This window comes from Lepidochelys kempii, chromosome 24 (genome assembly GCF_965140265.1).
Source record: "Lepidochelys kempii isolate rLepKem1 chromosome 24, rLepKem1.hap2, whole genome shotgun sequence".
In the NCBI taxonomy this organism is placed as follows: Eukaryota; Metazoa; Chordata; order Testudines; family Cheloniidae; genus Lepidochelys; species Lepidochelys kempii.
The window spans coordinates 8982659-9117769 of NC_133279.1; the positions used below are offsets into that span (position 1 = coordinate 8982659).

At 56.5% G+C, this 135111-nt stretch overlaps 1 protein-coding gene across 5 annotated transcripts; it reads left to right on the plus strand.

Annotated features, from left to right (window-relative positions):
* The first annotated feature begins 21219 nt into the window (after positions 1 to 21219).
* SEMA6C (semaphorin 6C) lies at positions 21220 to 113494 on the plus strand. 5 transcript variants are annotated; one of them, XM_073323013.1, is made up of 20 exons: positions 21220 to 21352; positions 50338 to 50417; positions 79198 to 79400; positions 79875 to 79989; positions 81250 to 81307; positions 82247 to 82303; positions 83168 to 83269; positions 84001 to 84091; positions 84747 to 84869; positions 85432 to 85520; positions 86334 to 86551; positions 87708 to 87839; positions 88332 to 88487; positions 89531 to 89704; positions 90347 to 90484; positions 94770 to 94847; positions 98035 to 98090; positions 98816 to 98866; positions 101370 to 101519; positions 111341 to 113494. In XM_073323013.1, exons 3-20 carry the CDS (start codon positions 79283 to 79285, stop codon positions 112528 to 112530), a joined length of 3096 nt encoding a protein of 1031 aa, XP_073179114.1. In that variant the 5' UTR covers positions 21220 to 21352; positions 50338 to 50417; positions 79198 to 79282; the 3' UTR covers positions 112531 to 113494. The 5 variants fall into 5 exon arrangements, with proteins under 5 accessions (XP_073179114.1, XP_073179117.1, XP_073179116.1 ...); XM_073323014.1 differs by lacking the exon at positions 21220 to 21352 and adding an exon at positions 47656 to 47728; XM_073323016.1 differs by lacking the exon at positions 101370 to 101519.
* The last annotated feature ends 21617 nt before the right edge of the window (positions 113495 to 135111 follow it).

Consider the following 135111-nt stretch of genomic DNA (forward strand, 5'->3'; position numbering starts at 1 on the left):
TCCCTCCTCTGGGACGCTCCTGCCTCCAGCAAAGTATATTGGGACGTGAAAGGCATGTTGCTGGAGCAGCGGCCCACAGGTCTCTGCACTGTTGGAGATTGAACACTCATCCCCTATTCATGCTTCCATCGGGTGCGCCCAGCCCAGATCCAGCCGTCACCGAGACAGGCTGGGTTCGTCCCATGGCAAGCTGCTCACTCTGCATGGCTGGATTGCTGCTGGCTCAGCAGCGGAGAACGATGAAGCCCCAACCACAGGCCAGTGGATTCCCGTCACAAGCCAGTGCCCCTGTGTATCCTCCATGCCTGCGGGGGCCCAGCCGGAATCCTCTCTGACGCCATCGGGGCAAAGTGTTCCAGCACGTCTGGGGAGCAGCTGATTTCCTCCCCCTCAAGTTTCATGTTCGATCTTCATCCAGGCAGGCTGGAAAAACCCACAGGGCCAGAGTCTGCTTATCTGACATCGCTAGCCTGGAGCTGAACTGGTTTACAGCAGCCGAGGAGACTCTGGCCCCGCCTCGCATCCCTCCGCCCTTTGTGTTGTTATTATTTACTTCCAGTAGCATCGAGCCAAGATCAGGGCCCCATTTTACTGGGTGCAGAAGAGACCACAACCAAGATCAGGGCCCCATTGTGCCAGGCACTGCACAGACCCCGACTGAAAACAGGGCCCATTGTGCCAGGCACTGCACAGGCCCCAACCTGTTGTGCCAGGTGTTGACAGACACAGGGTGAGAGACTGTCCCTGCCTCCAAGAGCTCACAGTCCAAACAGACAAGGCAAGGAAAGGAGGATTATCCCCATGTTGCAGGTGGGGAAACTGAGGCACAGAAAAACACCGTGACTTACCCGAGGTCATCCAGTAGTCTGTGGCAAAACCAGGAACGGCACCCAGAGCTTCTGAGTCCAATGCCTTAATGACAAGGTCATCCTGGAGAAATAGCCAACCTTGTGACGAAACTGCATCCGAAAACAAAAGACGTTAGAAGGTTATTTAGATGGCCAAGCCCTTGAGAGGTAGGAAAGGTCAGTGTTAGGTTTGTCTGGGCACCGCTTCGGCCCCCTTGCGTGGCCACCCTGAGCTTCAAATGAGGCATGGGCCAGGTGCAAAAAACCCAGCACAGATGCTGCCGTGAAATACTGCCCGGTGATGCAAACGCACCAGAGGTGCTTCAGCAATCGTAAATCTGGCATCCCCTGGCTTTCAAGTACTTGGCTTTGCCACATAAATAACGGACCTTTTCTGGACAGGCTTTTTTTATTCAGGGAAAAAACAAACGTTCCCGTGTGCAAGGGCGAGCGCCCCTCCCCCCACGCCCTGTGTCAGCGGGAGCAGTGTTTCTCCGCCTTTTCGATGCCAGGGCCTGGTCTGCTGGCGCTGCCTTCCGAACCTGTGTCAGGGAGATCTCAGGGACCAGGGCCAGGCCACGAGAAACACTGATCTGGAGGGTTTGAACCCTGAGCTTTCCCCACAGGCTGCTACCACCTGAGCCCCAGCACGTCCGGCAGCTAGCAGCAGGAGAAAGCTATTATCCCCACTGGGGCCAGATGCCAGAGCTGTCTCTCCCCACACCTGCCCTGCTACAGCTCTTCCTATCTGTTCTCAGTGCAGCGGCGGCTGCTGCTTTGGTGTCGACGCCAACCTGGCCTTAGAAAGGGTCTTTATTTTGTCAGGCTGCCAACGGGTCCCCTGGGGGAGGCAAGCACGGAAGGGCATCGGTGATTTCTGACCCTTTAGATCTCAGCAAAAGCTGAGAAGGAAATTGCAATGCGACAAAGAAAAGGCACTTCCTGAGCCCCAGGGTGTTCCCAAAGCCAGCCCTCAAAGGAATGATGGAGGTTCCCGAAAGCTTTTAGAATGGGACAAGTTAGACAACCTAAATACAGGAGTATTGACCTAAATACCTGCTCCCCCTCTAATAATCAGCTCTGATGCCCCCTGCCAGGCTTCCCCGCTTCCCCAAGCTTTTAACGCTAAACATAACCTGAACCAACCAGACATGGATATTGCATCATTTCACTGGGATTGTACACCTATGAGGAGAGACCGCACTCGAGTCAGGCAGTCAGCACCTGTCTCTCCCGTCCTGTCTGGCCTCGCTGTAAACTCCTCAGGGCAGGGAGCTGTTTCCTGCCCTCGGAGCCTCTAGGATCAGCACAATGGAGCACTCGGAAAACACAAATGACTAATTAGAGACTGGGAGGCGGGGGGAATATGGTGTGGGGAAGGATAGCTCAGTGGTTTGAGCATTGGCCTGCAAAACCCAGGGTTGTGAGTTCAATCCTTGAGGGGGCCATTTAGGGATCTGGGGCAAAAATTGGGGATTGGTCCTGCTTTGAGCAGGGGGTTGGACTAGATGACCTCCTGAGGTCCCTTCCAACCGTGATATTCTATGACAGGAGCCAGAGCCTCTGGGAAATCCTGACCCTCTCTGTGCCCACTGGCTGAGATTAGAAATATTCCCACCAAGGCAGCTCTGTTCTCCACTGCCCTGGATTTTGGGCCTGATTCACCCTCCACCTACCCCGTGTACAGCCATCTGCCCCCGTGCAAAGTGGGTGTGAAACGCTACCTGCGCCGCTGTGCAAAGCATGGGATGGCGGCAAATCAGCTTTTCCACCCTGACTGGGAGCCCCCCCCAGCTCTTGCCAGGGAAAAGCCCGAGGATCTTTCAAACCCGCAAGGTCTTGGGTATGTCCCACCAGCTCCCAGTGACTCCGGAGCGTCTCTGCACAGAGTCTGCCCAGATCCCGAGACCCGTCCATCACCAGCGAGGTTCTAATGATGGGCAGCCTGCCGTGTGCGGGCGGTCGATGGATGGGCTTTGGCAGCAGGGAGGAGGGCGGCTTGCAGACATGTCCAGAAACGCACGTTTCCCGTCAGCTCCAGATTAGAAGCGAGAGGCCTGGAAAGCCACCAGTCCCTGCTTGCCAGATCCTCCTGTCAGCCGTCTGCACTGCAGCAATATGGGCCCCAGGCCACTTCAGTCGCTGCCCCCTCGTGAGCCCTGGCAGATGGAGCTGCTTGGCCAGGCAGACGCGCAGGAGCAAATCGCCCCTTGGCTAACCTGTGTCGTTTCCATTGATGTCAACGGAGCTAGGCCAGGCGTCACCAGCCCAGGAGCTGGGCCCTGTAGGAGGCAATCGGGCAGCTGGGGCGAGGCCAGGGATTGTTCTTTGCAGGGCAAATCGTCAGCAGGTGCAGAGCAGCAGGTGCTAGCAGTGGCCAGTGCAGACCAGTGTGTGTTAGCCCCCCTGCCCCCCCCCCACCGAGGCCCGATCCACAGGTGCTATGATTTTGTCACAGCTACCTCTGGGGTGGCTGGTCCTGGTGAAGCCCACATGAGCCGGGGTCTTTGCTTGTTACGCAGGGGGCCTGGAGATGTTAATATCGCCCTTGTCAGTGTCACTGCTGGTCCCATTTTAACGCCTGGTTGCTTGTTCCCCTGCCCCTCGCGCAGTTAGTTATGCCAGTGCAAGGCGGGAGCACAAGCCTCCCTGTTCTGTTTCTCTCACGCTGGGAGCCAGCCCCCTGAGGGCTTTTGCTCCCCCTCCACACACAAATCAGTGGGACTCTGGACCGAGAAGGGACCCGGGATCCGGGAATAGAACCCAGGTGTCCCAACTCCTGGTCCCCACCTGCAACAATAAGACCGAGTGCCTCTGACCAGTAATAAGGACGCTCAGCACTTATGGTGCTTTACGCGTTCAAAGCTCTGCACAAACATCAACTAATTAATGCTCCCAACGCCCATGGGAGGGAGGTGAGAGCATCTTTTCATCTTCAAAGTACTTTACCACCTTCAGCTAATCCTCGCACACTCCGGGGAAGTCGACAAGTGCTGTAGGTGTCATTAGCCTTCTTTTGCAGATTGGGGAGGAAACTGAGGCACGGAATAGTGACTGGCCCAAGATCACGCAGCCCATTGAGCGCAGAGCTAGGAATGGGACCCTGGAATGCTGGCTGCTACTGTCCAATATGGGATGCCGCTCTTTATAAGTGCGTCGGTGTTAAACAGCCAGCGTTTGTCTGCTGGTTACCAAAAGGGGCAGGGAATTTTACAGCAGCCCACGGGAGAAATAGGACAGTTGGACGGGCAGGTCTTCCCTGGTTAACGCTGAGCAGGCTGAGGCTGTCAGGCAGCATGCACTAGTGGTTAAATCAATGGGCTTGGAGCCAGGACTCCTGGGTTCTTCTGCCAGCAGCTGATCTTAAACAAGCCCCTTTCCCCTCTCTGTGCCTCAGCTTCCTCCAATGCTGACATGCCTGCCTTGCAAGGGGGTCTTCACAGTTAATGAGCCATGGACTGCAAAGCACAGTGGGGGTCCCCCAGTCAAAGCTGCTTTAGAAATGCAAAGAGCTACAGGGGCCAAATGATCTTTTCCCTTCCCATCTTACTGAGTTAAATGCCAGACCTTGCTGGTGCTGCTTTACAACAGGGAAGAAGAGCCCTGTGAATGCCCCCATCCATCACACATGGAAGCCACTAAGCCAGCCAGCAGCCTGGGGCTTGAGCCAGAAACAGAGCCAAACGCTCAGGGCTTGAGCTAAGGTGCCAGCCGCTCTCAACCCACCAGCAGTGACAGGGGAATCCGGCAGCAGGGACCACGTAACACGTATCTCAGAACGACCAGTGGGTTGAACGCACTACGTGATCAGCTTCTGCTCTCTGGTGTAAATCCAAAGTAATCTGGACTCCACTGACTCCCCATTTACAACGGTGTAACTGAGGTCACGCTGGCCCTTCTGCATTAGCGAGAGCATAGACTTTCCGTCCCAGTAGTGGAAAACACAGTAACCTCATTGATGTCACAGCGGCCCCTCCAGATTCACACCAGTGTAATCCCCCTCTGATGAGTGTGGACAAACCCCCTTGAGTGCGGTGACACCAGCTGGGTGAGCCGACATGACTGGCTCAACTCCCTGCCACTCGCAGGCCGCAGCAATACGAAAAAACTCCGGCTCCAGAATCCCAAGGGGACAGGAAACCAGAGCAAAGGGGCAGGAAGTGGGTTTAATTAAAAAAAAACAAAACAGCTCTCCACAATCCAGCTTCGGTGTGCTCAGCCTGCAGTCTGGGCATGTGGCTCCCAGGAACGGCCCTGAGTCTGCCTTTGGAAGGGGTTAGTATTATGCATATTACGGTAGCATCTCGAGGCCCCACTCAAGAGCCAGGGCTGCAAAGCGCTGCAGGGACACATCCATGTGTTCCAGGCTAGGATTTAAAGGTTAACTAACAGGGTTTAAAAGTCAAGTGTAGACGTGTTGACGCTGGATTTAATGCGTGCTAGGCAGCCTTTCCCCAGTGGCTGGAGTACTGCAGTGGGAGTCCGGGGCCATGGGTTCTATTCCTGGCTCTGCCACCTGGCCTGCTGGGTGACCTGGAGCAAGTCTCTTTCTGTGCCTCAATTTCCCCATCTGTCAACTGGTGATAAAGGCACTGACCACCTCTGTAAAGTGCTTTGAGATCTGCTGATGAAAGAGCTGGGATTATTAAAATGGTAGAGCTAAAGTCTAAAGGTAGAGCTAAAGGGGAGAGCCTAGCTTAGCCTATGTTTTGGGCCCTACCAAGTTCACGGTTCATTTTGATCAATTTCACAGCCAGAGGGTTTTAAAATTGGTCAATTTCACGGTTTCCCATGTTTACATCTGAAATTTCATGGTGTTGTAACCAGGGGGGTCCCAACCGAAAAGGGAATTGAGTGTGTGTGTGTGTGGGGGGGGGGGGTCACAAAGCTGATGTAGGGTGTTTGCGGGATTGCCACCCTCACTTCTGGAGTCCGAAGGCAGTGCAGCCAAAGAGCTTCCTGCAGCTGGGGAGGTACCTGGAGGTGGGTCTGATCTCCCCGCAGTGTTGGCCACACAGAGGAAGAGGAAATCCAGTCCCTCTCCAGCCCAGCAGACTAGCAGCTGGGGCCTGGTGAACGGTAGGGGCTCCTGGCGGGGGTGCCCCAGCTCTGCCCCTCCCCCCACCCCTCCGATAGCTAGATTTCATAGGGGAAGGTCTGATTTCATGGTCCGTGACATGTTTTTCACGGCCGTGAATGTGGTAGGGCCCTACCTATATTACAAGCAATGTGGCTTGGCTCCACTGGACGGTTAAAACACATTGGTAACAGCCCTTTAATCCTTGTCTAGGCAAAGCCCTGGTGACAGAGAGCCTCTGGGCCCACAGAGTTTGCAATACAAGCGAGAAGAACTATCAACTGCCTTTTACAGGTGGGAAACTGAGGCCCAGAGCCGGTTAATGATGTGCCCCATGTCACACAGAGCATTTGTGGCAGAGCCCCAGTTTGAACTCATGTCTCGCAAACGACAGCCCTGTGCTTTAACCACTAGACCAGACTACCCTGCTAGCAGAATGCCACCCGCGTGGATCCCAAGGACACTGGTGTCTGCACCAATTGAGCTGATCCAGAGCAGGGGGAAAGCCAGTTTACTCCATCAGCTCCCAGCCCACTGAATGGAGGCTGCTCCCAAATGCCACAGAGCCCCCTCCACGCTTGCTGCTTCGGATGTAAATGAGCTCATTGAATTCATTCCCCTGCTCCATAAGCAGACGTGTGTTGTCCAGATCAATTAGCCCCTCTGACAGTCCCAATCAGCCGGTCCCCGTGGTGTCAGCCCAGGGACCCAGCTGGGGGCCACTCATGCGCCAATCCAGCCACAAACCACCGAGCGGGGGGATGAGGGGGGTGAGGAGCACGGCCACACTAACAAAAGGCCGATTAGTGATCAAGAGCCTGTACAAACCCTCCTTCGTTAGGCTAGCCGCAAGCAGCGAGCTTCAAAGACAGAGGCCCCCAAATCAGTTCTTGGCAGGGGATACGGAGCAGCTCCCCAGCCAGTGCCAATGGGCCAGGCACCCTTGAGGTCAAAGGACCCAATCCCCAGCTGGTGTGAATGGGCACCGCTCTATCAGAGTCAACGGGCCTGATGCCCAGCCGGTGTGAATGGGCACCGCTCTATCAGAGTCAACGGGCCAGATCCCAAGCCAGTGTGAATGGGCACCGCTCTATCAGAGTCAACGGGCCAGATGCCCAGCCGGTGTGAATGGGCACCGCTCTATCAGAGTCAACAGGCCAGATGCCCAGCCGGTGTGAATGGGCACCGCTCTATCAGAGTCAACGGGCCAGATCCCCAGCCGGTGTGAATGGGCACCGCTCTATCAGAGTCAACGGGCCAGATCCCCAGCCGGTGTGAATGGGCACCGCTCTATCAGAGTCAACGGGCCAGATGCCCAGCCGGTGTGAATGGGCACCGCTCTATCAGAGTCAACGGGCCAGATGCCCAGCCGGTGTGAATGGGCACCGCTCTATTAGAGTCAACGGGCCAGATGCCCAGCCGGTGTGAATGGGCACCGCTCTGTCAGAGTCAATGGGCCAGATGTCCAGCCGGTGTGAATGGGCACCGCTCTATCAGAGTCAACGGACCAGATTGATGCATGTGACACTGAAGTCAAAAGGATCTAGCCCTGCCTACGTCGCTGGGTGGGGACAGAAACATCTCGGGTGCTTCAAGTCTGCAAGGAACCCTCCCCCCAAGCCAAAAATCTGTCGGTGCTTTAAGAAAAGCAGTTATATAATCCGCTTAAAGGAATTGAATTTGTATTCCCAGCGTGGCCAAGATCCATACTGGACAGACAAGGGAAGACAGAACCGGAGTGAGATAATGGTGGAGGGATGAGAGAGATCAGCCTTTGGTGGGGGAGGCAAATAATGACTAGATAGAGAGATAATGGACAGAGAGATAATGGGTGGGGGGGGCTGGCTAGGTGGAGAGGTAGCGAATGAATGGCGAGGTAATAACGTGGCGCTAACAGATGGATGTGGGCTGGGTATTGATCTGACAGTTTAATTCATTTGAGGTCACCGCGATGGAAGGTCACGGTGCAGCCTGAGCGTGGGAGAGCAGCCGTGTTTCCCCAACAGATCAGGGCTCCTCTCCGAGTCTGGGACGGAGATAATTGGGTTCAAACCTTCCCCAGGGGCGGGGGACGGGGGGGTCAAATGTACATGACGTCCATCTGTGGCAGCCGCTCATGCTGAGTCAGGATTGCTGGAGCACACCAAGGCTCCCCCCCACAGGCCCGTATGCAGCCTCTGTGTGGGAGAGGAAGGAGGGGGCGGTGGTTAAGGCACTGGGTCGGGACCCACGAGACCGGTGCTCAATTGTCAGCCCCATGAGTGAGTCACTCCATCTCCCTGGGCTGTGTAAAACAGGGCGCATGGTCTAGTCCCCCTGTGAACTGCTGCCCCTCGCTCTGTGGGTGTGGGGCAGCCGGCACGATGGGGCTAGCCCCCCACCATCCCATCGGCTGCAGTAACACACGGAATAATGACACCCCTGTTCCTGGGCTGGAAGGGGGTGATGCAGAACGTCTCTCTTCGCCTGGGTCAGGGGAACCGCCCGCCTGCCCAGGGTCTCTGTTAATGGAATCCAGGGGGTTACATCATGTCCCATGGCAGGGGCTCTGAGTGCGTGGCTTGTGGGGAGCCCCGTCTGTAGCAGATTACACAGCAGACCTCAAACAGCTCAACGAGAGAGACCACAGGGAGTGCTGAGCTCCCATCCTAGCTTTTGTAGAGCAAGGGGCTGGCAGCCAGGACTCCTGGGTCCTATTCTCAGCTGTGGCATTAGAGGTTAGAGCAAGGGTTCTGGCAGCCGGGACTACTGGGCTCTATCCCCAGTTCAGGAGAGGAATGGCATCTCGTGAGTAAAGCAGGGTTGCAGGTGGCCTGGGAGTCAGGACTCCTGGGTTCTATTCTCAGCTGTGGGAGGGGAGTGGGGTCTACTGGTCAGAGCAGAGGGAGCTGTGACTCCGGAGATCTGGCTTCTATTCCTTGCTCTGCCTGTGATAAACCATCTGACCTTGGGCAAGTCTCTGCCCCCTCTGGGCCTCAGTTTCCCTCCCCGGTCCAATGAGCACAGTGGCACTTGGTGTCTCCGGGGAGCGGTGAGGCTTGGCGAGTTCGGAGCAGTCTGGCGCAGGGGGAAAGCTCGCTGCCAGTACGCAGCATCGTGGGCAAGAGAGCAACAGAGTCCTAGAAACAGCACCAGGGTGCCCATGATGCTACAAGAGCAATGTGAGGGCAGCTGCCTTGGACCCTTTCCTGTCCCGCCGCACAGCCCGGCTCACTCCATCGGCCTTAGTTCTTGAGACGAGGGGATTTTCCTGCTGGATGGAGATGAACATTTCCACTGCCGTGTTTATTGACGATTCCAAGCTGCCGGCGCCCCACCACCACCCCGCGCACCGACGCAGGTAAGTGCCACCTGCCTGGCACGCCAGCTCCCTCCTTGCCGCTTTTAAATGCCAGCTGCAAAGCCTTTCGCCGTGGCTGCCGGGTTCTCCCAGCCAGGCCGCTCGCCACTGATGTCCAGCCCGAGCTGTAAATCAAGTTTGAAGGGAAACGTGCCTCTCCTTGGAATCGCCTGGCGTAAAGCTCAGGCTGCCACCACAGCCGGCCATGGCACGGGGAAGGGCACAGAGCCAAAGCCCGGAGTCTGCCTGTGAGAGGCCAAGACGCCGCTGATGGCAAGTGCAGGTCACCAGGTTGGCGGCAGCCCGGGAGAGCAGTGGCAGCGTAGAAGGCACGGTTCCTGTTAGCCGATTCCCCTCTCTGCAATCCAGGGCAAACCCTCCGCTCAGGCAAGGCCTGAAAGCAGCTCTTTGGGTAGCCCCCGTGCAATGAGTTTGTGGGTTCTCGGCCCAGATCCTAGCCAGTTGGCATTCAAGTCACAGATGCCATTGGTGCGGCTACCTCCCCTTATCGGCAGCGGGGAGGGATGTTGCCCCTTTGATCCCAGCAGTTTGCCAATATCTGGAGTCTGGCTGGGCTGTTTCCAGTAGGAGGAGAATTGGAGGCTGTGAGCAGAGATAGTCTTTGGTGCAATCTGGATTATTTACAGAGGGTGGGCACAGAATCCTGTCCCCCTGAACACAGGAGAAACGAACAACAGCAGGGAGTCTCCTTGTTCTGAAGTCCTCAGGTCTGCTCCTCTGGCAGCTCTGTGCCCAAGAAACCCCGCCTGTCTGCTTCCTCTCAAGGTCACACAACTGCTTCCCCTGGTTTATAGCAACCAACACACACAGGCTGTGTCCCACCTCCTCACCCCTGGCCTCTAGACCCAGAGAAACCCTTCAGCCCACAGGGCTCAGCTCTGACCTACCATGTCCCTTGGGGGGCTGTCTCCATTGTGTGGAGCTCTTGCTGCTACCCATCATTGGCAACCTAGTCAAACGTGAGCCTGGCTCCCCGGGGTTTATCTACATTCTCACGGCGAAGCGTGTGGATGGAGACACACTACAACAGGGAAGAAGTCTGTACCGAGGCACTGGGCCGAGCCAGCAATGTGTGGTCTGAGGACACACAGGAAAGTGCCTGAGGGCTTTTTGTGTGAAGGGCGGGGTGGGCTTAAACCCATCTCAGTGCCCACATCAGACCTCCAGTGTAGACGTGCCCAAAGGGGCTTAGTTGTTCCTTCCTTTGAGACTGAAAGAGAGTCTGGGATTGCCAGATTCGCGAATCAGGATCCCCAAATCATGAGATTGGCTCAGAAATCGTGAGATTCTTTATATATATAAATATATAGAAACACTGGAGAGACAATATAGGTAAGATACTATCTTTTATTGGACCAACCTCACCTACCTTGTCGCTCTCTCATATCCCGGGACCAATACGGCTACAGCAACACTGCACACATATAAATATTGGGTTATTTTTTATTTGCCTTCTCTTTTCTGAGCCTTCTGGTCATACCCAAGGCATGTTTTCAAGATCTTCTCTGCCACCACAAGAGCTGGAGACTTGGATTTTTAAAAAACAATTTTAGCGTCTCACCCCATGCCTCAGTTTCCCCATCTGACGCGTGGAGCCAATGATACTAACTTCCTTTATAAAGTGCTTTGTGTTCAACTGGTGAAATGCACTAGGTAAAAATGAGGGATTATCATTAGACTGGCCCTGGTCACCATGGTAAAGCTGCAAAGGAAAGCTGGGGTTCCCACCTGCCTCTGGGTACTGGGGGCTTCAGAAACACACTGCAGATCACGAGACTTGGCAATGCTGAGCCAGGCTGCTGAGGGCAAAGAGCTGGCCATGGAGTTCCCTGGCAGCAGCAACGTTCAAGTGTCTCTGTTGTTCTCAAGGCCTCGGGAATTGAAGGGAAGTGGCTAATATCAAGAGCCCTTAACACACACGCGTTGCTAGATCCTGCAGTGTCACCCCCTCCCTTGCAGTTAAGCAACCGTGCCTGCCCGCAGCTACCTGCCATGGATTGGGAGAGCTGGGAGTTTTTTCTGGGGCAGGGCTGTCTTGAGCAAGCCCAGGCTTGGGAATGATACATCCACCCCCCGACTCACCCCTGCCCGCCCTCTGCCTAACCCTGCTTGCTCAATTTGTTGACACAGAAATGTGTAATAATTACAAGGGCCCAGGGGCTGGGAGGGCAGAATAACAGCAATCTGCTAGCCGCAGCCTGGCAGAACGGGGTGGGATGGCTCAGAATCCCTAAGGAAATGAGGCCGGATTGCTCACTCGGGCTGCTGGCTAAGCCGGCTTGCTGTTCTGTTTGGTGCAGGTTTTTATACCGTGGTATCTGAGCATTAAGCCCCAACACTGCGCCTCCATCATGCGTCGCTTGTTGTCTCATTCTCTGCTGCAGAAGGGGTGAGCGGCTGGGGGTTGACAAATACTCCTCACATTGTAAACACTGCACTGTCTTGTTGGCCCGCATTTATACTGGGTCTGGAACAATGGTCCATGACTGAAGCTCCTAGGCACTACTGTAATACACCTAATAAATAATGTACAGCACCTGACACAATGGGGGCCAGGCGTGCAGCCGGAGCGCCCAGATGCTACCGTAATACACCTAATAACTAATATACAGCGCCTGGCAGAATGGGCTTTGGTCCATGACTGAAGGTCTGAGGCACTGCCGTAATACACCTCCTAACTAATGTACAGCGCCTGGCACAATGGGCTCTGGTCCATGACTGAAGGTCTGAGGCACTGCCGTAATACACCTCCTAACTAATGTACAGCGCCTGGCACAATGGGCTCCGGTCCATGACTGAAGGTCTGAGGCACTGCCGTAATACACCTCCTAACTTATGTACAGCGCCTGGCACAATGGAGTCCAGCTCTGTGACTGTGGCTTCTGGGTGCCACCACAATACAAATAATAATCAAAGGCAGACTGGCTCATTTCACAGCTCTGGCTAGTCCGCCAGCCACGCCCCATGGAGATGCTCCCAATTTTTCCCAGGATGACAGAGGAATCGGGTCCGGTCTGGAGACAACTCTTCATCCAGGATGGAAGCCCCAGCGCCCTACGCAGCAGACAGGGCTAGACCCTCTGCACATGCGGGGTTTTTAAACTAATTTATTTGTGGGGACAAAGTGTCCACCGATGGGGCCTGTGATTGGTCACCTGAGTCATGTGGTTTTGTTTCTGCTCCCTCATTGGGTGACTGAGGATGTTTTTTTAATTAAGACTTCCTAGCTCGGTTCTTATATGGCCCCCCCCATCACCGTTGTATCTCGGCGGCCCCTCCCGCACGGGGATCAAAGCATGCGCTGGGCAAACTATCCTCTCAGTGCTCCCTGGGAGGGTCGTTTTACATCCCTTTTACAGTGGGGGAAACTGAGGCACAGACCTGTCACCTTGCCACAGCCCTGAGCTTTGCACAGCTGTTTGCACCCATGGAACGTGTTGCCCTTCTGATTGGCAGCATTTCACCCCCACTGCGCAATAGGGAACCCAAGCAAGATGCAAGCAAAAGGGAACCAGGCCTGAGATTCAGTGAATGGAGCACAGAGACGTGAGCATTAGATTTCCAAAGGATCTCAGGGCCAGACCTTCAAGGCTTAACAGCCCCTAGTGGGGCCAGATTTTCCATAGTGCCCAGCAGCTACTGTAGGGACAGCTGTGATGTGAAGAACCCAACCCCAGACATCCTGCGTTCCTCTGAACAGCAGGTCATTTACAGCGATGCCTATGTAATTGGATGTTTTGCTAAAAGGTCTGCTCCAGGAACTACTTGGGGGCAGTTCTCTGTTATCCAGGAGGACAGATGAGTTAATCTGTGGAACTCCTTGCCAGGGGATGTTTTGAAAGTTGAGACTATATCAGGGTTCAAGAAAGAACAAGATAAATTCATAGGGAATAGGTTAGCCAGGATGGGCAGGGATGGTGTCCCTAGCCTCTGTTTGCCAGAAGCTGGGAATGGATCACTTGGTTATTACCTGTTCAGTTCATTCCCTCTGGGGCACCTGACATTGGTCACTGTCGGGAGACAGGATACTGGGTTAGATGGACTTTGGTCTGTCCCAATATGGCCATTCTTATGTTCTTATGATCACAGCAGTCCCTTCTGGCATTCAAATCTATGACCCTATGAATACAGCAGCTGAGCTCTGCAGAAAGTCTGGCCCTAAATAATTTGCCCGATGTCAGGCTGGGAATCTGTAGCTTTGTTGTCTCCTTCAGCTCCCTTGTCTATCTGTTTGCAGTGTTACTGTAGCTAGGTTGGTCCCAGGGTCTGAGAGAGACAAGGTTGGGTAGAAAGAAAAGGAGTACTTGTGGCACCTTAGAGACTAACCCATTTATTTGAGCATGAGCTTTCGTGAGCTACAGCTCACTTCATCGGATGCATACCGTGGAAACTGCAGCAGACTTTATATACACACAGAGAATATGAAACAATACCTCCTCCCACCCCACTGTCCTGCTGGTAATAGCTTATCTAAAGTGATCATCAGGTGGGCCATTTCCAGCACAAATCCAGGTTTTCTCACCCTCCACCCCCCCACACAAATTCACTCTCCTGCTGGTGATAGCCCATCCAAAGTGACAACTCTTTACACAATGTGCATGATAATCAAGTTGGGCCATTTCCTGCACAAATCCAGGTTCTCTCACCCCCTCACCCCCCTCCCAAAAACCACACACACAAACTCACTATCCTGCTGGTAATAGCTCATCCAAAGTGACCACTCTCCCTACAATGTGCATGATAATCAAGGTGGGCCATCAAGGTTGGGTAGGTGACAGCTTTTATTGGACCAACTTCTGTTGGTGAGAGAGAAAAGCTTTCAGGCTCTACAGACTCTTCTTCAGGGTTGGGAGAGGTACTCAGCGTGTCGGAGCTAAGTACAAGGTGGAACAGAGTGTTAAGCGTAAGCAGTTAACACATGTTGCAAGAGACCCATCAAGGGGCCGTGTGCAATTGACATCTCTGCCATGGTAGGCCAAAGGAGGGTCATAGATTCATAGATATCAAGGTCAGAAGGGACCACCATGATCATCTAGTCTGACCTCCTGCACAACGCAGGCCACAGAATCTCACCCGCCCACTCCTGCGAAAAACCTCTCACCTATGTCTGAGCTCAAAACTGAAGTCCTCAAATCATGGTTCGGGTCAGTGGGTTACAGATTGTTGGACTGAGATGTGACTCTGCCCAGGCCAGGATTTTTTAGTGGCCAGCGCCATTGTGAGTTTAAGCTCCGAGGCTCGCCTGGCGTCTCTTGTCTTAGCCTTTGGAAGCTCTTTGAGGCAGGGGCTGTGTTTGGTCTGTGTTGGCACAGTGCCCAGCCCAATGGGGGCCCAGGACTGGGCTGTAGCAGGAACTGGGCCCAGCTGTTCTGAGTCACCGTCCAGCATCAAGACCCTCCCTCCTTTCCCCAGCGGGCCCATCCAGCTCCTCTACAGGGGCACGGGGCCAAGGAAAACCAAGGCCGAAGGGCAGGGGGAGCTGCCCGGTGGGGAGATCTCAGCATTGCCAGCCGAGGGGCGGCTGTGGCAGCCCCCCGTCACTCCAGATGTCATCCCACATTGCAGCGGAGGGAAGTACCAGTTGTTCAAAGAGACCTTCCCAAGCTCTTATTCCTATGTTGACCCCAAGATCGGAGGTGGGACCTTGTCTTCCCAGAGCTCCCCATCCACATGTCCTTAAGGGGGCTGGAGAATTTGTTTGCAGAGAGTGGGAGGAGGGGAGAAGATCAAGGAAATCAACATCCACGGAGTAGTCCCCAAAGCCCAGCTTGGCGCCCACCCCCCCATCCCATCCCGCTTTGAGCTCATTAGTTCCAGCTGGCGCTTCCATTAGCACTGCTGGTAATTAGCGGGCCAGGGAAATCATGTGTGGCAGGCGTTGGATCCCACCGGGACCCCCGCATCCTAATCAACACAAAGTTTTTCTGAGTCAATAAATAAATAAGACAGGCGGATTATGATGCAGGCAGGCCCGGGGGCAGGGGAGTCTGAGCTGCTGGAGAGGGGGGGCGTGGTGGGGAATCAGGCAGTGGGAGCATGGTGGGGAGTTGGGGGGTCTGAGCAGCTGGGGGTGATGGTGGGGAACTGGGGGGATCTGAGTGGCTGGGGGGTCATGATAGGGAGTTGGGAGGTCTGAGCAGCTGGAAGAGGAGCATGGTAGGGAGTTGGGGGTGGGGTCTGAGCAGCTGGGGGGAGGAGTGTCAGGCCTATCCAATCCCTTTGCCCTATTATGTGAGCTCTTGACTCTCTCCCACCAGCCCCCCAGGCAGGGCAGGGTCACATACCTCCCTCCCCCTCAGCCTGTTCCAGATCCGAGAGGGGGTTGCTCAGTCCTGGGCTCTGGGGTTCCTCCCCTTGCCTCAGGCAGGAGGTGGGGCCCAAGGGCGGGGGTCAGAAGGACAAGGATCCCTTCTGCCAGCTGCAATCCAGGTGAGCTGCCCTCAGAGATGGGGTCTTCAGAGATCATGGGGGCTTCCCACACCCCAACTCCAGTGATCTTCCCCATCTCTGTGGGTCTGGAACGTGGCTGACTGGGATTCATCTCTTTCTGATGGGCCCATCATCATAGTGTCTGGTCATTACATGAGCATGGGCCTGGTGCTCCCCCATGGCAGGGATTGAGAAGCTACTAGCTGGGAAAGATTCACCAGAAAGACTTTGGGGGTGGGATCTAGTGGTTAGAGCAGAGGGGCTGGGAGTCAGGATGCCTGGGTTCAGTCCCAAGCTCTGGTAGGGAGTGGGGTGTAGTGACTGGGGGGTGGAGCGGTGGAGTCAGGACTCCTCCTGGGTTCTGTCCTCAGCTATGCAAGTGGAGTGTGATTTAGCTGTTATAGGAGGGGACAGAGAGCCAGGACTCCTGACTCTGGGTAGGCAGTGCAGCCTAGTAATTAGAGAGGGTGGTGGGATTGGGAGCCAGGACTCCTGGGTTCTATCCGCAGCTCTGGGCAGGCAGTGTGGTCTAGCTGTCAGAGCAAGGAGCAGGAAGCCCAGACGCTTGGGTTCTATGGCCATGTCCGGCCGGCCCTGACTCACTGGGCAAACCTCTCCCCTTCTCCAGGCTTCGGCTCCCCTTTGGTAAAAGGAGTTTGGTAAAAGGAGTGTTTGGTAAAACACTGACCTCCTGGGGCTGGCGGAGCGCCATCGATTGGCATGTGTAAGCCTGCAGGCCGAGCGTTACGTTACCCGGTCCAGTGCCACCAGCCGCTGCAGCTACTTCTGATCTCATCCCCGCCAGCAGGGAGCGCCCATGGGCAGGGGAGGGAGAAGACGGGGGTGTCTCAGATCCTGGAGCAGAGGCAACAGGGGTGTGAGGGAAGGGGGTGAGAGGGTCACCATCTCTGCAGCAGCCCCGTTCTCGAATCACCGTTTTGCCGAACTAACAAGCAAAAGCTAATTGCTGGAATTAGAGGAGCCCTTTGCCTGGGAGGTTGCAGGGAACAGCAGCTTCATTTAGGAGGCCTTTCTGTCCTTTAACAGATGAGCCTGGGGGTGCTCATTTGCATCTCACTACCCAGAATGCCATGCTCTTCCTGCAGGCTCCTCCTGGTGCAGAGCTGCTCTGGAGAGGGGTGGCCTTGTGGTGGGAACCAAGTTATTGAGCAACCAGCTACAGCTCCTTTCAGTCAGGGATCTCAAAGCACAGTGAGCATTGATTTACAGTGCCTGGCTGTGTGGTTGGTGTCTTACTGAGGCCACTTAATGGGTGGGGAAACTGAGGCACGGGAGGAGCGTGTTTTGCCCAAGGTGCCACTGTAAATTAGAGGCCAGGCTGGGGATGGAACCCAGGAGTCCTGACTCCCAATCCCAGTGGCTCTAACTCTGTCTCTCCCCCCAGAGCTGGAGGATACAATCCAGGCATCCTGACTGCAGTCTACCCATTCCTATGTCCAAAAGCAGTCTCTAATTGCTAGGGCCTCCGTTTTGGGGCACCCAACTGGGGACCCCCAAGGGCCTGCAGCGCTCAGTGGGATGCTTGAGGCCATATTCTCACGGGCACTCAGCATCGGATGTGCCCCTGTTAGGAGCCCTGGGCCCGAGTCCCTGCAGCTCCCACTGACTTTGCTTGGAAGTGGGGTAACCCAGCATCCCCGCTCCCTGACGCCGGCCACTCGTGCCAGCGAGGCCTGGTTAGTATTTCGATCAATAAAACTTGTTTTATTTCTTCCAAACCAAAATTGTTGGGTGTAAATCATCAGGCTGCGGCTACGGGTTAGTAGGTGGGCTTACCAGGGCTTAGCTCCCAGCTTGGTGCCCTTTCTCTGCTCTCCTGGACAGAAAGACACAAATAATTATGATGTGGGGGGCACAGAACCCCTGGCACCCGCGTGGGGGGAAGAGAATGGGAGATGCTGGTATGGGGAGGTACAGAGAACCTGCTGTAGAGGATGGCACACACAGGAGATGGAGAGATGCAGGGGGCCCCCTGTGAATGCAGTGAGCTCAGCCAACAGATGCTATAAAGCATGTAAACCCCCAGTGATATTAATATCACCCCTCAACCCGCAGATCTCACAGCATTTTACAAAGCAGGGTGGTTTTCAGCCATTGTATAGATGGGGAAACTGAGGCACAAAGCAGGGAAGCGACTTGCCCAAGGCCACCCAGTGGCAGACCCGAGACTAGCATCCAGGTCTCCTGATTCCCAGTCCAGTGCACTATCCACTAACCGCCCTAATTTGAGTGTAAATCATTAGGGGCCTGATTCAAAGCCCACCACAGTCAATGGGATAGACTGGCCTGGACTTTAGTAGGGTTTGGATCAGACCCTAGAGCTAGAAAGCAAAACAGACTGAAACAGAAAGTGAACAGAGAACCGGTGCCGGCTGAGGGGAGTGCAAAAAGTGAACCCACAAGCGGGAAGGAAATCGGCCAGTTCAGAGTCTGTCTGAACAACCCCAGAGTGATCGGTTATAGGAAATGTGGGATAGACTATTTTTATCTTGGCACTTTTCTCCCTCTTACATTATTAGTGTTCTTAGGTTTGTTACAGTAGGGCCACACTGTCTCGGGTGCTGCACAGACACAGAATAATCGAGATCAGGGCCCCACTGTGTCGGGTGCTGCACAGACAGAGAATAGTCGAGATCAGGGCCCATTGTGTCGGGTGCTGCACAGACAGAGAATAGCCGAGATCAGGGCCCATTGTGCCGGGTGCTGCACAGACAGAGAATAGCCGAGATCAGGGCCCATTGTGCCGGGTGCTGCACAGACAGAGAATAGCCGAGATCAGGGCCCATTGTGTCGGGTGCTGCACAGGTTCAGATCTATCTATCCTTGCAGATGAGTACGCACACATGGCAGCAGCAGGCCTTTAAAGTCGCAGCGACAACCACACAATCATAAAAAATGGCTGATCTTTTTTAAACTTTCTTCTCACTTCAAAATCCCAGCATCTTAGGCTGCTGTGTTGCTAATTACACCGGCACTTTCTACCCAGGCAAACGGAGCAATAAAAACACACAACTATAAACACACTCACACACAAAATCCAAATGTATTCATCATCTTCGTGCTTTCTGATTTTAAGAGAGATCAGGAAAACGGTGGCATGGTTTAAGATCTTCTGAATGAAAATAATTTCTTCCTAGATTTATTTATTGGCAGGGGCATGCACAGGAATTTAAATTTGATTGCTTTTAGAGGGGTATGTTCTGTGCCCTGCCGCAGCCCCAGGGGCTGGAGGAGCCCGCTCTCGCCACCATGGCCCCAGGGCTGGAGGAGTTCTGGGCCCCCGCTGATTCTTGGGGGGGCCCAGGCCCCTGCTTGGCCCCCCCCTTTGTGCAGGCCCCTGTTTATCGGGGGCAGGAGCGTCACATATTTTTATTTATTCAATTCCTCCCCCCACCCGCCCCCGTTACTGATGCTACACTTTAAAAAAAAAAGAGATAGAGAGAGAAATAATTGGCTAATTAGCACCCAAATGCTTCTTGGAGTGACAGATGTTTTACTTAGCACAAGATTTGTTGTGTGTTTATTCCCCACACCCTCAAGTGCACCATTTGTGGCCTCCCGTCGTGTGGCACTAAACCGGGACTCCTCTGTGCACCAGGAAGAGCTGTGCTAGAAGAACACGTTCTAGCCATGCATTTCCTTGCTACCTGGGCAGGTGTCTCTCTGCAGAAGAGCTTGGGCAGTGCCAACATCTTGCCAAGCCAGCCCAAGCCAGCTTTGCAGTCTTGTCCTTTTAAAGCAGCGTGGGGGAGGGCGGGGGGGGGGGCTGGGTTTCCACACACTCTCTGCTGCTTGCCCATTTCTCTGCGGAGATAATGAGTCCTCCCACAAGTTGTTTTCTGGCTAGCACAGCCTCAAGTCTAACTTGGGGTAGAAAGTGTGGGTGTGGGTGTTTGCACACGCATCAGGGAGAGAGAGAGAGAGTGTGTCTTCACTACAACCATGTTTACACTAGGAAGCAGGTGTGGTTTTAACGTGTTAGTTGGTGTGTATTAACTAACACATGTTAGCAAACATGAATTAACTAATGTGGCAGCTGATCTGTGTTCATTAGCATGTGTTAGCTGGCATGTATTATCTAACACACATTACCTGGCATGTATTAACTAGCATGTTAGCTGGCATGTATTAACATTATCTGACATGCATTAACTAACGTTAACTGGCGTGTATTAATTAACACATTAGCGGACGTATATTAACATGTGATCTGACATGCATGAACTAACATATGTCAGCTGGCACGTATTAATTAACACACGGTAGCTGGCACGTATTAATTAACACACGGTAGCTGGGATGTATTAGCTAACACATGTCAGCTGGCACGTATTAATTAACACACGGTAGCTGGGATGTATTAGCTAACACATGTCAGCTGGCATGTATTTACTAACATGTGTTAGCTGGTCTGTATTAACTCACATGTTAGCTGACATATATTAGCCAACGCATGTTACAATCCTAACCCCACCGAAGTCAATGGCAAACCTCACCTGTACTCATTGGAGCCAGGATTTTAGCCCCAGGGCAGAGAAGACAAGCCGGAGCTTTAACAAGTTAGCTGGTCGTGCTACACTGTAGGCTCCCCTCTAGGGCTGGCTCCAAGTGGCTTAAGACATGTTAAAATACACACTGCCCTGTCTACACTTGGGTTTTAACATGGGTCCAAACACCCTGTTTCCCAGTGAAGACAAGGCCCTGGGATAAAAGCTTTTCAAAACCTGGGTCAATAGCCTAGGGCACCCGGGGAGAATGCATTTCACACATGTTTGTGGACTGGCATTGACCCTGACGCAGCTGGGCCATCGCTGAGCGGCTCCAGGAGTCCCAGCCACTCCCCGGGGGCTCAGCACCGCTGGGGGACAACCCCGCACAGAAGGGCTGGCGGGAACGGGGCAATCTCGCCCGCAAAACCGACGGAAAGGGGGTTTCGCTTCCCTCGGGCCCTCGGCCTGGATGGGCAGTTCGACGGCTCCGACGCCCCGTTGGAGGGGAAACGTCCCCCTTTCTCTCGCACTGGGGACAAGAGGAAATTCCGAAACGGTGGAATATTGCCGGGGAGCAGAAACGTGGCGCTTCTGGGGCGAGGGAGAACTTTTCACGGGGCTGCACCGAAGGCCAACACCTCCTGGCCCCCTTTCCATCCTCCCTGGCCCGTCTTTCCTCTCCTCCCTTCTTCTCCTCGGGTCTTTTCCTCCTTCTCCTTGATCCCTTCTCCTCCCTTTCCTCCCCCTCTCCCTCGGGGCCATGGGCACCACCCTGGGGACGGGCCTACAGCCCGGGCTCGCTCCCCCTGGCTTCCCCCTTCCTCTCCCCGCCGGCTGCCGGGGAGCGGCGCTGGCTGCTGCCAAGGCCGGGAGCAGGGGGAGGACTCTGGGCTGGGCCGGGGGAGGGGAGCGGCAAGGGCTGCGCGGAGATTGGCGCTGGCTGCCGGGGGAGGGCCGGCTGGGCGTTGAGCGGCGAGCCCGTGGCAGGCAGGGCTTTGTTATCCCCCGCCTCGGCCGTCGGGGCGCAGGGCCGGATTATAACTCGGCTGCGGGGCGCCAGCTCCCCGCACGCCAGGGGATCGGGCCCCGGACGGGGCGGCCTCAGCCGGGGCTGCAGGGATCGGAGGTAAGAGCGGCGGCGGGGGGCTGCTTCCCTGCCAGGATCGGGAGTCGGGGGCTGGGGTCGTGCAAGGAGCCAGCCCCGGCTGCCTGTGCCCGGGGCTGAGCGGAGCCTGCCCTGCCCGGGGCGGGGGGGTGTCCGGAGTTAGCGATTTGACTTGCTCCGTGGCGTGAAACTTCTCCCAAAGGCGGGGGTGGGGGGGCGGCGATCGGAGCCGGGGGGGTTCAGCCTGGATGTGTGTTTGTGTGTCTCTGTTCTGCAAATGGGGGGAGGCAACCCACCTGGGCGGGGAGGTGCGCGCGTTGACACTGCAAACGGAAGCCCCTGTTTGTCTTGGGGGTGGGGGGCAGCAATGGGGGGGCGAGGACACGGGAGGGGGGAGTAATTGCATGGGGGAGGGGGGATTGCTTGGCAAGCGGCTCGCATCCTGTGTCCAAGAAGTCTTGTTTGGAAACCAGTGGGTTGCAGCCAAGGCTCACACAGCTGGGAGGCTGTCTCTGAGCCGAGCTCTTGGGGGGGCGGCAGGGGGGGAGATTGAGCGGCTGCTGCTGGCCTGGAAATCTGCCCCCTGCTGGAGGTGGCTTCTCACCTGCTCCTAGAGCGGGGGGTGCCGGGGGTGGTGGTGCCGGAGCGCTGGCTGGGTCGGCAGGGTGCACCCCTCTTTCCCCCCAGGATGCTTAGGCGACGCCGGGCGTGCGGGTCCGTGATCCCGGGGGTCCCACGGGAGTTGGCGAGCCCACCGGCCGGGCAAAGGGGACCCGGCACTTTGCATCACCAAGGACTAAAGCCAGCGCTAGGGGGGCTGTTGTAGGAGACGGTGCGTTTATAGGGGACAGACTCCCTCCCCCCCAAACAAGCTGTCAGGGGTACCCCGCTTCGCCCAGGGCTGCCCCCCCCCATCCCTTCCCGACACAAATACAGACAACCCTGGTGAATTGTGGTGACGGCACGTTTCCCCAGCACCAGGAGCGGCGGCGAGCCGCGTGTGCAGAAGCCCGGCTCGCAGGCAGGGAGGCTGGCTGGAAAGTTTGCAGTTTATTCATTATTTTTATGCCCCGGGTGTTGCCGTTCAGCACGGTAGCGTGGGGGCGAAAAGAGCCCCGGGGGCCCCCTGATATGGGGCGGAGGGGTGAGGGGAATTCAATCCCCCTCCTGTTTTGCAAGCGCAAGTTTATTTTAATCCGCTGCCCTGGCTCGGACCCCTGCCCGTTTGGGCAGCTAGCGAGGCTCGGCGTGGTCTGCGAGCCAGGCTGCTGCAGTGGACAGAGCCATCTGGGTGTCCGTGTTCTCCCCCCCCCCCAAACCGGGGATCTGGCACCCCGGGGATTGCAGGGTGGCTGCTGCTGGAAGGGGCAGGGGGCTCAGTGAAATTCATTCGGGGTCCGATGGCTGCTTTGGAAACCTTGGAAGGAGAAATTCCTTTAGTGCCCTGTTCTCATTGGTCTCAATCGGGGAGGGGAATGGGGGGGCGGGGAGATGGTATTTTGGGGGATCCTGAAATCAACGGTGGAACTGACTCTTTCCCTCCCGCTAAATGCCAGGATCATGGATTTGCTCCCAGATTGCAACCCAGTGGCACAATAAAACTCCTCTCTCCGCAGGCTCAGATTTAATTTCAGATCCTCTGAATGGTGCATGTGGAAATCCGTCCTGGAAAAACAAAAACAATCTCTTCTGGTTTTTTTAACCCTTTCCAACCGCTCCTTCCCCTCCCGCCTGCTGCCACACTAGTGTTGGCAGCTGGGCGTCGGGGAGGACGACACCTGTGACATTGCCTGTGAGGCCTGGAAAGGAGTCAACTCTTTGCACGAAGGGCCCTGCGTGTTGTGTCAGAGGCGAGGGCTGGAACAGATCCTCACTCGTTTCCTTAATAACTTGGTGGCGGCAGGTTGCAGTGTCGGATTCGGAAGCTGTTCTCCGCCGATAATGCCATGCCTGGCACACCGAGGGGGGTGGCACTGGCTTGAGGGAGCGAGATTCCTTGGGACTGCATTTGTACAGCGCCGTGCGCATCCAGCCTCGGTTACTCCTGTTTAAGAGGAATGGGCTCTAACGCGAGAAGGAAAGCGGAAGCTCCCATCATGGGGCTGCTTCCGATGGGGCAGTCAGACTGAATCAGGCTCCTTGAGCTCCTGAGCCCCGGGTGTCACACTCTCTTCTCCAGTCCCTCATGCTACGCCCCAGGTTTGGCCCGTGAGGTGTAAACAAAAGCATTGTGTAGGTTTCACTGTGATGCACGAGGCTGTAATTGTGGTTATTTGCTATCTGGATTATGGTAGCGTGTGAGAGCCTGCAGACATGGACCAGGACTCTGCTGTGCCAGGCGCTGTACATTTTTATTGCTATTAGGTGGATTATGGTATCATTTAGGAGCCCCAGATAGGGACCGGATCCCCATTGTCCCAGAGACTGTACAGACATTTGCTCAGCAACTGGAAAGGTGTGAAAAAAGTTCACGCAGTCCGAGTTCCATGGTTTTTAGAGCCACCAATTAGCAGCTCCTCAAGCATTCAGTCTTCCAATCAGGGGGAGCTGCGACACCATGTGATTCAGAGGTGCCCAACTGCACACCTCAGATGGCAGAAGGGAACCATCTGAAAGCAAGGCTGGCGGCCAAAACCAATTTGTCCAAAGTGATTTGCTGACGAAGAGCAACCCGGGACAGGTTGCGAGCTCAGAGAGGGCAGAAATTCATGGCTAGAGCTCTGCGGGGGTGGGCATTCCCTTTCACGAAGGCGTGAGATGCTGAAAGGGGTTTTTTGTTCCAAATCTTCCAATGGAATATAGTGGGTAGGATGCAAGCTGGAACTCAGGATGCCTGGGTTTTAAGCCTGGCTTTACCACTAGCCTGCTGGATGATTTTAGATCAGTTGTGTCCCATTTCTGTGCCTCAGTTTCTCCCCCTGCTCTTTATCTCTTCAGACTGTGAGCTCTTTGGGGGCAGGGACTGTCTCTGCCCCTATGTCTGTGCAGCACCAGACACAATGGGGCCCTACTTTCAGTTTGGGTGTCTAAGCACTGCTCTCTTACATGTAATAGCCCATATTATTCCTAATGGAAAGTTAGAGTGACTCTGAGGTGTTTTGCACCATGTCAGTAGGAAGCAGGTTATGCTGTGACTGCGAATCATATTACATGGATCCCAAATCCCATTAGCCTGTGGAGGTATGAAATGTATTCTAGGAGACACCAGAGAGAGGAGCATTATGTCTTGTTATGAACTGGTGGAGAGACTGCCCTCTGCTGGATAGAATGGGAATGCCTCGACTGTGTGTCATTGGCCCTGTACTGCTCACGTTAGAGCTGCTATGGAGCATCAGTGGGAGCTTAGCTTGAGTGTCAGGACCCTCTAGATCTTGATCTGTTGGGAGCCCAAGGAACAACTTAGGGGGTGAGGTGTGGGGAGGGAGAAGTCGCTCCCTTCTGTGGCAAAGCTCTGAGGCTGCAGTAACTTTGTGGAGTTACCGCTGGTGGTGGGGCATAAGGGGCTGGGAAATCATGGCGCCCCGGGTGCGTGCGTGTATGTATATGTGATCCCTCCCCATCCAGGTGGGCAAGAGTGGGGAGGAGATCTGCTTCCTATGCCCCACACATTCCACCCCCTACCCTGCCCCCTGCCCGGACGCAGACGGATCCCAGCACAGACCTGCCGTGGGGCTGCGGATCCCTGGCCAGGGTGACGCCTAATTCCTGCTGTAGTGTAGGCACCATGCTGCCCCCCTGCCCTCTGTTGCTGAAGGGCTGGGAGGTGCAGCATGGGTTGGCGCGGCGTTGGCAGGATGAGAGCCGGCTGAGTCCTAGGGACGCAGCCCCGGATTCCGGCTCTTGCATTGTGGCTCTCTGCAGGGATCTCTCTCTCACACTGGAAATTCAGGACGTGGAGCCGCTCCCGCCCCTCCCCCAACCTCCCTTTAGTTATTATGAACAATAAAAGATGGGAAGAGGCTCTGGAGGAGCAGGTGAGGGGCTGGGGGTGCCCTTCCAGCCCTGATCAGAGCCAGCCAGTGTATGGGGGGCAGGGATTCTCCCCCCTCCGGCCCTCTAAGATCACAGCTCCTGGTGTATTCAGGCCAGGGGTGGGGAGCTGGAAATATCCCCTCCCTGCCCCCTGAGCCCGTCAGGGATTACAACCGGACGTGGGGATTGGCTGAGAGACCCCCTGAGACTCACTCTGTCTTGCCAGCCCCATCTTCCTGTTAGGGGGGCTGTTCAATCTCTTGATTGGCAATTAGAGCTGTGGAAATCAGCTGTTATTAGACTAGAACAAGCTGGTTTAACAGCCCTCCCCCCATCTCTGAAGTTGGGGTGACTGCCGGTTTGGCAGCCCTGGAGACTCTCACTCCACCAATCAGGGACAGCTGAGGAAGCATCTCTCTCCCACTCTCTTTGCCCTGCCCTGAAGGCACCAACTCTCTAGAGGGGAGTCAGGCTTGTGATCGTGACCCATTCTGCCCTGGGCCTTTCACCAAGGAGACCAGTGAATGCCAAGCAGGGTGGCGTCAGTTGCCATCCGCCTGGCCACGCGGCTCATTGGGCCTGGGACTGAGACCCAGCAAACTCGTTTCACGCAGAGGGGTGCAGAACAGCGCCCTCTCTTGGAGGCTGAGGGACGCTGCATCTCCCACGCTCAGGCCAGCCAGTTCTCCCTGGCCCCTGGGGCAGAATCTCTCTGCCGCATTTGGGGCCTGCACCCTGGCAGGATGGGGTGACACAGCCATGTGTGGATGGACATGCCTGGTAACGACTGATTTCCCCAGCGCTCTGGTCCCGTGATTGCCTCTTCACCAGGATCACAAACAGCAGCACGGGCCCTGGGGCCATCTCCTTAGCCTGCATCCCAGAGCCCTTTGTACAGCCGAACGCTCCCTGGCTTAGTGTATAGGAGCCTTTGGCATAAGCTCTGAGCCCTTCCTGCTCCAGGGAAGGGAATTCAGTTCTCCTGTGCAAATCCCCCTCCTCCACCCCTTTGTGGTTTCCATTAGAAACAGCATTTTTCTTCACTTCCTGTCCCAAATGGGCAGGCGAGGAACCATTGGGACAGATCTGGGGGAGGAAAGGGGGATGTGATGCAGTGCAGCAGCTGAGGCACTGGACTCCTCGGTTCTGTTCCTGGTCTTGACCAGCCTAGTGACCCCAGGGAAGTCATTCCCCATGCCTCAGTTTCCCCACCTGTGAAAAGAACATAATGATACTTACCCGCCCATGTAAAGCATTTAGAGATGGCTGGAAGGATGAAAAATGTCCCCCCTGAGAGCTGTTAGCACTGTGGGTGTTTTAAGGGTTAAGCAGTGGTGGTGCTCCACCCCAGAAGTGGCTGCGCATCAGTGAGAGAGGAACTGACTCCTGGACTGTGAGCAGTTTTATGAAACACTGCTCATTGTACAGGTGGGGCCGTATGCTGCCCTGTCATTGTCGGGCCCCCGTGGGGCTGGGGCTGCGTGTGCTGGTTTGTTTTTGTCGGGTGTGCTTGTTTTTGGGTGCGCCACAAGGGGCCTTTCCCTGGGGACAGGCTATCCCATGGCTGCAGGGTTTCTTGCAGCTGTTGCAGATCCACCTGGCCCAGTATAGCCAGTGACCGGAATCAGCTGCAGGGTTTCTTGCTTTGACGCAGCTGATTGTGGTCACTGGCTATACTGGGCTATACTAAATGTGATCCCACCTGGTAATTCTCTGTGTATGCTGGTTTGTAATGATCGGGTTGCTCCTGGGCCATCGGGCCATGCATGCTGGTTTGTTATTGTAGGGTCTCTTATGAGTGCCGATTACCAGCATGCTAACAAAACAGCGAGGTGTGCTGGGACGCCACAAACCCAGGTCCTCACTCTCCTGCGGAGGTCGGGGTGTTTGTCTCTCCCCCTCCTCCCGGCCCCGAGATAACTGCAGCTCCTAGCCCAAGGAGACACAGGAGAGATCGACCCACTGTCCTCCCACATTCACCAGGTGACAGAGCTTTGGTCAATAACCGGGCTTGGCCTTTCCTCCCCCAGGGCGTCCATTGTGAGATCAAATCCCATGCCCCGCTTGGAGCTCAAGGATGGAAAGAGCCGAGCAGAGATTTCCATTCACAAGAGGCGCCCTCTCTTGTTCCTCTGGAAAACTATGGGTTGGTTCCTCCGCTTGGGGCCCTGGCACAAGATCCATCATCTATTTTTATTTCTAATATATATATATATATATATATATATATATATATATATATATATATATAATATATTTCCTTCGGCTGTTAATTATAGCCCGCGTGCCTCAGGCTGCAAACAGAGCACCCTGACATGATTCCTCCTCTCTGTCTTTTGTTTACGTGCTGGTTTGTTATTGTAGGGTCTCAGGTGACTGCTGGGCCGCATGCTTGAGAATTTTAGCATGGAGTGGCGCTGGTAACGCTGGACTCTCTGTGTTGCTTTGATTCTGTGGGGTCGCCGGTGACTGCTTTGCTGTACACACCAGCTTTATAACTATTATTATTCTTATTTATTAGATGTATTATGGTAGCAATTAGGAGCCCCAGTCAGGGACCAGGACCCTATTGTGCTAGGTGCTGTACATTTGTATTGAAATTAGGTGTATTATGGTAGCTCCCAGGCACTCCCAGGACCACTGGACACTCTCCTTTTTATTGCTATTAGATGTATTATGATAATGTCTAGGAGCTACTGTCCTGGACCCGTATCCCAGTGTGCTAGGCGCTGTACATTATTTATATGGAGTATTACAGTAGCTCATAGGCGCCCCAGTCCTGGACCAGAACCTTGTGGCGCTAGGTGCTGTACACACACAGAACAAAGAGATAGTCCTTGCTCCAAAGAGCCTCCAGTTGAGATCTGCACTGAGCGGCTGGAGCTCTCTATAACAGTTGTTGGGTGACTCCGAGGCGCCGGGCTGCGCCTCCTTCTTTATTGTTGCAGGGTCTCTCTAGCACTCTGCAGCACCCGCTGGCTTTATTATTGTAGGGCCTCTTGCAAATGCTGGCTGGGGCAACCAAGAGTTATCGTTTGACCCTGAGGCGCTGGTTTGTTAGTGCAGGGGGGGCTGGGGAATGCTGGCCCGCATGCACTGTGTCTTGTCCTGCAGCCAGTTGTTCGTTATTGTAGGGTCTTCGGTGCGCTCGGGGCAAATCCGGTCGCTGGGAGGTTTGCCTGAAGAACGCCCTTGGCGTTTGGCTCGGTTTTCGCATCTCCAGCCCTGTGACGAGCGCTGGGGCAGCTGCTCTTTGCCACTACGTCCCTGAGCTGTGGGGCAGAGAAACGCAGGGGGAAATGGAGCAACATTTGGGCTATGTGGGTCTGGTGCCTCGCACCGTGTGCAGGTAGCTCTACTGCAACATTACTGCCAAGCTCTGCGCATGCTGCCTTGACACGGTAGGGTACTCGCGTGGGCCTGGGGCTGTGGTGCCCGTTTGTTATTGTAGGGCCTCTCGTGGGCCGTGGGGCTATGATGCTGCTTTGTTATGGTAGGGTCGCTACCCACCGCACACCCGCTTCGCAGCAGTGTCAGGAGCTGCACGTCGTGCAGGGGGCAGCGTGGCCCAACCCCACTGAGCTATTGCCCTGCTGCACTCAGGCACCACCTGCAGACTGGGATGTTATGACCAGCATGATCCTGGCTTGCAAAAAATAAAGGACCAGAATTGTCTTGGCATGTTTAAGCTTTTAAATGAACAAAAGTTGCCTCTGATGAGCCCCTACCCTGCTCTCCGTTGCTTGCCAAGTCGTTGCTTTGCTCCATTTCTGGTATTTACAAGCCTTTAAAACCAACCCCAAATTAAAATAAGTGAATTGATTATTTCCCCCAGCCCTGATTACCGGCTGCAGCGGCTGGAATCGCTCCTACTAATGCTGCCGCTTCGGCTTTCACAAACAGCGTATAAATAAAGATCTCTAGTCCGGCTTCATGGGTTACAATTATGCTCCCCCTTCCAGCCTTATCAGGGTGACCTTTCAGGGAGATGGCAGAGTGCTAGATGCAATACAAATGTGCTCTCGGGCAGCGGCCTCTGCAGATGGGTAGGGGGCAACCTCACCCCATTGATTTCCCCCTCCCCCCTGCCCCCTGGGCTTTGCACTGGGAGTGAATACAAATATTTTGCATTGTAATGGGGCCGGTTAATCCTAGTGCACGGTTATAGGGTAGGAATGGAACAGAGGAGCGGCCAGGGTGGTGGGGGGAAGGGGCAGTGCGTGTGCAGAGGCAGGGATCTAGGGGAGCGGCCCAGGACCCCTCTGCAACCCCCCACGGGCAGCGAAAGACAGGAGTGACTTGGGGTGCGGAGCCTGCTCCCCTGCCATAGGGACACCCTGCAGCCCCATGCACTCTGCTCCCCCACAGCCAGAGGGGCAGTGCAGGGGGGAGCCCTGGCACCGCCCGCTGGCAGTCTGCACTCCCTGCTCTGGGGTGGGCGTGGAGATGAATGGGGTGCTTGGCTTTCCAGGATCCAGCCCCAAGCTGCGGGAAATGTAAATAAGCAAATGTGCATCTAAATATTTGTCCTCGGTGAGCAGCTTGGGTGAGATGTGGGGGCCAGGATTCTACTGGGTGGGGACTGAGAACCCATTCCCTGCCCCCATGGCAGGGTTGCTTTGCTATTTGACAGGAAACACCCCTGCTTTACCCTTTCCCCACCCAAACCTTCTCCTGAGATCAGTGGGAGATGGGCCATCAGGACTCCTTTTGTTGCCGGCTCCGGGAGGGGCGTGGGGTCTAAGGGTTAGAGCTGGTGGGCAGGGGATCAAGACTCTTGGACCCTGTTGCTATGTATGGAAAGAGTTGTGGTCCAGTGGCGAGAGAAGGGGACCATAACAAATGGGCAAGTGTGCGACCCTACAATAACAAACTGGCATGCACACACCCTCAAATAACAAGGACTTGCTACATTTACAATGACAACCTGGCACCGGCTTCGCTTCTGTAACCAGCTTGCATGGGCATAACCCTGCAAATAGCAGACTGGCACGTACGTAGCCCTACAATAACAAACTGCTGTGTGTACACAACTCTACCATAACAAGGGGTGTGTGTGCTTGTGTGTGATGGTACAGTAACAAATCACTGTGCACAACCCTACCATAACAGCCGGGTATGTGTGCAACCCTCCAATAACAAACTGCAGTGTGTGCTCACAACCCTACCACAACAATGAGGTACATGCGCAAGCCTACCGTGTGTGTGACGGAAATAACAGCTTTCAGTTCCCAGCTTCCCCATGCAAAGCCGGGGATGGGGGCGGGGAATGAATGATTGTAACACTCCGATCACGCTAGGGACGGGATGTTTGTGTTAAGAGTCATGGGAAGAGCTGGGCCGACTGCAGGAGAAGGGGGAAATCTTTCCCAATCTCACGCTTTCCCAGCCCCTGCCGTGTCCCTTCCCCCCCCCCCCCCCCCGGGAAATGGCCAGCAGAACTTGCTGCCGGGGGTGGCTTTCGCTGGTGGGAACTGAGCCATTGTGGGAGCGTCTGGGCTGCGTCCGCAATCCAGTGTGGCGAGAGGGCGCCTGGCTTCAGAAACCAGGGCCAGAGGGAGCAATGCTGCTTCACACCAGCCAGGGATCCGGCCCCTTTGCAGGCCTGCGTCTCGTGGAATCGTTTTTGCCTGTGCAAAATGCTGCCCAAGTAGAAGAGACGTGGATCACACACACGAGGAGGTGGGGCATGGGGATCATCCTTGAGATGCTGGGGGCACTGGCAGAGATCAGGCCTTGAAGCTCCAGGGGGATTGGACACTGGGGCAATCAGATCCTGCGACACGCTGCAGGATCAGGCCCTTGATGTTGAAACATTCCCGATTAGTATTAATCCCTTAAAGATAAAGGCGCAATAAAACCCCACACGGAGGTCAGGTTGGAGCCTCTGGGTGGGTTACAGAAGATGTATTTAGTGGAGGAGGCCAGGCCGACACTTTAAATGAGAAAACCAATCATTGTTCCAAAGAAGAATGAGGTGGTCAGCAAACAGGCCGGGCAGTTACCGCTTCCACAACACTGCCCCTGTGTTTGCATCCCGCTCACACTAACAATTATTCTCACACCCACCGAGGAGATAGTGGGTCGGTGGGCGCTCGGTCCGCTGACAACAGAGTGAAGGACACCTGGTAACCCCCTTGGCGTGTTAATTGGAGCGCGCCTCTATTTTAACAAAACTACTCCTGTGATAAGCCATCATCCCACTAATGAACATCAAACTGCCCCGCATCCTAGTCCCCTTTCCGCCACCTCCTGATTGGGGCTTTACGGGACACGTTATTTGAAATAGCATCTGCACCCGTTGTGGGCAGCGCTGTTGTAGCCGTGCGGGGCCCAGGATATCAGAGAGACACGGTGGGAGAGGGCATATATTTTATTGGACCAGCTTCTGTTGGTGACAGAGATGAGCTCTCGAGCTTCCCCAGAGCTCTTCTTCAGGGCTGGGAAACGTCCTGAGGGTCACAGCTAAATACAAGGTGGGGCAGATTGGGTTTCAAGGGGCCATTCGAGGTAAAGTGGCCCCTTAACACCCCTGAAGGCCTAGGGGGGAGGAAAGCAGCTGGGTGGGGTTGTCAGTGGGTCACAGACGGGGCAACAGACGCTCCCTAAAAGTGTGTGAGGGGGGCACTGATGCCCAAACTGTGGCCCCGTTCCATGGTGCGATCTGGTGCAGGGTCCTTGTTTGGTGAAGGTGGTTTTGCGTGTGTTAAGGTGTGTATCCCAGACTTTCTCCTTGGAGCATATTCTGTGGTACTGAGGCCCTGGCTGTAGGTAACAGATTTCTTGGTGTGTTTGGGGTGGTTACTGGATCTATGAAGGTAGGTGTGGCTCGCGGTGGTGTGCCGTGCAGGGGCGGGGCTGTTGGGGTAGAGGCGGAGCATGGGGTGGGGCCTGGGGAAGGGGTGGAGCAGGGGCGAGGCCTTGGGGGAAGAGGTGGGCAGGGGTGGGGTCTTGGGGGAAGAGGCTGGGCAGGGGTGGGGTCTCGGCGGCCCAGTTACCAGCCATTAGAAAGGTGGTCAGCCTATCCATTACGGAAGCTGGTTGCGATGTCCAGGAAGTGGATGCTGGTGTGGGAGTGTTCCTGAGAGAGTTTAATGGACGGGTGGGGGTTGTTGAAGTTGTGGGACGTATCATGGAAAATATCATCCATGTGTCTCAGGTGTATCATTGGTTTCATGGTACATTTTTTCCAGAAATATGTGTTCACTACTTACGCTAAACCATCTGTTCCGTCTTATATTTCGCTGGGACTCTCTGAGTACGTTTCCAGCCCCGGAGAAGAGCCTGTGTAGCTTGAAAGCTTGTCTCTCTCACCAACAGAAATTGGTCCAGTAAAAGATATTCCCTCCCCCAGCTCGTCCATCTGCACCAGTCTCCTTCCCATACTATCACTATAGATAGCGGTTTAATAAAACATTCACAGTTCTTAAAAACACTCGTTAAAAGCCCTGCAGAGACCAGTTATAACCAAAACAGACCCACAGCTTACCCTCGGGTCTTGTCCTTGTCTCCAGCTCATTTTTAACTTTCTCACACTACCGACCTCAATTTCCCACACTGCTCGAGTTGGGCTAATTTCTACTTAACCTAAGCTACACCCGAGGCACCTGGGGAGTTTGGATGCCTGCTGCGGGTTCCGGAGGAGGTGGGGTGATCGAACCCAAGGGCACTAATTTGGATTGCAGTTGCCAGGTGTTTTCTTACAGTCAGACACTCCGGTCGTTGTCCCCGGTCCAGCCCTGGTGAGGGCTGCGGTGGTTCACTGTGGGCCCTGTCTCTGTGGCTTTGGCTACACTGCAACGAAAAGCCCGCGGCAGCAGGTCTCCGAGCCTGGGTCAATTGACTCAGGCTCATGGGGCTAACGGTAGCAAAGGAGACATCTGAGCCTAGGTTCCGAGACCCCGCAAAGTGGGAGGGTCTCATAACCCTGAGATGGGCACTGTGGGTCTGTAATTGCAGTGTAGACGTATCCAGTGTGATCAGACCCCTGTTGCCAGGGCTGGCCCTGCTGTGAAAGCCACGCAGTTGGCGTTGGTGGCCCTTTGGGCTGCGTGTGGGGGCAGAGTGAGCGGGCCAGGCTGACAACAGGCACGGTGGAGTCGCACCAGTGTGGCCTTGAGCACTGCATCCCGTCATGCGGGTATCAGCTGGGCTTTGCTTATCTGGCACCTTGCGAAACAGCCACGGCGGGCAGGGTTGGCTGCTTTTACAGAGGGGAAAGAACTTGTTCCCTGTCACACAGGAAATCATAGAGATGAGAACCCAGGAGTCCTGATGGACAGGTTCATCTGCTTTAACCACTAGACCCCACTCTCCTCCCAGAGCTGGGAATAGAACCCAGGAGGCTTGACTCCCAGTCTCCCTTGCTCTAACCACTAGACCCCACTTCTCTACCAGAGCCGGGGATAGAACCCAGGAGTCCTGATTCCCAGCCCCCCCTTGCTCTAACTACTAGACCCCACTCCTTTCCCAGAGTTGGGGGTAGAACCCAGAAGTCTGCAACATTACAGAGGACAAGGGGTGGTGAGAGGGCAATTGTAACAAACCTGGAACTTGCTTTTGCCGAGGGCTGGGGCACAGGGACGGGTGGATGGAGGAGCTGGATGGGTGAGGGGGGAAAGGCCCCCCCCGCATCCTGCATGGAGGAGACTCAGCCATGTGGGTGAGGTCTGATCAGAGCCCCCACCCTTCCCTAACCTTGCAGCCCTGAGGCTCCAGCCTCCCTGCTGAGCCTGGCTTGTCCCCAGAGATGATGGCCCTGCTGCTCTGCTCTGCTGGTGTTTCAGGCCTGCTTTGCAGTGGGGTGTGCCCGGGGGTGGGGGGCGTGAGGGAATCGGGCTCCGTCTGTGGCTGATGGGGGATAGCAGGGAGGGGTGTCTCAGCCATGGTGGGGATGGTGCCCTGACACGCTCCTCTGCTCCGAGGCCCTGGGCCTGCATGGTCACTGTCACTTGCTGCTTTGGGCTAGTGCCCAGACAAAGGGCTTGTGGACAGATCCGGGGCCCGTTCCGGCTTCTGCTGCTGACTCTAATTGTGACCTTGGAGGAATCGCTCCATCTCTCCAGGCCCCACCTGTGGGACAAGGGCACTTCCTGTGTCTGTAGAGACCGGGAGCTCTTCAGGGCGGTAACTGGCTCTCACTCTCCCCGGGCAGCGACCTGCTCGACAGGGCCCTGATCTCGGTCACTCTGTGTCTGGGCAGCACCTGGCACCAGGGGGCCCTGATCTCGGTTACTTCGTGTCTGGGCAGCGTCTGGCATGACAGAGCCCCGATCTTGGTCACTCTGTGTCCATGCAGCACCCGGCATGGGGGGGCCCTGATCTCGGTTACTCTGTGTCTGGGCAGCGCCCCCACAATGGGGCCCTGATCTCAGTTACTCTGTCTGGGCAGCACCTGGCACAACGGGGCCCCGATCTCTGTTATTATGTGTCCGTGTAGCACCTGGCATGACGGCCCCTGATCTCGGCTAGAGCCTCTAATACTGATAAGAATTCTAACGTTGGTTGTTGCACCCCATTTCTAGCTGGGAGAGATGGGGAGTGCTGTGGGGGGGATTCAGAGCGATTGATTTGTGCCCCCTCCTTTGTAGGCAGTCGGCCGACGGCCTGGAGAGACCAGTGCTTTGGCACCGGGAGCAGTCCGGCCCGAGCCCATTGTTTATGGCCATGGTGTCCTTAGGTTTGGCTCTGTCTCCTGCCAGCGATTACCTCATGCTAACTGCTCACTTTAATTAGAGTAGGGGGGCAGCTGCCAGGAGCCCCCGTGCCTTCAATCCAGCAACTGTGTGAACAGAAGAGCTGCCTGAAATCGCCTCCCCTCCACGCCAGCCTCCCTGGGGGATGGGCAGGGGCAGTGGAGTGTGGGGAGGGGCATTTGCCCTTGTAACAAACCAGAGGATCCAAGCAGGTAGCAGCCAGCTTACAAGAGTTGCAGAGCTCCAGGCTGGAGCTGTGGGGGAGTCAGGGGTCTGCTATTCGCCCCCGGGCAGGCAGGCAGGCAGACCGTCTCCCGCCCCGTCCACCCCTCTGCTCTTCTCCCTGGGGTGAAGGGTTCTGATGCAATGGGTCGGAGCTGCCGATCTTGGAGCCACGGCATTGCTCGAATCAGGATGTCTCACAGCGTTATTTGCTTCCTGATATTGTCACAGACACTCTCAGGTCCCTCCCTTCCCTCATCAGAGCCGGGCCAGAGGCTGAGAAGGGGAGCCGATGGTACCTGGCATCCGCTGGGATGATTTAGAGCCAAGCCCGGCAGAGCAATCAGACGCTGCCATGCTGCAGCCTGGAGCAGTGGCCTGAGCTGACTCCCTCATGCTGCACTGATGACCCCCCACCCCCCCAGAAACTGGGCTGAAATCCCAGAAACTCATCCCACTTGCTGGGCATGACAGGGTTCCAGGTGCGAAGGGCTAATTTGCTAGCCTGATCCAGCCTTTGTCTTCCTGTGTGCCCTAAAAGGTTGTGCAGCGTTGTGGGGTGGTTGCTAAACCACTGAAGCGCTCCACCCCAGAGGTGGCTGCATTTCAGTCCCAGGCAAGCAATCCCTCAAAGCAATCTCAAACCACTGCACCCCACTCCCTTCCCAGCACTGGGCAATAGAACCCAGGAGTCCTGACTCCCAGCCATGCCCCCCGGCTCTAACCACTGCACCCCACTCCCTTCCCAGCACTGAGAAATAGAACCTAGGAGTCCTGACTCCCAGCCATGCCCCCCCAGCTCTAATCACTGCACCCCACTCCCTTCCCAGTATTGGGCAATAGAACCCAGGAGTCCTGACTCCCAGCGACGCCCCCCGGCTCTAACCACTGCACCCCACTCCCTTCCTAGCACTGAGAAATAGAACCCAGGAGTTCTGACTCCCAGCCATGCCCCCCCCGGCTCTAACCACTGCACCCCACTCCTTTCCCAGCACTGAGAAATAGAACCCAGGCGTCCTGACTCCCAGCCACGCCCCCCCCCCGGCTCTAACCACTGCACCCCACTCCTTTCCCAGCACTGAGAAATAGAACCCAGGCGTCCTGACTCCCAGCCACGCCCCCCCCCGGCTCTAACCACTGCACCCCACTCCTTTCCCAGCACTGAGAAATAGAACCCAGGCGTCCTGACTCCCAGCCATGCCCCCCCCGGCTCTAACCACTGCACCCCACTCCCTTCCCAGCGCTGGGCAATAGAACCCAGGAGTCCTGACTCTCAGCTCTCTGCCCTAGCCATTAGACCTTGCTCGTTGCCAGAGCTGGAAACAGAATCCCGCAGCCCCAACTCCCAGCCCTGAACTCTGCCCGCTGCTCCGACCTGCCTTCCCCCAGCTGAACCTGCTCCGATTTCCCCCTCCCCGGGGGACTGCATTAGGAACCTTCTAGCAGCTGCCCCAGCTCACCTTTCTAACAAGCGGAGGGAGCAGGGGAGCCGCCCCTGGGGTGAGGCCGGCCTCCGCAGCTCAGTTCATTTGAGAGCCGGGGCCGTTGAGTGGGGTTTGATTTCCCTCCCGGGATGGCGCGCGCAGGGCTGGGTTTCCGGGGGGGGGGGGAGGGCAGGGGGTGGTTGGTGCTGCAGCAGAACCGCAGGTGCACCGCATTTAATCATTAAGATGTTCGATGAAATCTATCGCCTGCCAAACGCAATCGAGGGAGGCAGCAGAATGCAAACCACCCCGGGCGCGTCCCCAGGGGGGCACTGGGCACCGCTCCCATTAACCCTTTCCAGGGAAGTTAGAGAGAGGGTCCTCCTGGCACAGATCCACAGGGCTGGCCCGTGCTCTGACCTGTAACCAGTCCCTTGCGAGGGACCCCTTTAGCAGGCTGGAACCCCAGGGGCCTCAGTTCCACGGGGGCAGGCCCGGGGCTTGCAAGATGCTGAGACTGGCCCATTGGGCACCAGCGAGCCGGGTCTCTCTCCAGGGCTCCCTGCAGTGAATCCAGCCCAGCCAGACTCCAGCGGGGCGCAGTGCTCTCAGTGGGTACCTGCAGCCACAGCCGACAGCCTTCTCCCAGGATGGTTTGTTCGTCGCCTGGCTGCAGAATCTGAAAGTCCTGAGGCCAGCAAAGAGAGACAAAGGTGGAGCCATGGGCCATGCTGGCTAAGCCAATGCGATCAGCCTGCCATGCTGTCACACAGACTCCATTTAACTTCGCCACCTCGGCTCAGCTTCCCCAGGGAAAATCGCCTTCCTCTGGGCTGCTGTTTGCTTGTGGGCAAGTTCTGGGCATTGTCCCTCTTCGGATTTTCTCTTGGTCCCTTTGGTCTGCCCCTGACAGAGAGACTATTCCGCCCATGCCCCGTCTCCAGCTCTGCTGCAAGAGCACTGTTAACCCCTTTGCGCCCGCTGAGTAGTAATGCAAAATGTGGGGGAAACTGAGGCGCACAGGGGCTTCAGAGCAATACTATGGAAAATTCCCATTTCGCCCTGATAACGCATGAGACACGCGTGCGTCCGCGGGGCCAAATTGGCGAGGCTCCCCCTAAAATAGCACTGTTGCGTAGACAAGTCCTTTGGCATCATCCCCAGCTGGTGATAATATTAGGTGTATTAAGGTAGTGCCGAGATGACCCAGCTGAGATCGGGGCCCCATTAGGCAGGGCACTGTACAGACACAGAGTGGGACACGGTCCCTGACCCCAAGGGTGTAGGCCTAGATGCCTATGGGAGTCAGGTACCTGAATACCTTTGAGGATCTGGGCCTCACAGGCTAAATAGACAAGGAGTGGGCAGGGAAACTGAGGCACGGAGCAAGAACGGGCTTACTCAAGGTCAGTAGGAATAGAGCCCAGGTATGCTGTCTCCCAAGCCACTAGGTAACGCTGCTGCCTTGGCCTGCAAGGATTTTATTTCCTTGGGGCGGTTTAACCCTCGAAAGCCTGTGGTAGTTAGCCGTGAGGAATCCCCCTTGCCACCCGGCCCGTGGAGGAGCAGCCACGTCCCAGGTGCTAGCGGAATTGCAGGCGATGGGGTTAAATTGCCGAAGTCGGAGTGACTCAGAGCCCCAATCAAATCAAATTACCACCCAGCAACCTATTAATCTCCCTCACCCGCGGTTCATCTGCATTGGCTGCCGTGCCCAGAGGCAACAAATTAGATGCTATTTATCAGTAAGCGGGCGAACGGATTAATCAATATGGCATTTACGGTCCCGCTGGCTGCAGGAGGAAGAACCCAAGTGGTAACGAAATTGTTCCAAATTCCCTTCTGTGGCGCGGCGGTGACCCGTTCAGTGACTCAGAGCCCCAATCAAATCAAATTACCACCCAGCCACTGAGGGGCGCTCAGCGGCTGGGTGATGCCAGTGGAGTCTGGCACCGGGATCTGCAGGAAGGGGGGCATTGGAGGAGGTGGTTGTTCTAACGCCCCAATGTGGCACTTGGGGGCGCTGCTGCGGCCTTGTGGCTGAGGCCTGAATAGCAGTGCTGGATGAGTCACCAGCTAAGGCACTGGGCATTAGGGCACCTGGGTTCTAGGCCTGGCTCTGGCAGATCTTCTGCCTCAGTTTCCCCTCCCATCCTTAGTCCGTCTTGTCTGTCTAGATTGTTAGCTCCGAAGGGCAGGGGTATCCCTCACTGTGCATCTGGGCAGTGCCCGGTGCAACGAGGTCCTGATCTCAGGATCATAAGACCAAGGACTGAAGAGTCCATGTGGACAGCCCTCCCCTGCTGGCAGCCACATGGGGTAATTCTAGCTAACTAGCTTCCCCTTAGGGTGTTATCCTGCTGCCCACCACTGAGGTGTCTGGGCACCTTCCACATAAAATCAGGAGCAATAGCAAAGCCCCTAATGGCCTTGATGGAGTCTCTGGCTCTTCTCCCTTTCTGGGCCCGGAACTCTGCTTAGGGTAGGTTTTGTGCGGGATGGGAAGGGATTGGTAGGGTTGGGAGTAAAAGGAGCGTTTGTCCTGTGGCAGAAAGGCTCCCTGGCAGAAGAAGGTGGTGCGACACCTCCTAAAGCTGGTCAGACTCTGGATCCGCATGGTCTCCTCGGGGGGTTTGATCGTATCCCCAGCTCTCCCGCGCCCCAGCCAGCCTTGTCCCGGCTCCGCTCAGCTGTCGCGGGCGTGTGTCGATGGATATTCACTCCCTGAAATTGCTGAGCCATTTGTTGCTGGGAGAATTAGGAGCAGGGCCTCAAACGGGCGGGGGATGCTGAGTGGGGCTGGTGCAGAGACTGGCGCACGGTGGCCTGAGCCACGCAGGGGGTGGGCAGCCGTGTGCCGTACCAGGCTGTCCATCGTCTCCACTGTCGTGGAGTTAGGGGGACCCAGCCTGGAGGTGACAGAGGCCCAGGGCACCAGGGCCGGGAGGAAGGGTGAGCTGGAGGCGAAAGGAATAGCTGCAGGATGGGGGCATGTTACCCAGGGTTTTTAGACCCCACAGCAGGGCAACTTCACTGTTTCACTCAGGCAGCGTCAGGAAATCAATCAGTGGGAACACAGCAATTCCATCTGATAAAAGATTAATGCGAGTAACCGTGCGCTATCTAAAATGCAGTTTATTAGATTTAAGCACACACAGGCAGAAGCAACAGGTTTAGGACACTCCAGATATTTACCTTAATTCTGAAACAATATTGGGTAATTAACAGCGGGTTCGCAGTGGCCAGTTGCTCACCCACTGGGGAAAAACCGGTGTTATGAAAAAACATTCCTTAAAATGGCTTCAGAGGACGGCTTTGAAGTCCACTATATTAGCTAGTTTTTTATAACTCGCTTTTATAAAAGACACAGGTTACAATCACCCCTAGAAAATTATTACATTTTAAAATTTGTAATAAATGTTTCATATTGAAGGCACCCAGACGTAAGGATTTTTATTTACTTAATTTATTTTTACTTTTATTTGTTCACTTGTTTTCCCCCTTTTTCCATTCTAATTAGCAGAAACTGCCAGCTCGTTTTGACCTTGCCTCTAAAAGCTTGCTTTCCAATTAACCCTCTACTGTGTGGTGTTTTATTTGATTAATTTGTGATGGCTGAATGCACATAATATGGTTGCAATTAGTTTGATTACAATCTGGGGTACACACACCCCTTAAATCTGGGGTAACAGGGAGCACCCGCTGTTAGGATCCAGACTGGTCTTGCCCTGGAAAGCGTCAGAGAACTTCAATCTTCAGCCCCTGCCCTTCCCCGAAAATGGTGTTAAATTCACCCCCAAATATGAGAATGATTGGGTGTGGGGGGGAGTGTTAGTCCTGACTCCAAATCCCCTGCTCTAATCATTACACCCCACTCCCTTCCCAGAGCTGGGAAATAGAACCCAGGAGTCCTGACTCCCAGCCCCTGGCTCTAACCACCAGACCCCACTCCCCTCCTTGGGCTAGATATGAAATTCAGGCGTCCTGACTGCTAGCCCTGTGCTGTGCCCACTGACCCATCCTGTCTCCCGCAGCTCTGCCCGCTTTGATTGCCCTCTCCCCTGCTAAACTCCCAGGCTTCAGCCAGAATTTTCACAAGAGCATTGCACGTTGGATGCACATTGCTCTCCATACGCGGTCGTGCACACACACACGCATGCACAAATGCATATGCGCACATCCACACACGTGTGTGAATGCACACGCACATTTCTGCATGCCCCTTCTGAAGATCTGGCTCCTGTTGGGGGCTCTGCACACTTGGCTTCCAGACCCCGAGCCCTCATGGGAGTCAGGCCCATTTCTGTCCCCCGCTAGTTACAGCCCAGAGGAGGTTGGAAAGCTTGGGCTCTCCTGTGGCTTCTGCTCTTTGTCTGCACCTCTCTGGGCTGGGGCGGGCAAGGAGCCAGCGTGGTCGGCTCTGCTTTTGGCTGGAGCCAGCCTGGGGCCGCCCAGAGCTGGTCACTGCCCCTTGGGTCGGGGAGGGGAGGGGGAATGCTTGAATTCCCCAAAAAGGAGAGGGAAAGCAGCTGGTCAGTTTCAAGAGGCGCTCAGGAAGGATCAGGGCTCCAGCCAGTTAGACCTAGGGGTGGGGACTGCCCCAGGGACACCCCCCTGCGAACCGCCACAGCGGAGTGCATCCTCCAGCCTGGGAAACCCCCACTGTCATTGCACAGCTCAGCCCCACGGAGCATGGGCCAGATCCCCAGCATGTGTAAATGGGCATCACTCCGTTGGAGTCAATGGCCAGATCCCCCACGGGGTAAATGCGCGTCACTCCATTGGAGTCAATGGGGTCATAACCCCCGCGGTTTAAATCAGTGAAGTCAATGGAGCTGCGCTAGCTTGCGTCCGCTAACGATCTGGCTCTGTGCCGTGCCCATTAAATCAAACCTGCATGTGCTTAAAGCACCTGGGTGTGTCTCTGAGCTCAGGGCCCAGTGACCAGGCAGGTCCCATCTCAGTTGGGACTTCTAGGCATTAGTGGAATACAAATAACGAATGTAGGGGGGCCGATGCACCGTGGCCCGGCCGCCGGGCAGTTGCCTGCACCAGTGCAAAGTGGAGGGGTGTGGGTGGGAGGGGGGACTCTCTTTGCCATGATGCAAACGACTGGCTGACCACAGGGCGACAGGGCATTGGACCCGCTGAGCCTAGTTCAGGGGAAGGATTCGGGGTGGGAGGGCAGCTGCATGAGCATGCAGGTATCCATGCACGTCCTAGCTTGTGCATAGAGATCAGTGCTCTGTGTGTGTGTGTGTGAGGGTGTGCACCACAGTAATCAGTGCAGCTGAGCACCTCTGGACTGGCTTCGACGAGCGTCGGGCCGGTGAGGTCTGGGCCACGGCGCAGGCTGCAATCCGGTGTCGTTCCCGTGCCCGAGGCGAGTCATAACTTACCCCGTTGCTGACTCTCCCCACACCAACAGTAGTTAGCTGTGATACATTGTGGGCTCTTTAATAATTAAGAAGAAAGTTGGCAGCCCTTAAAATGGCTCCCCGCCTGCGCTAGGATTCACACTGGGGCTGTTACTTCGCCTCCTTAGAAGCCGTGACTTCATTCGCTTCAGCGATGGCTTCCAAGTGCCGCCTGCCACCCACCCCGTCATGTGCCCACAGACACAAACACAGAGACCTGCGTGCAAAACTCCTGCGCACACAAACATGCACACACATATATACCTGCCCACGTGCATGCATCCACACGCACATTCTTGTACATACCTGCACACACGTGCAGGCATCCAGATACACGCTCGTGCACATGCACCCGCCCGAGCACACGTGTGTGCATGCACACGGATGCACGTGCCCAGCCATACCTGTGCGCGTGCCTACACACGTGCAAACACGCCTGCACACACAAATAAGCACACATATGTGCGTGCACACACAAGCCCTCCTCTCCTGTGGAGCAACCCCTCCTTCTTCCACCACATTGTGCAAAGCCGAGCAGGCTTCCTCCCCTGTAGTGGTGGCCTTGCCAGCCTTGAGCGGTGTGAATCCTGTGTCGGTGTCAGCCGTTCACAGCGGCTAAAGGCAGCTGCAGTTTGGTGCAGAATGGGCATTGGCCATGGCAGCCTGGCGTTTTGTCAGGGGCGGGTGCCACAACGGAAATGGGGCTGCCAGCCAGCCAGCTCTGCCCTTGTTAACCCTTTGAGGCCGGCCGTCATTGGGCAGCATGGACTAGTGATTAAAGCACTGGGCTGAGAGTCAGAACTCCTGGGCCCAGTGTGAATCCTGGGGTCAATTCCCTGCCACGTGTCCTGAAGCACATTGAGTTGCCCCACCATGCCTCAGTTTCCCCACCCGTAACATGGGTCTGACAGTGACCACAATAAGCCATTGTTTGTAAAGCACCTTGTAGGGTCTCTCATGGATGCTATTGTAGGGTCCTTCACAGACACTGACTTGTTATTGTAGGGTCTCCTAATGATGCAGCCCGATGCACTCCCCTCTCCCATCCCGCTCACACCACTCCCTGCCCTGACCCTTGGCATTAATAGTGATTTATTGTCTTGAATTTAATTATTTACGTTTCAAATAATAAAGGCGGCTTTAGGAGTCCTGACCTCATTAATGGTCCAGTCGATACAATTGCATGGATGCTTAACGCCCCGCCTCCTCCGGGCTGCTCTGGGCACTAGGCACACTGACCGCCCGGTTGGGGTGAGGGCGGGCAGGAGTCTGAGCTGGGGGGCACTCACCAGCAGGAGAAGACAGGAGTGGGTCTGACCTGGGGGGGGCACGCGCCCAGGGATGGCACAGCATAGCAGCTCCGTAGTTCTCCTTTAACTAAAATCTGTGATGTGCCCGGAACTTATTGCCTTTGAACCCAGGAGTCCTGACTCCCCTGGCCGAGAGACCATGCTCCTTTGAGGAACCCAGGAGTCCTGACTCTCCAGCTCCTCCTTGCTGTAACCACTAGAGCCCTTTCCCCTCCCAGAGCTGGGATCACAGCCCAGGACTCCAGGTTCCCACCCCGCACCCTGCTTTAACCACTAGGCCCCGCTCCGTTCCTAGAGCTGGGAAGAGAACCCAGGTGCCCTGGCTCAGCAATGCTCAAAGGCAGGAGCACGTCCTACTGAACCCCCCCCCCCCACAGCTCCGCACCCCCTGCTGGGGCACTGCACTGGCTCAGAGAAGAGCGCCCTCTGCTGGGGCAGCAGCTGCGCTATTCCCCACCTGTCCCCAGTACTACACAAGGGCTTTGGCTCAGCACTGCCTCCTGTTGGGTCTCCCCTGCCAGGCTGCACTCGTATCGACGCCCCCCACCCGGCGCTGGGAAACACCAGGCTCCAAAGAGTTCACCGGGCCAGGTCTCCTCTCAGCAGCAGCCTGTTGGCTTTGGCTGGGGAGCCAGACCAGGACAAGGGCTGCTGTGGTTTCCTCTTGTCCACCACAGGAATCAGCCACTGGGTATTTGACAGGAGTCAGGACTCCTGGTTCCCAGCCACTCCACTGAGACCAGTGGACCCCACTCCCTTCCCAGAGCTCGGAACAGAACCCAGGAGTCCTGGCTCCCAGCCCCCCACTTTAACCATTAGACCCCACTCCCCTCCCAGAGCTTCATTCCCAGCATTGGGCTTGATGTCAGGACTACTGGGTTCTATTTCTGGCTCTGCTCTGCCCTGTTGTGTGACTGTGGTCACTGTGGGAGGCAGGATAAAAGGGTGGATGGACCCTGGTCTGATCCAGTTCGGAAGTTCCTGTATTTCCTTCCATTAAAACACATAGAGAGTGAGCCCCTAAGAACACCCCACTCATTGCACTGATGGCTGCTGGCTCAGTTGTCAATGAGAACAAGTAGCCTGGTATCATGCGGGGGCCCTGCTCTCAGTTGTGCCAGGCACTGAACACACTCGACAGGCTCTCAGTCAGGGTCTCTGCAGCGCCCGGCACAACGGGGCCCTGCTCTCGGTCGGGGTCTGTGCAGCGCCTGGCACAACGGGACCCTGCTCTCGGTCGGGGTCTGTGCAGCGCCCGGCACAACGGGGCCCTGCTCTCGGTCGGGGTCCGTGCAGCGCCCGGCACAACGGGGCCCTGCTCTCGGTCGGGGTCTGTGCAGCGCCCGGCACATCGGGGCCCTGCTCTCGGTTGGGGTCTGTGCAGCGCCCGGCACATCGGGGCCCTGCTCTCGGTCGGGGTCCGTGCAGCGCCCGGCACATCGGGGCCCTGCTCTCGGTCGGGGTCCGTGCAGCACCCGGCACATCGGAGCCCTGCTCTCGGTCGGGGTCCGTGCAGCACCCGGCACAACGGGGCCCTGCTCTCGGTCGGGGTCCGTGCAGCGCCTGGCACATCGGAGCCCTGCTCTCGGTCGGGGTCTGTGCAGCGCCCGTCACAACGGGGCCCTGCTCTCGGTCGGGGTCTGTGCAGTGCCCGGCACATCGGGGCCCTGATCTCGGTCGGGGTCTGTGCAGCGCCCGGCACATCGGAGCCCTGATCTCGGTCGGGGTCTGTGCAGCGCCTGGCACAACGGGGCCCTGCTCTCGGTCGGGGTCCGTGCAGCGCCCGGCACAACGGGGCCCTGATCTCGGTCGGGGTCTGTGCAGCGCCTGGCACAACGGGGCCCTGCTCTCGGTCGGGGTCCGTGCAGCGCCTGGCACAACGGGGCCCTGCTCTCGGTCGGGGTCTGTGCAGCGCCCGGCACATCGGAGCCCTGATCTCGGTCGGGGTCTGTGCAGCGCCCGTCACAACGGGGCCCTGCTCTCGGTCGGGGTCTGTGCAGTGCCCGGCACATCGGGGCCCTGATCTCGGTCGGGGTCTGTGCAGCGCCCGGCACATCGGGGCCCTGCTCTCGGTTGGGGTCCGTGCAGCGCCCGGCACAACGGGGCCCTGCTCTCGGTCGGGGTCTGTGCAGCGCCCGGCACATCGGGGCCCTGCTCTCGGTCGGGGTCTGTGCAGCGCCCGGCACAACGGGGCCCTGCTCTCGGTCGGGGTCTGTGCAGCGCCCGGCACATCGGAGCCCTGATCTCGGTCGGGGTCTGTGCAGCGCCCGTCACAACGGGGCCCTGCTCTCGGTCGGGGTCTGTGCAGCGCCCGGCACATCGGGGCCCTGATCTCGGTCGGGGTCTGTGCAGCGCCCGGCACATCGGGGCCCTGCTCTCGGTCGGGGTCTGTGCAGTGCCCGGCACATCGGGGCCCTGATCTCGGTCGGGGTCTGTGCAGCGCCCGGCACATCGGAGCCCTGCTCTCGGTCGGGGTCTGTGCAGCGCCCGGCACATCGGGGCCCTGCTCTCGGTCGGGGTCTGTGCAGCGCCCGGCACAACGGGGCCCTGCTCTCGGTCGGGGTCTGTGCAGCGCCCGTCACAACGGGGCCCTGCTCTCGGTCGGGGTCTGTGCAGCGCCCGGCACAACGGGGCCCTGATCTCGGTCGGGGTCCGTGCAGCGCCTGGCACAACGGGGCCCTGCTCTCGGTCGGGGTCTGTGCAGTGCCCGGCACATCGGGGCCCTGATCTCGGTCGGGGTCTGTGCAGCGCCCGGCACATCGGGGCCCTGCTCTCGGTCGGGGTCCGTGCAGCGCCCGGCACAACGGGGCCCTGCTCTGGCCCGGGGTCTGTGCAGCGCCCGGCACAACGGGGCCCTGCTCTTGGCCAGCATGACCATAATAAACATATCAACAGCCAGGGCCCTGGATCTCACTGCAGCGGCTGTTCCGCAGGCTGGATGGAGATCGGCCCCACGCTCCTTGGCCTTGGGCTGGCCAGCACCCAGGGACTTCCAACGGGCTGGTCTTGGCGCTCGCATATGGTGTCACGCTCCACACAGCAAACTTCTATGGGGGGCAATTACCTTCTGCCGAGAACCGTCCGGGAGATCAGCCAAGGGAGCTGGGAAGAACATGAAGGGGGAGGCAGCTTAGCTGGGTCGCTGAGCCCTGGACATCCTTCGCTCCCCCAGGCAGCTTAAACTCTTGATGCTCCTGTGCAGAACGTAGATCATGAGTGAGGCACGAGTTTCTCCAGCCAGGGCATGTTTCCTGGAAAGCCTCTGGGTGATTCAGCCCTGTGGTTCCAAGCTAAAGCCCGTACGAGCCACGAGCTTGGGCTCTCTCTGTTTCCCCACCGTGCTCTGCACCTCTGGAGTCCCCCGTCCCCCTCGCCACGTTTTACAGCAGTGCCGTCCCGTTGCACCGTCTGACTGTTGTTTGGGATGCTGTGGTAGCACCAACCAAGATCAGGGTCCCCTTGTGCTGGGGGCTGCACAGATGCAGGGTGAGAGACAGTCCTGGCCCCAGACAGCTCACAGCATGAGCAGAGCAGACAAAGGGTGGGGGGCAGGTCTCCAAGCTCTTTGTGGCAGGGATTCTCCCTTAGTTCAGATCAGCTCAGTGTCCAGCATAACGGGGCCCTGCTCTCAGTCGGGGTCTGTGCAGCGCCCGGCACAACGGTGCCCTGCTCTCACCCGGGGTCTGTGCAGCGCCTGACACAACGGGGCCCTGCTCTCAGCTGGGGTCTATCCAGCGCCCAGGCAGCACCTGGCATAACAGGGCCCTGGTCTCGCCCGGGGTCTGTGCAGCGCCTGGCACAATGGGGCCGTGGATCCTCTTGCAGCGGCTGCTTCCCCAGGAGCTGGCAGGGCCCCGCGTGGGCAGCGGGCAATCTGCCCTCAATTCCCTGCTCTGCACAGAGACCGGCTCCCTCCTCAGGATTTCCCACACGTGTTAGCAATCAAGGCCGATCAGACCTTTCTGAGGGAGCTGGAGTGGAAAGCGCAACAATTACACCCCTGTTATAGCCCCCCTCCTGCTCTTTCTCTTAGGGACACCCCCCCATGCATTTCATTTCCTCTTCACTGAGCCCAATTAAAACGCCACGTTTCCGTCACGGATCCGATCTGCTTTTGTTTCCCTCCGACGCAGCCCAGCGAGCCTGGCAATCTTGGGTTTGCAGTGGGCAGGGAGGGGGGTGAGAATATCCCTGGTCCCCGGGGGCAGGCGTGGCGGCCGCGCAGCTGGACTCAGATGTCAGAGCGACGGAGAGAGGGAAATTGACTGGGAAAGAGGCTGTGGTTGCAAAGCTTCAGTTGTACCGCCTCCGTGTCTGGAGAACTTCATTCGTCCCGCAGGGAGCCGCTGAGCGCCTCGTGAGTCCCCCCCCCGGCCCCATGCTCCCCGGGCACTGCCCAAGAGCCAGCCCTTTGGTCCGGGCTGGGAGCAATGGGATCTGGCAGGGCTGGGATAGCATGGGGGGCGGGGGGTTGTGGGTTGGGACAGAGGGGCACTGACAGTTTGATCGGGGCCCCGAGATTGGAACTGCGGCATGTGCCCTAGGGTCAGAGCAAAGCGTGGCAGCAGAGCTGCCCAGGGGAAGCTTGCATTGCCCCTGCCTGCCTCACGGCTGGCAGTACCCCCCCTGGCTGGTGCTGCCCACAGGCACATGGGCCACATGCCCACGGCTGCTGAGCCAGCATGCTCCCTGACCTGCTTGGAAGCTGTTCCTAACCTCCCTAAAGTGGGCGTAATCCAGATCCAGCTGTTGGCGTTTAACCAGGAAGCCTTGGCGCATCTGCCGTCGGGCACCGCAGCCCGCGGGAAGACTTCATGGAGTTTCTCTGTGCCATGCAAATGAAGCGGGACAGCTCCTGTGACACCCGGGCAGCCTTCAATCAGGGAAACAAAAGGCCTCTCTGACTCTGCACTGAATCTCCCCATTCATCCCGAAATTGCCTCTTGCATGGGATGCTGTCCCATGCGGGTCGGCTGATCCCTGGCTCAGATAATGCGCCTCCTTAGGGGTCGCATGGCCAGGGGCTCAGACTCACCCTGCTGCTCAAGGCCTCTCTGAAGGCAGCCTGGTAACACCCTGTGGCCTCGGTCTGAGCAGCCAGGTAGGGAGAGAGCAGCTGGGGCAGGCGTGGGTAGATCAGGTTTTGGGTCACACGCTTGCCTGCCTAGAAGGCTGGAGTAGCACGATGCGGCCCACGGGGAGCCCCGGATCGAATCTCGGTGGGGGAAGCAGCTCGTGGCTCCGCATCCGACTCGTGGCGCTGGTCGTTGGGGCTCCCCTTTCTGCGGGCGCGGGTGGGCGGCAGCTGAGATTTCAGTGGCACCTGGAGGCAGGGAGGGTCCCTGTGTGTGCCTGTCACCGTCCACCCTGCCTGCCTGTCTGTCCCTCCGTCCGTCCCTCCGCTGTTCTTTCCCCAGGCAGAGCAATTTGGGGGAGCCCCCTTTTCCTGCTAGGATGCTGGCTCTGCCACTTGACCCTGACTGTGAAGACCAAGCGGCTTGTCTTGCTGGGCTGGCATCGTTGGGCACCTGCCTCCCCCGTCCTGCTGGCCCGGGCACCTTGGGGGTTCGGTTACACAGTCAGGGCTGGACACCCTCCTGTGCTCCCCGAGCCGGTTTCCAGCCCCCTCTCACCCGTTCTTCTCAACCCCCTAACCCTTTCACTGCCGGTTTCCTCTGCACCCTCCCCACCCAGCCCTGCCATTAGCCCTCCATCCATTCGGGGTAGGCGGGGGCGTGATGGGGCAATCTGTGCCCCCCCCCCCCAGCTCCTTGTCAGCGCCCGCAGCACCCACCTGGGGAAGCCCCACTGGCTGTCGCCACCTGCTGGAGGGAGAGCATGTGGGTGGGTCTGACGGGGGGATATGTATAACCTTGCTCAGCGGCACATCTGCAGCCGGATTGCAGGGCTCGCAGCACAAGGGTCTCGTTCCTGCCCCCCAACCCTCCGCCGAGGCCGGCTATCTGGAGACCCCCCTGCCCCGTCCGCCATAGGGATCTATATCCATTGATGCAGGGCTCTCTAACAGGGCTATTTCTGTCACGCTGCTGACTTTGCTTCCTTCGGAGTCGCCGTCCGGCTAAAAATAACTCCCCCCCGGGATCGTCTGGTGGGAGCTCCATCCTGGGGCCGTGTCCCCACTGGGACTAGGGTCACATGCTTGGGGGGGGAGGGGGGTATGCGCCGGGGGACAGTGCTGAGAGTGCCTGGCTCAGAGGTACCAGCCGGCACGAGGTGAAAGGGTGGCAGATGAGGTTGGGTGTGCCCAACCTGTGGGGCAGGGAGGAGGCGGCTCCCAGGGGTGCCTGTGAATTATGTGAACCTGAGCACAGCCCCTGTGCATACCCCTGGCCGCACCCAGTCCTGTGCTGTGACCCATCAGCCCAGGCCTAGTTCCCAGGTTTAGCTCTGGGGCTTCGGGGGAGCTGGGAGTTCCCCTCTGGATCAGGCTGTCCCCTGACTGCAGACGCGGGGGTGGCTAACCTCTACTTTGCTTCCTCTGTCTGTGTATTTGGGGGTTGCGTATGCCCATGCGTGTGCATGCCTGGGGCACGCGTGTCAGCCACAAGCTCCCAGCCTCGCCCTCTCTGATCGGTGGCACCTGATCCAGGGGGACCCGTGCCCAGTGGGAGTCTCGCCCAGTGCCAAAGAGGAGTAGCGCTGCCCTGTGATGCCCAGATGCTGTCCGGCAGGCACTGCCCCCCCCCCACTTGGCCTAGCCAGGCCTGTGTCTCTCTTACTAGAATTCTTCGGTTCGTTAGTGGTTAATTACCTTGGGGACCAATGGGCTACTTGGGCCGTGGAGCAGACGGCAGGGCTGGGGCACTGTGCCCCTGGCAGTGCCACGATCCTGGTTCAGTGCCATCCCCATGCAGCTGACTGAACACAGGTCCTCGATACCCCCCCGTGCTGCCTGTCTGACCTTGTATCTCACCTCCCTCCCCTTTGAATTGTGTCTCCCCTCAGCCTTGCTGGACCCCCAGAGTCGCCCAAGTGCCTGGCCAGCCCCGGCCGTGCATAGCTGCCCCCGGACCCTGGAAGCTAAGGTAAGGCCGCGGCCGGCAGTAGGGTGTGGGGGCGCGGGGGGGGCATTCTCGCCTTGTGCTTTGCAATGCCTCCTCCTGAGCAGCAGGGGGTCTCTTTGCCCCCCACAATATTCAGGCTGCAAAGGGGCGGGGGGCTGGCGCTCTCTGTGGTGTCCCAGGAGTGCTCTAGGCATGTATATCGGTCAAGAGTTAGGAGATAAGGGGCCAGCTGCAGGCACCTGCCGAGTATGGAGCCCAGCTCCTTGCAGGATCTGTGCACCTCAGAGGATTGTGTGTTTGGTGTCAATGGCTTCCTCTGGCAGCTCTCCTCAGGGGCGGGGCGGGGGTATTTCCATTGCAGTTTGATGCCCCTCCTGGCATGGTGTCTTGGACCCAGCGAGCCAGGATCTTGGGATGATGCAGAGCACGGCGCAGGAACGGGACAGGGTTGGTGGTTCAAGGCTGAAGCAGAGGGGATGTGGCAGTTCCGAGTTATTCACGGGGTACAGAGCTGTGATCTTGGGGTCCCAGTTCAGGTTGTCGCAGTCTTGGAGTTTGGGCGCAGGAGGCTTGGATGCAGGGCTTCTGGGGCAGCTAGGGAGTTTGGTTTTGCCCCCATGGCCTCTGGCCAACTCCATGCTTCTGGGTCTCTCAGCCCCGATCTCTCCCACCGATTGCCTGGGCCGAGCCCCTTCTTATCCCATCATGGTGATGCGGTGGGAGCCCTCTCTCCCGCCTGGGTAACATGGCCTGTCACTTGCACGCACCCCTGCCTTGGCCAAGGATGGGGTAAGACTGGGGCCTCGGTTAGGCCCAGGGAAGAGCTGGAGTCCAGAAGCTGCTGTTCCCTGCTTTCTGAGGAAGGAGTGATTGGCTGGATACTGGGGCTTTCGCGCTGTGTTGTCTGCCTTGCCCTGAGTCAGCCATGGGGTAGCACCGCACTGGCATGGAGTAGTAACTCACAGGCAGAGTAAGGTAGCTCCCATGGACTTGAAGGCTGGAGACACCCAGCCCTCCCCTGCCCCGCGCCCTTCTGCAGCAGCCAGCCGGGAAAGTCACCCTTCCCCATGCAGCCTTCGCGCAGCATCCCGTGAGAGCGGCTCTGGGAGCTGGAAATAGCATGGCACCTTCCCCCTGCTCCTAACTGCCCAGAACAAACCAGCTGGCTGAGCCGTGCGATCCAACAGACCCTCTGGGTGGTGCTGTCGATCCACAGGGCGCTGGCTGCTGACAGTAAGCTAGGGGGAGTGGTAGATACGCTGGAGGGTAGGGATAGGGTCTAGAGTGACCTAGACAAATTGGAGGATTGGGCCAAAAGAAATCTGATGAGGTTCAACAAGGACAAGTGCAGAGTCCTGCACTTAGGATGGAAGAATCCCAGGCACTGTTACAGGCTGGGGACTGACTGGCTAAGTGACAGTTCTGCAGAGAAGGACCTAGGGGTGACAGTGGACGAGAAACTGGATATGAGTCAGCAGTGGGCCCTTGTTGCCAAGAAGGCTAGCGGCATATTGGGCTGCATTAGTAGGAGCATTGCCAGCAGGTCGAGGGAAGTGATTATTCCCCTCTATTTGGCACTGGTGAGGCCACATCTGGAGTACTGCGTCCAGATTTGGGCCCCACACTACAGAAAGGATGTGGACAAATTGGAGAGCGTCGAGCGGAGGGCAACGAAAATGAACAGGGGGCTGGGGCACATGACTTACGAGGAAAGGCTGAGGGAACTGGGCTTGTTTAGTCTGCAGAAGAGAAGAATGAGGGGGGATTTGATAGCAGCCTTCAACTACCTGAAGGGGGGTTCCAAAGAGGATGGAGCTAGGCTGTTCTCAGCGGTAGCAGATGACAGAACAAGGAGCAATGGTCTGAAGTTGCAGTGGGGGAGGTTTAGGTTGGATATTAGGAAAAACTATTTCACGAGGAGGGTGGTGAAGCACTGGAATGCGTTACCTAGGGAGGTGGTGGAATCTCCATCCTTATAGGTTTTTAAGGCCCAGTTTGACAAAGCCCTGGCTGGGATGATTTAGTTGGGGATTGGTCCTGCTTTGAGCAGGGGCTTGGACTAGATGACCTCCTGAGGTCTCTTCAAACCCTAATATTCTATGATTCTGTGATTTTATGACTGGCAAACACCGCGCTGCACCGAAGGTCTGAGATCTCAAAGCACTTTACAAAGTTATCGTTGTCCCCATTTTACAGGTGGGTAAACTGAGGCACAGAGACGCTCAGGCCACTAATTTCGAATGTGGCCACTGCTTTGGGTACTGGATGTGAGGCAGCCAGGTTCTGGTATGAACAGAGTTCACCTGGCACTCCGATTCGGGCACCTAAAGAAGGGCCGGATTGTCAATGGCTCCGAACACCCCACAGATCCCTGGTGTGCTGGGATACTCAGACCCCACATCCGGAGTCCTGTGGGCAATCCTGCCCCTAAAACTTCTTAACACAGGCAACCAAGATTAGAGGCCACTTTGGAAAATGTTGGCCTCATTGACTTGTTGATGGCCAAGCTATAAATGAGTGTCAGCGGTGGGATCCGAACTGAAGTTAGTCTAGAAATTTTTTATGAAAATTTTTTTGCTGAAAAAAGCCAATTTGTCAGAACTGAAATAGTTTGTGGGGAGAGGGTCAGATGTGGCAAATTTCCCAGCTAGAAATTTTTTTTGAAAAAAAAAAAAAAAGAAATAAAGGCTAGAAACTGTGGAAATGGGACATTCTGGTCTGTTCAAAAGGAAGAGTTTCATATTTTGTTTTGTTGTTCGAAACACCCTTTTGTTGCCACTTGTCCCTTAATGTAGGCATTTAAAAAACCGGTTCCACAGAAAGGAAACGTCAAACGCCAAAGAAAACGGTTCAGAATGATGAAAACAAAAGGTTTCGATTGCCCCAGACTGAAAAAAATTGGTTCATGGACACTTTTGAGATGTCAGAGTAGCAGCCGAGTTCATCTGTGTGTGCGGTGACACCCATTGTTTCACGTTCTCTGTGTATATAAATCTTCCCACTGTGTTTTCCACTGAATGCATCCGATGAAGTGAGCTGTAGCCCATGAAAGCTTGTGCTCAACTAAATGTGTTAGTCTCTAAGGTGCCACGAGTCCTCCTGTTCTTTTGCGATTGGGATTTTTCATCTCAATTTGGGATGGAAAAAAAATTCAAAATCATGCAAGTCCTTGTGGGATGGGAAAACAGATCCCCCCACGCAGCTCAGCAGGGTCTTTTCCAGTCTGACACGGGATCATTCCTTTTGTTTCCTTTCAAGGGGGGAGGGATAGCTCAGTGGTTTGAGCATTGGCCTGCTAAACCCAGGCTTGTGAGTTCAATCCTTGAGGGGGCCATTTGGGATCTGGGGCAAAAATTGGGGATTGGTCCTGCTTTGAGCAGGGGGTTGGACTAGATGATCTCCTGAGGTCTCTTCCAACCCTGATATTCTATGATTCTATGATCCTTTCTGGGGGAGGCTGAAACCAACAACCTTCCACCCAGTCTCTTACCCACTGATCTGTTCCTGCACATCAGGCAGCTTCCCCAGGGGAACTTCCCTTCGCTACTCCCCTGTCTGCTGTGGCCTTGGAAGCCGCCGGATGGCAGCCTATCGCTGTACTTATGCCGCCAAGGCTGGTGTGCGGGGGCAGGGACTCCGCAGCCGGAACGCAGCATCGCCAGTAGACGCAGCACAGAGATGCCCTTAGGAAACGGGCATCAGCTTTTTAAACAAGTCAGATTGGTTGTTTCCACCTGCCCCTTTCTCTAGAAGAAATGAAAGTGATCCCCCCCGCACCCATCCCTGGCTCCGTCGATGGCAACGGGTTTGGGGCTCGTAACCATAACCCGTTCCAGTTTCCAGAATAAAAGTTACAGGAACAGAAATGGGGCCGCTCGTGCTCAGTGCAGACTGGACCAGGGTGGTGCCCAGCATGGACTGGTCCAGGTCTGGCCCAGGGGAAGGGATACCCAGTGTGGACGGGGGGTGCTGAGTGCAGACTGGCCCAAGGCATGCAGGTGTATGCCAGGCGTGGAGTGACTGGCCCCAGGTGCTGTTGGCCCCAGCTTGCTGTGGGGGTGCAGTGATTCGCACTAGCAGAGTGAGAGCTGTCTAGTACACAGCTGGGCCAGGGGTGCACGCTCCTGTCTGTGTTAATATTGGCACTGTGATGTGACAACGAGGTCCTGACCTCTGGGATCTCTTAGGTTCTCACTGTCCTGCGGTGTCCCGGCTCAACACCGCCTGCAGGCTTTCAAAACGTCCCTCCATTTCCCAGGAGCTGTGGCTGGAGACAGGGGCCCAGATCCTCTGCTGATGCAAACCAGCTCCATTAAACCTCTTTGCACCTGCTGCGGATCTGGGTCCAGGGTCACTTTTGTCACCTCCTGTTCTCATGGCAGTGGGAGGGGGACACGTCCCCGCCGCGCTCCTGGCAGCAGTGCCTAGGGCTTTGACGCTTGCCAAAGACGTGGTGTGTGTGTCAATCAAGAGCAATTACAGCCCTGCCCGGATTGAAACTAACGAGTCCCTCCTGACTCCCCTTCCCGGTCCCCCCGTTCGGTGTCCCCCCCTGCAGCCAGCTCCCTGCTGCTCACAAATGGATCCGAAAGCAGAGTCACTTCTCCCCCTGCATAAATTACTCCCAATCGGTTTCTGTCAGGTTCATATTCTTATTCATAAAGGCGACGGGGACTGAATTATTTATATTTTAATTTCCGATGCAGCCAGCCGAGGGCCCGGGGGAAGGATGGAGGGGTGCACAGGGCAGACGAGTCTGGGGAGCGGGCCAGGATCTCACCTGCTCAGCGGTGTGTACCATAGCCCCTGCACTGCCAGCAGCTGGCAGGGATTCTCCTTTAGCAGTTTGGGAGACAAGGAGGGGCGAGGGGCAGGCTAAGTAGGGGGATGGGGAAGCTGAAATCACATAGTGGGGGCTGCCGCGCCTGGTCAGCTCATCACTCTGTTGCACCTCGGTGTCCTGCCTCCTCTTCTCCAACAGGGACTGGTGCAGAACAGCCCCACTCCCCTGGAGTGGCTCCCTGTCTCCCTCCAGTGGCTGGTTCATGTGTAGCAGTTTGGCAGAGGGTTCCTTAGCCCCACAGCTAGCGGGTCTGAGCTCCAGAGGCTGTGGGTTCAATCCCAGGCAGCAAAGCAGGCGAGGGGGAGGCAGCCAAGTCAGGCCATGGGGAAGCTGTAGGTTGCAGGAGCTCACGGGGCTCCTGAGGGGGCACAGTGCACCAGGCTGGCTGGGCTCTCCTAAAAGCTACAACTGGATCCAGCTGTTCCCCCCTCCCCGCCCCCGAACCCAGGGCCCTGTTGCACTGGGCACTGCACAGCTACAGAGTGAGAGACAATCCCTCCCCTGAAGAGCTCACAGGCTGAACAGACCAGACAGACAGTGGGTGGGAAGGGAAACTGAGGCACAGCGTGGCGGAGTGACTTGCCCACAGTCACTGATTCAGAGGAAATCCCCTCCTGACCCTGTTCAGTTGGTGGTGGGCTCAGGCCCTAAAGCTGAAGGGTCCCTAGTCCTTTATAAACCCCATCTTCTCTCTAATGCAACAGTGGCTGTGGACCCTGTTCAGCCCTTGGCCTCAAGGACATCATGGGGCAGAGAGTTCCACAAGTCACTCATTAGAAAACGTTTCCTTTCCTCATGCTGCGCATTAGTTGCCTTTTAACTTCATTTGTCCCTCTCCCCTACTGCGAAGGGAAAGGGTGAATCCAGCCCCAGTGCAGGGGGAGGGGGCAGTTTTAAGCCAAGCCCCTCCCCAGGATCTCAGTATTAATGCGTCGGGGAGGATGCATTTGACTCATAGGGTGCAGGGCTGAGTGCGGGCTGGGGGGCGGGGGTCAGGACTCTTGGGTTCCATTCCCACCTCATGTGAAACAGGGGTTGGAAGCAGAAGTAAAGCTGAGAGAAGGAGTCACTATTGCGTTGTACGGACCTGGTTATTAGATGCCAAGGCCCAGCTCTTGCCTCAACCCAGCGTCGCTGGCCTGGAGGAAGCGGAAGAGCCAGCTGGAGCGCGGTCTAAAATTAGCCACTGCTCCGAGACAGCAGAATATAATGTGGGACTGATGAGACGTCATACATTAAATTTACATTTCGAATGGCCCAAGGTAAGAATTATATTGGCATGTGGGGTCCTGGCTTTTAATTGGCGTAATATTTCATTTAATTACATTGTCTATTTCAGACACCCGGCGTCTTCAATAGTAATAACCTTTCTCAATAGAGCGCCATTAAATCTGTGCCATTAACTCAGCATTTGCTCCTTTAACTGCTTGGTGCCTGCTTGGTGAGTGGGGCATATTGGTCAGGGCATTGCAGCTGCCTGCAGTGGGTGGGAGCTAGATCCCACTTTCTGTGACATAGTGGATGGAGCACTGGGCTGGGAGCCAGGATGGCTGGGTTTGATTCCTTGCTCTGTTACTGGCCTGCTGGGCGAATGTGGGCAAGTCACTTCATTCCTCTGTGGCTCAGTTTCCCCTCCTGCCTTTTGTCTGTCTGGTGTGTTGCGACGGAGCCCTTCAAGGCTGGGGGTGTCTCTCACTAGGCGTGTGTGCAGCGCCTGATGCAACAGGGCCCTAATCTTGGGCTGGTGCTGCTGTGATATGAATAATAAAGGAAAGGGACATTGGAATGGGTAGAACTTGGAGCAGAGAAAGATCTCAGAGGGAGTGTGGTTTAGTGGTTAGATCAGGCAATGAGCTAGGACTCCTGGGTTCTGCCCCCTGCTTTGGGAGGCAAGTGTGGGCTAGTGCTTAGATCTGGGAGCTAGGACTCCTGGGTTCTATTTGCAGCTCAGTCACTGACTTGCTGTGTGATCCTTAAGCCAAGTCTCTGCCCTCTTGTGACTCAGTTTCCCCCTCTGTGATACAGGGTTATTTATACCTGACTCCATATTGGATTTAGACTTGACCCCTGGGTGTTTTTTAAGCATCTTGAGGGTGACTGAAGGATAGAATTAGGGTTCAAAAGCCCCAACCCCCAGCTAGAGTTGAAGGAGAATCCCCGTTAGCAGTGACGGGAATCTGACACACAGGCGAGCAGTTCTGTTTCCATCCAGCAGAGGGAGATGGTGTGCCCATTACATCTCCTCCACCTCTCTCTGGCCCTGGGGTCTGAGCAGATTTTGTTTCCTAGCGCTGCAGCCCAGAGCATAGCTGAGACCAGCGGCCCTGGTTCTCCTGGCCTCTGGAGGGCGGCTGCAGCGGGGGTGTGTGGGGAGGGGGAACTCTCACTGCCTTTGCCAGCAGGAACATGCTTAATGGCAAGTGCTGTTTGTGAGAGGGGCTTTGGGGATAACGGCCTCGCAGACATGAGGGGCACTGACCCCTCGCTCCCTGCGCTTGTCTCCAGCCTGCAACACTGAGCTGCCGAGCGTCAGAGCCTTGATCTGTAAATAGGAACATTTAAAAGCTTTATTTCTTCTTTTCACACAGCGTTAAAGTGAGATGGGAATTGAACCCAGGAGTCCTGGCTCCCAGCCTGTCCCCATTGCAGCAACTAGATGCCCCCTCCCCCCCCACAGAACTGGAGGCCTGACTCCCAGCCCCACCCAGCAGTCTCCCCCCTCCCAGCCAGGGTAGAGGCTGCTGAGAAGCAGGCCTGCATTCTCGACCCTTTTTATGCCCTAGTGACAGGTGCCCATCAAATGCCCCTCCTCCACACCCCTCCCTTCACGCTGAGCCCCACCTACACCAAGGCCGTGGCATCCCCTGCTCTCCCGGCACCTGGCACCGGCCCAAGGCTGCTTGGCGTGTCCCCGTGGGCTGCTGGCAGCGTTAGGCAGCCCCGCCTTGCCCCTCTCCCCTGGCGCTGTGCCCCGCCCGGCTGGGTCGGCATGAGGCCACGGTGCTGAACGGCGGTTCGTTCCTGGAAAAGCCCTGGGCACCGGGAAGTCGAGCGGCCTCTGGAGGGCTTGGCTGGGTCCCAGCTGCTGCGCAATAGCTGGGAAGGAGGTGGCGGGCAACAGGCTGGAGAGCGGGGAATGGGAGGGATCTGTGGGGTGGCCTGATGGGGGAAGGATGGCACCCTGAGGCAGCTCTAGGTTGGCACAGAGACCCAGACCGGGTTCCCTAGTGCTCACCCCGCTGGGCTGAGACACCAGGGCTGGCAGCTGGGATCCCCTTGGGCACGGAAATCCTCCCACCACGGGGGAGCCCTCTCCCTCCTTGGCCCAAAGGCAGAGTTCCCAGCCCCACCCCGTGCCCAGCCCAGAGTGCCCCAGAGGCCGTGCTAGCCACAGGCAAGCTAGGCAGCTGCCCGGGGCTGCGGATTTCTGGGCTGCTGCCTAGGGTGGCAGATTTAGCCCGGCCACCCAGCCGTCCTGAGTGGCGCGGTGACCTCGTGTGCCAGGTCACCAGGCCACTGGCTCAGAGCTGAAGGGGTGGCACATTGCAGCCTTGCCTTGAGCAGCCTCTCTGCAGGCTGGGCACATGCACCCCTCTGTGCCCACCTTGGAGGCATCAGTGCTGCCCAGCCCGGTGGGTGCATGATGCTCATCGCAATGCCCAGCGGCACATGGCGGGTGCGGGTGCCCACTGGGCCTGAGGATTCTCTTCCGTCATCCGGAGAGAGCCTGGGGGTGGGAGGAATCGCAGCACCGGGGACACAGCCCCATAGAGGGAATGGGGGAGGGGCTTGCAGGATGCTCAGAAATGGGGCTCCCAAGCCAAACCCTTGGCCGAGACCAGCCTGCACCCACCGGCCTGCTGGGGGGAAGTGGAGGCCGGTCCCACCTTCACTCCATGCCGGGGAGGGCGGCTTGTGTCTTCCTCCCCTGGGGGGATAGCGATGACAGAAGAATAAACCACAGCACAGCTGTGGTGGGTGGTGGGGGAGGTGCTTAGTCCCCTGGCCCAGGGCTCCCCCCCGCTCCCCAATCCTGGCAGGGCAGTTTGAGAGGCTCCTTGGCCACATCTGGGAGCAGCCGATGAGGCCACAGGCTGCTGCGGTCTGCAAAACACAGGGTGATACGTGTCTTCCCAGCCCCAGCCTCTTGGGCCAGGGGGCTGCGTCCCGGCTTGTTCTTTTTGTCACTGAGGAGATGCTAAGGGCCGTGGGAACCAGGGATCAATGGGGCAGGGTTAGAGCCAGGGGGAGCTGCTGTGCTTGCCAGCTCCAGCCCAGACACAGGGGTCCCTGCTGGTTCATTGATGGGTCGTCCGTTGTGACCCTCGGGCAGGATTTAAACCCAGGTCTGCGGAGTGGAACGACCATTGCTTTAGCTCAAACTGCAGCTAAACCCCTGCTCTCCCCCACCTCTACCCTATAGGCTGCCCCACAGCCTCTACGCTAAGCCAGAGGTGGGATCTCCCCAGGTCTGGCATCTCCATAACCCGGACTGGGCAGCCCAACTTCAGACCCTCTCAGCTCACCCCTCAGCTGACCCCTGGATGCTTTTTGGTCATTTCCGCTCCCAGAGGCCTCGCTGGCCTAATGCTGTGATGTCTTGGAAGGCCAACCCGTAGAAAAGGCAATGCGGCCTACCAGGCAGGGTGCTAGGCAGGACACCTGGGTTCTTTTCCCGCCTCTGCCACCGACCGGCTCTGTGATCTTGAGCAAAGCACTTTCCCTCTCGGTGCCTCCATTTCCCTTCCCGCCCTGAGGATCCTCTGTCTCTCACTATATGCTTGTCCAGCGCCTGGCGCCCTAGGGCCTGGATCGTCACAGATTCCAAGGCCAGAGGGGACCATTGTGATCATTTACTCTGACGTCTTGGACATCTCGGGCCAGAGAGCTACCCCAAAGGAATTCCTAGCGCAGAGCTGTTAGAGAAACAGCCAGTCTTGATCAGTGACGGCGAATCCACCACGACCCTTGGGAAATTGTTTTGATGGTTAATTACCCACCTGTTAAAAACGTGCACCTTATTTCCAGTCTGAATGTGTCTAGCTTCAGCTGCCAGCCATTGGATCGTGTTTGACCTTTCTCAGCTAGACGGAAGAGCCCGTTATTAAATATTTGTTCCCCATCTAGGTACTTATAGACTGTGATCAAGTCACCCCTCAGCGTTCTCTTTGTTAAGCTAAATAGAATCACCTCCTGGAGTCTGTCACTCTAAGGCAGGTTTTCTAACCTTTTAATCATCTTTGGGGGTCTTCTCTGACCCCTCTGCAATTTATCAACATCCTTGAACTGTGGGCACCAGAACTGGACCCAGGATCGCACCAGCGCCAGATACGGAGGTCAAATCACCTCTCTGCTCCTACTCCTGATTCCCCTGTTTGTACATCCCAGGGTATTAGCCCATTTGGCCACAGCATCGCACTGGGAGTTCACGTTCAGCTGATTATCCACCAGGACCCCCCTTCCCTCACCCCCGATCTTGTTCAGAGTCCCTGCTTCCTAGGACAGAGTCCCCGTCCTGTAAGTACGGTTTGTGTTCTTTGTTCCTAGATGTATGCGTGTGCCCTCAGTTTAGCCAGCGATCCAGATCACTCTGTATTAGTGACCCGCCCTCTTCATTAATCACCACTTCCCCAATTTTTGCATCATCTGCAAGCTTCATCAGTGAGGATTTTTTGTTTTCTTCATTCATAAAAATGTTCAATAGGGTGAAGCCAAGAACCGATCCCTGCGGGACCCCACTAGAAACACACCCCCTCAATGGTTTGAATTACATCTGGAGACCTATCAGTTATCCAGCTTTTAATCCATTTCATCTGTGCCATGTTAGTTTGATATCTTTCCACTTTTTTAATCAAAATGCCGTGCAGTACCAAGTCAAATGCCGTACAGAAGTTTGTCTATTACGTCGACGCTATTACTTTTATCAATCAATCTTGTAATCGCATCAAAAAAAGATCATGTTAGACCAGATTTATTTTCCATAAACCCATGTTGATTGGCATTAATTATATTACCCTCCTTTAATTCTTTATTAATCGAGTGCCATGTCAGCCACTGCATTGTCTTGCAGGGGGCAGTGTCAGACCGACAGGCCTATAATTACCCGGTCATTCCATTTACCATTTTTAAATATTGGCGCATCAGCAGCTTTCTTCTAGTCTTCTGGAACTTCCCCAGTGTTCCAGGATGTATTGAAAAGCAATATTAATGGTCCAGCGAGCTCCTGAGCCAGATCTGTTAAAACTCTTGGATGCAAGTTATCCAGACCTGCCGATTTAAAAATTTCTAACTTTAGCAGCTGCTGTTTATCCTCCTGAGATACTAGTGGAAATAAAAGAGTCTTATCTTTTGTTTTTCTCCTAAATACAGAATAGAAATATTAATTGAACACTTCTGCCTTTTCTGGATTGTTCTTGATAATTCTACCATTTCAATCTACTGATGGACCAGTATCATTGTTAAGATTCTTTTTTTCCCTATATACTCTAAAAAACTCGTTATGGTCCTTAATTCTGCTGGACATAGCAGTCTCCTTGTGTCCTTTGCTTCCCTTATCAATTTTCTACAGTTCCTAGCTTCTGATTTATTTTTGTTACTATCAGCTTCCCCTCTTTTCCATTTTATATATATTATTTTTTTTATTTTTATAACTGTCTTCACTTCCCCTCTAAACCAGACTGTTGGCTTTTTTTTAACTAATACAGCCTTCTTCCTTGATTGTGAAATTGTGTTTTCTTGGGCATCCACTAAAGCATTCTTAAACAATTCCCAATGATTGTTCACATTTTTCTGATTAAATTATTCCTCCCAGCTGATTTGGCTTATAATTGTTTTCAACTTTGTGAAACTGGCCCTTGTAAAGCACCAAGTATATCTGTTGCTGGTCTGGACTTTATTCTGTGTTCTATTCTATTCTATTATAAATGTGATCAAGTCTTGATCACTTATACCTCAGTTACCATTAACTGTTAGTTCTGTGATCTGTCCCTCTTTATCTGTCAAGACAAGGTCTCATACAGAATTCCCCTGTGTTGGCTGCAACATGTTTTGAGTTAGGAAATTGCAATCTATAATATTCAGAAATTCCGAGGATGTTTCGCAGCTGGCAGCGTGAGACCTCCAGTTTGTGTCACTCAAACTGAAATCTCCCATGATCATGCAGTTCTTGTTTTTGTTTTTTTGCTACACATTTTAGACAGGTGTGTAAGGAGCTGGTTGCCCTGTTGCCTAGTGTGATCAGGGGGCTTTCAGTTGCACTGTAAACCAAAGTAGGAAAGGGGTAGCCTTGTTGGCAGGACACTTAACGGGGACCCAGGAGACCCACTTCTATTCCCACCTTCAAATACATATATATTTTTTTTAAATTGTGGTGTGCCTCAGTTTCCCCACCAGTTAAATGGGGACTAATCCTTGGCAGATAAATCCCAGAACTCTCCACTTGTTTATTGCCGTAGCGCTGGGGCTCAGCACCCCACCCAGACATGCAGCCCATTTCTCTACCTGTGGCACAGTGATTTCTCTACAAGTTCCCAGCCCAGGTGACGCATCTGCAGTTAGAGATGATATTTAAATTGCAGCAAAGCACCAATTTGAGGCTGACACAAATTACCACTGAACGGGCCTGCGGGAGCGGTTGTTACTGGCTGGATCCTCTTTGATGCAGAGCTTAATTGTCTGCCATTAAATTTGCATTAAACCACAAAATGTTGCTGAATGAGAGATGAGGGTATGTGTGTGTGTGTGTGGGGGCAATTCTCTGGCCTCTTTGCCCCATCCTGGCAGCATAAAAGGACCTTGGAGTGGGTGGAAACAGCCTCTCTGTGCACCAGCCCTGCTACTAGTCCCTGCTCCCAGCCCCTTCCCGCCCCCCAGCATTGGGGGTGTGGTCAGAGCACACTGCGCTCTGGCTATTCTCTGCCCCCAAAGGGATCATGGGAAGTAGAGAGTAAGTTAGAGGCACCTCGGGACTGCTCTAACTTATACCCTGGCTGGGCTGCCTGGATACAGGTGTTCAAAGGGGGCTCAGAGCAGCTTGCCATCCCCACGTCCGTCCCTGTCCCACATGCAAGAATGGGACACCTCCTCTGAGAGTCAGGCCTGGAAACTGCAGTCCAGGCTCCCATCTCCCCTCTCTGGGATGATAAGGGAGCCATGGGGATTTGAGCACTGGAGAGGAGATGAATCTTCCCTCTGCAGGGCCATGCCCTTTGTCCCCCCTGTGTTCCCATGCTGTTGGATGGGAGAAGCTGCCTTGGGAGACTGGGGCAGCTTGAAGGTGGGAGCAGGTCCCGGAGGTATCTTCGTTACTGTGCAAGCACCGTGCATGGTTGTTACCCCGTGGTCACAGACACCAGGGACCAGACCCACAGGTGGGGTAGTTGGCCATTAGCCTTGTGCCTGCTAAGCGTCAGTCCCTCCTGGGGACTGATCTGTTGCAATGTGGGGAAAGGACCCTAGAGAGCGTGTTTGTGTCTCAACAACCTTTGTTCGGTGGGAGAGGCGGGACAGAGAGAGGGAAGCAACTCGCCTAGGGCCACACTGGCAGAGTGAGGAAATAGGACCCAGGAGTCCTGACTATCCCCCACCCCTACCGCCTGGCTCTAACCATTAGACCCCATTCCCCTCCCAGAGCTGGGAACAGAACCCAGGAATCCTGGCTCCCCCAACCTCCTTCCTCTAACCATTAGACCCCATTCCCCTCCCAGAGCTGGGAACAGAACCCAGGAATCCTGGCTCCCCCAGCCTCCTTCCTCTAACCATTAGACCCCATTCCCCTCCCAGAGCTGGGAACAGAACCCAGGAATCCTGGCTCCCCCAACCTCCTTCCTCTAACCATTAGACCCCATTCCCCTTCCAGAGCTGGGAACAGAACCCAGGAATCCTGGCTCCCCCAACCTCCTTCCTCTAACCATTAGACCCCATTCCCCTCCCAGAGCTGGGAACAGAACCCAGGAATCCTGGCTCCCCCAGCCTCCTTCCTCTAACCATTAGACCCCATTCCCCTCCCAGAGCTGGGAACAGAACCCAGGAATCCTGGCTCCCCCAACCTCCTTCCTCTAACCATTAGACCCCATTCCCCTTCCAGAGCTGGGAACAGAACCCAGGAATCCTGGCTCCCCCAACCTCCTTCCTCTAACCATTAGACCCCATTCCCCTCCCAGAGCTGGGAACAGAACCCAGGAATCCTGCCTCCCCCGGGCCCCGCTCTAATCATTAGTCCCCAGTCCCCTGCCAGAGCCTGGGAATAGACCCCAGTCCCTATCCCATAACCTCTAGCGGCCCAAAGCCTGCTCTCCATGCTCACACAGTGAGTTCCAGGCGTGCTGTGCCGTGCCGGCGAGGGGCTGGGGGCAGCCGGGGGGCGGGGGGAGGAGGCTGAGCCCAGCTTTCCAGCCGCAGTGTAATTAACCGCGCTAATGACGCGTGTGGCAGCAACATCAGCGCTGGGATCTTTCTTTAAAAATAATAGAGCGGAAAAAGAACTGATGGATTCAGAGGGAGAGAGAGGTGTGGGGAAGGGCGAGACCGGCCGTGGCGGGGTGGGCCCGGACTCCTGGGTTCTCTCCGCAGCTCCGACACAGTCACTGGCCTAGGGATCCCAGCCACCAGTTGCTGGAAAGCAGCTACGTCCGGGCAGCGGCAACGAGCAATAACTGGAGCTGGGGTGAGGCCAGAGCTACTGACTCCTCAGCACTTGGAGGATTTCGATCCGTGGCCTCCTGTTTGGCCTCAATGGGGCAGAGCAGCCAAGCCAGCCGCACGGTGGCACCCCCAACCCAACCTGTCTGTGCACCCTCCCTCCCTCCAGCTCTGATGCCTTCCCTGCCCCCCTGCCAGCTGCCTGGAGCCCCTCGCAGGACCACCTGGAAGGCAAGACTGCATCACAGGACGGCACCGGGCAAGCTGGCAGCTGTAGAGAGCTCAGGTTGGTGGGGGGGAGCAGGACCCACTCTGGGGGTGGGGGGGCACAGCCTCAGGAGCCTCATGCCAGCACCTGCATCCTCAGCGGATGGCAATGGAGCTTCGCCAGCTTACGCCAGCCCTGGCGGCGCCATCGGACATGGGGGAACCTGTCCAACGGGTTCTCTTTATAAAGGGTTCAGAAATGATCGTCCTCAGAAAGTTTAATCAATCCCTACAGAGCCGAGTGACCAATCGCTATAGGTCGTGTCTAGCCGTCTACAACCCCGCAGTGCCTATAACACGCCTGTGACACACCCCGGCACGCCTGCGACATGCACACGCAGCCTCCGGCCCTCCCTCCTTCCCCGTTTAACCAGAGGCCTGAATTCCAAGGCCAGAAGGGACCGTTGGCACCATCTTGTCTGACCGCCAGCGTAACGCAGGGCTTGGTCCGCCCTGAATTAATGTGGCCAAGCTCAGGTGGGCCCAATCCAACCCTCCCGCTGTGGAAAGGCTGGCCCGTCGGCGCCCCCCAGGGGGCAGGGAAGAGCTCAGACCTCAAGTGTGTGGTGGGATTGTTGCACCCCTGTGGCTCTTCCCATGCGCTGCCAGGATGCAAAGGCTGTGTAACCCCTGAGGGGGGTGTGTGTGTGTTGCAGCTTCCCCCCTTTGTGCCTGGTCTGACACAGCTGTGTCTCTTCTCACCTCGCCTCGGGAGCCTTCGCTCAAGCATAGCGGCTCATGCGTTTCGCTTCGGTGGTCGCTGGTTCAAATCCCCAGCACGTCGGCCGAGAGGGTGAATATCTCTGTTGCCACAGGGGTCGCGGATTGTGCGGGCAGACACTGCATAACGCTTCGGGGCTGTGCAAATATCCCTGATAACGAAGACCAGCATTATTGTCATTGCTGTATGGCGGGCTGCCCTTGGAGTTCACTCCCCAGGAAGGGTTGCTCCAGGCCCGTCTCTCTAACCTGGCCCTGGGGGTTTTCTGGTTTCCGGCTCGGGCTGGGTGATCTGTGCTGGGAGATGGGGTGATGCTCATCTGGCTGGGCTGGGGTATATTGCGATATAGGCCCGGCTGGTGAAAAGACCCGATCGCTTTACGAGAATGGGTGGTAAACTACTGCCCGGTGGTGTGATTTGGTCAGGCAGCTCTTAGGAACCGTATGTGGGTCCTTTGAATGCCCTGGCTCTGCCCCAGCGGGTTGCCCTGTGATGCAGGGAGAGGAGCTCACACTCCGTGGCCCATTCCATCCTTGGCCTCTCTGCGGCGCCTGCCCACCGGGGGGCACAGTCAGAGCTGGGTTGTCACTGGTACTGCAGGGCCTTGTCATTGGTACTGCAGTAGCATCTTTGGGGGGTGGGGGGGACTCATTTTGCCCGGCGCTGTACAAACACAGGGGCTGCCCTCGCCCTCGCTTGTAGTCAAAATAGACACAGGCCAGGAGAGGAAACTGAGGCACCGAGTGGGGGAGTGAGTGGCCCAAGATTGCAGGGCTGTGTCTGGAACTCACAGCTCCCACAGCCTAACCTAGTGCCCCACCCACCAATACACACAGCCACCCTGATTCCTCTGCCAAGGGTGGGCCTCCATGGAAGAGGATGCCTGTGCCCCATCTAATCATTTCCATGGAAGGCAATGACCCACCCAGAGATAAAGTTTGCCGGCTACTGGGTTATTATTAATGTCTATTAGATGTATTACGGTAGCACTAGGAAGCCCCAGTCATGGATCAGACCCCATGGTGCTAGGCGCAGTACATTACCTATTAGGTGTATTACAGCAGCGCCTAGGTGCCCCAGTCATGGCCCAGACCCCATGGTACCAGGTGCTGTACATTATCTATTAGGTGTATTACAGCAGTGCCTAGAAGCCCCAGTCATGGCCCAGACCCCATGGTGCTAGGTGCTGTACAAACCCAGAACAAACAGACAGTCCCTGCCCCAAAGAGCTCACAATCTAAGACGAGACAGCAGATGCAGACAGACAGAGGAGCCCAAGGATCCAGTGGGCAATCTCCAGCCCTAGCCTTGGAGGTGAAAGGCCCCGTGAGTGTCCCCATGCACCGGAGCCACCCTGTCCCTCTCTGCCGCTGTCTGGCAGCGCTCCCATTTATCACAGCAGCTCGCTGGTGCCTGCACCAGGCTCATTCCTGGCCTATCTATAGTGCCACCCAGGCAGGTGTCTTTCTCCCAGACAGATGGCATGACGGCGCTGCCGTTTCGACAGTTTCTCAGCCTATCGGCGGGTCGTCCTTCACATTTGTGCTTTTCCCCGCTCTGCCCTTCCCTTCCCTTCGGCTGGGCTTTAAAATTGTGACACGTTTTTATGGCACAACGGGGGGGAAAAAAACGAACACCTCCCCCGCCCTGCAGAGCTAGACTGAAATCGGTCCACGCTCCTCCCCGGGCACCATGGGGAAGAGCCAAAGCAGAGAGGCCTTTGCTTAGGAGAGAAAAACTGTCTCCAGTTCTGACTTGTGGGGGCAGGTTACCCTACCTTCTGGAGGGCTTGTTATGCCAGCCTTTTCCATCTGATGCCAGCCACTGGCAGATGCAGGCTCCCGGCTAGATTAAACCCCTGAGCCAGCCTGGTAAATTGCTACAAAAGGTTCCAGCTTAACAACTCTGTTCATCCACGGGGGAGCTTGTTTATGATGGGAGCGCCTGGTTTCCAACCGAGAACAGGGCCTCCTTGTGCCAGGCGCTGTACGGACAAGACAGCCCCTGCCCTAGACGAAATAGACAAGACAGCCACGGGCGAGGGGGGCAGGGAAGGGGTTGAACGTGCATGCGGAGCGAGCGGGCAGATGCCATGGTAACGCCAGGGATCTTTGGGCTCAGTCTTGTTATTTAAATCCCTTTGGTGGGGGAGAGGTTTGGCTGGATGGGCAGGGAGGGACTGGGAAGGGGAGAGGGGCTGGAGGCTGGGAGGAGGGGCAGCAGCAGAAGGGGAAGATTCTGCACTCGCCACCCCACGCCAGGGCCTCTCGTCTTGGACACGTCGACCTGCGGGCTGACCAGACCATTCGGCTGCCTTGGACCATGTAGTCCATGGCCCCTCGGCTGACGCAGCCAATCAGGGGCTGGTAGAGTGATGAATCCCCTGGGAGCATTTGTGGCCCGAGGTCCCCGCTCCCCCAACTCATTTCACCCACTGGCGAGTTACAGAGACCAGAGACGGCGGAGCCTGATGGACCCTCTAGGGGCCGGGGCTGCTCCCGTGAAATGCAATAAGGGAAATGCAATGGGACGTTGGCCACGGATCAGGCCCACCAGGGTACGGATATGGCCCAGAATTGTTATGTCTGTCTATCCAGCGCTTTGTGCTGCCCAGTGTTGTACACCCCCCAAGCAATGGGGCTCCCCCCAGCAGCAGGCCTGTCCAGTGTGCTCTAAACTCAGAGGCATTTGGGGGGCTGGTTCCTCCCCCATTACTCAGCTTCTGGAATGGGGGTTAATGTTACACTGGGGATGACTGGCACAAAACTCTCTGAGGGAGCTGATAGGACTGACATGAGTCCAACACCCTTAGGCTGCCCAGGAGGCTGTAGTGCAGAGGACTGGGAGCCAGGACTCCTGGGTTCTATTCCCTGCTCTGGGAGGGGAGTGAGGTGTAGTGGGTTAGGGCTAGGGAGGGACAGGGAGCCAGGACTCCTGGGTTCTATTCCCTGCTCTGGGAGGGGAGTGAGGTGTAGTGGGTTAGAGGTACGATGGGATTGGGAGCCAGAACTCCTGGCTGTGGGATCTAGTGGGTTTGAGTAGGCAGGCCTGACCAGCAGGACTCCTGGGTTCTAATCCTAGATCTGGAAGGGCGTGTGGCCTAGTAGGTAGAGCAGGAGGAGCCATGAATCAGGACTGCTAGTCTCTTCACACCTGTGAGAGGGGAGCGGAATCTAGTGGTCAGAGTAGGGTATACTGGGAGCCAGGACTCCTGGCTTCTATTCCCAGCCATAGGAGGCAGTGTGATCTAGTAGTTAGCACATGGGCTGGTGGCTCAAGACACCCAGCGCTGCTGCTTCCTTGCCGCGTGGGTCTGGGTAAGTCACTTCCCATCTCTCAGTCTCATTTATCTCCATCTGTCAAGTGTGACAAATGATCCTCGCCCACCTTTGCAATCCCCCGGCGTGTATCGCTCTGCAGCCCACAGCCTGGGCAAGCCGCAGCCGGGAGAGCTGAGCGCTGGCTACTCTCTGCCCTGGGGTAAAAAGAACCCTTCTCTCCACATGACTCACTGTCTATTTTTAAATGGTGTTGAAAACATAAAAGGGCCCCTTCCCCATCAGTCTAATTATAAATCAGCTGGAACGTCAAGTTTATCAAAGGAGACAAACGAGAGCTCAGAGCGTGCCCCGCTGGGATTCTGGGAATGGTGCCGATCCAGGCACGGAGTTTGTGGAAGAAATTAATTTTCAGTCTATATTAAAAATGTGGCTTTGTGGTCTGTTTCCCGCCGTGAAATTCCCAGCTTTTCAGATATCGTGCTGGCTTCACGGCACCTGGTTTGGAGCCTCCCATCAGTATCGGCTCCTCATCGGAATGGGATCCAGGGAAGGGATCTGGCCAGCTCTGCAGAAGCAGATCTCACTGCCCGTCATGCTGGCCCAATGTTGTCTCCTGGTTTCCTTGCTCTCCCCCGGCTGTCTCCACCTGCTGTCTCTTGTCTTATCCTAAGGCTATGGCGACACTGCAATCGTAGGGTGTGATTGCATCATGTGTAGACGTACCCCAGCTAGATTTCCTGGGGCTTGCTCAGGTGCTGGAGCAGAGAAGCCCTGGCAGCAGCTGCGCAGGTCCCCCCACCCGCTGGGAATTACTTGGGCAGCTAGCCCACGCTGAAATCCATCCTGCCACAGCTTCGCTAGAGTAAAGCTAGCTTGGGGGTGTCCATACACGCTGCAGTTACACCCGAGGCATCCCAGGCCTCAGCTCCTGTTTGTAAAATGAGGATAAAATTCCTGCCTTTCCCGTCCCTTGATGTGTTTGGGCTGGGAGCCCTCTGGAGCAGGGATGCTCCCTGCTCTGTCTGTGCAATGCCTGGCACATTGGGGCTCGCATCTCAGCTAGGGGCATTCCACGCTACTGTCGTAGCTTCTTGTAAAAGAAATCAGACCGGATCCAGGGGGAGCTCTGTGCATTCTGACGCCCTTTAACAGCTCCCTCTTTTCCACAGATCTCAAAGCACTTTACAAAAGAGGTCAGTACGATTATCCCCATTTCACAGATGGGGAAATTGAGGCACCGGGTGCCCAAGGTCACCCTGCAGGCTAGTGGCAGAGGTGGGTCTAGAACTCAGGTCTCCTGAGTCCCAGGGTAGCGATCCACCCACTAGGCATCACTGCTCAAGGTTAACAGTAAAGCCGTCCTAACTGTACCAAGCTTCTGCAGGATGTTAACCTAGGCGCTCAGCTGTCTCCAGGCAGTGACGTACGGCTAAGCTGGCAAGCCATGTCAATGGAGTGATTTGACTCCCCCCTCATTCAGTGCTGTCTGGAGGTTCATAACCAGCGTTCTCTGGTGTCCTGGCTGCTGACAGGCAGTGAGCTTGGCGGAGGGGGAGGGGGGGCAAATTCTCATCTCAGTCACTCACGAGTGAAACATATGATCAACCCCGGCGCCGTGTGTATTTTCATTGTAACTCAATCACCAGGAACAAGCGCTGGGAGACAAGAAAAGCAAAATGCAGTGAGCCTCCCGCAGGACCCTGCTGAGACTTCCTGGAAAACGCCAATAAACGGCCGATTCCCAGCCGGGCCTGAGGTTTGCTGCAGCCATCTCCCCCTATTACCAGGGAGCAGTTTAGATGCAAACAGAGAAACCGTGTGGCTCAAGGGCTTGCCCAGCTGCTGCTGCTTATTCCTGGCTCTGAGACGGCAGCTGCTCCATTTCATTGGATGCAGGGCAATTAACAAGGTTCTGGAGAAATGGCAGCTGGTGGTTTAAGGGTGACTTAAACCAGGATTTCCTGGCTTTTATAATGGCTTAGTTACCTTACGGTAGCAACTGAGGTAGGGGTAGGGACCCCATTATGCTGGGCACTTGACAGATGTGGAGTGAGAGACAATCCCTGCCGCAAAGCCCTCCCGAGCTAAATAGATGCAGGGGAGGGGAAACTGAGGCACGGAGAGAGGAAGGGTTCTCCAGCCCAAAGTTATCCAGCAGGTGACTGAGCTGGGGATGAGAACCCAGGTCCCCTGCATCCATCGGGAGCCTGGGGCCTCTTGTTGGCTGTGGGGGGTGATAAGTGTGATTGAGCAACCGGACCTGGGCGTGAATGGAGTTTTTTGATGTGGCCTGGGTGTTTCCCCTGTTGGCAAAGGGCTCCTGGCTGCGCTTCATGCCCCAGTGCGTCAGTTCAGCTTTCTTCATGCTCACGAGTCCAAGCCAACAGACTGTACCTCCCTCCACTCCAGAGTCCTGGTCCCCCCACCCCAGTATGGGGGACTGTGCGTCGGATCCATTGAGTAAACGGCAAGGAGTAGCGGGGCATGGCTGAGAATGGCGCCCAACATTGGGGGGCGTCTTCGGGGGCCAGGTTCTTCCCCCACCAGCCCCTCCCAGCTACTGCCCAAGAAAGCGACCTGCAGAGCCGCCTGGCAGCCTGTCTTTGTTCTAACCTGGTGCCTCATCACAATCAAATTACAGCTCCCAGCTAATCAGTCCCAACTTCCAATTAGCAGGTGATTGGGATGGCGCAGCTCGTCATAATTAGCAGTGCAGCAGGGAGCTCGGGCTGACGGGCGGGGATGGGGTGCTGGGACTAGCAAACCTGCTGGCGAGCTCAAATCATTCCCCTCTTCCCAGCCCCTGCTCTCCCTCCACGCACACCCCACCCCAGCTACCTATCTGAGCAAGAATTAGGTTGCTGTGAAGACACAGGGGCCAGATCCTGCTGCCTGCAGGTTCTCCAGGAAAACCCATTGGTAGAGAAGCATGTAGGATAATAGGTGGATGGAGAGAGGCGCACGTATGGCACTGGATGGATGGATGGATGGATGGATAGGTAGACAGAAAAGCAGGTATCCTGAGAGGTGGGTTAGATGAGTGCATACGGGAATGGAGGGAGGGGTACGTGTCATGATGAATTGGTACATGTGACACTGGATGGACAGCGATGAAGGGAATGGAGCTGTATGTACAGAACAGGATGGATGGAGGGAAGGAGGGCATGTGTGTGCGGCACGGGACTGAAGGGAGAAAGCGAAGGCTGTGAGTCACAATAGGTGTATATATATAGGGTATTATGCCATTGGACAGATGGATGGAAGAACGGATGGAGGGGTGTGTAGGTGATGGAGGGGATGGATGGATACATGGACGGGTGTGTAGGTGATGGAGGAATGGATACATGGAGGGGAGTGTAGGGGATGGAGAGATGGATGGATACATGGAGGGGCATGTAGGGGATGGAGAGATGGATGGATACATGGACAGGTATGTAGGTGATGGAGGAATGGATACATGGAGGGGTGTGTAGGGGATGGAGAGATGGATGGATACATGGAGGGGAGTGTAGGGGATGGAGAGATGGATGGATACATGGAGGGGTGTGTAGGGGAGGGAGAGATGGATGGATACATGGAGGGGAGTGTAGGGGATGGAGAGATGGATGGATACATGGAGGGGTGTGTAGGGGATGGAGAGATGGATGGATACATGGAGGGGAGTGTAGGGGATGGAGAGATGGATGGATACATGGAGGGGTGTGTAGGGGAGGGAGAGATGGATGGATACATGGAGGGGCGTGTAGGGGATGGAGAGATGGATGGATACATGGAGGGGCGTGTAGGGGATGGAGAGATGGATGGATACATGGAGGGGCGTGTAGGGGATGGAGAGATGGATGGATACATGGAGGGGCGTGTAGGGGATGGAGAGATGGATGGATACATGGAGGGGCGTGTAGGGGATGGAGAGATGGATGGATACATGGAGGGGCGTGTAGGGGATGGAGAGATGGATGGATACATGGAGGGGCGTGTAGGGGATGGAGAGATGGATGGATACATGGAGGGGCGTGTAGGGGATGGAGAGATGGATGGATACATGGAGGGGCGTGTAGGGGATGGAGAGATGGATGGATACATGGAGGGGAGTGTAGGGGATGGAGAGATGGATGGATACATGGAGGGGCGTGTAGGGGATGGAGAGATGGATGGATACATGGAGGGGCGTGTAGGGGATGGAGAGATGGATGGATACATGGAGGGGTGTGTAGGGGATGGAGAGATGGATGGATACATGGAGGGGCGTGTAGGGGATGGAGAGATGGATGGATACATGGAGGGGCATGTAGGGGATGGAGAGATGGATGGATACATGGAGGGGAGTGTAGGGGATGGAGAGATGGATGGATACATGGAGGGGTGTGTAGGGGATGGAGAGATGGATGGATACATGGAGGGGTGTGTAGGGGATGGAGAGATGGATGGATACATGGAGGGGAGTGTAGGGGATGGAGAGATGGATGGATACATGGAGGGGTGTGTAGGGGATGGAGAGATGGATGGATACATGGAGGGGTGTGTAGGGGATGGAGGGGATAGATACATGGATGGGCGCGTAGGTGATGGATGGATGGATACATGGCCGGGGCGAGTAGGTGTTGGGAATGACAGCTGTTGTCTGCACTCCCACACATGTTGCCTGCATCCAGGAGGTGCACAGCAACAGGAGGGTGGGGGGCTGACCCTAGGCCAAACCCCGGGCACCCAGGTGTGGTGGGTGCTGTGCTGCTCAGCTGCTAGTGGGCTCTGTGTGGGGGCAGATTCGCAGGGCAGGGGCAGTCTGGGGCCCGTGCCCAGGGGCGCACTGGGATTCACAGCAAGAGGGAGGCCAGGGTTGGAGCCCAGGTGCTCTTCTCCAGGATCCAGGCAGGTGAGTGGCTCCAGCCCTTCCCACTCAGCGGGTGCTGCTGTCGGACTGCAGAGCCCACAGCCCGGGTGGCCCATCAGCACCGCGCCAGGACTGATCAGCCAGGGCCTGGCATCTAGACTGCAGGCGCCATCCCAGCCCGGCCGCCCTAGCAGCCACTGAGGGCACAGGGGCTGGAGCGCCAGGACCCAGAGCTGGAGCTCGCGCATGGCTATGGGGCTGTGTCCTTGAAATGGTGTTCCATTCATCCCTCACCGCCCCAGCTAGACCCCCCCCATGCATTGCCCCCGCAGCTGCACACACACACACCATGCATTGCCCCTGCCTGACTACACACACACACATACACGCATCACCCCGTCCCAGGTAATCCCCTCCATGCATTGTCCCTGCCCACAGCTACTCACACACACCCCACGCCATGCATCCTGCTGCCTGGATATACACACACACACGCTCCTATTCCTACGTTCACTGACACACACCCACGCACACTCTTGTTCTCACACACACTCTCATTCCCAGTCATTTCCATACTCACACCCCTCCTGGCTGAGCTCTCCCCCCTCAGCTCCGCTCCCTCTTTCTCTCCCTCTCCGTCCCTGGCACGCTCTGTCTCTCCCCCCTCTCCTCCTCTCTCTCAAGCTCAGCCCAGCCTCCCTCCATCTCTCTGTCCTTAGTGCCTCATCTTCTCCTCTTTTCTCTCCTTCCTCCCTCGTGGCTAACCCCCGCTGCACCAAGCCAGGATCCCAGCCCCACTGCCCCCCAGGTGACACTCCCTGTAACTCCGGCATAATCACGGCTAATCACTGCTCACCACTCCGGCCTGACCGCGTCAGGTTATTTATAAAGCCTGGCATTTGGCTCCCGGCTGGAAAACCGCCCTGGAACGGGTCCCCCCCAGCTCACCCCACAAGCCTCACTGTAACTGTCGTTTTCTGCCGTCATGTTGGGCATTAATTGGGCTTTGGCAGCAATTTCCCGCTCCCGGGGCAGGTCTCCAACTCCTCCCATGGCCCAAAGGGAAAAGGGCGCAGCGCCGAGATAGCAGGTGGCATGGAGCAGTGGTTAGGGCAGGTGACTGGCAATCAGGACTCCTGGGTTCCTATGGCCAGCTCTAGGAAGGGAATGGTTTCTCGTGGTTTGAGCAGGGAGAGGGGACTGGGTGTCAGGACTCCTGGGTTCTATTTTTGGTGCTGGGAAGGAGCTCAGGGCGGGTAGTTGGGTCTAGTGGTCAGAGCGGGGGGTGGGGGAGCTGGAAACACTCGTCCGGAAAAGAATTTGTTTTCATGTTTTTCCTTTTAAAACAAGTCTGTCTGTCCATCCATCTGGGGCTCTGCTCCAAACTGCTGCTGAGCTGGGCTTTGCAATAGCATCCCCATGTCTCTCCCCCACCCCCAGTTGGCTAGTCTCTATCCCCCCTTGCCTGTGGTCTGGGAAGCCCTCCGGGGGATGAGCCAACATCCTGCCTGCGTGGGAACTGCCTCCTCCCTCCCGGAGGGTGGGGAATTGTCTCAGGTTCACCCCGGTGACTTTCCGGGGACGCCGAGCTCCGTCCTGGAATAACCGGAGAGATTTCCTGAGGCTCCCGCAGGGCCCAACCCACGTCAGCCCCCGTCAGCGCCACGCTGAGCTGACGCCAACACCTGCCTCTGCTCCGGGGCATTGGCTGCCCGCGGCACCCATGGGGGGCCCTGTGGGCAGGGCCTGCTAATTAGCAGCCCAGAGGATGGCTCTCCTGGGGTGTGTAGCTGGGGAGAGTCACCACCACACCTCTCACACACACCCCTTGTACACACACCACTTTTACACCCTCATGCTCCTCACACACACAGTCCTTGTACACCCCCCACAGGCCGTACACCCCCCTTATACACTCCCACACTGCCTCTCACACACAGCCCTTATACACCTTCACATTCCCTCACACACAGCCCTTGTATACCCTCCCCCACACACGCAGTCCTTGTACACCCCTCCACAGAGCCTATACACCCCCTTTATACACCCCCTCTCACACACAGCCGTTATACACCTTCACATGCATTCTCACACACAGTCCAGGTATACCCTCACACCCCTCACACGCCCCCTTGTACACACACCCCTTTTACACCCCAGACCCCGCACAAACACACACACAGCCCGTACACCCCCTTATATACTCCCACCCCCCCTCACACACACAGCCCTTATACACCCTCACATCCCCTCTCACACACAGTCCTTGTACACCCCCGTACCCCTCACACACACCGCCCATCTATGCCCCCTCACACACACCCCCTCACACACACAGCCCTTATACACCCTCATAGACACCCACACCTCCCCCACACACAGGCCATACATCCCCTCACACACACAGTCTGAACACACACCCCTTATACACCTCCCCTTATATGCCCTCACACACAGCCCTTATACACTCCCACATCCCCTCTCACACACAGCCCTTGTACACCTTCACATCCCCTCATACACAGCCCTTTACACTCCCACACCCCCTCACATACATCGCCTGTACAACTCCCTTTACACATCCCACACTCCCTCTCACACACACACCATTATACACCCCTCACTCACAGCCTGTACGCACACACTTATACATAGACTCACACACACCCCTTACACACCTGCCCACAGGTCTACACACACAATCTTTACACACATATAAACCCTTACACACATATAAACATAGACACACACATGCACACTCTTTATACACCTCTCACACACACCGTTTTACACCCCCTTACACACCTTCCACACCTGTTCACACACACAGGCACGCACACACACAGGTATACACAACCATTACACACCCCCACACCCCCAGGGGTCTACATAGCACACACCCCTTACACATGCAGTCACACACACAGGTATACACTCACACACACAGGTTTCAGAGTAACAGCCGTGTTAGTCTGTATTCGCAAAAAGAAAAGGAGTACTTGTGGCACCTTAGAGACTAACCAATTTATTAGAGCATGAGCTTTCGTGAGCTACAGCTCACTTCATCGGATGCATACCGTGGAAACTGCAGCAGACTTTATATATACACAGAGAATATGAACCAATACCTCCTCCCACCCCACTGTCCTGCTGGTAATAGCTTATCTAAAGTGATCATCAGGTGGGCCATTTCCAGCACAAATCCAGGTTTTCTCACCCTCCACCCCCCCACACAAATTCACTCTCCTGCTGGTGATAGCCCATCCAAAGTGACAACTCTTTACACAATGTGCATGACAATCAAGTTGGGCTATTTCCTGCACAAATCCAGGTTTTCTCACATCCCCCCCACCCCCATACACACACAAACTCACTCTCCTGCTGGTAATAGCTCATCCAAACTGACCACTCTCCAAGTTAAAATCCAAGTTAAACCAGAACATCTGGGGGGGGGGGGGAGGAAAAAACAAGAGGAAACAGGCTACCTTGCATAATGACTTAGCCACTCCAAGTCTCTATTTAAGCCTAAATTAACCTTCCATGCGGCCCAGTATCAGTGGGGCTGGAACAAGTTTTCCAGTGGGGTTGTTGTATCTGGGCTGTTGTTAATACTTCATGCCGCAGCACCCTAGCATTCATCCTGCAGGGGGTTAGCCATGATCCAAAGGAAAGGGGATCGGGGAAGAGGTGTGGGTCACCTGGCATGGATGGAAGGGGGAGAATGGGGTTACTTCCCTCCCTCCCCCCCGCACGCTCTCCCCCCTCTGATCTCTCCCTTCCTCCCCTCACAACCCAGATCTGCTCCCACTGTAACTTGACCCCCTGCGCCAGCTGCTAGTCCCTAATGCTTGCCAGCCGCATGTGCGAGCCAGGCCGGGTCAGGGTCTGGTACCCGCTTTATAACCTGGCCTGGGGAGAACTCCAGCCCGCAGGACAAAGTGGGGGTTGGGGGTGGGGGGGAGTGTCCACGCCCCTGCCTGTCCCCGCTGGGGCTGACCCCGCGCTCCCAGCGCACCCGTGTCGACCGGGTATTCTGGGTGCACCCTGGGCAGGGCTTTCTGTGCTCCTGCCTGGAACAGGCCTGAGTTTTCAGCAGTCCTCAGCATCCCCAAATCCCAGGTGGCTGCTTGTAGGGCCCCTTGGCATTGGGCGTGGTGTCTAGTGGTTAGAGCGGGGCTGTGGGTAGGCTGGGAAAGCCAGGGCAAAATGAAGAGGCCTTAAAGCAGGGGTAAATTAAGCTGATGCTCCCTTTATGGACCCTTTATGCTGCCAGAGGGGCATGAAGGAGTCTTAATGTAAATAAGAATCAGGCTACAAGGTCTGGGACTCCTGGGTTCTCTCTCCAGCTCTGGGAGGGGAGTGTAATCCAATGGTTAGAGCAAGGATGTAGGAGTCAGGGCTTCTGGGCTCTAGGGAAGGGGAGTGTGATCTAGTGGTTATGGGTTCTTTCCCAATATTTGCAGCTGACCAGCTGTATGGCCTGGGGTAGTCACACACCCGCCTCCCACCTGCCTCAGTTTCCCCATATGTATAACAAGGAGGTGATGCTTTCGCAGGGATGCTGTGGGCTTTAGTGAGTCAATGCTGGCAAATCGCCTGTGTCTGCCTTTCCCTCCGATTGACCTTTTGGCTCTGCTGTTACAATAGACCCTTACATGAATTTTTTGTTGTGGGGGGGCGGAGGTTGTGGGTGCGGATTGACCACCTTGCTCCCATTTGGCCTTACGGCTTTTCTGGAGCCTGCCCAGCCTGGCTCACGGCACCCGTGTGCTTCCCATTCCCTCCCCCCTGTGCCCGGTTGGACCGACCAGTGCCAGCTGTCCTGCACCCCAGGCATAGGGAGCGGATGGTCCTCTCTGTCTGCACAGCACCCTCCTTTCAGAGCCATCTCCCTGGAAGGATTAACCCCCATCGTTCCTGTGCCATGCCCCACTAGGCATCAACCAGCAGCAACCTCAGGGGGGCGCTAGCTTAAGTTGAGGGGGTGCCTGGAAGGCAGGGCTGGAGCGTGTCGGCAGGGAGGCAGAGTGTGCGGGAAGCTCACCCGGCACAGCCCCTTTGTCCACCCCGCCCTGGCTCTGGGGTGGAGCGAGGGCTTGTGAGGTACGGTGGGGGCGCGCCTCCGTCTTCTGGAGAGGAAGAGGAGCTGAATGGAGCCAGCACCGTGGGCTCCGAGGCAGATGTGACAGTGACAGCCCCCCCCACCCCCGTCTCCGCAGGGCCTGCTGATGGGCGAGCGAGCAATGGTCCAGTCTTAAGGCCCAGCCGGTTCCGCTCTGCTCTCCGGCTGGGAAGGCCACGAGGATGCCCCCCTCCTGCCCTGCTGCGGCCGCTCTGCTCCTCCTGCTGGGCCGATGCCTGCTGCCGTCCGCGCTCTCCTTTCCCAAGGACCTCGCTCCCCTCAGCACCGTGGGCCTGCCGAGTAAGCCAGCCCAGTCGCTCCCTCCACGCTGCCCCCCGGAGCAGGGAACCCACGGCTGTCGAGCCACAGGCCTGGGCTGAGACCTGCCATGCTCGGGTCGCCCGAGGCAGCCGCCTGCAGGACGGGACACTGGGCGAGCCATGTAGTGGCCACAGCCGCTAGACCGCATGGCCTGTGGCTGGGACCCGCCCCCCACGCCAGAGGGAGAGCAAATGGCATGTTCCCTGCCTGGGCTGGGGTGTCCAGCTGGGGTGTCTCCCCAAGTCTGGAATGAACCCCTGGGAACGGAACAGGGTCTATCGGGGGGGTGATGTATGAAGGGCACTATGGGGTTCCCCTCAGCCGCTGTCCCCACTCCAATTACACCCCCCCCCCCAGTGTTGGGATGTCACTGGTGGCCATCGTGCCGGGGCGGGAACCCTGTGCCAGGGGAGGTGGAAGTGTATAATGGCCGCTCTTGCTCTCTGCCACCAGCGACATCCCCCTACCCCTGCTTCCGAGGCCTCGCCGGCGACAATGACACGGCCCAGCTCGGCCTGGACTTCCAGAGGATGCTGCGGCTCAACCAGACGTTCCTCATTGCCGCGCGGTGAGTGAGAGAGAGAGAGAGAGAGAGAGAGAGAGAGCCCCCATGGGGCATCGCACCGGCGCATCTCACGTGCAATGCGGGGCCCCTGCACTCCTCGCCCAGCCGCCGGTGTGCACAGGCCCCTCGCCCAGCCATGTGCACGCCCCTCGATCAGCCGTGTGCACGCCCCTCGATCAGCTCTGTGTACACGCCCCTCGATCAGTTCTGTGTGCACGCCCCTCGATCAGCCATGTGTGCACGCCCCTCGATCAGTTCTGTGTACACGCCCCTCGATCAGTTCTGTGTACACGCCCCTCGATCAGCCGTGTGTGCACGCCCCTCGATCAGTTCTGTGTACACGCCCCTCGATCAGCCACGTGTGCACGCTCCTCGATCAGCCGTGTACATGCCCCTCGATCAACTGTGTGCACACGCCCCTCGGTCAGCCATGTGTGCATGCCCCTCGATCAGCCGTGTGCACGCCCCTCGATCAGTTCTGTGTACACACCACTCGATCAACTGTGTGCACACGCCCCTCGATCAGGTGTGTGCACATGCCGCTCTATCAGCCGTGTGTGCACGCCCCTCGATCAGTTCTGTGTACACGCCCCTCGATCAGCCGTGTGTACATACACCCCTCTCCCAGCTGTGTGTGCACGCCCCCTCGCCCAGCTGGAGTCTGCACACCCCATCCTACACCCTCACAACTACAGCACAAACCTCCCCTGGCCCTCGCAGAACCACAGCGCGAGCACAGCCCTCCCACACGCCCCCAGCCATGGCACACGCCTCACGCGCCCCTTGCACAACCGCGTGTGCACACCCCGCCCCACACCCCACAGCCACGGCACACGCCTCACATGCCCGTTGCACAACTGCGTGTGCACATCCCCGCCCCACACCCCACAGCCACGGCACACGCCTCACATGCCTCCCACACAACCACAGTTGTGCACACACCCCTCGCCCAGCCACAGTGCGTGCATCCCCTCCTACACGCCCCCCCAGCCACAGCGCACACCTCACCCAGCCCTCGCACAACCGCAGGGTGCCCATGGTCTCACCCCCCCCCCCCCCAGCCACAGCGCACTCCTCTCCCATCCCACGCAGGGTCCCAGCACACAGCTTGCACTCCCCTCACACAACCAGAGCCCTCTCACACACCTTGCGCATGACACCGATGCTCAGAGACCATCACAACTCCCCTCTGCCCCCAGCCGTGGTCCTTGTGCTTCCTCACGTGCTCAGGAGATGGTCACGTTCCCTGCTCTCTCTCCACAGGGACCACGTTTATGCCTTTGACCTCAGCCAGACCCCAGAGGAGTTCTATCCCGAGAGGGTAAGGAGGAAGGGGAGTCGCGGCCGTGGTACGAGGGTGGGTGGGAGGGACTGTTTGGCAATCTTCCCTCATGTCAGAATGGGGTGCAGTGGTTAGAGCAGGGGGCTGGGAGCCAGGACTCCTGGGTTCTGTTGTCAGCTCTGCAAAGAGCCGGTGAGAGCAGGGGGCTGGGAGCCAGGACTCCTGGGTTCTGTTGTCAGCTCTGCAGAGAGAGTTTCAGAGTAACAGCCGTGTTAGTCTGTATTCGCAAAAAGAAAAGGAGGACTTGTGGCACCTTAGAGACTAACCAATTTATTTGAGCATGAGCTTTCGTGAGCTACAGCTCACTTCATCGGATGCATACTGTGGAAAGTGTAGAAGATCTTTTTACATGCTTTGTGTGTATATAAAAAGATCTTTTACACTTTCCACAGGCATCCGATGAAGTGAGCTGTAGCTCATGAAAGCTCATGCTCAGATAAATTGGTTAGTCTCTAGGTGCCACAAGTACTCCTTTTCTTTTTGCAGAGAGAGTGTTCTTCTGCGGTGAGAGCAGGGGGCTGGGAGCCAGGACTCCTGGGTTCTTTTGTCAGCTCTGCAGAGAGAGTGTTCTTCTGCGGTGAGAGCAGGGGGCTGGGAGCCAGGACTCCTGGGTTCTTTTGTCAGCTCTGCAGAGAGAGTGTTCTTCTGCGGTGAGAGCAGGGGGCTGGGAGCCAGGACTCCTGGGTTCTATTTCACTTCTGGGTCGAGGGGAACAGTGGCCTGGGCGTTCTTGGCCCACCCTGCTCAGAGTTAAAAGCTGCTGGCCAAGGCTGTCCACAGAGCAGCCTGTGACCTCAGCTGCCATCCTGCCCTGCCCTGCCCTTCCTTAGCCAGAGGCCTGCGTGGTCCCATGCTCCCCCCAAGAACACCTTTGTGCCCCTCCTAACCCCCTTCCTTTGCCCCCCACCCCTTCTCTAGCATCTCACCTGGAAGACCCAGGACATGAAGAACTGCGCCATGCGTGGGAAGCTGCGGGTAAGAAATGTGGCTCTGCCTCCAGATGTTCCTGTACAGATGTTCCCTCCTAGGCCACCCCAGGGAGAGGAGGGAGCTGGAGTCTGAAAATGCCCCTGTGCAAGTCCTGGAGCCTCTCTCTCGCCCATAAGAACGGCCATCCTGGGTCAGACCAAAGGTCTATCTAGCCCAGTATCCCGTCTTCCGGCAGTGGCCAGTGCCAGGTGCCCCAGAGGGAATGAACAGAGCAGGTGATCATCAAGTGATCCATCCCATCACCCATTCCCGATGGGTGTCTGAGCTCCTATAGCAGGGGGCAGCTCTGGGCACCTGGGAGATTCATCCCCCCCTTCCTGGGAGATGCGCTCTAAGGGCTCAGTCCAAAACCCATGACATCTACAGCTTCAGGGAAGTTTGGCTCGGGGCCCCACCCCCCAGCTTTGTGCCATGCCCCGTGTGCCCCTCAGATGTTGCCCTCCACCCCAGGGGTGGCTGCATTCCAGTGGTGCTCTAGGCACAAGCATCCAAAATGCTTTGAGATCCTCCAGGCTGGAAGGGGCTAGGGAAATGTGATATCTCCTTGTTCCAGTCTCTTTTCCTTCTCACTCATCACTTAACCCAGGTTCCTGTGCCGGGTGATGTACACACCTGTTCCACCCCAGGTGACTCACTCCTCATCCCCATCAGAGCCAGCTGACCACGCCGCCTTCTTTGCCCCTCCATGCCACCTGATCACACTTCCCCTATTCCAGGAAGCCCACAGCCACTCCATAGACCCCTCCTTCCCAGTGCTAGGCAAACCCATGCCTCCCCCCCCTGATGCCAGGTGACCCCCACCCCTTCCCCAATCCCCTTTAATTTGGATCATGGCTACCTCCCGCACAGGACGAATGCTATAACTACATCAAGGTGCTGGTGCCCAAGAATGATCAGACCCTCTTCGCCTGCGGGACGAATTCCTTCAATCCCATGTGCCGTACCTACAAGGTGAGGACACCAGCCACCCGTCCCCTGCACTGGTCTGTCTGCAGCATCACAGAGCCCCATGGGGACCAAGCTGAGCTCATGCAGGGGCTGAGGTGGTGGGGCTTGGGGGGTGGATGGACACTGGTTGCTGGCTGGATCCCTTTCTCACTTTGCGCCCTGCACACACTCAGGGCTGTTCCTGGTGGCCCACATGGCTGGACAAATCTTGTTAGGCGCCAATGAACTTCCAGCGACCGTGCTGCAGGGGCTGGCCCAGCTCAGCAGGCTCTTAGGTTCCAATCCAGGCTCAGGGCTCAAAGGCTGGGCCGGCAGGCGGCTGCTGGGTGACCCCCGGGTGAAATGAGTTTGCTAGGGCTCAGCCCAGATGTCCAGGACTTAGAAACCACCCCCTTGTGGGCAGCCTCAGCGGAGAGGTCAAGGAGTGAGTGGGTCCCACAGACTGGAGTCTCCCCCAGGTCAGGTACGAGCGCACCTTGTCCGATTCTCCCAGGGTCAGAGTGGGGCAATGCATGCTGGGAGCAGGAGGCCCCATGGGCCGCGTCTCCCTATTAAAGTTGATGGGTGGCCATCAGCTACGTGGGCAGCACTCAGGCCACCCAGGACCTGGGAGGGTCAGGCCAGCCCAGCCCTCCCTTGACGGGGCCCCATGCATCGTTGTGGCGTGCTCTCCTGTGGGGCCCTGGGGTGGTGTTTGCATGGCTCATGAGTTCACCTTGGCCCTTGGTTCCCAGATCAGCAGCCTGGAGCAGGAAGGGGAGGAGCTGAACGGCCAGGCCCGCTGCCCCTTCGATGCCAAGCAGACCAACGTTGCCCTCTTTGCAGGTACGTTGCCACGCCCTCGGTGGGTGGTGGGACACAGGCTGAGTGGTGCAGCCAGCCTCCAGATGCCGTGCCGGGATGGGGGGGGTGACAATCAGGGTCCAGACACCCCATGGGGAGAACAGGGGGTCTGATCCCCACTGAATACGCAATTGCACAGGCAGAGGGGTCGCCCTGTGCAGGGGAAAAGCCGCTTCTCCCTTTGTTTGGTCACAGACTTTAAAGCGTAATGTCAGTGAGCAGCGTAGTCCTGTAACGTGCACCCTCAGCTGAGTCAATTGCTTATTCTCTGGGGTTCGGACCCCTGTTCTCCCCTGGGGTGTCCAGACCTGGGGGTCGTTCTGGGGCTGTGGGGGGGGGCGCACAGTTCTGACCCACATGGGGGTTTGCATTCTGACACCCTGACGTTGGGGGGTGTGGGGTCTGTCTATCTATCCCCATACCCCCCTCTATCTATCTATCTATCTATCTATCTATCTATCTGTCTGTCTATCCCTGGTCAACCCCTCTATCTACCTATCTGTCTCCATACACCCCATCTATCTATCCATCCATCCATCCCCACACACTCCCTCTATTTATTTATCTATGTATCTAATCTTCCCTTTACTCTCCCTCCCTCCCTCTCCTCTCTCTTGTTCTTCCTCCCCTCTTCCAGATGGGAACCTGTACTCAGCCACCGTGGCAGACTTCCAGGCCAGTGACGCGGTGATTTACCGCAGCCTGGGCGAGAGGAGTCCCGTGCTCCGCACCATCAAGTACGACTCCAAGTGGCTGCGAGGTGAGGGGGCCGGAAGCTGCGGGGAAGCCCTGGATGGGGGCAGGGGAGCAGCAGGAATACATCGCATTTGGGAGCCTTGCCTCCAGGCCAGGATTTGCTTGGAGCTGTCCCAGGGAAGCAAATGACTCATATCAAGGGAACTAGCAGGAACCTTAGCTCTAGCAGGGAGTATAGATTAGTGGTTAGAGCAGGGGGCTGGGCGCCAGGACTCCTGGGTTCTGTTCCCAGCTCTGGGAGGGGATTGGGGTCTAGTGGTTAGAAGAGCGGACAGGCAGTCAGGACTGCTGGTTTCTCTCCCCAGTTCTGGGAGGGGAGTGGGGTCTAGTGGTTAGAGCAGGTGAGTCTGGACTTCTGGATTCTATCCCTGGCTCTGCTACTATCTCCGGCAAGCCCCTTCCCCACCTTTTGCCTCAGTTTCCCCCGTGTGTAGTGGGGATAACATTGACCCAGCCCTCGGTGGGGCGGGGCTCTGAGGCTTGCTGAATTAATATCTGCAAAGTGCTTTGAGCTCCTTATGTGGCTCCTCCCGACTTCACCCCCCTGTCTCTGCCCCTCCGCCCAGAGCCCCACTTCCTCCATGCCCTGGAGTACGGGAACTACGTCTACTTCTTCTTCCGGGAGATCTCCATGGAATACACCACACTGGGCAGGGTGAGTGCCGAGCGGGGGCCGAGGGGACTCAGCGTAGCCAGGCCCCAAGGGGTGGGGTGCAACCATGGTGGGTAGGGGTTGGCATGCTGATGGTCGGGGGCACCGTGCCCTCGGGGGCTGCCTCCTGGTGGCACCCACAGCCCAGTATGGGCATACCCCGGTCCCTGGATGTGTTAGCGCCCTGATGGCCAAAGGGGCCAATGCCCAGCACCTCCCAGCCTGGGCTTTGCAATGGGATCAAAGGGAGCTGGGCATCTAAATCCCATAGACAGAAAAGATGAGGGGATCCCTGAACCCTTTAAGCCAATTTCTAAATCCCTGCCCCGTGGCTCTCCATGGGGGGATGGACAGGATTCCCTGTTGCTCTCGATGGGGGATGGGAGGGATTTTTTATTGCTCTTGATGGGGGGATGGGAGGGATTCCCTGCTGCTCTCCATGAGGGGTTGGGAGGGATTCCCCGTTGCTCTCCATGGGGAATGGGAGGGATTCCCCATTGCTCTCCAAGGGGGCATTCTCAGTGGGAGCTGCTGGGTACTGAGCAGCTTTGAACAGTCCACCCCTTAGGCTTGGAGCCCACTGTGTGCCCATCACTGTGGCCTCTGGCCAGGCCCTGCTTTAGTTGAGCCCCACAGCAGGAAGAGAACGCTCCCCCACCCCCCTTAATCCGAGGCAGCGTAAACACTCAGCCCAAAGGCGAAGCCTGGCCCCGGCTGGGCCTGCCTCAGGGCACCTCAGCCTGGCTGGAGCGGGGTGTCAGCAGCCCCGGCAAGGCCAGCCGGCCCCTCCCCGTAACCAGTGCCCTGCCCCAGCAGGTGATCTTCTCGCGCGTGGGCCGGGTGTGTAAGAACGACATGGGGGGTTCGCCCCGCGTGCTGGAGAAGTACTGGACCTCCTTCCTCAAGGCCCGGCTCAACTGCTCCGTGCCCGGAGATGCCTTCTTCTACTTCGACGTGCTGCAGGCCATCACCGACGTCTTCCAGGTCAACGGGCGCCCCGCTGTCTTCGGGGTGTTCACCACCCAGTCCAACAGGTACCGCAGCCCCCCTCCAACCCTGCCAGTTTGCTCAGTGGGGCGGGACCTCGTGGGCCCTCCTGCTAACGGCCCAGCAGCACCCAGGGTACCAGGCCTTGGAGCATGGCGCTGGGATGCCATATGCCTGCAAGGCACCGTGTGCCTTCAGGGTCCTCCTGGGGGTGCTGGGGCTGGGGGGGAGGAGTCTGAAGGTGTTGACAGGAGAGGATGAGTTGGGATCCACTCCCCAGTCTGGGGAGGAGGGAGCTGGCTCTACTGCTGGCTTCCCATGTGACCATGGATAAGTCACTTGATTGCACTGTGCCTCAGTTTCCTCTTCAGTACAATGGGGATAAGGAAATGTCTCTGCCTCCCCGGGGGGAGGGAGGATCAATCCATTCCTGCCAGTGGTGGGCTCCGATATGGAGCAGAGGAGCCTGCTAGAAAAGGCTGAAAAGGGCAGGCGCAGAACTGTGGGAGGGGGCCCGGATGTATAAATCCCCCTGCTGTGCCTCCCCCATCACCCTGTCACTTCCTGCCTGCAAAGCCCTTTGGGATTCTTTATAAATGGCCCTGCGATAACAAGTGGTGTGCGCAGCCCAGAGACCCTACAATAACAAACCAGTGTGCATAGCCCAGAGACCCTACAATAACAAACCAGTGTGCACAGCCCAGAGACCCTACAATAACAAACCAGTGTGCACAGCCCAGAGACCCTACAATAACAAACCGGTGTGCGCAGCCCAGAGACCCTACAATAACAAACCAGTGTGCACAGCCCAGAGACCCTACAATAACAAACCAGTGTGCACGCCCAAAGACCCTACAATAACAAACCAGTGTGCACGCCCAGAGACCCTACAATAACAAACCGGTGTGCGCAGCCCAGAGACCCTACAATAACAAACCGGTGTGCACAGCCCAGAGACCCTACAATAACAAACCAGTGTGCATAGCCCAGAGACCCTACAATAACAAACCAGTGTGCACAGCCCAGAGACCCTACAGTAACAAACCAGTGTGCACAGCCCAGAGACCCTACAATAACAAACCAGTGTGCACAGCCCAGAGACCCTACAATAATAATCCAAGCTGGGCCCAGCAGCAGCTGAGTGGAGGTTGGAGCCACCAGCAGCCCCACTCAGGCCTCCCCTCATCTCTACCACCCCCACAGCATCACTGGCTCGGCTGTCTGCGCCTTCTACCTGGACGACATTGAGCGAGCGTTCACTGGGAAGTTCAAGGAGCAGAAGAACGCGGATTCTGCCTGGACCGCAGTGCCGGAGGAGAAGGTGCCTAAACCCAGGTAAACAGCCCCCTCGAAACGGAGCAGGACGTGTGTGGGCTGTTACTGGGCACAGCCCCTGGCCTGGCCTTTGAGGCAATGGGCCAGAAGCCAGGACTCCTGGGTTCTATTTCCAACACTGGGACTAGGGGCTAGAACAGTGGCCTGGGCATCAGAGCAGAGGGTTGGGAACCAGGACTCCTGCGTTCTTCTCCCGGCTCTTGGAGGGGAGTATGGTCTAGTGGTTGGAGCATGGGCGGGAGCCTCTTCGGAGGGGGAGGGGGTCTAGGGGGTTCTACCCTGGCACCTTAATTATGTAGAGATGGACACATGGTTTGGTTAACACAACATCGGCTCCCTTGGGGGCTCCCCAATCCAACCCTGTGGGTGGGACTGGGAGCTAGGCAAGTGGAGCAGCTGCAGGATGGGGGGCACTGCCCCCTACCCACAGCCAGCTGAGGTGCTGCCCCTGGGCCGCCCACGCCTGCAGCTGGATTCTCTCTGTCCCTACAGGCCAGGCAGCTGCGCCAGCGTTGGCCAAGCGGCCGGCTACAGAACCTCCAACGAGTTCCCCGACGAGACGCTGGCCTTCATCAAGTCCTACCCACTGCTGGATGAGGCCGTGCCCTCCGCCACGGGAAGGCCCTGGTTCACCAAGACCACCAGCAGGTACCACGAGGGCGCTGGGGCTGGAGGGGCAGCCGAGGAAGGGCCGATGCTTCCTGGGCAGCCAGTAGGTGGGGGACCATCAAGCCGAGCCAGGTCCCACCTAACCCATTGCCCAGGGCTGGGTTCTCCTGTGCCGGATTCACTCCCATCTACCCCATCAAGATCGTCCTCTGCCTTCCAAGGCGTTGTCTCATCCTATGGCGAAAGGACCACGGGGAGGGGGCTCCCAGCCCTTCCCCTGGGAGCTGATGGTGTCCAGACGTTTTCCTTTCTAAATTGTCCTCTGGCTCCGTTTCAGCTAGGGTGACCAGACAGCAAATGTGAAAAACCGGGACAGGGGGTGGGGGGGTAATAGGAGCCTATATAAGGAAAAGATCCCAAAATCGGGACTGTCCCCATAAAATTGGGACATCTGGTCACCCGAGTTTCAGCCCATCCGCCCCAGTCCCTGCTGGCTCACCCTAAACAGCCCCGTGCAGCCTGATCCTCCTGCCTAACAGGAGTCAGCGAAGGGGAAGTGCACCAGGCTCTGAGTGGGATTGAGGGGCAGCCATCAGTGGCAGAGGCAACCGACCCCGGTCTCTTGCGGCTGGATCCTTTGGGGCCAGTAAACTATTACCAGCAAACGGTCTTTGACCAGTGATCAGTGAGAATAAACCACCTGGGCCCTGGCAACAGACCGGCCTCTGCACATGTACCGATGTGTGCCGATGTGTACGTCTTCGCCCTGGTGGGGTCACGTGTGTGCACAATGGTGTGCGTGCGTTTGTGTGTGTGTGCGCCACGCCCAGATGGGGTTCTGTGCGTGCCCATCGTGCACGTGCGTTTGCAGGTGTGATCACGTGTGCACAGGTACGTGCGTGTGTCTGTATGTGTCTCCCCTGGGCAATAGTGCTTGTGCGGGGACGTGCGTTGAAGTGCACACACGTGGCCTTGTGGGTGCACGTGCATATTCATGTGTCTGTGTGTCCAATGGCTTCCAAGTCCCCTGGGCTGCCACACCAGGCTCGTGCCCTGAGCTAGCGCCCTGCCACCCCCCACAGGTACAAGCTGACCCAGCTGGCAGTCGACCCAGCCGCTGGCCCCCACAGGAACTACACGGTGCTGTTCCTCGGCTCGGAGGACGGGAAGGTGCTGAAGGTTCTTACGGGGACTAAGGAGAACTCCAGCGTGGAGACCCTGCTCCTGGAGGAGATCAGCGTCTACAGCCCGGCCCAGTGAGTGCAGCTGGGGCACCATGCGCTCGGCCTGGAACGAGAGATGGAGAGCAAGCAAAGCACTCGCTAGAGAGAGTGGGACCTACTGGTTAGAGCAGGACTCCTGGGTTCTAGCCTCAGTTTTGGGGACGCAGGGTCGAGTGGATTAGAGCAGGACTCCTGGGTTCTAGCCTCAGTTTTGGGGACGCAGGGTCGAGTGGATTAGAGCAGGACTCCTGGGTTCTAGCCTCAGTTTTGGGGACGCAGGGTCGAGTGGATTAGAGCAGGACTCCTGGGTTCTAGCCTCAGTTTTGGGGACTCAGGGTCGAGTGGATTAGAGCAGGACTCCTGGGTTCTAGCCTCAGTTTTGGGAACATGGGGTCTAGTGGTTAGAACGAGGGGGAGGGGGATCTCGGCTTCAGGGTTCTGTTCCTGGATGTGGCTGAGTGATTAGCAAAGGGACCTGGGAGTCTGGATTCCTGCGTTCTATTCCCCTGTGCCACTGACTAGCTGTTTAGCCTGGGAGTCTTGCCATGCCTCAGTTTCCCCACCTGTCAAACAGGGAGAGCCATTCTGCTGTACCTGTGCTCTCGTGGAAGGAGGGGCGCGGGGCGTGGGGGCGCGGGCTCGGTTTTGACTCTGGCTCTCTGTGCTTGGCCCCAGGTGCAACGTGAAGAGGGAGGACAGGCGGATTGTGGGCCTGGAGCTGGACACGGCCCACCAGGCCCTGTACGTGGCCTTCTCCAGCTGCGTGCTGCGTGTGCCGCTCAGCCGCTGTGACGCCTATGGGAGCTGCCGGAAGTGAGTGGGGGATGGGCCGTGGGTTGGGCTGCTGCCTCCTGGCATGGAGGGACCCTTCCCAGCAGGGTCCCGAAGGTCCGGCAGGGCCGGGGCTCCATTCACACAGTGCGGGTGCTGCGGGGGTGAGAGGGAAGGGAACTGTGTGTGTGCCAGGTGGGAGTGTGTGTGGGGGGGTGTGCACGCAGGGTGTACAGCGTGTGTGTGTGTGTATCTGAGTGACAGGGAAGTGTGCACGTGTGGGGGGGGTGTTGGGGGAAGTCTGCGTGTGTGTGTGGAGGGCATGAGGGGTGTACAGCATGTGTAGGTGTGTTGGGGAAGTGTGTGTGTGTGTGTGTGTGTGTGTGGAGGGCATGGGGGTTGTACAGCATGTGTAGGTGTGTCGAGGGGAAGTGTGTGTGTAGGGGAAGTGTGTGTGTGTGTGTGTCGAGGGCAGGGGGTGTACAGCATGTGTATGTGTGTCGAGGGGGAGCGTGTGTGTGTGTGAATAGGGTGTGTGTGTTAAGGAAGTGTGTGTGTGTGGGTAGGGTGGGGGGGTGTACAGCATGTGTGTGTGTCATGGGGAAGTGTGTGTGTGTGTGTGCGTGTGTGTGTGTGTAGGGTGGGGGGGTGTACAGAATGCACTTAGGACGGAAGAACCCAATGCACAGCTACAGACTAGGGACCGAATGGCTAGGCAGCAGTTCTGCGGACAAGGACCTAGGCGTGACAGTGGACGAGAAGCTGGATATGAGTCAGCAGTGTGCCCTTGTTGCCAAGAAGGCCAATGGCATTTTGGGATGTATAAGTAGGGGCATAGCGAGCAGATCGAGGGACGTGATCGTTCCCCTCTATTCGACATTGGTGAGGCCTCATCTGGAGTACTGTGTCCAGTTTTGGGCCCCACACTTCAAGAAGGATGTGGATAAATTGGAGAGAGTCCAGCGAAGGGCAACAAAAATGATTAGGGGACTGGAACACATGAGTTATGAGGAGAGGCTGAGGGAGCTGGGATTGTTTAGCCTGCAGAAGAGAAGAATGAGGGGGGATTTGATAGCTGCTTTCAACTACCTGAAAGGGGGTTCCAAAGAGGATGGCTCTAGACTGTTCTCAATGGTAGCAGATGACAGAACGAGGAGTAATGGCCTCAAGTTGCAATGGGGGAGGTTTAGATTGGATATTAGGAAAAACTTTTTCACTAAGAGGGTCGTGAAACACTGGAATGCGTTACCTAGGGAGGTGGTAGAATCTCCTTCCTTAGAGGTTTTTAAGGTCAGGCTTGACAAAGCCCTGGCTGGGATGATTTAACTGGGAATTGGTCCTGCTTCGAGCAGGGGGTTGGACTAGATGACCTTCTGGGGTCCCTTCCAACCCTGAGATTCTATGATTCTATGATTCTATGTGTGTGTGTGTTGAGGGGGAGTGTGTGTGTGTGTGTGGGTAGGGTGTGTTTGGACCATAAGCAGCCATTGGCTCTCCCAGTGCCCCTGCCTGGCCCGTGTCCCAGCCCCGACAGGTGTGAATGCCCGACCCGAGCCAGTTCCAAGAAACCCAGAGCCCCTGCAATCTCTCTCTGACCTTTCCATGTCCTTTATCTGGCAATTAAGACCACCTATAAAAAGCCCCCAGCGAAGCCCTGAGCAACCCCCCTCCAAGTCATCAGAAGAAGGGATAACAGCACACGGAGCAGAACAGGGCTGGCATTAAAAGCATGGGGGCCTGTCTAGTGGTTGTGGAGGAGGAAGGGAGTCAGGACTCCTGGGTTCTATTCCCAGCTCCGGGAGGAGACTGGGGTCTAGTGGTTGGAGTGGAGGAGGGGGAAGGGAGCCAGGACTCCTGGGTTCTATTCCCAGCTCTGCCAGTGATTTGTGTGATCTCGAACAGGTCATTTCTGCTCTCTGAGCCCCATTTTCTATGTGGCTGAAACTGGCCCTCTGGGGGGGTGCTCGGGGGCGGGGGGTGATGAGTTTTGTTTCTGCAGCACGTGTTACCAGCTGCATCATCTCTGCACAGGCTAGTCATTGCTGCTTGGCGCTCTAATCCTTAGCGCTTCTGAGCTGCCTCATCCCTGCAGCTCCCAGTACCGTTCACCTCATTGCACAGAGAGGGGTCGGGCAGATGGCGGGGCCGGGAGCAGAACCCAGGAGTTCCCTGCTGCCTTGCATTCGTAGTTCCCCCGCCCGGTGCAGCCTGCCCGACCCAGCAGCACCCCTCACCCTCTGGTGGGAGGAGCTAAAGGAGCACGCTGGACATCCTGACCCTGCTCTCACGCCCACGTGTCCTAGGATCAATCCATCAGTGACACAGGCATCGAACCAAGGTCTGATCTGACACCTAGGGACGTCCCCCCACTGACTTCACTGGCCTTGGATCGGGCCATACGTGAAGGCAGAATCAGGCCCCAGAACGCACCAGTGATCCACGTTGACTGGTTTCCTGACAGTGTCCCATGCCAGTTATTTTGGAGGCAGGTAAACCACCCCACCTCCCATATGAGCGTTAACTACCCCTGGGGCCAGGAGTAGGGGATTATTTCCTGGCCCTCAGAGGATGATCTGATGCTGGCTAGCCCTGTCATAGACTCATAGAATATCAGGGTTGGAAGGGACCTCAGGAGATCATCTAGTCCAACCCCCTGCTCAGGGCAGGACCAATCCCCAATTTTTGCCCCAGATGGCCCCCTCAAGTATTGAACTCACATCCCTAGGTTGAGCAGGCCAATGCTCAAACCACTGAGCTATCCCTTGCCCCTGTCCAGGCTGCTACCATTCATATTACGTAAGCAGATGGCTGAAGAGATCTGGGAGCCGTTAGTGACTATCTTTGAGAACTCATGGAGGACGGGAGAGATCCCAGAGGGCTGGAAAAGGGCGAACATAGTAGCTAGCTGTGAAAAGGGGACTAAAGACAATCCGGGGAATTACAGACCAGTCAGCTTAACTGTGGGGTACCTGGAAAGATAATGGAGCAAATAATTAAACAGCCGAGTTGCAAACACCTAGAAGAAAATAAGATGATAAGTAACAGTCAAAATGGATTTGTCAAGACAGACCATGTCAAACCAACCTAACATCCTTCACTGACAGGGTAACAAGCCTTGTGGATGGGGGGAAGTGGTAGGTGCGGTGTAGCTCGACCTCAGTCAGGCTTTTTATACTGTCTCACGTGACTGTCTCGTAAATGAACTAGAGAAATAGCTTAGCGATGACTCTACTATAAGGTGGGTGCACAACTGGCTGGAAAAGTGTACTCCGAAAGGAGTTATCAATGGCTCGCAGTCAAGCTGGAAGGACGTGTCGAGTGGGGTCCCGCCGGGATCTCTCCTTGGTCTGGTTCTAGTCAATATCCTCATAATGGATGTGGATAACGGCTTAGAGAGTACACTTATGAAGTCTGTGGGCATGCCAAGCTGGGAGAGGTTGCAAGCGCTTTCGGGGACAGGATTAGAAATTCAAAATGATCTTGACAAACTGGAGAAATGGTTTGAATTAAATAGGATGAAATTCAATAAGGACAAATGCAAAGTACTCCACTTAGGAAGGAACAATCAGTTGCACACATACAAAATGGGAAATGACTGCCTAGGAAGAAGTACTGCGGAAAAGGATCTGGGGGTTATAACGGATCACAAACTAAATATGAGTCAACAGTGTAATACTATGGCAAAAAAAGTGAACCTCCTTCTGGGCTGGATTAGCAGGAGCGTTATAAGCAAGACGCGAGAAGTAATTCTTCTGCTCTACGTGGCACTGATAAGGTCTCACCTGGAGTATTGTGTCCAGTCCTGGGCGCCACACTCCGGGAAAGATGTGGACAAATTGGAGGAAGTCCAGAGGAGAGCAACAAAAACGATTAAAGGTCTAGAAAGCTTGGCCTGTGAGGAAAGATTTAAAAAATTGGGTTTGTTTAGTCTGGAGAAGAGAAGACCGAGTGTGGGACATGATAACAGCCTTCAAGTCGGTAACAGGGTGTGATAAAGAGGAGGGTGATAAATTATTCTCCTTAACCCCTGAGGATAGACAAGAAGCAATGGGCTTAAATTGCAGCAAGGGAGATTTAGGTCAGACATTAGAAAAAACTTCCTAACCGTAAGGCTGGTTAAGCACTCAAACAAATTACCTAGGGAAGTTTGGGAATCTCGTTGTTGGAGGTTTTTAAGAGCAGATTGAACAAACACCAGTCAGGGATGGTCTAGATAATATTTAGTCCTGCCTCGGTGCAGGGGATTGGATCAGGTGGCCTATCGAGGTTCTGTCCACCCCTGCATTTCTGTGATTCTGCGTCTGATCTGCTTCCCAATCCATCACAGGAGCTGCTTGGCCTCCCGCGATCCATACTGTGTCTGGCTCAGGCCAGGAGCGTGTGTGGGTTTTGGACAAGAAATCAGGTGAGTGGCTCTGGTTAGAGATTGGGAGGGGCGGGGGATTTCCCAGGGGTCTGCAGTCCTGGGTCAGTGTCTGCTCACAACACAAGGGACGGCTGTTGAAGCAAACCAGATGCGGGTTTCAAATGTGCCCTGACACAACTCAGCTGGGGGATGGAAGAATTTACTGTATGTCCCTGACTAGCTGCCCTGCCTTGGCCGACTCCACCGATCTCTGAGCCTGTTACACATTGCCCACCCGGCGTGCGCTCGTTTGCACCAGTCAAATCAGGACAGTGGCCTTTCACCCCCACTTCAGGGCAGCAGGGAGCCCGGCTCAGATTCTCCTGTCCTCTCCCCACCCCTCTGCACCGGTCTCCTTCACACCGTGTCGCTCCTCTGCGTCTCTGGTGGGCAGGGTCGGCCTCTCTGTCACTGCCAACTCTCGGGCTCCGTTCGAGTCGCTCTTGCACCGTCTGAATCGGCTCCCATCCCGGAAACCCCCACGGAGCTCGGCAATACTGAAAACTCTCCCCAAGCTGAGTCCCGAGGGTGCCGTGAGGCAAGCCCCTTCCCGTCAGCGGGGGTGTAACACCCACACGCACACAGCTGTGGCGAGTGTGATCCAGTTGTCACAGCTGATGTGCACCTGTTCCCTGATTGCACAGTCGTTTTCCCCAGCGCACAGTGGGTGTGACAGGCTGCCGGCGCCATCTGATAGCACCCTGCTCTGTGTACCCGCCTGTGCTATCCATGCCTGGCTATGGAGAGTCAGGCCCGAGGCCCCCTCGTTCCCCTGCCCATGTGCTGGCAAAGATGGTTAGCAGAGCTCCCCTTCCCCAGCCCCGCCCTCCCTGGAATGCCCAGCAGCTGGGTCCCCTTGGGAAGTGTAATGCACACGGCACTGGGCACCACCCGATGCCAAAGCTGCCTCGCTCCAGCCCTCTGGGGGTAGTGGCTCCTTTCTCTGTGAGCTGGTGCAGTTGCCAGGCTGACCATTAGAGGGAGACAGAGTCGCATGCGCTAAGCCGGCGTAATGCAGGAGCAAGCTGAGTGCCGCTGTGCCACGGCAGAGCTGGCTCTGCGCCCATCCGGGAGCATTGTGTCCATGCAGCGGGTCCTGCCCTGTGTCAGCCGCTCCCTTCAATTCCTGGTTCCCCCATCCCCCCGGCTGGCCAGGACCCACTAGGCGTGTGCTCCGAAGCACCCCCTGCTGGAGAAGACGCCTGTGCCAGGACCATGAGAAAACCACAGGGCACAAATCCTGTAATTAGCCTCATTAGGGCTGCAGCACAAGTAAACCCCACTGCCGGCTCCTAGGGTGGGTGGAGCTTGGTGGCATTACAGCCCTGCCTCCCAGCTGCATCGGATTAGGATCTTGCGCTGGGGAGCAGCTGCCTGGGAAATAATGGGCTCTGGGTTTGGTTAGGCCTGGGAACACGCATGGAGAGGGAGACACAGCGGCACTAGCCAGAGGGCTCCCCGGCACGTTGCCTTCTGAAGCTGCAGAACAGGGCGCCTAGCGGGGGGACGCACAAAAGGCTCCATCCCTGAGAAAGCTCGGGACAAACCCCGCTCCCCGGCTACACGGGCGGCTGGGCTCACCCGCAGAGCAGCTACCGCAGCTCCTGCGGCCCCCCGGACTCCTGGGTCCTCAGCCAGCCTTGGGAGTCCCGCCAGATCTGGGTGTCAGAAAGGAACCCTTGAAACCGAGCCTGTGCGGGGCTGGGAGGAGAGGAGGAAGGTGGAGCTGGTTGGAAGATTTTTTATGAACTGAAATTTCACGGAAGCTGAAATGTTTTGAGACAGGCTGTGACGAACCAGGTTTTGGAGCGGAGGGGGGACGGGGGGAGTCGTGTTCTGTAGCCTGGGGGAAGAGCCAGATTCTGCTCCGGGTCAAAAAATTCAGCTTTGACCCAGGCAAAGCAGGGACTCCCCCATCCCCAGCCATTGGCCTCACGTCCTTGGACATTTCAACTCCTCTCTTTTGCAAAAACGGTCGGAGAGGCTTGGCTTCCGTCCCAGGCAGGACAATACATTTCTGAGCCTCGAAAGGGGATTGTCTGGTCGGCTCTGGAAAGGGTCTGAGTGGTTTGGTAGTGGGGGAAAGACAGAAATCAAGGCTGCTGGTTTGTCAGTGCCTGCAATCATGCGGGTGTGATATGGTTTATGGTGAAACACTTCAGTGTCGACGCCTGGGGGGTGGGGGGAAGTCCAATGGCTGGCGGTCAGCCAGGAGGTCAAACTAGATGATGTGGGTGGGGCCTCCTGAGCTGAACATCTCTCCGTATGGGTCACCCCATCTCGCCTGTTCTGTAAGCCCCACAGCCTTCCCCTAAAGAGATAGGTCTGTGCAAGTGCCCCCATCTCACAGATGGGGAAACTGAGGCATGGAGAGCCTGGAATGAATGGAGAGAATCAAACGCAGGAGTCTTGATTCCAGGTTCCCCTTTTCTCTAGTAACTTGGCGCCACTCCCCTCCCCAAACCAGGAGCAGAACCCAGGTGTCCTGATGCCAAGTCCCCCCTGCTCTAACCACTAAACCACACTTCCGCAGAGGCACTGTCTATTCCATACAGAGTGTTTTATGGGGTCCTCATGACCCCACTAGCCCATCGCAGCCACAGGCTGGACGTTGTTTGCCAAGTGGAAGCCTTAATGCCGGCGGGGAGAGTGTGGATCTGAGAGCAGCCCAGCTCTGCCATGTGGTGACCCTGCATCCAGAAGGGTTGGAGGCGGGGGTGATAGTGTGAATGAGAGCAGTGGGGAGAGGGGTCCTTTTATTGAGCCTCATTTGCCTCTGAGCCCAGGTTGTAGGGGGCAGGGTAGAAGAGGCCTCTCCTAACTGCCTCTCACCTGAATTCTAGATCTCCTGGGTTCTTCACTCTAGCTCCTTCCCTGCTTCCCACCTCTGCCCCCTCCTACCTTTGGCATGAGACTAAGACTCTAAACATCCATGCGGCGAATTGCATCCGAGATCAACCCAACTAACCAGCCAAGGGAAGACATTACAACAAAGCCCTGCACGTCAGGCTCCTCCAAGCAGAGAGATGGCTCGGGCTTGGGGCAGGGGGGAGAGCTGCTTTGGGGGAGGGGCTCCCGTGCCTCTAGCTTTATCTCTGTATGGTTTTTTGGAGCCCCGATTAACGAGCAGAGGGTTTAATTGAGGCGACAGGCTCCTTCACCGCCGTCTTCCTTGGTTTCCTTCCAGGGCTGGATTCGAACAAGATGTTGAGAACGCAGCCAAGCAGCCGGGGAGCTGTCAAGGTAAGTGAGGCCAGGGCCGCCCCCCCGCCGCCCCCCCCCCCGCAGTGGCAGCTGCAGGGGCAGGAAGCGCTGGGGGTCTCCGCGGAGGAGAAACGGGATGAGTCAGCATCCCGGGCTGCCCATAAAACAGCCCTGGCCAAGCAGAACAAAAGTGGTGAGATGCAAAATTTGGACCTGGATTCTAGGGGGGAAATCCTCGTGTTTCCATTCTGGGGCAGTGGAGGGATCCGGGAGGCAGGGAAGGGGGTATGAGGCCTTTCGCTGCTAGGAGGCTCGCACCCAGCTGGACCCTGGCCGGGGCACTGGCTAGCTCAAGGGAGCTAGGAATGGGCTATGGGGACTTGCCTTTCTAGGCCTTTCACCTCCCGGGCTCTGGTTCCGACCGGGTGGCTGTCCTAGCTGTTCTTGCTAAAAACCCCATGTAGTCTGTGACAACTGAACCCACAAGAGCCCCAGTTTGCAAACCAAGCTCCAGGTCTCCCTGGCTGGGAGTGCTGGGACCCGCGGGGCCGCCCAGATCCTTAGCAGTGTCGCTCCAGTGGATGCTGCTCAGACGCAGGGAGTGGGTGGACCAGGTGCTGGATTAATCCCTGAACCTGTCCCTTGCCCTGTAGTTTCCCACCCTGACATTCCCCCCAGCTCTGCTGCAGTCTCCCCATTCCTGCCCCCCTCCCCTCTTTGTTCATTGTTGATATCTAGCTACCGCTCTCTTCTCCTTTCTGCAGACGCCGTGACCTCCATGGGAAATCACAACAGTGCCAGTGACTCCTCATATGGTCAGTGACCCCGTCTCCCCCCTCTCACTTTCACCCTCCCTCCAACCCTGCTGCCCCCCAAATCCCTCACCCCTAACCCTCTGTGACGTCTCCTCCCAAAGCTCTGGGAAGGGACGGGCCCTACGTGGTTTACTACTCATTGCGGTTCTGCTCTCACCCCCCACCCTGGGGCCGGGAAGAGTTTGAGGGTGGGTTACAACACAGAGGGCTTGTCCCAGTTCCGCTGAGACCCCAACATCGGGACGTCCCATGAGCACGCCATGCTGGGACACCATATTGAGACAGCCTGTGAGGACAGGACAGTGGGACAGCCCATGCAGACGCCATGTTGGGATGCCATATTGGGCTGCCCCATGAGGACTCTATATTGGGATGTCACGTTGGGGCATCTCATGGGGATAACCCTTGGCAACGCCATGTTGGGTCACCTCATGGGGATGCCATGTTGGGACGTTACATTGAGACACCTCATGGGGATGCCATGTTGGGTCACCTCATGGGGATGCCATGTTGGGACGTTACATTGAGACAGCTCATGGGGAGGCCATGTTGGGACGTTACATTAAGACACCTCATGGGGAGGCCATGTTGGGACACCATGTTGCGATGCCGCTTGGTGACGCCATGTTGGGTTACTCCATGAGGGTGCCATGTTGGGAATCCCCTGACCCCCCAGAGTATTAGCATTGTGCCCCTGTCTGCAGTACCACCATTGCTTCCTGTTGGGTAAGGGTAACACCCTCCACGAATCCCCCTCACCATCCTACAGGGGCAGCGACAAGTTCCCTCAGGGCCAGGGCTGGTGTCTCCTCCTCTGGGAGTCTGGGCCTGCTGAAGCCTGGTGTCCAAAGATGGCTCCCACCAGGCCCGACCACGTCCAGACAAAGAGCTCCCCAGCCAGTGAGGCTTGGCAAGTGGGCAGTTGGGGTGCTGGGGAGGTAAGCAGCCACTGCCCTGAGCGGAGCTCATGGAGAGAGGCCAGAGGGTGCCCACCATGGGTGCCGGGGGTTGCATCACTAGTCTGTCACCATCCACACCGACACGAACCGCGTCCCCTAACCACCATCGCTAACCCTGTCACCTCTCATCACCCCACCCGCCATCTCTGCTCGTCATCACTCAGAACATCCCGCATCACCCTCCGCTGTGGCAGGGACGGAGCCGCGGTCAGGGCTCCGACGAGAGGTTGGGATCCCAACGGCTCGAGTCGGGCCCCGCCATGACGGCCCTCACCCCTAAGGTCGTGCTGTGAATCCAGCGGGCCAGATCCTGGTTCAGTGGGCAGCAGCAGAATTCCTCGCACACCCCAGGCAGCCAAGACCTGACCTGTCTTCCCCCAGGGCCAGGTCTGGAGGAGAAAGCAGGGGCGGACAGCTGCGTGCATAGTCACTGTTCGAAAGCAGCCAGGAAGGGGCACAAATAGGAGCTGGGTTTATTGAAGAGCGGGGTTAGATTGCAGCAGGCGATGCCCCCTGGCATGGGATGGGGGCTGAATCTGTCCTGTGGAGCGTCACAAAGAGCCGTGGCAGGGGGCAGAGCACGGGGCTGGTGTCTCTCTCTCATCTTCTCACCCCTCCGGACTGGGGCTGAGGACACAGGGCCAGCCATGCAGCACCATAGCAAGTGAGGTGCTGGGCCCAGGCTCTGAGCGTGGTGCTCACGCCGGGTGCTATGTACACGGAGCTGGGCACAGCATGGGCAGGTGCCATGCAAGCTCCTCCTGGGCAGTGCTGGGCTTTTCCCCACCTCACGCACACCTCTGCCAGTGCCCCTCAATCCCGACCCTCAGCCCCCTGCTATCCCGGCCCTGGGCTCCCCCCACAGCTCTGCCGGTGCCCCTCAATCCCAACCCGCAGCCCCCTCCTATCCCAGTCCTGGGGTCTCCCCACTGCTCTGCCGGTGCCCCTCAATCCCAACCCGCAGCCCCCTCCTATCCCAGTCCTGGGGTCTCCCCACTGCTCTGCCGGTGCCCCTCAATCCCGACCCTCAGCCCCCTGCTATCCCGGCCCTGGGCTCTCCTGGGGCTGTAACACAGGCTGGGCTTCTGCACCTAGGCCCACCCTGCAGTGATCAATGGGGCCAAGACTGAATGGAGCCCAGCGAGTGAGCTCCTCCTTCCTGCTCCCTCAAGTGGGGGTCTCTCCAGGGCAGGGCCCGGGCAGGGGGGCAGGGTGTGGGGGAAGCTCTCTCTGCGTATGCTCTGTGCAGAGCCGGCGTTGGTCTGTAGGGCTCCTGATGCAGCCTCCAGTGGGATGGATCTGGGAGGGGGTATTTTACCATCCAGCAGGGGGTGCTGGCCTACCTGCTTTGCCGCGGGCCTCTGGCCCCTTGTGCCGGCACCTGGAGTCACTGGTGATAATGCAATAGGTGGAGGGGGGTGGTCCAGCCCTCCAGCAGGTTGGAGGGGGACCCCCTACCCGGATCCCGCAGGCGTGCGGGCTCATGCTGCCGTCACCAGCCTGCTGTGTCCCCCTGACGTTTTTCTTTGTCGTCGGCAACGCAGGGCAAGTCCGACCCGCTAGCTCCACCGCCAGTGCTGCGCCCTTCCTGGCGCCCACGGGCCGTACCCAGGTGGGCACGGCCCGAGACGCCCACCCCGCCCCTGGCGCCGGCGACCCGCGCTCCACCTTACGCGTGGCTGTAAACACTCAGGGTAAGAGGGGATTTGCCCGCATGGAGCTGCACGACGGGCTGTCACCGGCACCATTAACTCAAGCCCCGGCTGCGGTTCCCCAGAGCGAGGATTAACCCATGGGAGCATGGCACCTGTTTGCAAGCAGAGAATAACCAGCTCTCTCCCTTTCAGTGGCGTTCGGTGGGGGGCGGGCAGAGGGGGCAGCTTCCCTCAGCGCCTAACCCCTGGTGTGCAAGGAGAGGGGCAGGATCGGGAGGCGAGGGGGTGTGTGCATATGAGAGCGGTGCGGGGCCAGACTCAGGGCCCGTCTAGCCCAGTGTCCCATCACTGGATGCTGCAGGGGGGGCGGTGAACGCCACCGCAGGAGGGGGTGCTGCTGGACCGGGACAGGGGTGAGGTGACGCAGCAGGGTTTTCATCAGACCCTGAAACTTTTTGCAAGTTCGCGCAGGACGTTCTCTGAGCCAGGCTGGGATTTCACGAGGTGGGAGAGAGAAATACAGAGAGAGAGAGAGAAGCCATAGCCCAGTGCCCACCGCGGTCACCTGGCACGGGGAGACCTATGGTCAAGTCCCTGCTCTGAACCTCGGTCTCCTGCATCCCAGGCGACAGCCCCGATCACTGGGCTGCTGGCTGTTCTGGGGAAGAGCGGAGCCGCTCTCGCTGGCTGGGTTTTCGTGAAGAATGGCAAAAGGGCGCGGGGTTAGTCCCAGGCCATGCAGGGGTCGTTCTGAAATCCTGAACATTGTCAAGGGCCAGGAGAGAGAGTTCCCACCTGGCTGTAGTGCTCTGTGTGTGAGAAAGAGAGAGAGAGCTGTGTGCGCAGGGTGCAGGGGGGGGCGTGTGCGCAGGGTGCGGGGGGGGTGTGCGCAGGGTGCAGGGGGGGGCGTGTGCGCAGGGTACTGTGTGGGGGGGGCGTGCGCACAGGGTGCTGGGGGGGGCGTGTGCACAGGGTGCTGTGGGGGGGGGCGTGCGCGCAGGGTACTGTGTGTGGGGGGGCATGTGCGCAGGATGCTGGGGGGGCGTGCGCAGAGGGTGCTGGGGGGGCGTGTGCACAGGGTGCTGTGGGGGGGGGCGTGCGCACAGGGTGCTGGGGGGGCGTGCGCGCAGGGTACTGTGTGTGGGGGGGCATGTGCGCAGGATGCTGGGGGGGCGTGCGCACAGGGTGCTGGGGGGGCGTGTGCACAGGGTGCTGTGGTGGGGGGGCGTGCACAGAGGGTGCTGGGGGGGGCGTGCGCAGAGGGTGCTGTGGGGGGGCGTGCGCACAGGGTGCTGGGGGGGGCATGCGCACAGGGTACTGTGTGGGGGGGGGCATGCGCACAGGGTGCAGGGGGGGCGTGTGCACAGGGTACTGTGTGTGGGGGCGTGCGCACAGGGTGCTGGGGGGGGCGTGCGCGCAGGGTACTGTGGGGGGGGCGTGCGCAGAGGGTGCTGGGGGGGCGTGCGCACAGGGTGCTGGGGGGGCGTGTGCACAGGGTACTGTGGGGGGGGCGTGCGCAGAGGGTGCTGGGGGGCGTGCGCACAGGGTGCTGGGGGGACGTGCGCAGAGGGTGCTGGGGGGGGCGTGCCCTCAGGGTGCTGTGTGTGTGTGTGTGTCGGTGGGAGGGGTGCACATGTGTGGTGAGAGGTGCGTACGTGTGTGTGTCACGGAGCGGCTCATCCTTAGCTCGTCTCCCCTCGATCCCCCAGGCCACACGCAGCAGAGCCAGTGTCATGATGGGGAAACAGGCACAAAGAGGGGCCGGGACTTGGCCAGGGTCCCAGAGGGAATCAGTAACAGAACCAGTCCCACACCCTGTCCCCAGCACAAGTCAGGACTCCTGGGTGCTGTTCCAGGTGCTGGGTGGGAGGTGGTTAGAACAGGAGACGGCCCGGTGTCCATGCTGCCGTCGGTGGGCCCTTTGGCCCCGCTACCCCAGTGTTCTGCCCTCTGCCATCAGAGCGACCGCTTGGCACTTGCCGCTGCTCTCTTAGTGCCAACAGGGAAGGAGCCATCAGGATTCGGGTCCTGGGGCTGGGAGTTGTGCTGCACAGACAGATCCGCAGCTGGTAAAGACTGGGGTAGCTCCTCTGAAGTCCAGTCCCTCACCCCCCTCTAGGCATTGGGCTGCACCTCCCCCCACCAGAGCCTGGGAGAGAACCCAGGAGTCCTGACACCGCTCTAACCACTAACCCAACGCAGGGACCCAGAGCAGAACCCAGGAGTCCTGAGTCTGCTCTAACCACTAACCCAATGCAGGGACCCAAAGCAGAACCCAGGAGTCCTGCCGCTCTAACCACTAACCGAACACAGGGACCCAGAGCAGAACCCAGGAGTCCTGAGTCTGCTCTAACCACTAACCCAATGCAGGGACCCAGAGCAGAACCCAGGCGTCCTGACCCGAAGGCGGGGGAGCTCTGATGTCTTCACCCACCTGAGGCTTGTGGTATGACAGGCTCCAGGGCTCTCAGTCCATCCCTCGTGCCCCACGCAGAACTCACCTGCCGAAAACCAGAAAATGAGTCCAACCCTTTGGAGAGGGGAGGCACAGATGCCCTTTGCCTGGGAGACAGCTGAAGGGCCAGAGCCGAAATGGCTTTTAAAAGCCAAGCCATTTGGGGCATTAGGACTAATGTCTGTTTAAAAAAAAACAGCCAGACACACGCCAAGCTATGAAAGCAAAGCCAAGCAGCGAGAGACGTTGCTGCTCCTGGCAGGAGGGAAGGCAAGAAAATAGCCGTCAAATTGCAGCGAGCGCTCGGAAGAGGGCTCTGGAGTGAGCGGAAATGGGTCGCAAAAAGCAGCCAGATTATCTTCTCCGCCCGATGCAAATGAAAGGCTTGTCTGGCCGTATCCAGTCAGCACTGGCACCAGGATGGGCAGGGGGAAGGACCACAGATTGCTGGCAGCTCCGAGCCCTAGATAGAGCCACCGACCCAGCAGGGTACTGGAGGATCAGAGGGGATGATTTCAGGGGACCCTCCCCCATCTCCCAGAAAAAACGGCTCATCACACACGCCCCTTATATATACTGCCTGGAAAAATCAGTGGCGAGGCTGTGGTCTAATGGTTAGAGCACGGGACTGGGATGCAGGACTCCTGGGTTCAATTGGCTCTGGGAGGGGAGTCTTCACTTGTGGTTAGAGCTGATAAATGGCAGTCACGAGTCATGGTGTCTGTTCACAGGGAGGCAGTGGTCTCTAGTGGTTAGAGCAGAAGGGGCTGGGAGTTGGGACTCCTTGGTTCTAGTCTTGGTTCTGGGAGAGGAGTATGGTCTAGTGGTTAGAGCAGGGGACGGGGAGCCAAGACACCTGAATTCTCTTTCTGACTGCTGCGAAGGGCTTGTCTGTATGGGAAAGTTATACCAATATGAGATAAGATGAGAATTTAAACCACTAGGGAGATACCAGGATAACCTCCCTGAGAAAGCTCTATTTCTTTTCGGCTTGGCATATATCACTTTGGACAGGGATTATGCCAAACCAAAAAAAAAAAAAAAAGCCCCTCATATTGGGATAAAATGTCCCCTCGTCAGTTATATATAGCTAGCATGGTTTGAATTCACACCTGGTCTACACATAAAATGCAGGTCGACATAGCTGCATCGCTCAGGGGTGTGAAAAATTCGCAGTCCTCCGCTCCGAGGCTGTGCCAGCCTAACCCCCGGCCTAGACGCGGCTAGGTCGGTGGACGGATGCGTCAGTCAACTAGCTACCGCCGCTCAGGGAAGTGGTGTTCGTACGGCAACGGGGAAGCCCCGTCTGCCACTGCAGGAAGCGTCCCCACTATGGTGCTACAGCGGCATCGCTGGGCCGTGCTAGCTGTCCGTCAAATGGACGAGTCCTGACACCGGGATAACGTTCCCCTGTGAACAAGTCCTGACTCCGTGTGTGGCCTGGTCTCTGCCTCCCTCTGCACCTTCGCTTCCCCGGCCATCAAGGGTGGGAAATGGGACGCATCCGTCCCGGGTGTAAGCCAGGGACCGAGCAGAGATCTGACTGTGACCCTGGACGCCTGTCCCTCGCAGGGCGCCCGTGAGGCTGAATTCATGTGAGCAGGGGCTGGCAGGGCCAGAGCAGCAGGGTGAGCAGTTCTGCATGGGCACGGCATCTGACCCCTGCTAAGTCAGTGGGGCGGGAGCCCTGAGGGGGGTGTCCCAGTGTACTGTCACTCACGTGACCTTCTAACCAGGAGTCAGTCGAGGACCATCTGTTGTCACTGTTCCCAGAGCCAGGTGAAGAGAGCAGCTCCTGGTGAGCCTTCCCCAGCGCGGAACCTGTCCCCAACTCAAGGGCCTTCTGCAGCAAAAGGAGGAGGGTGTTTGGTGCCATTCCAGGGAGACTGAGCAGAGGCCAGGGTTGTTAATAACCAAAATCTCTCAAAGCCTCTGAGAGTGACTTTACTGCTACAGTTCTTACTTCAGCCTCCTCTGACATGCAGCCACCTCTGGGGTGGAACACAGCAGCTGTTTATAAAGGACCCAGTCATTCACCACTAACATGCAGCCACCTCTGGGGGGGGGGGAACACAGCAGCTGTTTAACAGCCCCGCAGACCAGACTGGGACACAGAAGAGAACGTGCAGGGGTAGGGTAGACAGTAATTACGCAGGTTAGCGTTCAGGCTGGAGAGGGGGTTTAACTCCCTGACACTAGCTGAAAGTGCCTCAGGATCGTCACCAGCCACAAAGGGTTATGCCTCCCCTGAAATACTGCAGCTCCCTGGACACTGGGGTCAGCACCCCCCTTGTATCCACCAGGCTCTTTGCCGGGGGTAGGGGAGGGTCTCTCCTCCAAGCTCCAACCTCCCCAGCCCTGCGGAGCCAGGACCACAGCGCAAGGCAGCTCAATGCCAGCCCCTGCCCTCCAGATGAGCCAGCCACTTTCCATCAGCAGCACTTCTGCCGCCTTGCTTCCAGGGTTACTCATTGCTCTGCCTTGAGCCGTAATGGATGAGGGAATGAGACGGGAGCCGAGCTCCCCCATCACCCTTCTGCTAAACGCGGGCGCCCCAGAGCCCTTCGCCTGCCCCATGGAGTTTATCGGGAGGGGTGTCAAGGAAGGGGGAGCTTAGACATGAGCCTGATGCCCAGACTGTAACGTCCAGTCTGAGGCACCAGTTCCACCGGCTTGCTACGTTTCCCTGCCCAGCCACGCAGCCCCCGTGGCTTCCCCGGTTAGCCGTGCTGGGACAGGCTCCGCGGCGCAGATGGACGGCACCCGCTCCCCTGCGCGTGAGCAAAGGGGCCTGCCCTGGGAAATAAATCAGAGATGGAAATGGCAGGTCCCAGGGCAGACCAGGGTGCCCCATACCGCAGCCTCGGATAGCCAAGTGTGCCTAAGGCAACCACAGTATCACCCCCCCCGCCCCCCCATACCGCAGCCTCGGATAGCCAAGTGTGCCTAAGGCAACCACAGTATTCCCCCTGCGCCCATCCCTATACCTCTCCCTGAGGCTGGCCATGTCATTGGGGTCAGATTCTCAGCTGGTGTGAATGGGCATTGCTCCATCGGAGTCAGTGGGCCAGATCCTCAGCTTCTGTAGCACGGTTGGCTCCAATGGAGTGACGCCCATGTACACCAGCTGAGGAACTGGCCCCTTGTGGCACGGGGAGACGAGCTCGGCCCCCTACAGCTCGTCGCTGGCAGGCTGGGGAGACGCTTGCCACACTCATAAAAAAGCATCTTTCGCACGTAAATTGTGCTCTCCCCGCTGGGGGGGCTGAAGTCCTGAACAGCCAAAGGAGGGGGTTCAGACCCCCAGGGAATTTGAAAGCACAGATTCCCTTGAACTTTGGCTGAGTAACAGATTGATTCTGCATAGATGCAGATTTCCTGTGTCGTTAGTCAAGCTCCCATTTTTAACAAAGTCAAGAGGGTCCCTGTGTCCAGCAGTCCTGCCCCTTGCTCCCCACAACGAAATGCAGCGGATTAAAGGGATACACTGTCTTCTCTTTAAAGGCCTTGCGTGGCCTGGCGTTTGTAAAGTGAGCAGCACGCGGGCGGGAGGGAAGGGAGGGCAGTGGAGGGGGGCTATCATAAGCTGGGAGCTGCATCTGTGGTAAGAGCACTTAGCGTGTGCCCCACAGGGACCCAGCTCAATTAACAACTGTGCCCCTTGTGTCTCCCCCTTTGAGCACAGAGCAAACAATAAAGTACAATCCCCTCAAATGAAAGGCATTGGAGCTGCAGAGCTCCTAGGTACCAGTGGGTTAAAAGTCCGTGGCGAAGGGGCTGTGGGATGGATTGTGGACCAGTTCCAGCCTGTGATGTGGCGCTTTGGTGTTTTCCCAGCCAGGGAGCAAATTCCTGCTCGATGGAGCTAAAAAAAAAAAGAAATGAAGAAGAAAGGAAAAGAAACCCAGTTCTCTTCCAGCCTTCTCCCCTTCCCCCTCTTCAGGGATTTTTAAGATTTACAGCCTCAGCCCAGTGGAAAGGCTGATTTCAGCAGAGGCTGGGTTGGGGGTGTTAACTCCCAAAAGCTCGGGTGCAAAGGAGCTCTTTTGATAGCTTTGCTCTGGGGAGACGTTTGCCTTTGGAAGATGCTGGCTGGACCCAGTTCCGGTCCTCCTTCCCTCCCGGCTGCTTGGATAAAAGAACGACAGATGTCCAACTCTCCTGGCCCGAGTAGAAAGAAATGGTCCGTTTCCATGGATACTTTATTACCCCCCCTTTTTTTTTTAATGGAAAAAATCATTTTTTCCCTTGACTCAAAGCGTTTTGTACCTGGTCACAATAATCAGCCCCCTCCCGTCTCTTTCATTTCTCACGCCATATGTGAAAAATTCAAGGCATGACTGGGAAGACGGTGCCTTTCTTCCTGACTCCTGTGGTAACATAAAATGCCTCTAGTCTGGCCGAGCTGTGGGAGACCACGCACGACCACATGACTTAGCATCGCGATCCCCCCACAGTTCATCTGAACCCTGCCGGAGCTTGGGAGGAGGAGTCAGGACACCTGGGTTCTATTCCAGGCTTCAAGGAGTAGGGGCCTGGCAGTCGGGACCCTGGAGTTCTGTTCATGGCACTGAGAGGAAGTGTTTTTCTAGTTGTAAGAGCAAGGGAATAAAAGCCAGGACGCCTGGGTTCCTTGCCTGGCTTTGGGAGGGCAGGGGGCCTCGACGTTAGTGTGGGGGTCTGGAATCCAGGACTCCTGGGTTCCACTGGTGGCTCTGGAGGGTATGTTGCCTGGCAATTAGAGCCAGGGAGGGAAAGAGGATATTTTTAGGAGACAGAAACATGGATCATGGCTCTTTGTTCTCTTGGTCGACTGACCAGCTGTTGGGTGAGTGTGAGTACTTGGGGTAGGGCCCCCCGATCCTGTGTCATGCACCAGCCCCTCCACATGGGCAACATCCCCCAGGACAGTCGTCATTGCTGCATGGAACGCGTTACTTGCCGCTGTCACCCGCACACGCTTTCCTGCCACGGCCGGCTGACCAGCTCCCCCTGCAGCTCCAATTCCCCAGTGGCACAAATGCTTCTCATTTAATTACTAACTGCACGGAGTGTGATGAGTCCCTCGGGGCTGGGGAGGGCTGGGGAGGGTGCGTGTGTCTGGGCAGCATGCTGCTCCCGTGGCGTCAGCCTGGCCTGCGCAGAGCCCTTGGTGTCTTGCGCCGTTTCAGGACAGACCTATGCTCATCACGTGCTCTTTGGGATAACTGCAAAACAGCACAGCCCTGCCGCTGACCCCCATGGCCCCAGCTGGGTCCCCGGGCTCTATTCCCCTACTGCCTTCCCAGGGGAATCTCCAGAGTGGCTCAGGACAGGGCTCTGTCTAGCCGCAGTCTCCTCTTGCCCAGTGGCTGGTACCAGCTGCATCAGAGGAAGCGGCCAGGATCCTGCAGCGATGGGAGAACCTGCCCACAGGGAATGCTCCCTCCTGACCCCACGAGTGGTGGCTGGATTATGCTCTCCAGCTTGAGGGTTTCTCCTGCCTCTGAGTCCTGAACCCTCCCTTCCCTAAACCCATCTTCCCAGCAGGACCCACTTGGGTCTCTCCACAGGCTGCAGGGATGGGACGGGCCCCGTGGCTGCTCCACCAGTCAAAGCCCGCAGGACCCTCCCTGCTGCCCCACTCGCCTTCTCCCTTTGCTACCTGGCACCCCCAGAAAGAGCTAAACCAGCAAAGACCCACAGGGGCCACACAGCCAGCCTGGGGCTCTGGGCAGTTTACACAAAGCGGCCCAACCCAAAGGCCTTGGAAGCCAGTGGACAAATTATGGACAAACTATCCCCATACCCCCCTCTATCTATCTATCTATCTATCTATCTATCTATCTATCTATCTATCTATCTATCTATCTATCTATCTACCCCATACACCCCCTCTAGCTAATCTCTTTTCTCTTATCTCCATGTCTTTCTTGGGGCCCAATGGTGCCCCCTCCTCAGTCCCCCTTGTTGGCCTGATAGCCAGAGGGAGAAGGGTGGGGGAGGGTCCTTTCCCTCTCTCTCCGTGTCTATGTTTCCTTCTCTCACTTTTCGCTAGTTTTCCATTCCTCTGTCTGGTCTTTGTCTCTCTCTCTCTCTCTTTCTCTGCTGCCAGCTTTCACAATTAGCCATCCGGCAGCCTGATTGCTTTCCCTGCCACTCTGTGCTTTAGGCCACTCATTGCTCTCCACAGCCGCCTGCCTCCTGGCTGTCTTGGGCTCGGCGGCTCCATTCCCTGTTTGGAGCACGCAGCTTTGAAATTAATCAGCTCCCTCCGTACGGTGCCATTAGAATAAATCCTCAGCGGCTTGCAAAGGGGAGGAAAAGAATAAAGGAGCAGAAACAGCTGCAGCGGCCCAGCTAACGGGATGATTGAATTTCAAGGGATTTTCCCACAGGAAGCCGACACGTTGTCGTCCCTAACTGGAGCAACTGGGGAAGCTGGTGAGGGCCCATCACCTCAGACTCCACCAGAACCCACTCGGGTTCTTCAGGCCTCCCCCGGCTGCTGTTTTTCATCTTCTCTTGGCAGTATTTCTGCCCCCGCCAGAGGCAGGGACTGTCCTACATCCCCCATGTTCCCACAAGATTTCCATCCATATTGTTTGTGAGCCCAAAGTTCAAAGCAACAACATTCAAGATGTGGAGCAACATCCAAAACTTGAGTCGAGTGCAAGGTTTTGGTGAAGCCAGGGGGAACTGGGTGATAGTATCTGGCCTGTGGCCATACGGGAGGCCCAGCTGCATGATTGAATGTTCCCTTCTGCTCTTAACCCCTCTGAATCTATGACCTTCAGATGCTCATCTGAACCCACCGCCTGAATCTCCTCTTCATTATATCACTGTGACTCTATTGACTTTAAAGAAGTTGCTCCCAAATGAGGCCTTCAGGTGGCCTTCTTGGCATGCCCATCACTAGAAATAATAACCCCCTCCCTCTCCCACCCTGGGCACCCTTGGAGTTTCGCACTGGCTCTGCGCTGGCATAGCTTTCCATGCGGGACAGGAGCCACTGGGCCAGATTTCATCCCTGGGCAAAATCAAAGGAGTTAGTTCCCGCGGGAATCTTCCATGTTGCACCTTCATTGACTCCATGCTGGCCATCCGATTCCATTCCCCATCCCATGTCATTGCCCCTTTCTGCAGTCCCAGAGATTATTCAGCAGGAGCACAAATTTGGCGATTTCCTTGGCTTGTCCCTATTTCATTGTGAACAGAAAACAAAAGAGGAAAGGCGCTGTGAGCTAAAGTCTCCATCCTCTCCAAAATGGGCCCCGACCTGGGAAGGGTATTTCACTCAGCTCCAGCCCACAAAAAGGACATTCCCACCCCAGCCAATTCTTCTGAGACTCTTGAGGATGTTGCTGGATCGATGGGTTAACCTCCCATCTAACTCTCTCTTTGTGTGCGTGTGTTGTGTTTCTAGGCGTGCGGCAGGACTCCGAAGACAAAGATAGCTCCAAGAGCGTCCATTTCACCTTCCTCATCGGCTGCGTCTTTGTGGCATTCGTCCTCGGGGCCTTCTTTTCCGGCTTGCTCGTCTCCTGCTACTGCAGCCACGTGTTGCAGAAGAGCAAGCACGTCAGCAAGGACCCCGAGAACACGATCCAGCGCCCCCTGTCCCTGCGGAGCTTGGCTAAGATGAACGGGCTGCTGGACAACCCGTCCAAGGATGGGCTGACGGAAGCCTCCTCTCCGAAACTGTACACCACGCTGCTGCCCAGTGAGAAGGAGCTGCACAACGGGACAGGCAAGGCCGGCGTGAAGGAGCACCCAGAGCTGTCTGGTTTGCCCACACCCGAGTCCACCCCGGAGCTGCCCATGAAGGCCATCAGGAACCAATGGGAGAAGAACCAGAACTGCAACAACGCCAAGGAGTCGCAGGGCAAGGGCCAGCTGTTCCCCGGCCCCGTCTCTGGTGCCCAGGTCTTCCAGTTCCCTGGCGCCATGGTGCTGCCTAGCAACCTCCAGGGCTACAACCCGTCGCTGGCCGGCTCCCCAGAGGAAAAGAAGATCCCCAACGCGGACCGGGTGCTGGTGCGCCACTCCCAGTGCTACCTGCCCAAAGGGGTGGAGGTGACGACGTTGGAGGACCTGCTGACACACCTCCACGAGGCGAGCGGCTCCCCGAAGAAGCTGCTGAGCCACCAGCCGGCCATCAGCCCCCACGCGGCCGTGTCCTTCGCCAACAGGGTGCAGCCCAAGATCCCGGACACCGAGAGCGCCCCCTATTACAGCTCCTCCACCCTCCCCAGGGACAGCTTGCCCCGGAGGTTGGACGTCCCCCCCGGCGTCACGCCGCAGTCCTGCCTGGAGAAGCAGAGGCCCTCGCTGTGCTCGGCGCAGAAGCTGATGAACCTAGCGGTGGGCGGGGGGCTGATCTCCCGGCAGCCAAGCCTGAGCCGGGCAGTCCGGCAGCACCCGCCCCCCGCACTCCTGACCCGCATGCACTCCACGGGCACCCAGGTGCCCCTCGAAGGGCCCGGCCTCTTCCAGAGCTCACTGCCCAGGCCCGGCGGCATCAAGAGATCGGCCTCCATGAAGCCCGACGTGCCCCCCAAGCTGCTCTTCATGCCCTCGTCCCCCATCAAGCCGGCCGCCCAGTTCAACTACTGACCCCGCCAGCATGAGCCGGGGGGGGGGGGGGACTGCTTGCCGGCTCCCCCTGAGCCCCCGTCCGCTCCAGGGTGGGGGACGGGAGAACAATCAGCAGCGGCCGGGCAAATGGCCCTGCCTTCGGCCCCCTGGATTTGTAGTTTTGCCTCTAAAAGAGCATGTTTTTTTAACATGCATTCAGCACACGTCCCCTCCTAACGCCCGAGCAAAGGGGCTTCAAGACCATGGGGCGGGCGGAGAACACGTCCCCCGGGCCCCCTGCCACCACATCCACCCCATATGAAAAGCTGCCGGGGGCGCGACGCTGTCAACCAGCTGCCTCTTCTCCCGCTCGGCCTGTTACGATTTGCGGGGAGGCAGGGCTGGTGGCGCCCCAAGAGACACGAGCGCCTCCTTGCCGTCGCCTGCGGCTTGCCAGGGCCCGAGGGAACGGAAGCCAGGCCAGCCTGCCGCGCCCCATCTCCATGAAGCCCCCGGTAACCTGCCGCTCGCTGGTTTTATTTATTAGACAAAACTCATTTAAACGCCCAGGCCCCGTTGTAGCATCAGCCCATGCTGGAGCCAGTGGTTTGACACCCGGCGGCGTTAACGTTGCAGCGAGGCCGACTGCGTCCCATCACTGCGGCCGGGCAGATTTCAGAGCCCTCAGCCCGTCATGGGGCAAAAATCAATTGGGGGAGAGCTCAGAGAGCTCCCAACCCGGACAGCGACTTGACAGGGTTGCAGGGGGCTGGGAAGCCTCAGCCAGATGGCCCTACGAGCCTTGTGGAATATATATATAAACACTGTACATAGCTATAAATATATATATCTATCTTTCAAGGTAACTTCACATAAGAGAAGTCAAATTTATCCTACCGTGTAGGAGAGCGAACTGTGCACAAGCCAATGGTGCTGCAGCCATGTACATGCGGTGTCGGGACAGACACAGCCCATGCTGATGCCTGAATTATAGCATCTCGTCATGCCCTGAGTCTTGGGTGGTTTTTTGGGTGCGGGTGGACAGGGTCAGTTACCCTCCAGTGTGCTTTGTACCAGAGCGTCCAAAACAGGAGTTGGCCCCGCCAGAGAGCGCCAGGGTTCAGGCTGGCGTCTGACCCGCCGGATAAGTGCAGGGGGGATGTGTGGTGGGGAGTCTCAATGGGGGTCCGGGTCTGATCCATCTCACTCCCCCCACGGGAGTCCGGGTCTGATCCATCTCACTCCCCCTATTGGGGTCCGGGTCTGGTCCATCTCACTCCGCCCACAGGGTTCTGGGTCAGATCCATCTCACTCCCGCCCCCACTGGGGTCCAGGTCTAATCCATCTCACTCCCCCCACACGGGTCTGGGTCTGATCCATCTCATTTCCCCCACTGGGGTGTGGGTCTGATCCATCTCACTCCCCCCACTGGGGTATGGGTCTGATTCATCTCACTCCCTGCTCCCCCCACTGCACCGGGGTACAGGTCTGATCCATCTCACTCCCCACACTGGAGTACGGGTCTGATCCATCTCACACACACACCCACCCTGCGATATGGTCTGATCTATCTGACCACCAGCTGCACAGGGATGTGGCTCTGGTCCAAAGCCCAGGTCGCTTCCCATCACCTCCAGCCTGCTTTGGATCCAGCCCCAAAAGCTAGAATTTCAGATGTGTCAGCACCCAGCCACCCGCACTGAGAACAATGGAGTATCACACACACACACTACTATTGAGAACAATGGCTTATCCTTCCCCCCTGCCTGTAGAGAACAACGGCTAACTCGGCATAGAAAACAATGGCGAATCCTCCCCACGCCCGCACCGAGAACAATGGGAGCGGAGCACTCTTGGAAATCTGGCCCTGCACAAGGTACTGGGCTGGCAAGAACCAGGCCATGGGAGCACTCGGCTTGGCCCAGCTTCAATCACAGGTAGGAACTGAAACCTGAACCATGGGCGCGCTCCGATTTTGGCTGAAGTCAGTTGGGAGCAGGGTTAATTTACACAGAAATGAACCCCCCTCTTCCCAGAATCAGAGTGAAACCAGCTTGACTGGCCCGGTGCAGGCTCCTGGTGTTTAGCCTGCTCTTCAGGCCCAGGGGAGCGCCACTGAATTCGAGAGCGTTAACCAGCGCGAATGAGTCTCAGCCCAGTGGAGTCACGGCAGATTCACGCGGAGCGCAGAAGCCAGCCAGTGATTTTAAAGCAGAGCGCGTGGGGGCGGAGGGGGAACCATGCCGGTGAGTGACTCCCAGTGGGCCGTGCTGGAATGCTCAGATGTGAAGCAAAGGCCATGTCTTCCGGACAGGGCGCCCGATGCCAACCCAGTGCACCGCTGGAGTGTAAAGAGAACTGAACCTGCAGGAGACCCAAAGGGTCTGTCCCTGTTAAGGGAATGTGGGGCAGTCCCGTCTACACCATAACTAAGTCAGGGGAACCAGGTACAAAGGCAGACAGGAGCTCATCTGGTCCCTCTACCTGGGCTAAATGCTTAGCCTGCCTGCGTTAGGGGACCCGGTAAGACCCAGTCTCACTACAGTTTTGTGCCACATAACTCATTGCAGGGTGATGCAATGCGCCATTGGTTTTTAATGGCCAGGTGCCTGCAAAGAATGGGGCAGGGATTGCCAAGGGGTATGCTGAGGGGGAAAGCCCCTGTTCCCCGGGAAGGCTGCTGCTTATATTCCCTTGGCATTCCTTCCCAGCATGCACTGCTGCTGAGTCTACAACACCCACCAGTCCTCCTGGACTACAAGTCCCGGGACGCTTTGCCAGCCCCCTGTACCGGCTCACCCCTCAGGGCTAGTCTCTGCGGTTGGTCAGCTGGTCAGTACAGGGCCCATCGACCTCACCTGCAGGGCATGCAGTGGTGGCCAGGTGAGAAAGAAATTACACGCGCACCTGCCTTGGCCTCTGGTGGGGCCAGGCCGCCAAGCTAGAGGGTCGATTGGCCTGCTCCGAGTTCAGCAGCTCTGAGTGCGTGTCATGCCCCGTGTCACGTGCCGCGGTGCGATCCAGCCCAGCGCGAGGGTGTGTGCAACCCTCGGTGCCTTAGACGCTCTGCTGCCGCGGCTCACAGCCTGGAGTCCAGCCGCCAGTGCCCCTGTGCAGCCCTGGGTCAGCCCTCTGACCAGCCTGCCTGCAACACGGCCGCCCCGCCCTGGTTTCCACCAGCCTGGGTTATGAATGCACCGTGACCCTAGGGTTGCCAGGCGACCCGTTTCCGACCACAACGCCCGGTCGAAAAGGGACCCTGGCGGCTCCGGTCGGCACTGACAACTGGGCCGTTAAAAGTCTGGTTGGCGGCGCGGGGGGGGGCCCGGGGCTAAGGCAGGCTCCCTACCTGCCCTGGCTCCATGCTGCTCCATGCTCAGGTCCCACAGGGAGGCTCCACACACTGCCACGGCCCCCATTGCTGGCTCTGCAGCTCCCATTGGCTGGGAACCGTGACCAACGGGAGCTGCCGGGGCGGTGACTATGGGCGCGAGGGCAGCGAGTGGCGTCTCCCTGGCTGCCCCTGCACCTAGGAGCCGCAGGGACCTAGCAGCCACTTTCTGGGAGCCACAGTAAGCACCGCCAGGACCACAGCCCCTCCCACACCCCCACACCCTGCCCCAGCCTGGAGTCCTCTCCCGCACCCAAACTCTCTCCTGGAGCCTGCACCCTGTACCCTCTGCCCCGGCCCTGAGCCCCTCCTGCACCCCAAGCCCCTCATCCCCGGCCTCACCCCAGAGCCCGCACCCCCAGCCAGAGCCCTCACCCCCCCAGTACCCCAATTCCCTACCCCAGCCCAGTGAAAGTGAGTGAGGGTGGGGAAGGGTGAGCGACGGAGGGAGGGGGGATGGAGCGAGTGGGGGCAGGGCCTCTCAGAAGAGGCTGGGCCTTGGGGAAGGGGTGGGGCAGGGATGTTCGGTTTTGTGCGATTAGAAAGCTGGCAACCCTAGGTGACCCCAAAACACTGCCCCCCCCCCGTCCTGCATAATCCCCCCCCCCCGCCACTGTCTGCCCCAAAGCGCCCAGCCCTCTCCTGGAGCACACTGAGCATTAAGGTCCGTGTGCCTCCTTTATAAAGATAAAAGCACAGCTTATTCCTGGCCCTGGAGGTAACGAGCCCGTCAACGCACACACAGCACTGGCAGGGGTCGGATTAAATTTACAACACATTTCGTGACAAAAGCTAGAGGTTTGAAGTGAGCCCCAGTCCAAGGGATAAAGATAAACCAGTGACAAGCAAATAAAAGTGACGAAGTGGCTGAGACGTCATAAGCTACAGCCTTGGGTCGAGGCAGATTTCCAGCCTAATCCTTTTCCTCCCAGCCATGGCCGACCTCTCCGTCAGGCCCGTGCACAGAAGTGGAATGGGCTGGTTTCTCTTGTCTTCCTAGGTGAACCGTCTTTGCCTAAGCAGGTTTCTCACCTCTCGTCAGTGCCTGGGGACTTCAACCCCCCTTTGCTTGAAGGATCCATCTGTCTGGGCTTGCAAGAGCTCTGACCCCTTGCATCTGTCCAGGTGCCCGGATGGCTTCACTCACGGTTTTGTCCCCAGATCCCCTGCTGTTCTCCCCTGCCTGGGGACTTCCCGCCTCCTGCCGATTCGTATATAAATGGGGTTTGCATTGGGGTTGGTCTCACTTTTGTTAATTTCATTGGAGACAGGTAGCAGCTGCCTTCCCTCCTGTCTGGGAGAAATCCTTTGGGTCCAGACCTTACAGCGTAACACCAGTGAGGAGCCATAATTCCTCCCCTAGTGTTAACACAGACATGTTACAATATTCATCACCATTAGCACTCATAAGAGAGCTGACTAGCTACTGCAATCAGTTCATTGACCTGCATGTCATTTGCAATTCTGCCTCCCTGTCTTTATCATCCAGTTAACCACTGCCATGCGTTCTCAGATGAAGTCCCTTCTCTCCTCCTGGGCAGGGAAGATTTCATGCTCTCCACCCCCGCTGGTGGTGGGTGCATCGTTACCTCCTCCCCTCGTTAGCTTGATGGCTTTGTTTATCTTTTATACCAGTGCCCCATCCTTGTGTCAGCCTGAGCACCAGGCTGCTCAGCCAAGCAAATCCACAGTCCTTTGTCGAGGACAAGCCTGTTCTTTGCCTTGACCAGGGCTCGGCCGTCTGGTTTTAAACACGTTCCAATGACATCACAGGGAGAGAATTTTATCTAACGCGGTCACAGAGATTTTTACAATGACAGCATTGACCGGTGTGTGAGCGGTTTTCACATGGTAGCTCACAAGGCAGATTTGGTACAAATAGCCTTGCAGTAGCGTGTACAGGGCCGTCCTTAGGATTTCTGGGGCCCTACGCAGCATCATTAAACTGGTTCCCCTTACGCCCGCGCAACTGGTGCATTCGGCTCTGGGAATACTGGTGCCCCTATGCCGGTGCATTCGGCTCTGGGAATACGGCCCCTGCCTTCTGCCTAGTAAGGAGACTGCCGCGTGCACTGGATGTGCGGGAGCTGACCCGCTCTTAGCTGCTGTCCTGGTCGTAGGTGCGGACTCCGTGGGTAGGTGCTCCAGGGCTGGAGCACCCACAGGGAAAATTTAGTGGGTGCAGAGCACCCACCAGCACCAAGCTCCCCACGTCTGCCCCTTCCCCAGGTGCCTCTCGCGCATCGGTGGCCCCACCCTTACTAACTCCTCCCCCTCCCTCCCAGCGCTTGCAGCAAACAGCTGATTCGCGGTGTTTGAGCTCCGGGAAGGAGGGGAGGAGCAGGGTCGGGGTGCACTCGGGAAAGGAGGCAGGGAAGAGGCGGGGTGGGGGTGGAGGAGGGGCAGGAAGAGTTGGGGCAGGAGCTTGGGGGAAGAGGTGGAGTGGGGCCAGGGCCTGGAGCAGAGCAGGGGGGTCGAGCACCCCCCGGCAAGAAGTTGGAACCTATCGTCTCCGTGGTGCCCCAAATTTTCGGTTGCCCTGTGCAGCCACGTATACTGCATATGCCTAAGGATGGCCCTGAGCGCATAGGGTGTGAAGACGGATGCCTAGGGTAATACCCCATCATCCCCCCCATTCTAATCAGCTTCTATCCGAGCCATACACCCTCAAGCAAAGTATTTGGGGTACAGGCACCTCCAGATCTGCCAACCCAGCCAGTAGGGAGTGGGCTGCACGTGACCATAGGCACTCTGTGCCTCAGTTTCCCGCTCTGAAGAGTGGGGACCGTGGTAGCTCAAGCCCCACGGAGCAGAGCTCTGTGAGTGCTGCTCAATGTGACCCCAGCCTGCCTTAGCGATGGGTTTTGCCCAGGATGGGGTGTGGGAAGGAAAAGAGCGGTGATCACACCTTCCCAGCCCAAGGTCTGGCTGGGATCCTTTTGTCACCCTGTTTTCAGAAAATCCTCTCCCCAGCGGTGGGTTCTGGGTGATTTGCCGGTCCCATTATGAGCTCCATTAGGGCACTTAGCCCAAGGAGGCTGGCACTCCGGAGATCCTACCTGAAATTCCTTCCAAGAGCAGAGAGGTTTTTTTAAAAATAAGCATGTGTGTGAGAGCGAGACACAGCGTATCTGATTGGCTGGCCTTGGCTCTACGAGTTAGCCAAAAATTACTGAGCCCGAGCGGGAGCGATTTGTCCGGGCAGCGAATTAGACACTGCAGCGGCAGCCAGCCAGACGTACCAAGCCACATTTGCCCCAGCGATTTAATGGGGATGATTTCCATAGAGAAGGCCCAATGGAGGCAACACAGTCCCATACACCCACACAGCGTGCCCCTCTGTAGCCATGCCCACGGGCTATGGCCCCACCGGTCCAGGGGGGCGCAGTACAGCAGCAGGTTTCAGAGATAACAAATGGGGCGGTTCACACCTTTTGGAGCTGTCGGCTCAGGCTGGCTGCAGACTCAGGCAGGCGTCGGTTACACTCCGGGCATATTTTCTTGGCATCCCCAAGGGCTGGAAACCTATTTAAAAAACCCAAAAACGTTGCAATTCTGCTCTCATCACAGCAGTCCAGGCGCGGACACTCCGGGCCTCAACCCAGCTCCGGCTGGCTCCCAGATCAGTGGGACCAGGTTCACAAGCTGGCCCTGCGGAGGCCTGAGTGCTGCCCTGCACCCCAGTCCCATCTGGGCCTCATTACACATAGGTCCCTTCTCTTTACTCTTTGTGTTAAAGCAGAGGCTACAGGCCTCAGCTGAGATCACGGCACGTGGGGAGAGGCCGGCCCTGTCCAGACAACCTCAACACAACTGACTTTGGCAGAGCCACCGCGGCAATTAACCCCGGCTGAGGAGCTGTCCCAGGGTCTCTCCGTGCCCCAGGGCAGCCTCCTTCCAGGGCCTGATCCTGTGATGGCCACAGTCATCTGGTGAAGCCAACAGCAGCTGTGCACCGGGGAGGACATAGGAGCAGGGCCCCTCTGGCTTTCCGGTCTGGCCAGCATTATTCTGGGAGATCCCTTCTGCAGCCAGCGCTGACAGGCCTGGTACAGGCCCTGCTCTGCTGCGGAGCAGGCAGCTAATCCCAGCTCTGTGCTGTGGAGCGAGAAAACCATTCCAGCTCCTCGCAGTCTTTAATGGATTCAGCCTCCCAGCCCCCAGCCCCACCCCCGAGGCAGGGCTATTGTCCCCAGGGGACAGGTGGGGACACTAAGGCACAGAGAGGCTAAGGCTACGTCCGCACTGGGCACTGGTCTCACTCAGGTCTGAGCCCTGGCCCCGCTGCTCAGTCTGACCGTTGTCAGCACGCACCCAGGTCCCGGGATCCTGCTGGGAGCAGGTCAGAGCCCCAGTCCTGCTGTGACTCAGGTCCGAGCCCTGTCATTTCGCAGTGCGGACGCAGAAGGGCTGCGTAGTGCAGGTGTGGACGCGTTAGCTCAGGCTGGGAGACCCGGGTGCAGCAATAGGCCCCTAGCGCGCAGCCGGGGTCTGACAGACCTGGAGCCACAGGGAAGTGTAGACAGACCCACAGCAACATGCCCAGGTCACGCAGGGGGCCCAGAGCTGAGCAGCGAATTGCACCCGGGTCTCCCAGGGCTCGTGCCCCGCTCGTGGGCCATCCCGCCGCTCCATGTGGCACAGTCCATGCCCACCAGTGGGAATCGACGGCAAACAAACCGTCAGCTGAGCGACGATGGCGTGGAGGGCAGCTGGCCCTGCTCGCAGGGTGACCTCGCTGGAGGCAGAGCAGCAGGGCAGGGGTGCATGCTGCTTTGGGAAGGGGAGGAGCCGCCCGCCCTGCTCTGACAGTCGCAGGAGGGCTGGTGGGGGAGGGCAGACCCATTGTTGAACCCGGCTGTGCCTGAACATAATGCAGTCAGACCACACCCCCTCTGCCCCCCCCCCCAGACCCCAGGCCATGCAGCAGCTGCCTGCAGCCCTCCCTCACCCAGAGTCTGGGACGTCAGCTCAGGGAACATTGCCCCAGGTCTGCAAACAGGCAGTGCGGTATAATGGATAGTGCCCGGGCTTGGCACTAAGGTGTCTATTCCTAGCCCTGCTGGTGAGCTTGGGCAAGTCTCTGTGCCTCAGTTTCCCTTCCCACCCTTGTCTACTTAGACTGTGAGCTCATAAGGGCAGTGACTGTCTCTCATGCTGCGTCTGTGCAATGAGTCCCTGATCTCAGCTGGGACCACTAGATGCTATGTTAATATGAACATAAATACCAGACATGTGGCTAAGCACTTGGGCTTCCCAAGCCACCACCTGGAAAGGCAGCTAGCTCTACTTATGGGAAGCACATAAATAACCTGCGGAACCCACTGTTACATGATAAACAAAGAACTGAGCAAGATTTAAAAAGAAAGGAGTGAGAGGCAGGTCCAAAGAAACAGCGGTGACGCTGGCTCGGCTGAGACACATAATCATGAGCTAGGGAATTTGCAGCTGCCCTGAACAGGCTGTGTCTATTATACACACTATAGAAACAAAGTGGCTTCTGTGCAGCTCAAGTTCCAACACTGTCTCCTTTGTTTACCAGGGCTCACACCCTCTACAGCAGACAGAGTCCTCTAGTGGCTGAATAATGCATTACATGCAAACCTCTCGTCATCCATCCTCAAGCTTCAGGGCATAAACTGATCCCCAGCAGGAGGTCAGGAAGAAATGTTCCTAACCTGTTTTCTTCTCCCCACTGGGTGTGGAACTCATCTGATCAGTCCAGTCTGCTCTGGGAAATAGTTTCATGGATTTTAAGGCCAGGAATCTGACTCCCTGCATAATACAGGCCACCCATACAAAGCTGGGAGTGGGAAGTCTCCCTGTTTTTGGAAAGGGGAAACTGAGGCACAACATGGGTAAATAATTCACCTGACAAGTCAGAGCCAGGAATAGAACCCAGGGGTCCTGCTTCCAGTCTCCTGCTCTGATCTGCAGGCCCCCACCCCTCCCATGGCCTCAGACAGGTGGGCATAACAGTAGCAGTGCCTGACCCAGTGCCAATAGAACTGCACATCCCCACATGGTCAAAGGTGAGGGGTGACTCAACTTCCTCACTACACAATTACACACGCAATCCACACACCCCGCCCCATAGTCACAACTGATATACAATCACAGACACACACACACACAATCCACACACCCCGACACATAGTCACAACTGATACACAATCACAGACACACACACACACAATCCACACACCCCGACCCATAGTCACAACTGATATACAATCACAGACACACACACACACAATCCACACACCCCGACCCATAGTCACAACTGATATACAATCACAGACACACACAGACACACACAATCCACACACCCCGACACATAGTCACAACTGATATACAATCACAGACACACACAGACACAATCCACACACCCCAACCCATAGTCACAACTGATATACAATCACAGACACACACACACACAAAATCCACACACCCCGCCACATAATCACAATGGATACACAATCACACACCTCCCAAAACATCATCACTCTCACCCACAGTCACGCCCCCAAAACACACATTCAGACACTTAATCACACCCCAATCCCACCTCCCCATAGTCACACCTCCCAACACAAAGGTGCACACCTTGCCCACAAAAGCAGCCTCTCCGTGCACAGATCCACAGAGAACTGGGGGAAACAATTGATCATGCAGGTGCAACCAACTAGACAAACGCACAAGGGTCCCACGTTGCAAGGAAGTGAAACACTTTTCTCCGCTGATCATCCAGGCTTTTTCCTGCGTGCCTCATATTTCGAGGGAGCACCCAGAGCCCCTCACTGACATCGCCCCCTTGTGCTGCCCCAAAGAATCGACAGCCCGGGGAGCAGAGGGTGAAACACGACTGCAAGTTGTATTTTCCTTCCCAGCCCCCCCTGCAGCTCCCCGCCTCCCCCTGCTCCAATCTGCTTTGGGTTATTTTCCTAGCAGCTCCGCTAACAAGTGCTATTTATAAAGTCTCCCCCCCCCTTCCCACTATGCCCGAATGCTCTTAGATTTTAAATGGCTTAGTTTAAAATAATAAGAGGAATGTATATACACAGCAGTGCGACTCGCTGGCTAGTGGCCAGGCGACGACAATCGAAAGCAGGTGTCCCTCGCTGGACGGATCGCAGCCAAATAAGGCCAGGAACTGAGCGAGCCTCGCCAATTTCCCCTCTCCTTTCCTGTGGCCAGGGCCAGAGCGGAGGGCTAGATCCTCAGCTGGTGGAAATCAATGCAGCCCTGCTGAGGAGCCCTGCTGATTTACACCAGCTGAGATCTGGCCCAAAACCTCTTGCACGTGTTTGCGCTGGTTGTTCTTTAGCTGTCCAGGCTAATGGGGCTCGTCTGCCCTTCGAGGGCAAAACGGACAGCTACACTGCGCAGGGTGGGTTGTTATTGTAGGGTTGCGCCTCAGCACGGGGGCTGAGCCTGTCTGTTTTCGTAGGCTCAGCCATCGGTGCGAGGGCTGTGCACGCTGGCTTGTTATCGTCAGACTACTCGCGAGTGCTGGGGCCACGAACGCCGGTTTGTTTTCATAGGGCTGTGCAGCAGTGATGGGGCTGGTTTGTTACTGTAGGGTCAGTCGGCGCAGGGGCCGTGCATGCTGGTTTGTTACTGTAGGGTCATCCGTGTTGCAGGGGCTCGTTATGGGAGGATGCGCTCTAGGGCCAGCAGGGGTATTTTTGCTGCTCCCTTGCCGGAGTCCTGTTTCAAAGGAGAGCGGTGGCTCGCCATGCGTCACCTTCGCCTCTTACAGCGTGGCTGATTAATATTCTGCGGCGGGAGGCCCAGCTGTCACAGCTGAGGACTGCAAGTGGAACGAGTGGGCTCTGGAGGATTGGCCTGGGAGCGTCCCGAGTTCATAAATAATCCGGGACTCACTGCTCCTTCTTAAATATTTGAAGCAGAGTTTTTCCAAAGGCAGTTTAAGTGCTCCTTGCATAATTCTGTATTTAATGGCACTTCAGATAAACGAAACGGATTCAAATCCTGGTGTGGGATTCAGAGGGACTGGCAAAGGAACAGCCTCAAACCAAGAAACCACCCCATCAGTGTAGCTAGGCCTAGGTAAATGCTGGTTTGTTATTGTAGGGTCTCCTGCTCAGTCTGGCTTTATTGCAGGGTAAAAATTGTCCCAATGTGCCCAAGCCCCATTTTCAAAAATAACTAAGGCCAAGATACTCCAAGGTGTGTAGTTTCCCTATTCCCACTGATTTCGCTGGGTGTTAAGCTCCTAAATACACAGGAGTTAGACACCTAAATACCTTGGAGGAACTTGGCCTTAGTACTTTTGAAAGTGGGACTTAGGCACTTTGGCAAATGTGACCCAGTCTGGTGACTAGGCCACTGGACTGGGAGTCAGGACACCTGGGTTCTGAGCTACAGTTTCCCACTAGATCTGCCCCACGCAACTGTCCATTTTCATTCAAATTTTCAATTTGCTGAGAAGGGCAAATTCAACCGAACAGCATCGTGCTGAATCCACATTGCCAGCCCCAGCACGGTTTCGTCTGCCGTTCATTTGGCTCTTTGGCCGTGGCAAACCATTGGTTTAACCATTGCACTTGCGGGAGTTTTAGATTCTTTTCATCCACCTTTTCCAGTGGAAGAGCAGGGAGGTTAGAATCGGGACAGGAAACAATTTTTTACACTTTTTTTGAACTGAAAAAAGCGAGAAGAAGAAGATGCCAAGGCCGGAAGGGACCACTGTGCTCATCTCGTCTGACCTCCTATGTAACCCAAGCCAGAGACCTGCCCCCAAATAATTCTAGAGTGTAAAACGGCCACTGGGAGCTACTTTCTCTCCTTTTCATAACTTCTCCCAACCATTCTGCAGTGGCAATAATAGACAAGGGCGTATAAACCCCAAAGCCCCAAACCAAAATGGAAGTGGACGTTTTTGATTTCCCAAAATAAAACATTTTAAAGCCAAAACAAAACCAAAAATTTGTCCCTTCCTAGCGGACTGCCATTGTGAAATGTTCCTTTTCCCGATGTCCCACGATAAACTGGGGTTTTCCAGTGGGAAAATCTTGCTGGGGGATTTTTTCCAGTGTCCCAGCTGGCTCTGACACTGGCCTGCGGGGTGACCATGGGCACTTACCCGCTCTGTGCCTCAGTTTCCCCTGCCACCTTTTATTTACACTGTGAGGCCCAGATCCTCAAAGGTATTTTGGCGCCTAACTCCCATGCATCCTTGAGGCTCTGGGCCTAAGCGCTTTGTCTCTCACTCTGTGTCTGGGCAGAGCCCTGCACGGTGGAAGTCTGAGCTCAGTTAGTGTTACCATAATACACCTAATTGTTCTCTCCGGAGGGCTGGTGACACACATTTCCTTTGTATTTTTAAGAATGGACAGCAGTGAAATACTTCTCTGGAGAAACCGCAAGTGTTTCCTAGGGCCTGGGGATCCCAGGGAAGGAGGTGTGGAGCTTTCTGCCACTGGTTTTCCAATCCGGTTTGGATTTGATTCAAAGTCATCAGACCCGAGTCTCTGCTGCAGGGCCCAATTTCCCTGCGCCCTGCCCCTTGTGCACTCATTTACACCAGAGCCCAGTGGGTGGGAAAGCCACCCGAGCCAGTGGCTGGCTGCCTATGCTGCACTGCACAGGGCAGGGGAGAACCAGGCCCTTCACCAGCCTGCTGCTGACATGAGTTTGCAGGGTCTCAGCCCAGTTCCTCGTGCACACAGGCCAATGGCACACAGCCGTCACTCCAGCTGGCTCCCTCATGGACAGCCCCAGCAGAGAGGCCAAGGATCCAATGGGACGCAGAGGCTGGCTGCCCTCAGGCCTCATTAAGGGGGTCCAGCAGGGCAGGGGGTGGGGCAGACACTTCCTGGGGCCGGCAGAGCCCTCTCTGGAGATGCAGCTGCAGGGAAATTTGACCAGGCCAAATTAACTCCCTGGCCTGGATGGGGTGTCGTTGAGTCCCCATTGTGCAACCTCCCCTCCCCAGCATCCTGTGACACCCCTTGCCCCGCCACCACCTGCCTGCAGGAAGCTCTGCTGTGAATGCAGCTATTGCGGCCCATTCATCGCCCAGCAGGGGAAGGAACTGCTCCAAACAATGCATCCACACGGGGAACAATGCCTGGGCCCCGGGCACTGGGCAGCCAGGCTAGGAGCCATTGTCAGAGCTGATCTGGGAGAAACAGGGGAGTGGGGGGAGCCCGGTACAGCCCTGCTGGGCTCCCCATGAGCCTGTGCCCAGCTACACACGTCTGCAGCTCTCCTGGCCCCATGCACTGAATGCACCCGAGGGCTCGCTCAGCCATGCGTTGGGGTGGAGACCAGCCTGTTGTTGTGTGTGGGTGGGTGGGTTTGTCTGTGTGTCGCTATGGGTGTCTGTTGGGTGGGCATCGGGAGCAGAGGGGTTTGTGTGTGCGGAGCTGGGTGTTTTGTGGCTCTGAAAGGAAGGGGATGTGGATGCGGAAGTGTCGGGGGCGGGAAGGGTGTGAGCGTGTGTGGAGCCGGGATGGACAGGTGCGTGGTGTTGGGTGTGGATCTACGGAGAGCGCTGTCGGGCCTGGTGCACCAGGACTTTGCACTTCTAGGGCAGAACCTGACAGCTGTTCGATAGCTGCCCCAGCGATACCAGGGAGTGGCAAATACTGTGCCCAGGGGCAGGGTTGTCATGCAGAGGAATAGGGTAGTATCCCTTTAAATAGCCTGTGAGCCTTCTAGCCGCACTCGCTGTGTTCTGTGTTTTAGAAGCTGCCAAATAGCAGCCAGAGCAGCGGTGTGACTAGGCCTGGCACATTTGAATGTAGGTAGGGTGACAAGATGTCCCGATTTTATTGGGACAGTCCCGATATTTGGGGCTTTTTTCTTCTATAGACGCCTATTACCCCCCATCCCCTGTCCCGATTTTTCACACTTGCTATCTGGTCACCCTAGCTGTAGGCAGCATAATCCTCCTTGTTTCTACCCCTTACCTGGGTAGGGACAAGGAGGATTATGCACCACCACAGAGTTCAAAGTGCTTGGCCACGGAGCTGGGGATCCTCATACAAATGGGCAAACTGAGGTACAGAGCGGGGCCGTGACCTGCCCAAGGTCACCGTGGAATGCACTCGATATGATTTTATAAAGGTATGCTGATGAGTGAATATAATGTCACTAAAATACGCTTCATGCAAAAGGTCTCTTGTAAAGTATCATTACAAAGCTTATAATCCACTGAGTGTGGTCATCCTATTTGTATAAATGTATCACTCTTGTATCTGAAACTACAAATATGAAATATAACTCTGAGGGCCTGTTGTAGTTATGCAAAGGGTGGGCCATTAACGGTGGCTTGGAATCTAGGTGGCTCCCATCAGCCAGGACAATTGACTGTGGATGGCTCTGGTTGCAGGCAGGCCTTCCTGTGAGTCAGCTGGCAGGAATGAAGGCTTGGGGTCTCACAGGACATGTGATCATGTCACCTGGTACTGGAATCCATCTTTAACCTGGTGCTTTTCCACTGAGAAGGAGGGGTGGGAACCCAGAGGGACAAAGGATTCCCGCCTTATGCAAAAGATATATAAGTGGGTGGAACAGAACAAGGGGGGTAGCCATCATGAGAAATCCCCAAGCTACCACCTGAGCTGGAACAAGGGCTGTACCAGGGGAAAGGATTGTGCGCAGACTAGAAAGGCATCCAGTCTGTGAAAGAAATTTATTGAAACATCTCTAAGGGTGAGATTTTATCTGTATTCAGTTTTATTACTGTATTAGGTTTAGAGTTGCGTGTTTTATTTTATTTTGTTTGGTAATTTACTTTGTTCTGTCCGTTACTACTTGGAGCCACTTAAATCCTACTTTCAGTATTTAATAAAATCACTTTTTACTTAATAATTAATCCAGAGTATGTATTAATACTTGAGGAGGGGCAAACAGCTGAGCATATCTCTCTATCAGTGTTATAGAGGGCGAACAATTTATGAGTTTACCCTGTATAAGCTTTATACAGGGTAAAACAGATTTATTTAGGGTTTGGACTCCATTGGGAGCTGGGCATCTGAGTGTTAAAGACAGGCAAACTTCTGTAAGCTGCTTCCAGTTAAGCCCACAGCTGTTAGGGGACGTGGTTCGGACCTGGGTCTGGGTTTGCAGCAGGCCAGCGGGCCTGGCTCAAAACAGGCAGGGAGCTGAAGTCCTAAGCTGACAGGGCAGGAAAACAGGGGCAGAAGTAGTCTTGGCACATCAGGGGGCAGCTCTCAGGGGGTTTCTGTGATCCAACCCGTCACACACCCAACAGGCCAGAGCCAGGAATTAGAGCCCAGCCCCCCACAGGTCCTAGGGCCCTATTGCCTAGACCAGGGGTCGGCAACCTTTCAGAAGTGGTGTGCCGAGTCTTATAGATATTATTAGATATTTAGGTCAGAAGGGACCATTATGATCATCTAGTCTGACCTCCTGCACAACGCAGGCCACAGAATTTCACCCACCACTCCTGAGAAAGACCTCTCACCTATGTCTGAGCTATTGGAGTCCTCAAATCATGGTTTAAAGACTTCAAGGAGCAGAGAATCCTCCAGCAAGTGACCCGTGCCCCATGCTACAGAGGAAGGCGAAAAACCTCCAGGGCCTCTTCCAATCTGCCCTGGAGGAAAATTCCTTCCCGACCCCAAATATGGCCATCAGCTAAACCCTGAGCATATGGGCAAGATTCACCAGCCAGAAACTACAGAAAATTCTTTCCTGGGTAACTCAGATCCCACCCCATCTAATATCCCATCACAGGCCATTGGGCCTATTTACCACGAATATTTAATTACCAAAACCATGTTATCCCATCATACCATCTCCTCCATAAACTTATCGAGTTTAATCTTAAAGCCAGATAGATCTTTTGCCTCCACTGCTTCCCTTGGAAGGCTATTCCAAAACTTCACTCCCCTGATGGTTAGAAACCTTCGTCTAATTTCAAGTCTAAACTTCCCGGTGGCCAGTTTATATCCATTTGTTCTTGTGTCCACATTGGTACTGAGCTTAAATAATTCCTCTCCCTCCCCAGTATTTATCCCTCTGATATATTTATAGAGAGCAATCATATCTCCCCTCAACCTTCTTTTGGTTAGGCTAAACAAGCCAAGCTCCTTGAGTCTCATAAGACAAGTTTTCCATTCCTCAGATCATCCGAGTAGCCCTTCTCTGTAACTGTTTTTATTCACTTTAATTTAAGGTTTCGTGTACCAGTGATACATTTCAAAAAAAGAAAAGGAGGACTTGTGGCACCTTAGAGACTAACCAATGTATTTGAGCAGAAGCTTTCGTGAAGTGAGCTGTAGCTCACGAAAGCTTATGCTCAAATAAATTGGTTAGTCTCTAAGGTGCCACAAGTCCTCCTTTTCTTTTTGCGAATACAGCCTAACACGGCTGCTCCTCTGAAACCTAATACATTTCAATGTTTTTAGAAGGTCTCTTTCTATAAGTCTATAATATATCACTAAGCTATTGTTGTATGTAAAGTAAATAAGGTTTTTAAAATGTTTAAGAAGCTTCATTTAAAATTAAATTAAAAGGCAGATCTTATCAGTTTAGTGTGATCCTTGCGCTTGCTTTTCCTTGCTGAGTTTTCCAATGTCTGGCGTGTATTTGGATACTTTAAGCTGCACACAGGCGTCTGAAAAAAGAAAAGGAGGACTTGTGGCACCTTAGAGACTAACCAATTTATTTGACCATAAGCTTTCGTGAGCTACAGCTCACTTCATCGGATGCTTCTGAGTGATCAGTTGTTAACCGGCTCCGAGAGGGACAGAGGACAGATTCAATGTGTGAAAATACCTGTTCACACAGGTATGTGGATCCAAATGCTGAAAGCATTGCAAACGCAATTTTCTCCAAACAGTTACATTTCACTGGCAGGGACATCCAGCAGGTCAGAATAGAGGCCCCAGGATCTCTCTCGGTAGCTTCAAGTGCACTCCACAGATCTCCAAACTTTGATGTCCACAATTCTGAGCTTTTTAACTGAGTGAGCTGCATTTCGAAATCTCCAACACCCATCCACTGAAATACAGACAAATCCAAGTCGCTTTCGTTGAACTTTTCAGGTTTAATTAGAAAAGAAAGCATTGGGCCAAACCGCTGGAAATCTTGAAAGCTCTCAGAGAATTTCGATTCCAGTTCTTGCATGTACATTCCAATCTCACCGTCAAATGCAGTGCGCTGTTCCACGTGGCGTGATAGTGAGGTAAGCAGCAAATCAGGACTTAAAAATATCCCAGTACAGTGGTGCTGGAACAGTTTTTAAGGTGGGGGTGCTGAGCTGCTCCCCCACCTGTCCCTGTCTGCCCCCCTCACTGTCCCAGGCTGGGGCCAGTGGGCCACAGCTGGGGGCGGCAGCAGAGCCCCCTGGACCGGTGGCCAGGACCCCAGGTCGGCAGCAGAGCCCCCCAGACCAGTGGCCAGGACCCGGGCAGCGTGACTGCCACTGAAAATAAGCTAGCATGCCACCTTTGGCCCACGGGCCGTAGGTTGCCTACCCCTGGGCTAGACCACACCAATTAACTGTGTCTTGTCTGGCGCCTTCCTACCATAATGATGATGTAGGGAACTAACGCCACAGTGTGTATGGGGGGGTGGGGGCTAGCCCGGGTTTCAGCCTGGCCTGGGTTCTGGGAACTTTTATTTGTCCCACTCCTAGAACGAATCCCCCTCGTATTTTGTAAATGATTTTGGGCCAAACCTTTGTGTCCTGCTAGCACACCCTGCTGGTGAATCCTGTGTATTACATGCTCCAATTGGCTCCACGCCAGCCCTTAGCCACATCACACGATGGCTCGCGTCCTGGCCGACGTGGCTTCCCCGGCGGCCTCGTGCCGGGCTGTGCTGGGAGACAGGCCGCTGGAGGCTGACTCGCCTGACCTGGCAGCCGGAGCTTAGCTCGGGCAGCCAGTGCTTCTCCGTCACCCCGCGCCCTGCACAACCCCCAAACGAAGACTGGGCCCGAGGCAGGAGTCTGCTCCCCGGATCCGCTGCTCCCTGCGGGGAGATCCAGCCATCCCTTCCGTGCCACATGCGTGAGACCCTGGCGTGTGTCGTGGGCAGGGCCTGGGGCACAATGGCAGATCCATACCTGTACACAAATGCACACGCCCACACGCATAAATATACACCTGCCCCCCCCCCCCCACAACACACAAAACCCTTCGTGTCGCACATGCGTGCTTCACACGTCCCGGGGCACAGCCAGGCCGCTGCTCTGGGTCGAGCAGGGGCAGCACCAGGTACTGGGGCTAAACCGGAGTCAGCCAGGAGCTTCTGAATGGGAGCCTGCCAGGGCCCTTGGAAGTAGTTTTGCCGTGAAAGGAGCAACGTCCTTGTTCCAACAGCCTCCCCTAGTGGCTAAAGCTGGCTTAGGACATGCGCGCCCATCTAACTCGGTGGATTCATTGCACCGTAGCACCGATGGATGGATTTTTTCTGCGTGCGGAATATCCCTGGGGGGAATGGAGCAGTTTGCTCTGCAGTCACCCCCCGCTGGTTTAGTTATTGATCTATCCATCAGGCACCGTGTTCCTCTCTCTGCATCGACTGGGAATGTTTCTCTGCCCGTGTTTCCTGTCTGCTTTCTGTGTCGCCTCAACCATTCCACCGCCAGCTGGGGCAGGTGGCTCGACCCTGGGAAGGAGGGCAGAGCTGGTGGCCTGTTGCTTGGGGGAATCCCAGGAGAGGGAGGCACGTGTATGTGTGTGCACGCGTGTGTGCGTGCATTTCTGTGTGTGCATATTACGTGTGTGGGGGGGTGCATTTACATTTGTGTGTGTGTGCGTGCGTGCATTTGTGTGTGCACACATTTATGTGAGCATGGGTGTGTGCACTGGCATTTGTGTGTGCACATGCATTTGAGCATGGGTCCATTTCTCCGTGTGTGTGCAATTACATTCCTGTGAGTGTGTGCACATTTGTGTGTCCCTGTGCGTGTGCATTTATATGTGTGTGTTTGTGTGCACACATAAATCTGGTAACAATTATTGCAAGCTCTCCGGGGCTGTGACTGTCTCTGTTCTCTGTCTGTACAGTGCCGAGCCCAATGGGGTGCTGCTCCATGACTGTGCTACCATAATACACAATTAATCCTAACAACGGGATGCGTTATGGTAGCGCCTGGTCCTGGGTGCTACTTTAATACACTTCATGAGGACGCATTAAGGTGGCTCCCAACTCTGCTAGAGGATCGGCGCGTGCGGGGAGGAGGGCCCGGATCGAAATAGGATGTTGTAGACCCTGTCACAGAAGTACCAGACATGTCCATCCCCTTGCGGCCACGCGTGGGAATAGCCCAGGGACTCCCTGTGGGCTCAGGGCTGGCCTCTCATCTGTTCCTTGATGATCTAGCTCAGAGGGGGAGCAGCAACGCGGCAAATCATGCAGATTCTGCCAAATAATTCGGCTTCCTCCCGGCTAGAGGCATTTCAGAGGGACCTGACCAAGCCAGGCAGCACAACGGCAAACAAAACAGTGCTTCGGCCCGTGATAGAGGTCGGAAGGAACCATCTGAGTGAGGCACGTGCCGTGATGGGTTCTCAATGCGCTGTGGAGGTCGGAGGACTGGGTGCTACTACAGGCAGCCCAGTGTAAACCTCTGCCCCGTCCCGTCCAACCAACCAAACCAAGTCTTAGGCTGCCGAAGGATTAAAATACGAACCATCGTCTAATCCCATTAGGGAAACCAGCAGATCACTGTGACCTGCAGTGCTACGTTGGGTTCTGTGAGCCCTGTGTCAATTATAAGTGATTAATTATTGTCTTAGAGAAACCAGAACTGGGGGTTCAGACAGGAGTGAGGGAAACAATCAGTCAACATGCTTTAGCCCAAAGGGCAGCAGACTGGGAGCCAGGACACCTGGATTCTTATCCTGGCTCTGCTACTGAGTCACTACCCCTCTCTGTGCCTTAGTTTCCCCTCGTGTCCTTTGTCTCTTTATGCTGTGAGCCCTTTAGAGCAGGCATGATCTGTTAGTGTGGAATGTGCATATGTATGTACAGCACCTAGCACTTTGGGGCCTCTGGAGGCTGTTGGGGTCTGATTAACACTAACCTGTTCCCTGGTAGTTGCCTTGGTCCTTCCCTGGTAGTTCTGTGTGGGCTCTCCATAGCCCTGGAGGACTCTGGTGGATTCTCTGCTCTCATGACATTGGTGGAACCTTCAAACCCAGCCTACGACCCGCAACATTCACCATTTACAGTTTAGGGAGAATTTGATGGGCCAACAGGCCCCCCTCGTGGCCAGACAAGCTCAGCACATGCTCATCAGTGCTTGGACTCACTGTTGTCTGTTCATTCTAGCCAGGTAGCCCCTATAGCCCCGAAGCCAATTCAGGACCCCATTGTGCTGTGAAGACACAGAGTGAGAGACGGACCCTGCCCTGACAAGCTCCCAGGCTCAATGGACAAAGGGTGTGAGGAGAAACCGGTTTGTCACCAGCAAAGCCAGGAATAGACTTCCAGCCTGTGGACTCTCTGTGGCCCATGCTGCCTATTCCTGTAGGTCCCACTTAACCGGTAGCCCCAGTCAGGATGTATTGGGATGCTCCACCCAACTTATATCCTAGGGTTCTGGCCAGTCCAGTCTGGCCATTCTCAAATGACAGGGCTTCCAGGGCTTACAAACGCTAGTCTTCTAGCTCAAGCAGTAGAGGTTCATTTACTCAGCTCTGAAGACCCTGAGTTTGAATACATTGGCACGAGTGTTGTTGCTATTTTTTACCATCCGTATTTGGGCAGCACCTTCCCCAGTCATGGCCCAAGACCCCAGTGTGCCAGGCGCTGTACAAACACAGCACCAAAAGACACTGCCCATCCCAAAGAGCTCAACGCATGGTCTCTGCGGCTGTTCAGAAACCATTTTTGCAGCCCCAGCCCTAGTGAATTTCCCTCCCCTGCCCCGATCTCTCTAACCTTCATTTGTTTCACTTAGCACAGACCAGCCATTGTAGCCAGCCTGTGCGTTTTTTTTCAAATGCCCCAAAGTGGGTCATTTTGTTGTTTAAAAGGGAAGAATTATTTGAAGCTCTTCCCACCCCGCACACCGCCCCTCTCACCCAGGGGCAAATCAATGTTCTCTTCCGCACCTAGGCACACATATTGTGATAGATGCAGCATTCACAGTAATTGGGATAAATGGCGGATGCGAAACCCCATTAGGAAGCTGAAATCTGTACTGGGCAGGGCACCACAGGCTACTAAATTCGAAACGAGTGCAGCGCTCAGGGCTCTGCTCCACACTGGAAGCAAGGAAGAGATGGGATGAATGTCTGCGCTCTTGAGGGTAGCTTGTCATCAAAGGATCCCAAAGCCCTTAAGATGGGATTGCCAAAAGGGCCTAAATCCCATTGCCCCTTGGAAAATCCAGCCTTGCTGAGCTGACAGGCTAACTACAGGGCCGTTGGGCCGTCTCTGCTGCAATGCGGCCACCTCTGTGGTGGGATGTGGCCGGCGTTTCACAGGGCACAGTGACCTTTTGGGACAGGACGTGAAAAGGAGCTGACTGGCGTGGGAGGTGCTGGGGGATGGAATGGATGAGCGGGGCTGGCATTTGGGTGGGATGCTGTAATGAACCCTGAGTGCCATGGAAAATCCTCCTGGTCTTTAATGCTGATTAGTTCCAGCTGCATGCTAATTGCTTCCCAGGAAGATGGGTGACCAGCCCCTTGACCTGACAAGCTCACAATATAAACACACATCAATAGACCAATATTATCACAATTCAGGGCAACTGCCCCTGTGTTCCCCTTCCAAAGTCCAACACGGGCAGCCACCAGGCAGCTTCCAGCTCCCCTGGCTGGCACCTGTCCTAGCAGAGACCCACGTCTCTCTCCCTCCTGACGGGGCTTCCCAGCTCCCTGATGATACTGTGGATTCACCAGCCAAATCCGACTGTCTCAGCGAACCTGCTTTGCCTTTCTGCTCAGAGACAGTGACAGGGTAATTGCTGCAGCGAGCAGGTGCCACCCAGCCCTTCCGGTACAAGCCCAGGTATTCGTAGGGTAGACGCACTACAGAGAAAACAATACAACCCGTAAAAGGACTTACACTTACAGCTAATCAGCTCACCAGAGATCCCGCAAGTGTCTCCCACCGGGGCTTGCCAGGCGCGGCCCCCATAAGGTGTCTCTGGTGTGGTCACAGGTTCATCCCAGCTAGCACCTAGTCTGATAGGCCCACTCATTCCAGCCCGTCTCTAAGGATTGGGGTCCTCTGTGGACCAGGGTACCTGGCCGTTTGCGGCTTGT

Excerpts from the sequence above, each read along its gene's own strand:
- SEMA6C (XM_073323013.1), top strand. The coding sequence starts at position 79,283 with ATGCCCCCCTCCTGCCCTGCTGCGGCCGCTCTGCTCCTCCTGCTGGGC. Across the intron at positions 90,485-94,769 it reads GCCTATGGGAGCTGCCGGAA|GAGCTGCTTGGCCTCCCGCG; the intron begins GTGAGTGGGGGA and ends AATCCATCACAG. Across the intron at positions 98,867-101,369 it reads TGCCAGTGACTCCTCATATG|GGCAAGTCCGACCCGCTAGC; the intron begins GTCAGTGACCCC and ends TCGGCAACGCAG.